Consider the following 101147-nt stretch of genomic DNA (forward strand, 5'->3'; position numbering starts at 1 on the left):
GATATTTTAATATTTTGAATAAATATTTGGCCCCCCATGATTTTTATGGTTTAAAAAAAGGTATGTGGAAAGTTTTTTACCTAACTTAGATGCCTAAGAGCCTCATATTTTCTTTCCCTTTTTAAAAAGTATATGTATTAGGAAATGCTAATTACTTGTTGCAGTGCACACATTAGCAAAATCTTATATATTACTAGAGTAATTTATATTTATACTATTATATAACGCATTCAACTCTTTTTCTATCTAAAAAATTGATTTGATATATACTATAAAAGATTTTTTTCACATTTGTTTATTATTTTAAACATCTCTACTAGATATACCTAGAATACGGCTTATGAAATTATTTTACAACATCTAAATCCCGACTTCTAAAATAATCATATTACGTTTGTTTACATCACTAATTGATGTCGCCACCACCACTCGTCCTATTTATCACCACACCATCGCATCGCGCAAACAGTATATACACAAAATGTGTGGTTTGTGACGTCATAAATGAACATGGGATGTTCCTGGCTCACAGATATTTCCAAACCGTCCAAATCCAATTTTATACAACCCTTTAATATGCGTTTGTTCGATCAAAACGTCTTCATGAGTTATATACATAATAAATGCTCGAAATATATATGTTTCGAAGTCAACATTATCCTTTTGCTATCAATTGAACTAACGAATAGTAGCATATTATCTCTTTCTAAATTAAATTTTCTAGTTTTAATCATTAACTTTCATTTTCATCACTAACCTTTTCTATAAAATTTAAAGTTTTAACCCTTTTTATTTCTACCTTTATTTAATCTTAAAGGGTAACACTCCGGTGAAAACACTTTTAAAATAAGAACGGTGAGAACACACTTAAAAACATCATTTTGATGCATTAAAAGTCCATAAAACTAACATAGTGTTTAACTAATTATCATTATTTAAGTGTTTAACAACACATTGATTCGTCAAAATCGAAAAAATCACGTTTTTTGTGCATCCAACAAAAAACGAGATTTTTTTGATTTTGACGGATCAATGTGTTGTTAAACACTTAAATAATGATAATTAATTATGCACTATGTCAGTTTTATAAACTTTTAATGCATCAAAATGTAGTTTTTAAGTGTTCTCATTTTAATTTCGTTATTGTCACCCTAATCTAAAAATCTTTCATTTTTAGTTTTAAAATTTTTCTACTCTTACATTTTTATTTTCAAACTTTAAATTTTACCCTTTTCGTGTATACCTATTGACAAATTACCAACTTATCATTAAACATAAATCCTGATACAGTAAAATTAACTATAATCCAATTAATGGAAAATCACAAAATAAATTAGAAACTTCTTTTTTTAAAACAATGCAAGTACAATTTTTCAATTAACTCAATCTAGGAGTAAAACACTACTCTAGAGGAAGCTATAATATTAATAACTTTAAAACGACAATAATGAATTTAACAAAAATCAACCATATATGATTTGCTTTGGCAATGGCAATTTAAACGACAATGATATCATTAACAAATATACCAAGTACATATGATTTACTTTCGTAACTTTGTATTCGTCTCATTGCACCATGGTCATTCAAAACTTCGCTATATGCCTATATTCAATCATGGAAGTAATAAGTTCTTAGATTCATCAAAGTTTTGCTAAGTATATGGAAATTAACTTTTATTACATATATAAAGTTTGTTAGACTAGGCTTTTCAAACTTATTTACCATCTTCAGAAATTGAGATACCATGCCCATGCCACATGATTATAGCATTGTATTGTATCGGGTACGATGCTATAATCAAGAGTCAAGACTATTATTTCATGTCTCTCTATTTAAAATAGAGTTTAGCTATAAGCTTAGCAACACAAGAACAAATCAAAAACATAAGTAATATAGAAACACAAAAGTTATACAGTAATATTTAACTAGTATAGTATTTAGCCCACAATTTATCGTGATATCCCACATCCCAGGAATCACACGCAATAGTTGAACGCCAAAGGGAGAGATAGATAGGTCGTAGCTACATAGATACTAATGAAACATGTTAAAAGGATTCATTAAAAGAAAACTAGTCAACCAAAGTTTAAACATAAGTAAAATCAGAAATCCTGATGTCCCAAAACATCAGACCAGCAACAAGAGTAAATTCCTAAAGCTCAGACCAACCATAGTTTAAGCCTGTATTTGATCAACACAAACATCAGTTTTTGCAATCAAAGGCATTGAAAGTTTGAAACACCAAAGAGAATGTCATCCACATTCTCAGCTATTAGTATTACAAGTCGTCCCAACAATAAAGTTGGAACAGAGGCATATAATTATCAGTGTCAACATGTCACTATGTAAAAAAACTATGAAAACTTGTGAGCTGTGATGTAAAAGACACGCACCTTTTTATTACCATCCTGACTTCTTCCAGCCACTTCCTTCAGCATCGTCCTTTTTATCAGCTGCACCAGATGATCCCCATCCTCCACCTTCGCCTCCTGTTTGACCACCACTACCGCCCCAACCTTCCTTTTTATCAGCTGCGCAGCAACAAACATATTAGTGCTTCAGACTTTGGCCAATAGAATTTCGAGAATATAAGTAAAAAAAGTCCTCATGTTATAAGATAAGAAAAATGTAACAAAGTCACCTGATTGATCACCACCGCTGCCCCAACTACTTCCCTTTGCATCAGCCTTCGTACCTCCATCAGATCCCCAACCACCTGCAGTTTGATTAGCACCACCACCCCATTGGCTTCCTTGTGTGTCATCCTTTTTTCCTGCTGTATCAGAAGCATTTGTATTACCCCATCCTCCCCCTGTTTGAAGACCACTGCTCCAACCACTACTCCAACCACTTGATTGACCATCATCCTTTTTACCTGCATCAGATGCCTTCTCACTTCCCCAACCCCCTGCACCCCAACTACCACCACCATTACTTCCACCTCTGCCACCACCACCATAGCTTCCACCTCTGCCACCGCCGCCACCCTGTGGACATTCTCGAGACATATGCCCACTCTCTCCACACTTAAAACAACTTCTGCCACCACCACCCCCACCACCTTGAGGGCATTCTCGAGACATATGCCCACTCTCACCGCACTTGTAGCAATTCCCCCCACCACCACCACCTCCTTGGGGGCATTCTCTAGACATGTGCCCGCTCTCACCGCACTTGTAGCAATTCCCCCCACCACCACCTCCTTGGGGGCATTCTCTAGACATGTGCCCACTCTCACCGCACTTATAGCAACTTCTGCCACCGCCACCGCCACCCTGAGGACATTCCCGAGACATATGTCCACTATCACCGCACTTGTAGCAACTTCTGCCACCACCACCGCTACCACCGCCACCCTGGGGACATTCTCGTGACATGTGGCCACTCTCACCACATTTATAGCAATTTCTACCACCGCCTCCACCATCACCACCTTGGGGACATTCACGAGACATATGACCACTCTCACCGCATTTGTAGCAATTTCTGCCACCTCCACCCCCACTACCACCACCCTGGGGGCATTCCCGAGACATATGCCCTGTCTCACCACACTTAAAACAAGCATTACCCCCACCACCACCTTGAGGGCACTCCCTGGACATATGGCCACTCTCACCACACTTGTAGCAACTTCTGCTACCACCACCGCCACCACCTTGGGGGCATTCCCTAGACATATGCCCCGTTTCACCACACTTAAAACAAGCATTCCCGCCACTGCCACTACCACCCTTGGGGCACTCTCTAGACATATGGCCGCTCTCACCACACTTAAAGCAATTTCCTTTGCCGCCACCACCCCCACCCCCCTGGGGGCATTCTCGCGACATATGGCCAGTCTCACCACACTTAAAACAAGCATTTCCACCCCACCCCCACGGCTTCCCTCTTGTTTGCTCCAAGAAGATCCACCATCTTGATTACCCCATGATGATCCCCCACCATCCGCTGGCTTACTCCAAGAGGATCCCCCACCATCCGCTGGCTTACTCCAAGAGGACCCCCCACCCTTGTTATTACTGCCCCAGCCACTTCCACCATCAGTTTCATTGTCAGCACTTCCCCACTTCCCAGAATCTCCCGCATTCACAGATGGTTTTTTGCCCCAACCACTAGCCTCGTCATCTTTAATCATTCCATCTGCAGCCTGCTTAGTTCCCCATCCATCTGACTGACCTTGGTCAGTTTGTTTACCCCATGAAGATCCTCCAGATTGACTTGCAGATGCACCCCAGCCCCCAGCAGAATCCTCATCCTTTTTCGCTGCACCCCAGCCACCAGTTTGTGTTGCTGGTGCAGCAACTGAATTCCAAGATGGCTTGCTTTCACCCTTGTTACTGCCGCCAGCATTGCCCCATGAGGGAGCATCATTAGAACTATCAACAGGGTCTTTCAACAATGCATTACCCCATCCAGCATTATCTGAAGTATCATTTTTGACACTACTTGAGCTTGCTCCCCAACCACCTGACTTCTGTTCACTTGTAGATGCGCCCCATGGTATACTATCTTGAGTAGTCTTAGTCTCCCATGCAGAAGCTCCGGCACCTTCTAGAAAGAGAAAAAGAACTTTACCAGTACTGTTTAAAAAAATAAAAAACAGATTATGTGCATCTAGAATGTCAACCGTACCTTTATTGGCATCAGAGTTGGAAGGATCTGCAGCAACCTGCAAGAAATTAATGTTCATGTGATATACGAAGCAGAAATGAAAAAATTTATGAATTATGATTTAGAAAAAGAAGCAACAAGTAACACACCGATGACCCTGGTGCAGAAAAAGGTGCCCAAGAACTCCTACATACACAAAGTACTGAAGGGATTAGATAATGCAATGTTAATCTTTCGAACTAGTGCCCAATAAGAATAACAAATGAATATGACACAACAGATAACAGACAAATCGAACACGCCAAGTTAAAAATTACATTAGTTAGCCATCTCTGCACTTATGATACAACGGTTTGTTGGCTTATTAAAACTATACCACATAACAGATTAACAGTTAACATCATCTGGCATATTTGCTCCACAGAAGGTCATGATAAAATTCGCAGCAGAAGTGAGGGCAATGATGGTCTTCTATAAGCACTTTCTAGGAACGATAAAAAAAGATAGTTCATACCAAGTTATACAGAGTCACTATGTCCAGCATGAGTTATTACTGTTAGTAACAAATAGAGGTATTATTTGAAAAGTAATGCCTGATAATGGAGGATTGATAATTCACATGTAAAGTTTACTATTAGATTTGACTAATATAAGTAGCTGACAGATTTATTCAAATGTCACATATGTAACTATAGAGTAAAAGAATGTCACATATGTAACTATAGAGTCAAAGCCACACTATTTTATAAACTATGGTTTAGGTATTAATGTATTATATATAAATAAGGGGGTTTGCCATACTTGTGTTGTTTCAGAAACAATAATTGAGGTATTGTCAACATTGTATAAATATTTAATATCAAGATTGTTAAGACAAATTTTGAAACTCAGTAAAAACTATAACAAATCAAGATCCAGATATTACGTATCAACAGATATAGCCACTAAAAAAATACAGTCAACAATTCTACCTTTCAGTAGATTGGCCTCCGGTATTCCAACCTCCGGAATCGGGAGCTCCTCCTCCATCCATCCAACCTTTAAAGGATTCATAAGTGTATTAGCCCCAGGTTATACCATATTTAGACCAGGAAAGAAAGGTAATAATAGAAACCTCAGACACAAACATAAAACAAACAACCAACACAGGCTAAACAGATTACTAATTTCCGCCCACATGTATAGATAAGAATATATAAACCATACAAAATGTGTGTAGATTTTATCAACAAGCCTAAAAACTATGCTTCTGTGAACTATTAACACCTCACAAGTAATACACTACTACTCAAAAACAAATTTTAACGGAGACCATATTGAAAAAACATCTGATATAATCTTGTAAATAACTATATACTAATCAATGAACTTTTTTTAACATTATCATATAAATAATTAAATCACAAATATTAACACCCACCTTCAGCATTACCATCTCCAAGCAGTTCAAATGGCTTTGTAGAATCCTGCCCACCCCTTTAGCAAACCAAACAAAATGTCATGATGAATTCCACAGGATAGCCAAAGAAAATTAGGAGAAGAGATTAAAACAACTATACCCAATGGAGACACCAGAACTTTTTCCTTTAAGTTCAGCAAGATGCTCAGCTTTCACTACAAACGAGAGATTATACAAAATAATTACCTCCAGAATCAAAAGAGTAAAACAAAAGAAAGAAGAGGAATATGAAACCAAATGGCTGATTGATAACTCCTGAACCTGTAAGAATCTTGTGCTGAGAATCAAGCTTCACTGTAATATCCGAGTATCGGATCGCCATGACACGGCATATATACCCCTTAAGAGGGCCCACACGTATTCTACAAGGTTGCCCAACAGAAAAACCATCTTTATCGTCCCGGTCGACTACATGCACAACACATTATTAGGGATAAGATAATTAGATGTTTTATCGGCATCAAACGAGAATGAAAAATTCTAAACTTACAGTTGCGGCTATCTTCCTTCTCTTCAAAAGGTTTCTGAGGTGATAAAGGAGACTTGGGTGATGATGGGAAGTCATCAAAACCAGAGGCATCTGATTTACCACCCTGCAAGAGAGGTAATGTTTTGAATTATATTAATACATTATATTGAGAGGTAATTGAGATGCAATGCCAGTTAAAAAAACCATGACAAACGAACCTTTCCTTTGCATAGATCTGCAGATGACTCCATCTTTTCACAAATTTGTGCTTTAGCACAAAAGTAACCACAATTTTCTGATTCATTTTCATCGTGCAAAAAGACAACCCCTTTGTAGATTTGCTTAACGATTCCTTTTTTATCCTGCAAAACGCAACCACATAATTTTACATACAAATCCAATCTAACATTGACACTTTGACAGTAAAACTCACAGGTTTTTAAAACAAAAATACAAACCTCTAGTGGACCTTCCAAGATCCTCACATAATCATTCATTGATATAATTTTCTTATGCTGATCGAAGGCTGTAAATTTCTTATCAAACTCTGCCTTCTTCAGCAAGCGTGCTTCAACAGCCACTACCATATGTCGATCTGAACCTTCTTCCAAAACCTAGAAATAGCAGGCTAATGTTAAAACAGAAATAGCAGAATAAACTAAAGCAACACAACAACCAAAAGAGAAGCAACTATAACCTTGATGCGGTCATCTTTCTCTCTGCCAATTACAACGCCAAAACCCTTGCGCCTGCAGACAATTAAAAAAACAGAACACGTTAAAAGACGTAAAAAAAATCAAGAGGTAATATACTCTGAAAGAAAGTGAGCATCAGCATACCCATGAAACACAAGATCATGAACTTCAAAACTACTCTCCAGATCAGTGCTCGACGAGCCTTCTCCTTTTCCACCCTTATTATTACTTATTGATGGTTTTTTCTTCTTACGTTCACCAAAAAGTCCAGTAAGCCACTCAACATCATTGGATTCTTCTTTATTGGCATGGGAAAACTTTATTAGCTCGGCTTCAGTAGGTCTAACATCCCAGAAACTCAACGAGTCTAAGGGCACTTTCTTGAAAAGGTAACCATCCTTTAAACACATTCCATCAAACACCTCATACAATTCACCTGTATCACGGTCACGCCTCTCCCTGACTAGTGGCCGATATGCCCTATAAAATTGTCAAATACAAAATATAAAGAGATTAAAAGTGAGGAAAAAAAAAGTAAAGATTTCATAAAGAAAAGTAAGTGTTTTACTCAAGTTCACTAGAGGTGATCAATCTAGGAGCTGGAATAGTAGATTTCTTGCCTGTAACTCCTCCACCCTGTAAACAAAACAAAAAATTACCATACACAGTATTGCATGAATAATAAACTAGTGATAAGATGATAACAATACAAAAAATTCACGGATATTACGAAAAGTAAAATTCATTACAAATTTTTCAGAAACAGCTTGTAGATCAATTCTTGGTACAAGCTTAACAGTAGCTTTCCGTTTAGTTTCATTCACACTCACAACCTGCATTCATATCATATAGATAAACAACAAGTAACTAACCCATATTTAAAATAGAATTCCCCAGAAAATACTTAAGCAGGCTAAAGTGTAGCTAAAGAGTCCTAATATCCAGAAATGTGAGTGGGATTAAACATGTACCTGTGCTAGGTCACCCTTGTATTTCCCATTTTTCACACGAGCCCAAGTGTCCACATATATCCCACTGGACTTGCTTCGAACAGCAAATAAATGTTGAACATCAGACACTGGTACTGGAGCCGCTCGAGCTGGGTATATATTACAGAGACCTTTGCATGCCTGTTATTATACGAGAAATTCAAAGTTTCAAACAATCAAGTGCGTGAAAATTATAACAAGCAAGCAATTGGAAAGGATACACATGTATGTAATTGTGCATAGATATATGATAACAAACTCATAAATGACCAGAAGGATGAACAGAAAGAACTAGCAAAATGCACCTCATTAATATCACATTGCCTTTCAGCTTCAATAAAAACAAAACCCTTCATGTGCTCAACAGCAAACGCAGAAATTATTTGCAGCTTAGTCCCGAGAGCTTTCAAGTCAACATACTTCTGCATCAGACAGAAAGCTGAATGCCTCTCACGTCCAACCTACAGTCAAAACTTAGTTCAGAATGACAGTAAACAGAGTCTGCAAAACAATATAAACTAGTCAGCTAGAAACAAAATACCATGCATTTGACTTTCCAGATTGTTGGATCATTTTCAAATGCCATAGACGTGGTCCAGTCATCCTTCTTTGCAGCTCTAGAACGGTCTTCTGCGTATTTAACAAAACCAGCACCTGGTTTGTAACGTTCTTCCATCATTTTATCCATCTCCTCTTCATCCATTTCCTCTTCTTTAGGGAAAAAGGGAATGTTAGGAGTCTTTGGTTCAGCCTTGACACCGGGATCTGGGCCAATGACATCTTCAAAGTACACTACAGCAGCAAAATAACCAAATTCAATATGACTCTAAAACAACAATTAAAAAAGATTTTCTTACAATAATATCATAAAAATATCACACAATCTAAACATGCAGCAAAAACATTATGATCAGATACAAGCTAAGCTTTTCTGGACATCAACTGCCAGTAACAGTGCTAGTGTATACACACTAGATATCTTTAAGCTACATTTTGAAGTATTACCACTAGATCTAAATACGCTTCATCAAACAAGCTTCAAAAACATAGATGAAACTTACCGCATCAAACCATAATATAATAACACGTCATCAATCTAATAGAAAGAAACTGAAAACAAATTATGACACCCTGGAATCAAGATACATTTCATCAATAAGCACCAAACAACCTAAACTACAAATTTTAAATTTTTACAAAAAAGGGTGAAAATAATAATTCACAATCAAGGTGAAAAAATTATAAACTTGAAGAATAAAAAAAAAAAATCCTAAAAGCAACATACATTTCATCAAATAAGCTTCGAACTACCTAAACTACAAAATAAATAAACTTAAAAATTATAATAATTCACATTCCCAATGAAAAATATATATATAAAAAGCCCTAAAATCAGCATACATTTCATCAAAAAAGCTTCAAAACACCTAAGTTAAAATTTATTAATAATGCACATTCCACAAAAGAAAAGAAAAATAGACATAATTTTTATCAAAACTTAACATATTAAAAGCATGCAAAGCTAAAATGTGAAATTATAAGATTTGGAAGAATAAATGTAAATAAATATACTGCTTATATCGTCGTCGATGAAATCTTCATCTTCGCTGCTATCGTTGATTTCGAAAGCGGAGTCTTCGAAAAACTGAAGAACACCTGGGCTTTTTTTATTCCGGTTACCGGATTTATCATCGCCGTTACGTTTCCGTTTCGCCGATGAAGAATCATCGGCGATTCCTTTGCCTTTATCAACCATTTTCGTTTGTTTTGAATTTATTAAATATTAAATAATTAATTTCTAGGGTTTTTTAAATTAAAGAGTGGGGGGGTGAGTGAGGAATTAGGGGGGTTTTGGCATTTGGTTGTGTTGTGGTGAAGTGACTGACGTTTAGGAAAGAGAAATTATTGTTTATATTAGGGCTGTTGACATACGTATATACATACAGTCATGGTGTATGTATATATTTGCTTGTTGTAGGTTTTGAGTTTCTTCCTTTGGCTACTAAACTTTATAGTTTTATAGTTTTGTTCCCAAATTAATCATTTAACAAATTTACCCTCTTTATCTTATTTTATACATTATGATAAATGTGACTAATTTGTTAATTATTAATCTATAAAAATATGGTTTTGATAAATAGATTCCATTCAGTTTTATGTCAATTAAATTAAATATAATTTTTCATCTTAGATTTTCTTTATAGTAAATATAATTTGTTATGTGCTACGAATACATGTATATGTATTTCATTTTCAATATATTCCATTATAGCATAATGAAAAACAATATATTTATATAGGGGCATTAATATTCTAAATATCTAATATGAATCATTTATACCCAGTTTCTCTAGGTATGCATTATATCATAATGATGTACAAGTTATGCTAAGTTTCTTAGCTCAAACTTATAATAAAGCAATGTAACCATTAATTAATATAACTTATATGGGTTATGGTATGTGTAGCCATTGAGAAATAATTTATATAACTGAAGCATACGACCAGTTATAATTAAAGTGCAACAACGTTTTTTACTAGCTACAACATGAATAAACCAAGGTACGGGGTGATGTAAATAACAGTTGTATTACCTGGTCCATCAAGAATCATAATCCCTTTGTAGTAGGAGTGGACGTTGTAGTCACCTCCATTAATGAGGTTATTTTCAATGTATAAGCTGATGGTGGTGATGATTAGGGGGTTGATGATATAAGGTTATTAGAAAAGTCAAAGGAAATGCATGTTTATGTGATAAAAACTCAATAAAAACGTTAAAGCATAAGTTGCCCTACAATAAAAAGATCTTTAGCTAGTAAAAGTCTTCAGCGATTGACCAAAAAGGTCATTGCAATAAGTAAAAAAATAATGTGACATATAAAATAAATGATAATAATACAATATCACGTAAAAGTGGTGTAAAAGATGTTGTCATAAATTGGTATCATATGTAAGGCTTGGTGATGAAAAGTTGAAAACCAAAATCAAATGATGATACAAACCCCTACACCATGTCAAAACCATAAATTGAGCAAACAACTCAAATTGCACCATACCTTTAATGTTAAAAGCTAGAAAGATGGACTTATATTTTTATATCTACGAGCATGGTACCCGCGCAACGTGGCGGCGTTAGGGGATGGCGGTTTTGTGTTGTCGGTGATGGTATTATTGATGGTGGTGGCAGTGTCAAATGGTGTAGGATTGTAGGTTGATGTAAAGATGATAATGAAAATATTTTAAAAGATAAGGATTGAAGTGTAAATTAATTCATTAAAAACTAAAATGTCCAAAAGCACTTTCGGTATTTCAAAGGCAGAATTTTCTAAAAATAAAAATAAGTTTTTACATAGTAAAGATTTATAATATATTATAAAAAATTTGTTTCATCCATCTTTTACAACGAAATATTTTTTCTTTAGTTACTATTTTAAATATCTCAACTTGAAAAATCTATGGTATATATTTGAAATACCTATAATACACTAAATGAATTAACTTACAAATCTACCGTTAAGGCGTTAACCCCTAAAAGGGAGTGTAGTTATTTTATCTCAATCACTTTTGTCTTATTTTATTATGTGAACTCCAGTAAAACAATGATATGAAGATTTAAACAACGCAGATATAAAAATCAACTACATCTCCTATATTTTACTAGCATACCCTTACATCCGATAAAAGTGTGCAACAATTGCAAACAGAGAATACCAATTTGCAGATACATGCCACTTTAAACGATACCTAAACATTAACATTGAGAGTGCTTTTCAAATTTACTACATTAAAATGAAACTCCATATGTTTTGTTGATGAATGGATATTCTGTATCAAGGACAGATACTGAATACCCATACAAACGAAGTGCTTACCAAACATTTAAACAGAACAATCTGAATCATTAACAAGTATGCGATTCTAATAGTAAGCAAGACTAAAATGCAGAAAGTGAGTTCATCCTATCAGCAGTAGACAGGTAGAAAGGTTTTCAATAGTCAAACGATGATGGGCGGCCTCCTCCCCTTCTAGGACGGTCATATGGACCAGCTCTATCCCTGTAGTTTCTTCCTTCATAACGTACTGGTCCAGCAGCACCACTGTATCTATCACTGCTCCTTGGGCCGACATCACGATCATAGTCTCTCTCCCTGCCATATGTGCTCGGTGGTGGTGGATAACGATCTGGGGCTCCATACCTATCGCCTCCAAACCGATCTCCATTTGGTGGGTACCTGCATGTGTGTATCATCAGCAACTCAAACTTCATAATTTCCTAGATTGTCAATCTTGACCAATTTACTTATAAATGGGTCATATCAAGATTAAATTCTTTATATACGAGTCCAACTAAATTAAAGAAAGGAGAAACAGGTCACACAGATTGAAACACCCCCTAAAAGTGTACCTCTTGAAAAACAAAACCTCTTGAATCTTTATATTCAAAAGATTCAACTTTTGTAAAGATAATATGACCTTTGTAATTATTATTGACACACTAAATTATCTATGGTACGGTTGAAAAGAACCAAAAACAAAAAGCATTTCAGACTGAGAAGACCCAATTGGTATCCAATAAGCATGGCATACAAGGCAATGATTAGCATAGATATAAAAAAAAAACATTAAGCTTGTATAAATTTGGAAGGATAAAACAATCATTTTAAATATGGTTTAATTTGTCAAAGACTGGTACTTAGCAAAAACCTCAAAAGTACCTGTCGTTATCATAGCGACTGTGGCTTCCATACTTGCTATCTCTGCTGTCATAACGGTCTCTATCACCAAACCGCCCTGCATCATACCTATCGTCCACATAGCGTTCACGGTCTGGATAGCGATCTCCACGACCAGGAGCACCATTAAACCTGGAGCGGGAGGAGAACTGGCTGCCACCTCGACCACCAGCACCACCAGCCGAAGGGCAGTCACGAGCCCAATGTCCTGAGCGGCCACACTTAAAGCACTCGTCTTGCCCCAGAGGTCTGTCAACTCCACCATAGCCACCTCTGCCACCTGATGGATAGCTTCCACCAAAAGCCCGATCCTGATCCTCACCACCCATTCTTGGCTGGGCCTTGTTAACTGAAATCACTCGTTCCCCAAGGTCACTGCCATGCATTTCTCTGATGGCATCTTCCATACCCCGACGGTCTGAAAATGTCAAAAATCCAAATCCACGTGGACGGCCAGTGTCTCTTTCAAGCATTATCTACATCAAGATTATCCTTAATACCATGGAAGCAAAAGAGGGTCTTAAAAATCCAGACAAAAAAAAAAACCGAAACAAATACACAAATAACATAATGGGATTCCCGAGTCCTGATAAGCAGTTTAACTTGGTATAGCAGAATCTCCAGAACAGAAACAAGAGTAATCCAACTCCCACTCTATTATTCACAGTAACATAGCAAGCTTATAGATTTTGTAAATGTCAGACCAAAGATAAAGTTAAGATCAATTAATGCATATAAACTATAAAGAAAACCATGATAATAAAGAAACATATCGTCTGCCAAACTCACTTTATTGGTCAGAAAACTATTTATATACTGTGTACTTCTTAAATTTCTAAGCATACCCTTCATTTTTAAACTAATCTTATCTATATTGTGGTATAAATACTAGGCAATATCCATATTAAACAGCCACGCTGATAACAACTGGTCATTTTGTCCTTTTAATAAATCTGACAACTTGCTACATATGTAGCTGAAAGTCCCAAGATTCCTATTATAAAGATAGTCTTAGTTAGATTCAAATAGCATTACTTAAACTTAAATAGAAAAGTATTTCCATCTCCACCAGGGTAGCCAAGAGGTAAGAGTTTGGGATTCTCCAAAAAGAGGACCCGATTTCGAACCTCAAAAGCTGTAACTTCTTGCTCAGCCTAATAATACAGAATAGAGGCGGGTGAACAAAAAGCTACTATCTTCGTATAAAAGGGAACAAACAGCATCTATTTATGTATTATATTAAATATCACGGATGAACAGCAATATTTTAAGAACTGGAGAAGAAAACACTAAGCAGTCTCACAATTAACTATAAAAAATAATCCTACAAAACCATATTACATATTACCTCTAGATCGGCCAACAAAGAACTTAACCATTCGCTTTTAGAATAAGTAAGGACTATTTGTACCAATCCCTTAATCAATTTCTTCTTTCCCACTGTTGTAATTATACGATCACAGCTTCTAACAAATCTTTAACTGAAACTTTCTAATCCTACACGACCATCCCAGAGAAACAAACAGCACTTGGGATGACTTAACCTCGTGTTCAGCTGTGACAGTTTGCTTTATTTACCTTAATATGTTGAGTTTAATACAAAGCACAATTTAAACTCATGTTCTCACAACGCTCGTTCAGGAAATTTCTCAAACTCTTCCCCACTCTGATATACAAGGCTTCTGTTAGTAATTGATTCGGAAAAACATCACACTTACAACACCTGACCAGATAACTTGCGGTTTTACAGTTCTAACACAGTAAACTTGTCTAGAATTTCTTCATCAATATGATCCTGATATTTAACATTATGGTTTCCCTTGCCAGAAGAGAAGCAATGCATGTCATATCATAAGAGAGGTAAAACTAAAGGTATTAGATAACTTTATAGATGCTGGTGAGACAACCTTCAACCCTCTAAGATTGTGTTCTAACCCCTTTAAAACATAATCAGTTAACATGTAACAGTAAACAAGTGATATATCATCCTCCTCTGTTACTACCGCAAATCAACCACATATATGGTGTCATAACTATCAGCCAGGTAGGTTGTGAGCATTTGAAACAAAAACCTCACATATCACAAGCAACACGGAAAATAGCACGCAGATGTTCTAAAACTATAAGCCATTACGTCAGCTAGTGGAAACAGATCGCCATCAACTTTGCAACTCATTTACAAACTCCAGCAAAAATAACTAACGGAGAAGATAACACACAGACAAACAACTATTGCCAACATAAACGGCACAATGATCACATAGGTCTGTCTATCCAATAATAGTGTGTGAAAATCAATTTCCCAGCTCAACATCAGGTCACCGGCACATTAACCACATGCTACATGATTCAGCTTAAGAGTCCAGCCATGACTGACCAAACCAGGGCAGTTACTTTCATGAGGATAACTTGACAACAATAACAGACCGCTGACTAAAAAAAGCGGTAGCATTTCAAATTTTCCACAAATAAAGCTACAAGACATTGCAGATCCCAGCATTAATCTAAAGTGAGCATATTATAGGCACTACTCTCAACGTGGGGTCTTCAGAGTACTTAGTCTAAAAACAAAACCATGTATATGTACAGAACTTCAGAAAGCAATATATTTATAAAGCTACAAGTAGCCATCAACCATCATATAACCCAAATGGAACGATCATAAGCAACACAAAAAAAGTTATACTCCATATCCTGACTAAAATGCACACCTCCAGCAGAACAAGACGCAAACTAAAAATCCACCACTAGCTTCACAATGTAAGCAGCTATCGAGCATTCTTCCACAATGAACTGTTATGTATACTAAACTTCACAATTCACGTATATCATGATGACCAACAATTTGACATTGATTCACATATCAAATTCGGATCTTAACTAGGAGTGCAAATAGTGCTCAAAGCAGCAACAAAACAGAATTTCGTCGCTCTCCCTGCCAACTCAGAACATAGATAGTTTAATCCTAGAGGACTGAGGTGTTCATCTGAGTGCGGAAGTATGAAACAAATCTAAAAGATACATGGCTGGTGAAGAACTGTGGGTACACCTAAATATCACATTTTCTGACTAGGCACGATCTCCTACAGACGTTTCAGAAACTACTGCTCAATTTGAATTATCAGCCCTGTTCTATTCAAATAAACACCACTTCCAGCTAACGCTCATCCTGACAATAGTTATCACCTACTTGCAGCTTTACAGATCCTTGGACCATTAAAATTGGTACTTGCACAGACCATCGAGCATGCATACACTTCCTACTAAGCTGAACAACCGGGCGTAATGTTGTGCATACTACATAGAAGCTTCACTCAAAACTATTAACCAATGAATGAACTGAAAACCCATTAGGATGTTGCAAACTTCAAGGATCCTGAGTAAAATCTCAAAACATATAGTCACCTGGAAAATTAACAGTTCACCCCTCCCCTTTCTAAATCTCCAAAATCAAAACTGTTCGTGTCATATTTGTAATATTTCATGTCTAAAAAACTGTATTTTTTCTTCATCCCAGGGAACATAGTTTGGTTGCAAATTTTATATAAAAGTAAGTATTACAAATTTAAAAGGCGAGTCCAAATACTTTAAGCATGTTATATACTATATAGATAATATAGAAAAGAATGTATATTTTTTAAAAGCTCAAAAACTACTAGCTAAACGGCTTCCTGAAGTTTGCTAAATCCTTTGACTTTCCGAAATTTCAAACACAGGTTAAGGAACATGAGCGATGTCCAAACTGCAGTTAATCTCAAACCAACACTCTGTTTCGAAACAGATCACGGAGTTACTCAAGCGGGCATCTAACACAAGCGTTTCTTTCAATAGATCTGTACAACATGTTTACATACATATAACTTATTTCATACAACCAACTGAAGAAAGCAGAGCATTAGGAATCCAACAGAACCGATAATTCCATCAGAATTAGCATTCCTCCAAAGAAAAAAAACAAACACGGAATCAATAAGACAATAATAGAAATGATAATAATATAAGAAGCCTTCCAATAATATGATTAAATATCAACTTTTATAAGAATAAGACTCACATAACTGAATTTTATAAACCTTCGTTTATACATGTGACTGTTTTAATGTAAGCATCATAGAAAACAATTCCTCCATCTACTATGACATGTACCGATGTCGACTTTGAGACATATGCCATAAAACTCAAAATGTCATGTAAGCTAATATCCCCTAATTCCCCAACTCAAAATTCATGATATTCACCGAGAATCGTATAGTTAAACTCGTTGACGTGTTATACAATAATACAAACCATCAATTGAGTGAGAAAATGCATCAAATATAATACTAGTCAGTTCTACATATTTTTGAAGTGTAATTGTATAAATTTAGTGCATTATAGTATATAAAATTATCACATCACAGCAACACACACACACACACACACATATATATATAGAGAGAGAGATAACAAGTTGTGAACCTGACAGTCGAGAATTTTGCCAAATCGGCTAAAAGCGTCTCTGAGTTGACGCTCGGTAACATCCCATGACAGTCCTCCAACAAATATACGGTAATCGGTATCTCTTTCGGCCATCGAATTCAATAATTAACAAAATTACCTGAATTTGATTTAAACAAACAACAATGAAATACATACATACACACATAGATACATACAAACCCTATATATATATATTCGACACTGAAAAACTGAATTCAATCAGTTAATAATAAAAAACAGTTACAATTGATATAATTCAATTCAAGCGTGAGAGATAAAAGATAGGTTTATTTACCTTTGATTTTGATTGGGTGTTGTTTATGAATCGTAACACTTATGTTTTAGGTCTAAAATTGGAAACCCTAGAGGAAAGGGGTGGCCGGGTGGGTGTGGATATCTACCGGTATAGGATTGAAGGATCACAACACGTGCTTAAATTTCGAGCGTCACTAGTCTTTTTAATTTTGGAAATAAAGTTAATCGCAAAATTGGTCCCTGTGGTTTACACACTTTAGCAATGGGGTCCTTTTTAAGTATCGTTGCAATGGGGTCCTTGTATTGAGAATTTTTTGCAAGATTGGTCCTTTTTAACAGAACCATTATTGAATGTCGTCAAGTCTTAACAGAAGGGACCATCATTGCTAGTAAACTCAGAAAGGACCCCTATTCTTAAATGGAAAAACCATAGAGACCGATCTTGCAATTAACAACTTGATATCTTTTTTGATTTAACTCAGAGATTACAATATACAATTGTCAGTGTGTTAGATCCCTAATTAGTAAACTTATGTATACTCAAAAATTTAATAATGGACATGTACCTTGTATAATCTTTTTATTTTGAAAAATAATTGATATATAAACTTTTATTATTATTTATAATAGAGGTAGTTTATTTGAAATTTGATATTACCAAAAAGTAAACCTGTTCAAAAAATGTAATTACCATATATGGTTTTTTAGTTCCCTGTGTAACATGTTAAACATTTATGCAGTTGGTGGATTAATAAATATTAATTAATAAATATATAGTTTATTTTAATATAGATCATAACAAACTTTTTAATATATTGTTTATATATCGAGTTATTTTAAGGGTCCTTAAGAAGAGACGGGAAATAAAGTTTGTTTTTTAGTTTTATTTTTTTAGCTTGTTTTTTAACCTTTTTTCTTTTCTTTTCTTTTCTTTTTTTTCCAGTTTTTTCATTTCTTCTTTAATAAACTAATTTCATATAAAAATTTTAAAAAAATTTTAAAATTATTTTTTTCAAAGGGCATAGCCCGTAAACTATAGGCAAAACCTTTCAGTTTATGGCGGAGCCATGATAACTAAGAGTGAAGTCCGTTAGGTAGATCACCCATCGTTGACCACCCCTTATGACCTATTACTCTCTATGATCTATCACTCCAACCAGTTACCCCTTAATAATATCCTTAAGGGTGAAGCTCGTACTGTATCCTTATATGTATAACTCACTAACTCGGATTAGATATTTTTTATTTTTATTTTTTAAATATATATTTTTTTTATTGAGTTAATTTAAAAAGAATGAAAAAAGTGGGGGAAAAAACGGACCTTCTCTCTCTTCTCTTCTTAAGAACCTTCTCTCTGGATCTTTACCCTTTGATTATCATCAACAATTAAAGCATTTAGAAATTTAGAATATATTTGTAGAAATATGTTTTTAATAGTTTAATTATCAATAATCATGAAAAGCTAAAGTATGTTATAGTTATAATCATGAATAGAGCTCGTGTACTGCCCATTTCATTATTTGAGTCCTTCATTTTATAGAATACTTCTTTTTATAAATTTTTATAAATTTTATATGGATCCATAGTGTTCATGCTAATAACTTAGAGATGAAAAATTTATATATAATGAGTCATTTGAATTAATAATTACGAGATGGGTACCCGCACAATACGGCGGTGGTGGTGGCGTCAACATGTTGTGCTAGTGGTGGTGGTGGTAATTATATGTGGTGTTTTTTTATTAATGTCAATCTTTTCTAAATGTAATATTTTTCTAAATTATTATTTGATTTTTTTATTAATGTAATGTTTTATTTTATTATTAATTTTTTTAATTAAAAATGTGTAATGTTTATTTTTATATTTAATTAATTGGAAAAAATATAATATTGAGGAAGAAGTATGGAAAAAAAATAATGTTGTTGGCAAGAGTGTGTCATGAGATGAGGAATTAAAGAATAGGTGACGTGGCACTGATGTGGCAACGAATAAAAGGTGAGGAAGATTTCACTGTTGAGAGAGGCCTAAGAGATAAGGAATATATGTCATAAGAGTATTTTTGGTATACTATGTATCTTAAGTGGAGGTTCAATAGTGAAAAGTATTTTAAGTACATCATCACTTTAATTGGACCCAAAAAAATGAGGACTGATGTTTCATGTAATTAGATTAATTTTTTTAATTTATTTTTTAGATACCATGGATGGGTATAAAAAGTCGAGCCGAATTCAAGCTCGTTTATTTACATAAAGCTCGAGCTCCGTTCTTTTCGAGTCATATGGGCAAAGTTTGGATTTGGATCATGAGTAAATTTTTAAGGCTCGAAGTCGACTTGAGTTAGGCTAGTTTATTAAGAAAATTTATTATTCAATCACTTTAATTTTGTTTATCATACATAGATTTATTATGATTTTATATATAATAACTATTTGTAGTAATATTAATTATAGTCTTACAAATATGCAAATGCATATATAATCTACAAGGTGTTCGATATTGTGATTTTAAAATGAGCTTTGCGTATTGAAAGAACAATGTCTCTGCCTGTATTTTTAGAACTCGGTGTTCATTTTAAACAAGCGTCAATAATCACTTTTCAGTCAAATACTATTTTTGATTATGTGTGTCTTCCTAATGGAATGATTAAATATTGTCTTCAAAATACAAATTCCAAAACTACCTAATTAAATTATATAAATTAAATGTTTGTTTTAGCTATTTAAAGACTGAGCTCAATTATCAATACAAATAAAAAACTATATTTGAAAAGCTGAACAAATACAAATTTTACAACAAACTAGTGCATTCTTAAGTTTTATTTTGAAGAGGTAAGAAAAGAAAGGGTAAGAAACTTTTAGTTTTTGTATTCTTGAGTTTTTGTTTTAAAAGAAAGGGAAGGGAAAGAAAGGGAAAAACAGGGTGTTTTGATCCCAAAACTTTCTTGCCACTTTTGACAATATTTGGAAGGAAAAGTGGTCAAATTATTATTATACCCCTCAAACTTATATAAAGTTTTTAACTACTACAAGGTTATAAATGTAAGTTATATTTTTTTATACTTTCTTTTCCTTCCCTTATAACTCAAGAATACATTTAACTATTAACTTTCTTTTCTTTTCTTTCAACTCAAGAATGCTTCTTTTTTGTCATTTTCTATCCTTTCTTCCCCTATCCAATCTTCTCCTTTATTTTTTTTAATAAAAACTCGAGAATACAGTGTAAGTTTAAAGATGAAAGATAGATGTAAATTTATTAAAATAACAATATGAGAATCCTCTAAAATTAAAAATATTTCAACTTTGGATTAGGTTAAATTTAAGGATACAGATTTACTGGTCATCAATTTTACTTTAAAAAATTTTATCCAAAATAAAATATGTATATAAAAAAAAATCATGTCAAAGGGAATGAAATAAAATAAAAACTAAAATTAAAAAACATAAACCTACCATTTCATTATCAGGCCTCTCCTTATAAGGACGGAGTCCTTGGGAGTCCTGACTGCCACGTCAGCAGGACTCCCCTCATGACCCTGCTCAAGACTCTCCCTACCTATAAGACAAGCTTATTCAAAACTTCTTCGCCACATCATCAATTCTTTTATAATTTTTTTTTACTTAAACATATAATTAAATAACTATATATATGTATATAAATATATATATATTTAAAAACTCAAATTGATTAATAAAATCTAAAAAGTATAAAAATAAAAATAATAATATGAATTTAGGGGCTAAAGTGATAATTTTCAAAACTAAAAAAGTATATCATAAATGTATCATAGTATAGGGGTAAAATTGAAAATTCTTTATATATAATATCTTAAATGTATATATGTTGTCTTCTAGATACCACACATACACACACCTGCAAATTTTAGAAAAACACACACACGACACACTATACATACAGAAAGAGAGACACACACACCCAGATATGTATATATATAGATATTTATCCCACAAAGAAAATTTTTTTTTTTTTTTATTCCTTCCTCCGCTCCTCCTGGCCCACACCGTGCGTTCTTCGTAGTCCTCGTGAGGACTCTCGGCTGAAGACTCCCATTTTGGACGCTTGGTAGTTATAACGTCCTGCGTCTTGGACAAGGGGGACTCCCCTATAAGCAGAGGCCTCACAAATAAAAGTTTACCAATTAAAAATCAAAACCCTAGAGAGAGTGAGTGAGTGAGAAATCAGAAAAAATGTCGGAGAACATCCCTTTGGAAATCGTGGAAAGAATCCGTGAAATTAAATGGGTGATTCAGTCCAGATCGGTTTCAAAGCTATGGAAGTCGAGGATCGATAGCAAGGAGTTCGTCGCTGCTCATCCCGTGATGATGATAATCAACGTCTACTTGTCATGAAAGAAGATTATGGTGGCACTTTCGCAATTCCAAAGCGTGAATACGAGTCCATAGTGGATGATGACAGCTTCCCACATCGAAAACGTAAGTTGCCTCTTTCCTTTCCAGTTAAGAAAAGTGGTAGTAAAGGTGGAATAATAGTAGATGGTTTCCATGGATTGATTTGCTTCGACGCATATCCCGCCGCAGTTGTCTGGTAGGAAATCCGTTACCATTAAACTACCTTATTGCCAAGGTAAAAATACTACTACTCTTGGTTTTGGGGTTTGTCGTATCACTCTTGACCCTAAGCTTGTGAATATTACCCGTGTGTTATTAGGACTAGAAGATTATGCAACTACTAGCACCTATGTGGAGGTATACACGCTAGGTTCGGTAAGAGGGACTTGGAGAAGCCCATTAAGTAGCAATTTCCCTCATAAATCCATTGAAATTGAGGGATATTCTCAGGCGGTTGTAAATGGGGTTATTTACTGGAATGCTGTTGTTGATAGGATTTTTGTGGGTACCAAGATTGTTAGCACCAATCACAGGTATCTGATCATGTCATTTGATTTCACAAGTGAAGAATTCGCCCAACTAAACCTTCCTGGTCATTTAGCACTCGACCCTGATGCTCATTTCTCGCTATATAACGTAAGGGAGTCTCTTGCTGTTATTGAGTTCGGTGGCAATGACAACGATGTACTATGGATGATGATTCGGCATGGTTGTTTTAATAAGCTATACTCCATTGCAACAGGGGATAGTGCTATATTCGGATTCCGAAAGAATGGTGCACTCATTATAGAGTATGAGGACGTCAATTCACTCGATCCAGTTGCTATGTATGAACCAGAATCAAAAAACATCACAGAATTCGCAACTCTAAAAGGTACCTCTTTTGTGCATTCCTACAAGGAGACACTCCTTTTGCTTGGTCATTGAGACTACTCTGGTCATTGTTTTGCCAACACACATTGCATAGTCTGCGTTTGACTAGAGGACTTCTAAAAGATGCAAGCAAAGTTCTAGAGAAACTCTCATGCAGAAGCAGATTTAAGGTTAAGAAATTTCTAAACACATTACATATAGATTCATGTTTTTTTTATCTGCGAGATCCATGTTTAATATTAGTTATGTTGAATCTTACTTCATTGTAAACATTTAAACAATTACTTTGTTGACATTTAAACAGTTATGTTTTGTGTTGGTCTAAGTTTCTGCTTCCAACTCTTTTCCTGTTGTCATGCTTATTATGCCAGGTTATATATGCTTTGTTATTTCGTTTTTTTTAAATAAATAATGTTATACCAGACGATGTTCTATCTCATAAATATATTAGGAGGGTACAACCTCGGTAACGCTGTTTAGTTTTTTCTGATGTTTCAAGATATCTTGGGTTTATCTTATTCCATCATTAATATGAAATCATGTACATCAATGATCCTCCACAAAACTAGTACTTTCACTTTTCTTATTTCTAGCTAAATCTTGTAAAGCCTTTCATACATGTTTGATGTGAGTATGAGCCGTCCTTTACCATTGAGGGAAATACCCTTGGTGTACTAGTACTCTCGCTTTTCCTATTTCTAGCTAAATCCTGTAAAGCCTAATTGTTGATTGCAGTTGGGCACACTTGTTGATTGGGAAAATACACCCAAATCCTTTGAAACGGGTTATTTTAATATGGCTATTTTAATGTCGATAATTAGATTTCTATGACTACCTTGTGTGCATTGGAAGGTCAAATAGGGCCAAGCTGCAATATGTAACCGTTTTTCTGAACCGAGGTTATGTAACAAACAAATTGATTCTGCAAGTTGCTTGATACATACATTTACAAGACTAATAACTACTAAGACATCTGCAATATGTAGATTGGTCATATATGTCGAGGTGGATAAGCATAAACTCATTGAATACTCTCACTTCTTTTTAGGTGTACACGCTGTTATCCCCCTGCCATTTATACTACTAATTTGTTTCAAACTTCAGAACTCAGATTAACACCTCAGGTCTTCTAGGATTAAAATACTATTGTTTCAATTGGCAGGGACAGTGACAGAGGTCTGTTTTGTTGCTTCTTTGACCATTTTTCGGTTTTCTAGCTAAGATCTAAATTTGATATGTGAATCGAATGTTAAATTGTATGTCCGCATAATATATGGGAAATTTAGTGTGCATAGCAGTTCATTGTGGAAGAATGCTCAATAGTTGCTTACATTGTGAAGCTAGAGTTGGGTTTCTATTTTGCATCTTGTTCTGCTGGATTTGTGCATTTCTGTACGAATATAGAGTGTAACTATTTTGTGTTATATGATGTAATGATGCTTGATTGTTACTTGTAGCTTAATAAACATATTGCTTTCCCAAGTTTTGTACATCTTAATATGGTTGTGTTGTTAGACTAAGCACTCTGAGGCCCCCACATTGAGAGTAGTGCCTATAAATTGGTCACTTCAGATTAATGCTGGGTGCCAACATGTCCCACAGTCTGATCTGCAATATCTTGTAGCTTTATTTGTGGGAATTTTGAAGTTCTGCTGCTTCTTTTTTAGTCAGGGGTCTGTTATGATGGTCATCTTCATGAAAGTGACTGCCCTGGTTTGGTCAGTCATGTCTAGATTCTTAAGCCGATTCATGTAGCATGTCGAAATTTGACGTTTATGTTGGTATCAGTGGTTTGTCGATGTGTTATCTTCTCTATGATTAGTTCTTTTTGCTGGAGTTTGTAAATGAGTTGTGAAGTTGAATCCGATCTGTTTCCACTAGCTGATGTAATGGCTTATAGTTTTAGAGCATCTGCGTGCTATTTTCCGGGTTGCTTGTGATATGTGAGGTTTTTGTTTCAAATGCTCACGAACCTACCTGGCTGATAGTTATGACACCATATGTATGTGGTTGATTTGTGGCCGTAACAGGCGTGGAGGATAGCATCACTTGTTTGCTGTTACATGTTAAACTGATTATGTTTTAAGGGGTTAGAACACAATCTTAGAGAGTTGAAGGTGGTCTCACCAGCATCTATAAAGTTACCTAATACCTTCAATTTTACCTCTCTTATGTCTTATGATATGACTTGCATTGTTTCTCTTCTAGCAAGGGAAAACATAATGTTAAGTATTAGGATCATATTGATGAAGAGAAGTCTTAGAGAAGTAAACTGTTGTTAGAACTGTATAGGTGCAAGTTATCTGGTCAGGTGATGTAATATGTTTCTCTGAAGGATCAATTAGTAACAGGTACTTTATACTGTATATATCAGAGTGGGGAAGAGATTTTTGATGGAGAGTTTTAGAAATCCCCTGAAAGAACTTTGTGAAATCATTGGTTTAAACTCTGCTTGGTATTAAACTCAACAAATTAAGATAAGTAAAAGCAAATTGTAACAGCTGAACACGAGGTTAAGTCATCCCAAGTGGTGTTTGTTTCTCTGGCATGGTCGTGTAGGATTAGAAAGTTTCAGTTAAGAATCTGTTGGAAATGGTGATCGTATAACTACAACAGTGGGAAAAAAGAAATTGATTAAGTGATTGGTACAAAGCGTCCTTAATTTTTCTGAAAGGTAACGCTTAAGTTATTTGTCGGCCGATCTAGAGGTGATATGTATTATGGCTTCGTAGGTATTTATTTTCTTTAATTGCAAAACTGCTTAAGTGAGTGTTTCCTTCTCCAGATCTTAAATTATTACTTTTCATTCTTAAAATTTAGTATAACACATAAATAGATACCGCATGTTCCCTTCTATACGAAGATAGTAGCTTTTTGTTCACCCGCCTCGATTCTGTATTGTTAGGCTGAGCAAGGAGCGACAGCTTTTGAGGTTCGAACTCGGGACCTCCTTACGGAGAATCCCAAACCCTTGCCTCTAGGCTTCTCTGGTAGAGATGGTAGTACTTTTTCGTTTAAGTTAACGTAATGTTTTTTTAATCTAACAAAGCCTATCTTTATTATTGGAGTTGGGACTTTCAGCTGACATGTATAGCAAGGTGTCAGATATATTATAAGGACACGTATTATGGCCAGTTATTATCAGCATGGCTATTTGATATGGATACTGCCTAATATTTATGACACAATATAGATAAGATTAGTTTGAAAATGAAAGGTATGCTTAAAAATTTTAGAAGTACCAGTATATAAATAGTTCCTGGCCTGTAAAGTATTTCTTTTGGCTGACAATATGTTTCTCTATTATGATGGTGATGAATACTCTACAGTTTGCTTTGTTGTTTATATGCATTATTTGATCATAACTTTATGTTTGGTCAGACATTTAGAAAATCTATAAGCTTGCTAGTTTTATATATGTTTCTGTAAATAATAGAGTGACAGTTGGATCACTCTTGTTTCTATTCTGGAGATATTGCTATACCAACTGAAACTGCTTATCAGGACTCGGGACTCCCATTATGTTATTTGTGTTGTAGTTTCATGGTATTTAGGATAATCTTGATGTGGATAAAATGCATGAAAGAGACACTGGCCGTCCACGTGGATTTGGATTTCTGACATTTTCAGACTGTCGGGGTATGGAAGATGCCATCAGAGAAATGTATGGCAGTGATCTTGGGGAACGGGTGATTTCAGTTAACAAGGCCCACCTAGAATGGGTGGTGAGGATCAGGATCGTGGTTATGGTGAAAGCTATCCATCAGGTGGCAGAGGTGGCTATGCTGGAGGTGACAGATCTCTGGGGCAAGACGAGTGCCTTAAGTGTGGGCGCGCAGGACATTGGGCTCGTGACTGCCCTTCGGCTGGTGGTCGAGGTGGCAGCCAATTCTCCTCCTGCTCTAGGTTTAATGGTGCTACTGGTCGCGGAGATCGCCATCCAGATCATGACGCTATGATAGGTTTTTTCCAAGTAGCAGTCTTCAACAAAATCATTAACCATATTTAATTTGATTGTTTTATTCTTCCAAGTTAATACAAGCCTAATTTATTATGTTTATCTATGCTTATTTTTGCCTCTTATGCTATGCTGACCGGATACCGATTGGGTCTGCTCAGTCTGAAATGCTGCTTGTTTTGTGTGTTTTATAAACGAATCATAGATAATTTAGTGTCTCGATTATGATTACAAAGTTAATATTATCTTTTAGGGGTGTTTCAATCCGTTTGAGATTCTAGTGACTCTAGTCATTCGGTTTTATAGTCATGACATGACATGACAGCTTTTTGAGCATTCTTTAGCATATCAACTCTTCAAATTGTGTTAAATTCTCATGGAAAAGTCAACAAAACAATTGCAAGATGGGGTAGACAATAAGAATTTGTGCGCTTTTAATATCGATAAACAGTTAATTTTCTTGTCGTTTCAAACATGGAGAAGGTTGGGATTGGGTGAAGCGGCAAATAATGGGTGTGTGATCAATGCTCATTATTGCATGCTTGTACGATGAGTGCTTTGGCCAACACACCGGAGTCCCAATGCTAGTGTGATGGGGTTTGGCACACTAAACCTTTACGTGAATGGGGCATGGTGATCGTTGGATCAGAAGACCTTATAAATAAAAAACCTTTATATAAGACATGATTATTTTAAAGAGAAATATTATTATCAATTATTATAAAGAGAGATCTGAGATATATAAAGGTATTAAAAAAGTTTAAAATATAAAGGGCAAATATCAAATATCCCCAAATTACAAGTTTTCAAAAATTTACCAAACTAACTCTGCCAATCCTTGCTCCTTTGCCCTTGCCATCGTCCCCCCAGTCATCTTCTTCACATGAAGCATTTCTTTTCTTTTTTGGTCGTCAGATTGATTGAACTTCGTTTCTGGGCAAGCTCCTTCATCAGATTTATTGAATTTGTTCATCTGTTTACGCATCGCCTCCTCCATCCTTGTCATGTAACTTTCACAACCCTCAAGCATTTTTGTTCTTACGTGGTCCTCGAGTATGCAACTTTCTGGATAATATTTTTTTTCAGGTTCAATCTTTCTGTCTACAAAATGTCCTCTGTAAAAAGATGTTACGTGCAAGGAATTTGATCCCCGTTTACCCTTGATAATATCAAGCTCCATCATTCTGAATATATGCTTGACACGCCCTCATAGCTTTCATACTCATAGGGCTCCGCTTGAGATTTCTTGTATATTATCTCGGCCTCCTTTCCGTCCAATTCCCCTATCAACTCTAGTTCTTCCTTGTACAGGTATGAAGTCCACCTATCGAGGTGGTAATCTGATATTTTTCTTTCTTTCCTAGAGCGTCGTAATTGATAGTCATATGTTTTCATTGCGAAGCACCTTGCTGTTAGGCACACAAGTTTTTCCATGTCAGATAGAGTTGAAAACTGAGCCAGTTTGGCTTTTATTTCATCCGAATCCTTGGGTCTACAACCCCATCTGGATTGTTGTTCCTTCACTTGATTAAGTTCATATAAATACTCAGCCTGTTTAGCTTTTAATTCATCAGCCTCATCCCGTATGGATTTGTCCTTTTTGTGGATAGGCAAAGATGAAATCTGAGCCGCTTTAGCTTTTAGTAAATCAGAATCCTTGGGTGAACAACCCCGTATGGATTTTTCCTTCCTGTTTTTGTGAATAGGGGAAGATGAAATCTGAGCCGCTTTAGCTTTAAGTACATCCGAATCCTTTTCCTTTTTGTAAACAGGTTGAGATAATATCTGAGCCGCTTTAGCTTTTAATACATCCGAATCCTTGGGTGAACAACCCTGTAAGGATTTTTCCATCTTTTTGGGAATACCAAGAGATGAAAACTGAGTCGCTTTAGCTTTTAGTTCATCCAAATCCTTGGGTGAACTTGCCTTCTTTTCAAACTGAGCCTCTTCAGATTCTAGTTCATCGGATAGTGGTCTTATGGTATGCAAAGCACACTTTCCAGAATTCAAATAAGTGCTTGTAAGACCTGACGATGATATCGTTCCCCAGTTTTGGAGAATAGTTAGAGACGCTGCTGATATTACATCCAGTGCAGCTCTTAGCATAAAGTAACCAGAATCCTTGGATGACTTTCCTTCCTTTTGGGGAATAGGTGAAGATGAAAACCGAGCCGCTTTAGCTTTAAGATTAACCGAGTGTGTTTTTTTGGTAACCAAAGCAACGCTTGCATATTCCATATAACCACTTAAAGCATCCGACCTTGATATAGTTCCCCAGTTTCGGTGAACAGTTAGATCCGCTGCTGATAATTTAAGCGATGCAGTTCTTAGCATATGATAAATATCGGCTGCAGAATGGGTTGAAGAACCCTTTTCAAACAGAGATGCTTTAGCTTCTACTCCATCCGATAGTGGTTTTATGGTACGTAAAGCAGCGTTTGCATGCTGCAGATAAACACTTGGCAATTCCGACATTAATACAGTTAGAGCCGCTGCTGATAATTTAACCGACTGGGTTCTTAGCGTATGGTAAACAATGGCTTCATTGTCCTCGAGTGAACAACACCGTATGGGTTCTTTTTCATTCTATTTAAATGGATCCGCTTCAGCTTCTAGTTCCTCCAATATTGGTCGCATGGTATGCGAAACATCCATCGCAAAAGTCATATAATCGCTGGAAAAACCCCAAGATGATATTCTTTCCCAGTTTTGGGGAATAATTAGAGCTGCCGCTGATATCTTAGCCGACGGAAAACCTCCTCCTGATCAGGCTCCGCTGTTATTTCACCGGCTGATGCTTTTAGTTCACCCCTATCCATGAGATCTACACCCGACAACATTTATTAATTTACAAAAAATTTAACTAATTAATTATACCTCTAATCTAACAACAATTGGGACGAGAGTATAAATAAATACGATACAGTGTGTTTGGGGTCAGCCGAAATTGTTGAAATACCAAAAAAAAAGAAAAGCAAACTAAATAAATAAATCGACAAATCGTCTAGGTTAGGTTAGGTTAGGTTAGGTTAGGTTTTAAGGTTATTGTAAATAATTATTATTGTTGTGTTATTGAAGGGATTAGCCTAACCTAATACATGGAAACTAATATTATAGAAACTTGATATATAGAAATAATGGTTTTGACGAAGAGCATCTGAAATCCTATCCTAATTAAGCTTTTCCACTATCTTATTTGGAGGATTTTGTTTAGTTTCTCCAGGGTACTACGCCAAATTTCATTTTCCATCCGCCCAAGTAAAGAAGCACCTATTATAACCTCAAGAGCTAATGGAAGTCCAGTACTGTAGCTTATAGTATGATTCGGAATTTTCTTGTAATTAACCAAAGGAAATGGTTTCATAAAAGCATGCCAGCTAAATAACCTCAATGGCTCGTTGTGGTTTAACTTTCGGACTCTGTATTTTTCATTGACTTTAGCTTGCTTAGCAAATGTTCGTTTCTAGTTGTTATGATTACTCTACTTCCTAAACCAAACCAATCTCTCTATCTGGCTAATGCCTCCAGTTGACTTAAAATGTCATCAAGAACTATGAGAACCCTTTTCGGCAAAGTCTTTTTAAAAGAAGTAATTCCTATAAGATCGTTTGCAATTTTAACTTTCTTTTCCTTTACACTGTATTCTCGAGTTTTTTTTCCAAAGGATAGGAAAAGAGAAGATTGGATAAGGAAAGAAAAGAAAGAAAATTATATGTTAAAAAGGCATTCTCGAGTTACATAGAAAACTAATGAAAAGAAAAGAAAATATAAAATTAATAGTATTCTTGAGTTAGAAAGAAAATAAAAGAAATGAAAAAAGTTATAACTTTACAATTATGTCATTTTTATCATAAAGTTTTCAATAGTTAAAAAAGGTAAATTAGTAAATATACACATAACTTAAAAACTTTTCATCCAATCCTCCCAAAAATGGGAGGAAAGTTTTCACATTTAAAAGGGCTTAGTTTTCTTTTCTTCCCCTTTCCTTTCTTTTAATAAAAAAACTCAAGAATGCAAAATAAAAAAGTTTTCCTAACCTTCTTATCTTTTCCTTTAAAAAAAAACTCGAGAATAGAGTGTTAGTGTTTGATAAAGAAGTTGCTCTTGTAAACGAACAACTCCATTTGGTTGCTCAGAAACTTCACTCACATTTGGTAGGAAACAGCTATCCTCAAATAGGTGAAGTGCTGAATTATACAAAGATTTTGCAACGGTTAATTTACCTACACGACTACACCCCCCATACCATATAGACCAACTACCCTTACATCATCTATTCATCTGAACCAAATTTGAGTAACAAAAACCATTTATTAACACGAGACTCCAATCCAACCGGTGCTTGGCAACATATATTTTTGTGTTATTTACCTTTCCAATAACGTACCTAAGAATTTTTTAAATGAATTTCGCTTCGTGGCTGCAGTGTTTGAATAAACAACTATCAGTACGATCGGCGAAAATGATGACTAATCTACATGTCACATATGGTGAAGCCAATTCCCAAATGTGTTTTGTTTCTATAGGATTTTATGAACACCAGAATAACTCCAGATGTGATTATTACATATACGACACAAACATCCCTTCACTTTTGCATATTATGTCCATGACTCAAAAAGATACTCTTTACATCTTAATGAAAGAATGTTAGTTTTGACATTTTGAGATAATAATCAAATATCAATACAATCCACTTTGCCCGGAACAGGTTCCACGTGTAATTTTCACGAGTCAGATTAACTCCTAAAAGATTCATTATCTTTGTTTTGGTACAAAGGATAAACTCATGGCATCCATGAAATCTAGATCAAACTGAACATTTTGAAATATTTATGTGCAAACCTGGTTATTTCGAAGTGCTTATTACTCTAAAATAAGCAGTTGCGTTATTTTGTGGCTTATTATCCGGTTTAGAGGCTTGCTGTGACTTAAAATTGCTTAATAAGTTTATACCTCAAATACACCAATAAGTTAACCCAAAACCCCCACTAAGCTAATAGCTCATAAGCAGCATAAGCTGTAGCAATGAAGTTGTCTGCCTTTAGAAATTCCCAGAAACCGTAAAAATAAGCTAAGCAAACACCCGTAAGATTAAAATTCCCATTTCCAGTTACCTACTAATCCAATTCTAGTTTGAGAAATGCATCTAAGATAGTAAGATCTACGTAGATAAAGAAAAAAATATTTATAACCAAAAAACCACAAAAAAACTAAGCATAGAAAGTAAGTTACCCATTGGAAGAAATCCGCAGATCCCATCCAGGTAACTTTGCAAACACCGTCATCGTTCCACTTTCGGAATCTTGTCAACATAACACTCCTCATACCTGGTAAAAGCATCACCAAAATCCCCAACTGTTCACTTACATCATTCAAATCAACATGATAAAAAACCAGAACAACCAACTGGGCCGAATTCTCCTTGGATTCCATTGTATATTAGATACAGTTTTTACATATTACTATATGGGTGGTGAGTTTGTTACATTTGGAGAGAAATAATACCACGCTAAAAATTTCCAAGTCCGACCTGCCGGATTCGAACCAGCGACCTAAGGATAGCTATGAACACACTACAGTCCTCCGCTCTACCAACTGAGCTAAGGTCGGTTTGTTTAGTCTCTTACGATAGTGTATACGAGTATATAACAACTTTTGGTCACACGACAAAAAAAAACACATGGATAAGTGATAAGTGTCAAAATTAAGAAAAGCAAAAAAATAAAGAGCGCCTAAATTAAAAAAGATAAATAAAAATAAGGAAAAACTCATTATTAGTTGGATACTTTTCACATTGTATTTAATGTAATTAATTCACTAGTTAAAAGAAACTTAAAAGTAGCTAACAAGCTAAGAATTGTCAATTTATTTTAAGGGTAAGTTGTAGACAAATAGAGATATTAATATGTTATCGTTGAGCAATGAAAAGCCAACAATTCATAGTAAACCCTTTGATGTGTTAATGTCCTCTAATCTATACTCTATTACATAAAACAAACTATCTTTCTCTATTTTCAACTTATTACTTTTAAAATACCCAACATAAAACATATCCTTAATATGTTCCCAGTTTGTAAATCTAATAGGAGTAATAGTCTAGTACCCGTACGACGGGGAGACAATAATTTACAACACGTGATATATCGTAACGAGGATAATCGAGAACATGATCAATTAGTGAAAAGTTGTATAGATCTTACATTTATACACAACATGAATCATAGAGATAACATACGCAAATTCAACATTTCAATAGAAAAATTCTATATAGAATCAATTAGAGTTGTTTTCCATACAACAACTGTGGTTGATTGGATTATTGCATCTTTCTAAAACCGAATACCGATTTTAATTCTAATCTAAGAAGCGTCACTGAGATAGCTGGTAATCTCACCATGACTCATCTATATATTCACCTTTACATTTCAATAAGATCTATGGTGTTTCATGTACTGGATAATAGGCTCCTTCACTTGCAAATAGATTTTTTTTTTCTTAATATATAAATTTAGTTATTTAAAGTATTTAGTTAATTTATATTTTTAATAGACTATTGTAGACAAGCCTTACAATAGAAATAATATATAAAAATATTAATATAAACATTAGTTTGTATGCAATAAAGAATTAAATATTATGACTTTGGATTATAGTGTAAAGTGACAATGAAAAACAAAAAAAATTGTATAATTAATTTAGACATGTTTATTTATAAAGTAAAAATAAACGGGGAGTGGTATTTTATGCTTAAAAAAGTAGTATTTTTCAAACTAGATTTAGGGCTCGTTTGTTATTTATCCATTAAGTAACTGAATGACAAAAATGACTCAATAGAAACATAATGTTGATATGGATTAAATCATTATAATTGGTTTTTACTTATTAAGCTAATAACAAACATACTTGATTGACTTAATTTATTAAGTCAATCTAGATTAAATCATAACTTTTTAATTAAGACATTATCAACCACTACCTTAGTATGTATAAAAATAATTACATGCATTTTATATTATTATTTTTTTAGAACTACATATTATTTTATGCCTAAGTTACACGAAATGGAGATGTAACTCAAGATTTTTAAAAAATTCCGTATTAATCCACCATAAAAATGTGAGAAATGATACTTGAAATAAGGTGGATCGTTTCAAAGTCGAAGATCATATTTATATTTTATTTTATGTATATATAAATTATATAACTATAAAGTTTTATAATATAAGACCACGTATAAGATGATAATAATGTTATATTATTGAAAAAGACATAACATTACAGCCATATAGATATATAGTACTAAGATATTACAATTGACTACCCTCTAGTTATGCTAAATATAACGCTTGATCTAATATTCCCCTGCAAGCTAAGGGCGAGAAACGACCTGAAGCTTGGACTTCAAAAATAGAAAACGTTGTGATGGAAGAGGTTTGGTGAAGATATCGACAATTTGATCATGTGTCGCAATAAATTGAATCTTGAGCTTTCCTTGTGCTACCTTTTCTTGCACAAAGTGAAAATCGACCTCAATGTGTTTGGTCCTTGCATGAAACACAGGATTGGCGGATAAATATGTGGCACCAAGATTATCACACCAGAGAGTGGGTGAATTTTTACTTGTAACACCAAGCTCACGAAGAAGAGCTTCCAGCCAGGTTATTTCAGAAACTGTATCAGCAAGGGCTTTATATTCTGATTCGGTTGAAGAGCGAGAAACTGTTCGTTGTTTACGGGCTGTCCAGGAAATTAAATTAGAGCCCAAGTATACCGAAAATCCTCCTGTGGAACGCCTATCATCCGGGCACCCGACCCAATCAGCATCTGAATATGCTTCCAGTGGGGTTTTGATTGTATTTTGCCAATGAACATCGGTGAATGCGTGCAAGGTAGCACCAGAATCGTGACAAATGAGGAGACCATGGTCAGAAGTGCCCTTTAAGTAGCGCATAATCCGTTTCACAGCAGCCCAATGATTCTCAGTTGGGGCATGCATATATTGACAAACTTTATTAACAGAAAATGTGATGTCAGGTCTTGAGAGAGTAACATATTGAAGAGCACCAACTAATTGTCTGTATTGTGAAGGAGAAGCAAGAAGTGGGTTGTCCTTAAGAGCTAACTGCTGGGATGTGGTCATTGGTGAGTTAACGGGTTTACATTCTGAAAGACCAAATTTCTGAAGAAGTTCCAGAATGTATTTGCGTTGGGACAACAATATATTTTGACCATGAGGAACAACTTCAACACCTAGAAAATAATCCAACTTACCGAGATCCTTGACAGCAAAAAAAGAACTGAGCTGAGATATGATCTTGTTGATGGCATTTGTCATTTCCCGTGACTATGATGTCATCGACGTAGACAAGAACATATAAGAGAACCCCACCAGACTTCAAAATGAACAGAGATGGATCTGCTTTAGATCCTTGAAAACCGAGCTGAAGAAGAGTGGTTGATAAACGCTGAAACCAGGCCCTTGGGGCTTGTTTGAGCCCGTATAATGACTTATGTAGCAAACACAAATGATTTGGCCGAGAGTGATCCACAAATCCTGGTGGTTGACGGAGATAAACTCTTTCTTGTAAATTACCGTGCAAAAAAGCATTTTGAACATCAAGTTGTTGAAGAGACCACTTGTTGGTGATGGCCAGAGATAACACAACACGAATGGTTGTGGACTTTATGACCGGGCTAAAAGTTTCATGATAGTCAACACCCGGTTTTTGTTGAAACCCTTTGGCAACAAGACGAGCTTTATAACGAATGATCTTCCCCTGGGAATCCTTCTTTAACCTATAAACCCACTTGCAATCAATAATATTAGTGTCATTAACATAAGGTACTAACGACCAGGTGTTGTTCTTAGTAAGTGCATCGAACTCCTCTGACATAGCTTGATGATGTGTCATATTTTATACCATTTCCCACGTGACTTTAGGACCAATTATTCGTTATATTTATAGTTTTGTATCCAACTTTCGATGCTTTGAAGGTGTGTTAAGTGTTTTCAGGTTGGAAATTGATTAGAAGAATGAATTGGTTGAGTTCGATGATATATGGAAGAAACGGGAGGAAGATTCGGTTGAAATCGAGCGAAAGACGAAGGAAACGAATCCTGGAGTTTGTAACTCCCGTTACTGGAGTAATGGCCATTACAAAGGAAAATCATGAAACTCCTGTAACTTGCAGTTACTCCACTAACGGTAGTTAGTTTTTCAAAAGAGTGTAACGGCAGTTAGTTTTTCAAAGGAGTGTAACGGCAGTTACTGGAGTAACGGCAGTTACAAGGGAAGTTCAAAGGTAACGGCCATTACTCCACTAACGGCCGTTACACGCGAATTTTGTATATATAGACGATTAGGGTTCTGCTTTGAGGGACGAATTCTTGGCAAATTTTTATTAGTTTTCTTATAGTTTTTAACACTTTGGAGCAAACAAGTGGTTAGGGTTTTATCTCTTTTCAGCTTTGGATTGTAATCATCATTGCTACCGGATTATCTTAAATCATTTCGGTATAATATGATTTCTTCTCTATTTGTTTGTTCTTGTGTTTTTAATATGAGTAGCTAATTCTTTTGCACCCGCTTGGGTAGTAAGCATGTCATAGGGTCGAATTAATATTGCTTGTAAGTGTTGGACAAGGTTTATATGTTTAATCGAAGATCCACATTTACTTGGATTTAAAAATTGTTTTCAACTTTTATATTAATTGATTGATAATTGTAATTAGAAGTTCGGGAGAAATCTATGTCTTTGTCAATTGATTTATGAAATGGTTAATCGGTCTATAATTAACCTAAAATCATTGGAGTTCGGGAGAAATCAACGATAAAGATTAAAAATAATTAAATTCATTTCGAGTGTGTCAAAGCTTATGATAGAGAGATCCGATTAGGCGAATAAGCAGTTCGGGAGAAAGCTTTCAAAAGATTAAATCATAAAATCAACTCAGGTATTTAATGCTTAACTGTTTAGAGTAGAAATTAAATGCGGGAGCAATAACTATGCTTTGAGCAGTTAAAGTTTCAAGTATAACGGGAGTTCATCTTGTCTACCCTTTGAGTCGTTCAACAAATGCAAGTAATATTTAGACCCGATGATTGATATGTGAGCTGACCCAAGTAGGTGTTCCTTTTAAATCTGTGTTGAGATTCAACAATCAAATATTCTTTTGCGATTAATCCTACGGGATTACTGACTTTTCTTACTAACTTTTGCAAAGTGGCAATTCGGCCACAAAACCCCCCTTTTAATCTGAATCACTTTACTGTAACAATTGCTTATTAAGTCCTTGTGTTCGACCTCGGTTTACCAAGTCAACTATACTGCATACGAACGGGTTCACTGCCCGCAAGTGTGTAGTAGTCAGTAGCTAGGTATTTCGTGTTTATAAATTTAAGACTAGAAAATACACATCACTTGACGCCACTCATGAATTTTGTTAGCAACGGTAAAGGAAACGGGTTTGATTGGTGAGGTAGGAAAGATGAAAGCATGATTAGCTGATGGATCAAAAATAGCTTTAGCTTTAGGATTAGGGCGTAAGTTGGCTGGCCGAGAGTGAATTGGTGGTGGCGGGGAAGATGGGGAAGTGATGGAGGTGGGTGGAGATGAAGAATCTGACTGGCTAGTAGGTGTAATTGATTGAGCAGGAGATGGTGTTAATTGAACAGAAGTTGGAGATGTTGGGCATGATAATGAAGGAGGGGGTGTTGACTGAATAGATATTGGAACAGGTAACGGAGTATTATAGGAAGAAATAGAGGAAGTAGCAGAATCGGTGTAACTATCTGATGTTGGAAACGAGGATGGAAAGGAGGAAATATAAGGCTCGGTTGGTGCACTTGTTTGGTTTGGAGTAGGTGTCTGGAATGGAAATAACTTTTCATTGAACCTAACATGTCGAGCAATGTAGACTCGTTCATTGGCCAAGTCCAAACAACGATAACCATGATGAAGTGGACTATAGCCAAGAAAGACACATGGAGTGGATCGAAAATCCATTTTGTGTCGATTATAAGGACGAAGATGGGGGAAACATTGGCACCCAAAGACACGAAGAAAGTGATAATCAGGACGTCTTTGAAATACATATTCAAATGGGGTTTTGTTCAAAGAGACACGAGAGGGCAAATGATTGATAAGATAAACTGCCGTTTCAAAGGCGAAATACCAAAATCGTTGCGGAAGATTGGACTGAGCAAGTAAGGCAATTCTAGTTTCAACAACATGACGATGTCGACGCTCGACAACACCATTTTGTTTACTGGTATGTGGGCATGACCGGCGATGAATTATTCCAAGAGAAGTAAAAAATGGAGTTAGGTTCCGAAACTCACCTCCCCAATCAGTTTGGACACTCTTTACTTTTGTGGAGAATTGACGTTCTACCATGGTGACAAAGTTTTTAAATGTACTGTAGACATTAGATTTTTGAGCTAAAGGATATATCCACATATATCGCGAGTAATGATCAACACATAACATAAAAAATCGATGACCGTCAAATGAACGAGTCGGTGCTGGTCCCCAAACATCACAATAAATTAAGTCCAAAATGTATTTACTGCGAAAAGTAGATTCATGTAATGAAAGTTTGGAAGATTTTCCCAATTGACATGAAGTACATAAAGAGGAAACTATTTTTGTAGTAACAGGTAAAGAAAAATTGGAAACAATGGAACTAAAAACACGATGATGCGGGTGCCCTAAGCGTTAATGCCAGATGGTGGAAGATGCTCGGGTAGCGGTAAATGCAACCTTTTGGAGAGATTTGAGTTGTGGAAGACGAATGGAATAAAGTCCATTGTCACTTGGACCTGTGAGTAGTGTGTTGCTTGTACGTTCGTCCTTCACAACAAAAAAGAAAGTGTGAAATTCAAAGAAAACATCATTGTCGAAGCAAAAACGTTGGACAGACAAAAGGTTCTTTTTGATCTCGGGTACATGAAGTATATTAGAAGATTGAAAGGCTTATTTGGTGAGATAATTTTAGAAGAGCCAATATGAAGAATAGGTAAAGGGTTACCGTCGCCAACATGAAGAGCATCGTTACCATAATAAGCTTCAGACTGATCAAGGCTTGCTAAGTCTGGAGCTACATGGCTGTTACACGTTGTATCAGCAAACCAAGTTGTACCTGTTGATGAGCCAGCTTCTGAAAGATTGGCATAATTTGCATAGTTGGCCTGATGTCTGGTTTGTGTAGGTTTCTGATTCCGACATTGTGAAGGAATATGATCTATCCCGCACCTGTTGCAATGTCCAAACACTGTATTCTGAGTTGAGGCCCAAGAGAATCGGTTAGTACGAGTGCCCTCATTGTCATAACCTCTGTCGTAACCTCTATTATTGCTGTTACGAAAATTTCCACTCCCACCTTGATTGCCACGATTGTTAGAAGATGGACAAGCAGCATAAAAAGCTTGAGGTTGAGAGCTATTAGAGGTAAGGGGGCTGAGTTGCAGTCCATGTTGAGAAGCAAGCTGCTGTAGAGTGGCTAGCGGGAGCTGTTGAAGAGAGGTAGAGCACGAAACTGAATCGCTTGTGGTTGCAACAAAAGCTTGAGAAGCCGATGAACCAATATGGGCAGAGGCAGTGTTATTGACCATGAAGTCATAATTATTAAGAAGCCCATTTAACTCATTAAACAGAACAGGTGGTTGACGAGTGAGAAGACCCGACTTTAAATTGGTGTACTCATCTCTAAGGCCTGAGATAACAAGCATAACAAGATCTTTGTCTTTGAATGGTTCCCCGATATTCGCTAAATCATTCGCGTATCCTTGGGCACGACTAAGGTAGTCAATCGGGGTTTCATCACTCTTCATCTGGATCCTTAAAAGTTGGGTCTTCAACATATATTCTCGGGATGAGTTGCTTGGTGCATAGGCCTGTGCTAAAGCAAGCCATAGATCTCGAGAGGTCGTTCCCTGCACATGCTGAAAGGATGATTCTGAGATGGTAGATATGATAATCATTCTAACGTGTGCGTCATTAGCAATCCAGATGGGATAGTTGGGGTTGTCTTTTGTGGTTGTTGTGGTTGGGGGGTCAGATCCTGATGCGGTTGATGAGATTGTTTTTGATGGACAGGGGATTGTTCCATCGACATACCCGAAAAGATGATTGGTAACAAGAAAGGGTTCTATCATAGATTTCCAAAACCCATAATTTTTAGGGTTTAGTGTGAAAGGGAATTTGTGAGAGTTATGGAAATGTTTTTCATTGGTGTTGAAAGCAGCAATTAGCGCCATGTTGATTTGAGGCTGATTAAAAAAAAAAGAAAAAAAAAGGCTGCTTGTGCTGCACTGATGAAAAGGTTAGTGGCTGTTAGGGTTACAGGCCGCCATTGGCTCTGATGCCATATAAGACCACGTATAAGATGATAATAATGATATATTATTGAAAAAGGCATAACATTACAGTCATATATATATATATAGTACTAGGATATTACAATTGACTACCCTCTAGTTATGCTAAATATAACGCTTTATCTAATATACTCCATTATTACATCACAAGGAAAAAGAAAAAGAGAGTTGGTTGGGGATGACAGAAAGAAACAAAGCAAAGGAGTGGCACACTCCAAGCAATAAGGTTCCCGCATAAAAAAGCAAACTCCCCAAAAAAGCAGTTTCTTAAGAAGAAAAGCAAAACGTCACCGTTTGATTCATTCCCCACAAGCAACAACGTTTTCATTTCATCATCATCATTATCATATTATCATAATACTAATAATATCCCTTTATTGATATGATTCACACTACCATCTATAAAAGCCATCATTCACTCTCTCAATTTTTATCTTGAAGAAAATGGCCAATTCAAATTTCTTTCTCCTTTTTATTTGTTTCGTTGCTTTTTTCGTAACGAGTCATGCTTCAACTAGTACTCCAATTCTTAGTTTGGATAGCCCAAGTTTTCCATTCACTCAAGCTAAGAACATGATCAGAGACCTTAATTTGTTTCCCCAACGATCCGTTAACATCGTGGATGACAACAATGATGCTCGTTTAAAAACATCGTTGTCGTCTGCAGCAGCCAGTGATAGTAAATTGGTTGAGAAGCGGTTTAAGTTTCCGAATATTATTGTTGATGGTACTAAAGATGTATCAGTTGATGATTTGGGACATCATGCTGGTTATTATCAAATCCAACACTCTCACGATGCTCGGTATATAATATATATATATATATACACTTTAACAAACTTAAGTTACTACTTTGTTCCTACTATTAATCTATTACTCCGTATTATATATGTTTATTTGTCTTTTTTCTTTTTAATTTACCAGATAACTAAATATAGGCAGTTAATAAAGCCAATTAAACTGATCTATTACTTTTGTGACAAAATCATAATTACTTCACATTTTATGTGAATCTTGTCACACATTTAAGTACGTAGTGATACAATATTATAAGCATTTAACCAGTTTAGTTCCTTTAAAGCTTGAATCACTCATAAACGCTACAATACAACGATAATTTAATTAGTTATTGCACAAGTAATTTTCTTTTTTGTTTTTCTGATTTGTGAAAGAGTTTGTTCTGTTATATTTGTTGAATCTAAAAAAGTTTATGTCTTAGGATGTTTTACTTTTTCTTCGAATCACGCGGTCACAAAGCAACAGATCCTGTCGTAATTTGGTTGACTGGAGGACCAGGATGTAGCAGCGAGCTTGCACTCTTTTATGAAAATGGTCCTTTTAAGATTGAGAAAAACTCTTCCCTTGTGTGGAATGACTATGGTTGGGACCAGGTAACAACGATTTTACTAACTTTGTTCTCTTTCTGATTATCAAGCGACTGAGATTTCTCAAATTGAGTTTGTATATAGATATTTTATATATCATATAGCTGTGAAGGAGAGTTATTGGATCTCCAGTTTCTTGTTTTAGGGAGTGATGTCTTAAAAGTGAAATTAAACTTTGGCTTTTTTTTTTCATTATAACTTTACGCGATCTTACATTCTACATGCCCTTATATGCGTCTAAAGTTCTGTTTTCAATGATGAAGGATAAAGAAGTTAGGAAATGTAGGCTTTCTTATTATTTGGGCTTGATTTATTGCATAATATATTAACATACATGGGTTATCACTTATCAACTATACCATATTACCATTGCATAGTGATGGTTGTTTCTATTTATATCAATTATTGGACAAGATTATTTGTTTTTGTTGATATTTAGGCATCCAACTTATTGTTTGTTGACCAACCTACTGGAACCGGCTTTAGTTACAGCTCTGACAAAAGAGATATACGTCACGATGAGCAGGGTGTCAGTGATGATCTATATGACTTCTTACAGGTTTGCTCCCTATCTTGCTAATAGTGGTGAATTGTGATAATGCATCAATACAGATTCATGAGAAGGGTGATAAATATTTGTATTAATTAGTTTTACCCGTATTGTTAACTAGTTGGGTTAGTTGATATTTACTACTTCAGATATCTTGTGAAATCTTGTTAGAATGAGTGATTGTATGATATAGGCCTTTTTCAAAGAGCATCCTCAATTTGCAAAGAACGACTTCTTCATAACCGGAGAATCATATGCTGGCCATTATATTCCTGCTTTTGCTGCTCGAGTCCACCAAGGAAACAAAGCCAAGGAAGGAATCCACATAAACCTCAAGGTATCTCATTTTGCTTACTGTTATCTTTACAAACATATATTTTGAGTTGGTGTATTTACATTATGAGTTGTTATACAGGGTTTTGCCATTGGAAATGGACTCACTGATCCGCTAATTCAATACAAGGCGTATACTGATTATGCATTGGACATGGGGATTATCAAGGAGTCTGATTATAAAAGCATCAACAAGAGAATTCCAGTATGCGAGACAGCTATAAAACTTTGTGGTAATGTCTCGTTCGTTATATCCATAAAATGTTGCTTCTATTGTTCTAATCTGCGTAATTGAATGATTTTCTGCTTGTTTATCAGGCACTGATGGGACAACATCTTGTATGGCTGCATACTTGGCATGCAACTCCATTTTTAGCTCAATCAAAAACATTGCTGGAAATATCAATGTAAAGATATCTCATAATTTATTTTAGTAATCTTTTGAAATAATGAGTACTGAGTCCCCATATTAGCATATCTAAGCTAACTAAATACAGAATGAATCTTTAATGTGTTGCAGCACTATGACATCCGCAAGCAGTGTGAGGGAAGTCTCTGCTATGACTTCTCTAACATGGAGACTTTCCTTAGCAAGCAATCGGTTAAGAAAGCTCTTGGTGTTGAAGATATAGATTTTGTTTCGTGCAGCCCTGTTGTATACCAAGCCATGATTATGGACTGGATGAAGAATTATGAAACCGGCATTCCTCACCTCCTTGAAGATGGGATTAAGTTGCTTATATATGCTGGAGAATATGACCTTATATGCAACTGGCTCGGTTAGTGATATAAATCCACATTCCATTCAAGTGTTTTCTCTTATGCCAAACGAGTAAATTGGTGGTTTTAATCTGTTTATAACTTTCTGAGTATAGGTAACTCTAGATGGGTTCATGCAATGGAATGGAGTGGCCAGAAAGAGTTTGTTGCATCTGCTGATGTTCCTTTTGAAGTTGAAGGTTCTGAAGCTGGCCTCTTAAAAACCCACGGGCCACTAAGTTTTCTCAAGGTACCTTTATTTTCTTGTAGACCAAATTCCATACTTACACAACTTATTAAAAAAACTTTGTTAGAAAGTATAAGAATTAGAGTTAAATATGAACTGGGAATGTTGCAATTAGCAGTTTAGCACACAGAACATATCGGTTACCTGATAGGCACTGCCGGCTCAATAGTTGTAGTATATTATGCAATGGCTTGAGGCCTCCATATTTTTAAGGCCCCCAAAACTTTCATTTGTTGAGCTTGGATATCATGAGTTTTAACTTATGTTTAGAGTTTGGTTTAAGAAGCATAAAATGAAAAGACTTGTTAAGATAATGATTTATTTACCGGAGTTTGCTATTGATTTTAGAGTTGCGGTCTGAATTTGAGACTTGCAGTCTGAATTCAAGGGAATCATGTTTCATTTATAAATTAAAAAAGGCCCCAAAAAATGATTTTCTATAAGGCCACCAAAAAAGTTAAGTCGGCACTGCTGATAGGCTTGTCGAATGTAAACAGGTTCATGATGCCGGTCATATGGTTCCTATGGATCAACCAAAGGCAGCTTTAAGCATGTTAAAGAGGTGGACTAGGGGATCACTTTCTGAAAGTGGTGACCCTGAATCAATAGCTTCTTCCATCTAATCAGCAACAGCTCGATGTTGGCTAACCTGATGTAAAAAAGATCTGTGGTTTTGTTCTTGGATATTTATGTGCTTAACCAAGTGGAATCATAAGATACCGGCTAGAATATTGGATGGTTTCATATTTTGTGGACCGCTCTTGTTGGCCATCAGTGCTTTTAGCTGAACAATGCTTTCTATGATGTGCTTATCAATATTAGAGATACTAAACATAAATTTCTATCAAATAGTTCAACAAATATTCAATATAAAAAAAGAAACTGTTATCCAAGAACGGAGATATTTTTTATGTAATGAAGTAAAATGTCAAATGACAAAGTAATAAACATTATTAGAAGGAAAAATTATAAACCTCAAGATAAATTTTCACATTCATCCTTCCTCATCCCTTCCACAAGCAATGAATATTTCACCATTCTCTCACCGTCTATGTGGGAATTAATCTTGACTCAGTCATATTATCTAGTTTGAGTTGGTTTTATTTAAGTTAGTAACTGAGTTGGTTTTAGTGTTGCTTCAAATAAATGGTATAAAGTCATGGGGTTGACCGAATTATATGCAATTGAGAATATGAACGTTATGGGTCATACCCATGACCAATTCCTTAGGTAGAGTTGGTAGTTTATTTGCTTATTTTTAGGATCACATGAGATGTAGTTTTGCCTATTTAAGCCTTAAAATCTGTCATTGAATGAGAAGTAAGTTTCACCTTTGTTTTCTATATTTTTGTACGTAATTATACTCTCTTTTCATATTAACATACATAATATACAAACTGAGTGAGGCTGACAGTGATAAAAAACAAAGAAAAAGATAAAATTAAAAAGGTGAGAGGGTGAGGAAGAAACCAGATTTCCACCACCATCACCACTTTGCTACCCACCCCTTTGGTACCTACAGGGCGGGTGGTGTTCCAACTGGTCACCGGTCGATCACCATCTTGCCTCCTTACGTATTACGTCCACCCTCAAAAAATTAAACATAGAGTATATAAAAACATAAATTCAATTTAAATTAAGACAACATTTTTTTATGTTTCAAGTAATCTAAAGTTTATAGTTTTGCAATATATTTATGTTGGAAAATAAAAATTAAATATAAATAAAAAAAATTTACATCCCAAAAAATAATTATTACTTTTTAATAAGAAATAAAAAGATCTTTAAAATATGGAAACTTTTATAAATTTGGAATATGTCATTAATTTATATTTTAGGTAAGAAACTATTACCATATATATCTTTTATATATATATGTTAAATGTCATCTAATTATATAATAATCTTTGTGGGATTTAGATCGAATATCTATCATGTTTTTCAAAATATAAACAAAAATCTCATTAGATCAAGTGGTTTATGTTTAAAACTTGAGACTGTGGGTTATAATCATGCTTATGACTTTTTAATATGCTATTTATTTATAATTAATAAAAGCTATGTGGTTGTTGACTGAATGATGATTTGTCAAGTATGTATAGGTGTCAGCTTACGTGTCTACGTTTAAGAGACTAACGACGTGAGATTGCCATGTAGGAAAAAGATGATGTGGCGAGCTCTGAGATATGCCACATTATCAAATTGAGATAGAGAATTATATATATACTAGGTCTTTTACCCCACGCGATGCGCGGATTACTATAATTTATTGTTCAATTAGTGCTAATTTAAATCCTTTGATGTAGACATACGCAATAATTAATATGTTGTTTAATTAGTTCAATACATTTATTTCTTAATTATTTTGTAAACACATGAATATAAACAAAACAATGATAAATTTGGATATAATAAATATATCATTATCAAAATGCTTTTAAAGATATATATGTAAGAAAGAAATAATGTATACACATGAATTTATTCAAGAATATTTGCATAAGGGAGGGGGGGGGGGGGGGGATAACACTCTAAAATACACATAAGCTAATAATAAAAGCAAACAAGTAAAGCTACATATATTTAAGAGAACTTTCTTCAAAAATAAAAATATCCACAAACATTTTTGTAACAAAAACACATTTAGATATCAACGAAAAACCTATTCGCATCAATTAATACATAACATCATTTACATTCTTTAATATTTGTACTAAAAAAAAAGAAAGAAAATAGTATGTACCTATGATCTTTGAAGTTAACTATGATGTGAGAGGTCATCTACTCATGTTACGTACAACTTATCAACTATCCCCATAAAAACCTCCAAAGTAATTCTATATAAATTTAAAATAGTGAACCATCTTTTTTTGATGGTCATGTATCAAATTTTCATGAAAAACTTTGGTAAACACGTTATTAGAGGAAAGGATGATCAACAAAGCTTCCAATCTTCAAAGACTGATCCACTTCCGTAGAACAACCACCACATGACACAACAACCTTAAGAACACCACCAAGCATCAATATGAATTTGTAAGTTATTCATCTTATAAAATACTATATTGTAAGCCTTCTACATATCATGATAAGATAAAATAAAGAATGGCTTAATGTCATATACCCATGTGGAAGGATATGAAAAATAAGGTTGTTGGTATACACATCACCTAGCAAAAAAATCTCAAATTATAAAAAGACTATTCGTTGTAATTTAAATCTTTTGTGAGATAAAACTTAAACCCAGTCTAATCTGCCGTTCCAAAACCTGAAATCTGTTCCCGAACAAAATAACAAATAATACTAATGTCCTAATCAATTAAGAAAGATAAAAATAACAACATATTATAAAAGACATGAAAACTAACAAAGTAAACCATGTACCTTGCATATTGAAAGTGAAGAGGAAAAATATTACTAAAATAGATGAAAACCTATTTAAGAATTTTTTTATTTATCAAGTTGCATAGAAGTTGCATATAAACTTTTGTCGTTGGAATTTGATTTGGTTTATAAAGAATATATAAAATAAAAATAAACACTATATTTGCCAAAAATAATGTCTCATTTTAGGAAAAAATCAAAAGGAAAAGTTTAATTTCATTAACTTTTTGTCACGTACATAGGAGTAATTTTAATTTTATTTTTTGGGTTTTTATATTGAAAAAGAATATAGAGTTGACACATAGATTAGAATCCTATGTGACAATTTTATAAAATAGCTTTGAATTTTTAGAGGTCTTATAATCGTTCGGATTCCTACTGTTTTAATAATTATATAGATATAGATTTTCATACAAATGCTAATCGACATATTATGTTTCATGTTGGGTTTGTTGCACTTGTTGGATAATCGATTACTAAAAACCCTCATTTTGATATCAAAATAATAATGCTCAAAACACTCATCTACACGTCGTCAAATTCATATACCGCGCCAAGAAGTAACTTAGTTCCAATTTCCCATTTTAGAATTTAGAGTATACTGATCAACTCCACCATCAAGCAATATCGTCATATGCATGAATTAACATCTATAAGTACTTGCATTTTTGGAAAAGATTAATAAAAGCCAGAGGCACTAACCTCTAAAAAGAATAATCAATAACTTAAAATTCAACCAATTTTATTCAAAACTTATACTACCATACCATCTATCATTGATCATTTAGGCCCAGTGAAAAGCAGGCGCAACCTATGAAGTTACACAAGGCCCAAAAGTCAATGGGGACTCCAATTTCATAACCTTTATATTTATAATATAATAATAAGATAAGTATACATATTAAAGGGTTGAAAACTTGAATCATGTAGTGTACAAGTCAACAAGTGTAGTGTGAGTGCAGACAAAAGCTAATGAGATCACGTTCTCTTCCATTTTCATTTTACTTCCTGTCCACATATTACTTTCTAGTTTCTCCCACTCTCCAATCTCCTAATCTTACTCACATACAATATAAAAACAGATCTCACCAACTTACACCAACAAATCCACGAATCTCACTTATATAAAGATCACAAACGCTAATTTGAGGTAATTCAACATACAAGATGACAATAACCCTTTCTGTTATCTGTTTTCCTTCAAATTGAAAAGGATGAAGTATTATCTTAGATGTGGTGGAGCTGTGGTGGACTGGTGGCACATACACGATGTGGTGGAGCTGTGGCGGAACTGTGGTGGACTGGACAGTGGGTGGAGGACGGTAGTGGATGGTGGTGGCTAGGGTTTAATAGTTTGACTTCCAGTTGACCAACTCAGTCTAGTTCAAACATCGGTCCGGTTCGCACGACTCGACCGGTTCATTCCGGTTCTGTCCGGTTCAAATTCAGCTATCAAATCCGGGTTGGTCCGATCGGATTGCAAAAAAATCCCAGTCAGACCCCGATCTGATCGGTCTGACCGGCCGACTTGAAAACATTGCCAAGGAAAGTATTGTCAGTTTTAAATCAAGCGAATGGTTTCATTTGTAACAAAACCACCCCTCAGATATCTACTTGTTTCGTAGGTTGAAATTATATTTCAAACAAGATTTCAGAAATATCCATAATACTTTAAAATTCAAAACACAAGCAAAAAAGAAAGATGGGATTCTTTAATTCCATTGAGTAATTTATAATTTAACGTTAATTAATTAATAGTTATAACAATTTTGTGCCAAAGCGTTATGAAATCCATGGGAAGACCTCCTATTATCATATTTATATTAATCTATACTATAATCTTAAAATGTAAATTATTATTTACACAAAAATCATAATTTTATTCTAATATTTAATCTAAGGGGGTGTTTGGCCTAGCTTATTTTAAGAGGCTTATGGTGTTTTTGCTCATTTTCCCTAACATAAGCCTATTTAAGTATTTGTTTTAGCTTATAAACTTGTTTAAAAAAGCCATAAGCTACTAATTTAACACTAACTTATAAAACATTTTTTTTTTAAGAAAAGATGATTTGAAGTACCCAAAATCCCCTTATTGTTATTCACTAATTTAAACATCTCTACCTAATATACTTATAATAGCCTTAAATTTCAACAACTCATTTTTTCTCACTTTAAAATCTCAAGCACTCATTTTTTTTCCTCTCTCATCAATTAATCATTTTATTTCTCTAATTAATTCAAAATCTTTTATCTCAAAAACCGTATATCGATCATATGAATTGTATGGGTGTTCTTAAAATTTCATGCTCTTTCATTAGAGATGCCATTCGATATACTTTCGACGAATTTTTAAATCCGAGGGCGGAGCCCGTACGGCTAAGACATTTGGCAATCATACCCTATGACTTGACCTATCACCTCCACCATCTCACCGCCGCAACGCGCGGTCACTATCTCTCGTAAAACATAAGCATAAACAATAAAATAAAAGCTAACCCAAACACCCATAAGTAGAAATGTGCTAACACAATGCATGGTTGTATGGATTTGACGCGAAGACAAAACAAAAGGTAACGACTTTTGGTTTTGTCGACTGCCGGTAATTAATGAGTTTGTAAAAGAAATTTGTAATAAATGCGACTATTGAAAAACATAATCTATTTTTTTTTGTTGGCAAATTGATTAATTACCACACTCTTTAATCTCTTAGTGAACTAATTAAATTCTTATTATTTAATTATTTTTTGACAAATGAATTTTACCTCAGATACGTATGATGTGTGCTAATCGCACAACAAAAGGGTCTCGTACAAGCGGATCTTAAATAGTCTTTCTTACCATACCACCTCCTTAATTGGAAACTACCGTCAAGGAAAACCTACCTAGGCTCAAACTCGAGACCTTGGATTAAATTCTTCTGGAGTCCCGCATAACAGGTTTAGTGAAACACCCATGAGAGTTATTATTTAAGTATTTAACACAAAAATTTTAGTAAAAAAAAAAAGTCAGATTAACTAAAATATAAATTTAATATATATTAATTAAAAATTGCCCTGTAATTTAATGTATCTCGACTTGTATACACGAGAAGTGGTTAATTTTATAATCATTTGACCCCCCTGTATTTCTCGTTTTACACGCGTTTCCTACTAAAAATTTACGAAAAGTCCCAATAACGAAGATAGATTGATTAGTCACAGCCAGGGGGAGATAGAATAGACAAACTCAACCATGGTTAAATATATCTAGTTGTCACTGCCCCTTCTTTCCCCTCCTCAATTTGCTGGACCAGCTTCCCCTCCTCCAGATCTCCGATCACCACCACCGCCACCTCTTTCCTTTCATTTTCCGGTAAATCAATCCTCATCTTCATCCTTCCCCATCCTATTTTTTCGATTTCGCAGTGTATATATAGATACAGCATATACATATATATAATCAATTGGTTACTTGCAGAAATTTGTAAATTGTGATATAATTCGATTCGTTGTGAATTGAGCTATGGGACTATTCGACGGATTACCTGTTCCTCAAGATAAAGCTGTGAGTCCTCATTATAAATATCAATATTTTTTTTATTTATTTATTGATATCATTTGTCATATTATAGGATATCAGTCTGTTAGAACTTACGGAATTCATTTAAATGATGTTATTGTAAGCATTATCAGTTAGAGTTGGATATAAGGTTGTTAGAGATCATTATAACTGTATATATATATATATATATATATTATATTTATATATTGCTATTATTATATGTTGTCACTAGAGTTGATTATAAGGTTGTTACAGTTTCTTAGCACTGTGACTATATGATGTATGTGAGGACGATTGCCAGGTTACGTTATTTTATGCGTTTTCGACTAGACTTGGTTATCACGTTGTTAGAGATCATATTCTAACCATATGTATATATTTGTGGACTTTAGAGGCAATTGTGCAACATATATCTATGTAGTGTTTCTCTTTCATAGGTGGTTAAGATAATAGTGGGGCTTCCAAATTGTATAGTATCTCGCAAAAGTTTATTATGCCTTACGGAAAAAGAAAGAAAGAAAAGCTTGCAAAAGTTTAGTTTATTGTTTTTCTATGTATTTAAACTTTTATAACTTGTAAATTGGTGACATGGTGTCGGTTTTGAAGACGTAGTATCAACTTACATGGTAGCTATGTCAGCAAAAAGTACTGTTACTATAAAAGTATTGATACATTTTATAGATATGAATTGGAATTTTGATGATAGACTGTTTGGAAGTTGGATATATCTAAGTGCACTTAGCTCCGACAAATTATACTCTACACACCCATTGTTGTACGGATATTTATCCAGAGTTGGTTGTTAGAGATCATCTGCAAATGTATGTGTATATTTGAGGACTAACTAGGAAGTGTTCATTGATGTTGAATTGTGGAAGGATTTAATTTTGTGTCTATTGTATGATATGTTTTCATTGCAGTATTTAAGAGATGATCTTGAGAATGTAGACGAAAGTTGGACTGTGGCACGATTTGATTCTTTACCTCATGTTGTCCATATTTTGACTTCAAAAGATCGAGATGCTGAAATCCAAACATTAAAAGACCAAAGTGATATTGTTGAGGAAGTTGTGGATGAAGTTGTTCAAACTTATCATGGTGGATTTAATAGAGCTATTCAGAATTATTCACAGATATTGCGATTGTTTAGTGAGTCTACTGAAAGTATAGGAAAACTTAAAGTTGATTTGGGTAGTGCGAAAACAGTTATTAGTGCGCGTAACAAACAGTTGCATCAGCTTTGGTATCGGTCAATGACATTACGGCACATTATCTCCCTGTTAGATCAAATTGAGAACATAGCTCAGGTTTGTGTTCATTTTCCAACTCTGTTAATTGTTCCATTGAACATCTTCATTTACTTCAAAGAAGATATGACCCATATATAGCGTGGCTCAAGAAAGAGGATATAGTTTTGAATTAATCTAAGTTCCATGCATAATTGTTTCGTAGTTGTTTATAAAGTTTTAATTTCTACTGTAAGTAATTAAACTGAAGATCTTGAATTGCAACTATTCATATGTTTCAGGTTCCTGCTCGTATTAACAAGCTGATTGATGAAAATCAGTATTACGCAGCAGTTCAAGTACATGTTCAATCAGCTAGAATGCTTGAAAGAGAGGGACTTCAGACAGTGAGTCAAATTAGTATTTGTTTAATAAGCTTCTAGGTCACCCTACTTTGTAGAGAGAGCCTTTATGTCATGCGTTGTAGTTCACATTAAAAACCTTGCATGCTGTAAATGTAGAAACTAGAATACATGGTGATTTTCGAATTATAGCTTTAATCTTTCTTCTTCGTAAATTTATTTAAGGGCGAACACATGGAAGTGAAAATACGTTGTCATGGTTTTGGTCTAGTTCACGTAGAGAAGACATGCAACTGAGTATTTAATACTCAGTTCTCTTTTCAGACATGTTTCTAGTTAAACTTAAAATAAGTTACAACCTAGCTGGTTTGGTCAGGTTGGCGCTCTTCAAGATGTTCGATCTGAGCTGACAAAATTGCGAGGAGTTCTCTTTTACAAAGTGTTGGAAGCTTTGCATGCCCATCTCTACAATACTGGTGAATATAGGTAATTCTGTTTTTCTGGTTTTATATCTTTTGACAGTGTTCCTTGCTTCATTCTTTGTATCTTCTGTTGAGTGTATTTTTTAATATTTAGCGTAAATTTTATCATGAAGGGAAAGTGTTGAATTAGCATGAGTATCTCATTGCCATTACTTTCTCCAATTCAACCATAGCTGTTCTTTGCCAGTATATGTTTAAATCTACCATATAATAAGTTGGTTTTTTCTATGTAGTGGCACCTTTTATGTTGCTTATATGCTTTGATGTGGTCTCAATGTTATGTGTCTATATTGCATGGTAAAACAAGCATACATGGTTGTGCCACAATTTGGAAGCATACGTTACATACTGTTAATGTAGAGTATTCTTGCTGCTACTATTGGAGCATCATACGGCTTTGAAAGCAACTATCAATTATTTTTTATATGCTGTGGCTTGCATGATAGGAACTGTTGCTGATACTTTAATACCAAACATATTACAAAAGAATACATTTAGAAGAGGGATTTTGTATAACTGATAGTTTTTTAAAGCAGTTCAGCTACTCCTAGCATGAATGAGAAAGATGATGCTATTCCAACCACAACTGTTGCTGCATATTCAAATAATTCACAATCTCTCTCCCGGAGAACCAGATTGCTGAAAGGTGACAGTCATATTGGTGGATCTGGATTTGCAAGTTCCGTTGACGGAGGGTAAGTGAAAACTCAGTTTTTAATGACAGTTATATGGAAGCCACTTTATCGTTTTGAAGGCATGGACTAGATAAATTTTTAGCAAGTTATGTTTTTAAATGTTAATGAGTTTGAAAGTAATTTATATTCCTTTGAATGTGTTGCAGTTCCTCATATGATGGCCATGATGATGAGGACATTCATGATGGTGCTGACAATACTCTGAAGAATATTCCTCGTCTTCCAACATGGCTTTTGGAATCCACTCCTGATGAATTTGTTGTATGGACTGGGCATTCTATATAACTTCACCTGCTAAATTTGAATTGACAAAGCGTAATATGGGTTTTTTAATTGATTGCAGGAAACAATGCGAAAAAGTGAATCTCCTCTTCATGTGAAGTATTTGCAGACGATGGTTGAGTGCCTTTGCATGCTTGGCAAAGTTGCAGCAGCCGGTGTTACAATCTGGTATTTCTTTCCATATATGTTGCTTTCTTTTGCTAATATACAGTGCTGGATATTCCTAATCAATATGTTGGGAAGTGAATACACTGATGATTTGTTTATTATACTCTGTTCTTGAAGAAAATTGTGTTGATTAATATTTGACTCTCTAGCCTAGAGGAACTTCTAAGGAACAACTTATGCCTTCTTTTTACAAATCTTTTTGTTATATTTTTCAATCAATTACTTGATTTTGATGTCATTCATATCTTTACATACAGCCAAAGATTGAGACCAACAATTCATGAGATGATCACATCAAAAATTAAAGCTCAGGCAGAATATGTAAATTCTACTAGGCCTGGTGCTGGCCACGCTGCTGGAACTGCTACAACAGGCCTTCAGTATGTAAAAGGACAGTTGCAGAGCTACCAGTTACCAAAAGAGAAACATAAAAATGGGACATCGTTAGCTGGATCGCTATTGGCCGTTAGCCCTGTCTCACCTGTGATGGCTCCTATGGGAGCAGCACAATCTGCAACAAAAGAACTTCTTGATTCTATTCTAGATGCCATTGTTCGAATATTTGGTTAGTACAAGTATCTTGGAGGCTTCGAGTGTGTGTTTGCATGTTTGCTTACTTACAATATTTGCTATCTAATCTCGATATGTGCGTTTTATATTTTTATTAGAGAACCATGTGGTTGTTGGAGAGCTTCTTGAATCAAAATCTTCTCAACAAGCACACATGAACACACCAAAGTCGATGGTGGCTGAAATATCCGGGAACCCTGATTCAGAAGCATCTCAAGCCACAGGAGGCTTTACTATTGGCTTTTCCATGACAGTTCTGCAGGTAATTCCACAACAGTGCTACTCTTTTTTACCAGCATATGGATATCAATGTTAGTATTCTGATGTTAAGCTGCAATGCACATATCACAGAGTGAATGCCAACAACTGATATGTGAGATTTTGAGAGCAACCCCTGAAGCTGCTTCTGCTGATGCTGCTGTTCAAACAGCTAGACTTGCAAGCAAGGCTCCATCAAAAGAAAAGAGGCATGCAACTATAGCCTAATCTCAACTATGCTCTTCTGCTTTTTTAAAGCTCATTTTCCTTATGGGTCTTTTCTTTTAGGACTCTGTCTGCTTAATAATCACAAAAACATCTCAAACTTTGAAATCCTACACGAAGTTACATAGATAGTACTAGTCAACTGCTGTGGATAAACAATCATCTTTCTGTATATTTGTGTTACGGATTGATGCAAGTTACACCCTTGCACTTATCATACAGTGAGAATAATGATACTTGTACCCGCAGGGACAAGTCAGATGACGGCCTTACATTTGCCTTCCGCTTCACTGATGCCACAGTGTCCCTCCAGGGTATGGGAGACTATTGCTTTTGCATTTATAGTAACTATATTTCTCTTAATTGCCTGTAATTTACCCTTTATCTTCAGCTTGTTTAAGTCTTGCCGCTTTTAACTCTTGGCGTGGTTCATTCAACTTACATCAGGTGCTGATTTGATTCGCCAAGGACGGAATAGAAAAGGTCAAAATGTCCAAGAAGGTTATGGTTCAGCTTCCCTTCTACCAGAGCAGGGCATGTATCTAGCAGCATCTGTATACCGACCTGTTCTACAGGTTCTAGTCTCTTCTGATCTTTTCAAACTTTTGTTTGCTTAGAAGCATACTATACTTTGAGCCTATTTGACCTTCTTGCTTATGCAGTTTACAGATAAGATTGCTTCGATGCTGCCTCAGAAATATTCTCAACTAGGGTAAGCCTAGTCCTTCCTATTAGAATCGACTAGACTTCTTGTGTATATCTAACCACCAGTGATAGATGGTGCATTATCAATTCTATATTTTTTCTATGTATTTATGCTGTGTTGCTCTTATGTTGTAGGAATGACGGATTGCTGGCTTTTCTAGAAAACTTTGTAAAAGATCACTTCCTGCCAACTATGTTCGTTGATTACAGAAAAGGTGTGCAACAAGCAATATCAAGTAAGTTATCTAAATCCTTATCTTTTTGTTAGTTTTTATAAGCTCTTCTGACTTCAGATGTAATGATTAGGCCATCCAATGTGTTAACCTATTACTCGCCGTGTTCATAGTCACTATATGCATGACATATATTTTTTGGGCTTGAGCTAAACTCAAGTTTACTTTTAGCTTTGTTGTGTTCCTTCTGTCAAAAAACTAATATCCACTTGAAATTTTTTATTTAGGTCCAGCAGCATTTCGCCCACGAGCAAATCCTGCTGCTGCTTACACCTCAGCGGTTTCCAAGGGACGGCCTGTCTTACAAGGACTTCTGACCATCGACTTTTTGGCTAAAGAGGCATGCTTCTCTTATCTTACATCTTTTCAGGAAGTAATTTTGATACGAACCAATGATTTGTATCAAATGATAAACTCAATAAGAAAGATAGGCTGGTATTGGAGAACCAGTAAACTCCTAAATTAACTAAACAAGAACCATAAACTTATGAATAATATTCCACACTCATAATTACAGCCCTAATATTCTTTTTATACTAATCCTATAGCTTGGTTAACAAGCTAACCAAATAATAATAAGAATAAACATATCATAAATATATCAATAAAATACTTTCCTAATAATAATAATAATACTAATAATAATAAAAAATATGGAGACGTATCAGATTTAATGGCTTAAGTATATACTAATTATCAATGTTATAGTACAACCATGATTTAAGCAGCTGAGTAAAGTTCTGGGTACATGTGAACTGCAGTTTTCTGAAATAATTTAAGTAAACAGAGAATGACATATGTAAAATTATGTGTGCGCCATCTTGTTATTGTTATCATTATTTACAATTTCGATTGTACTAATGTGTTTTAAGCATGATTTTAATGTAGGTGCTTGGGTGGGCTCAAGCAATGCCCAAGTTTTCTGGAGACCTTGTGAACTATGTGCAAACCTTTCTTGAACGAACATATGAAAGATGTCGGGCATCATATACAGAGGCATGACTAATTTCTTACTTTCACGTTCATTAGTTTTTTGCATTATGAAAATTGTTTATTATTTTATGAGTCTAAATAGTAAAATATTGTGGTTTAATAAACCAACATAAAACTTACATCTTATGTTCACAAGATAGAAAGGATACAATGCAAAGCAACAATATGTTTTGAATGACAAGTTTGACTAATATGGACGACTAAGTAGTAAGTAATATTACTAGCATGAGAAGACCTTCACGTATGTTATATGTTATACATACATTTAACATATAAGTTATGCAACAATTTCCGTGTTTAAACCTTGTATATATGCACATCTATACAGTAGTGCATTCCCATATTCTCAGTTATTAACAATTGCTAAAGCTAGTTATCATTTTGTTGGAAAAATGTGCATTTATGATATTCTTTATCTCATTATGTATGGTATCTATCAGGCAGTTCTTGAGAAGCAAAGTTATATGCTTATCGGAAGACATGATGTTGATAATCTGATGCGTCGTGATCCAGCAAGTGTGTTTTTACCAACTTCACATGCTCACGTCAGTGCAGATAACCATATTGTTGACGCTGAAACTGATGGGGTTGACCTGGAATTTAGTCAACTACTGATGAAACTAAGGCCAATCAAACAGGTCAGATTTTTTTCTAAGTTTTACAGATTCTGATTTTTTTGGCTGTTCTATTAAAGGCCAAAGGGTATTTGAGTCTATTTATCCCACTCGGCAGTAACTATCCGCTCTTGGATTGTTGTTAGTCGATAGCTCTAATCTTGTATAAGCAACACTTACAGTAACCTTTTTGCAGGAATCTTTGATACGTGATAACAACAAACTTATATTGTTGGCATCCCTTAGTGATTCGTTGGAGTACATTGCCGATTCTATAGAAAGGTGAGTTCATATTTAAGTGAAATTTGCCTTTGAGTTCATGTTCAAAAAATTTTAACCATTAAATAGTACATACATATAAAGACCCAAAACTAAACGTCGCAACTCTCGAATGGATATTTTGGAGGGAGGCAGGACAATTAAGTAATCTGAGGTTAAAGCGTTACTAAAAAGGAGCAATAGCATTAATATGAATCTAGTGAAATCAAATTGATACACTTATCTTAGGCACAAAGCTATAAGATTTTAGCCTTGTGGTAGTTTAATGATTTTTTTGGTTTATTAGATTTCATCAAGGTTCTTTTAGTTTTATAACTTTTAATAGATTTATAGTTATGTGACCATAGTTTGAGGCATATTTTAAAAAAGGTAAGATGTGTTGTGTTGTAGTCAAGGGTGATGCCAATTGATGGTCAATTGGTCATTTGCTCCTGTTTCAATGCTTAGAGTACTAGCAGCGGACGTATCCACATAGTATAAATCCAAATAAGAAATTATGTGTATATTACTTCAGTACTTGTGTGGGAGAGATGCATTATATATTATCTGATTGATATGAACTAACAAGGTCATTAAAAATTAGAGAATCTTGATGTAATGACGCTTGAGATCAAACGAATTTCTACCCTGACTACTAACTCAAATGGGTTGACATATCCTCCATAAATTTTTTAAAAAAAAAAAAAAGAAAGAAAGAAAGAAGACTCTATGTTAGGTCCAAAATGTCAAAAAATTTTCTTTTTCTTTAAATCCACATTCTTCCATTAGCATCATGACAAGATACATTTGAGATTACTACTCTGCTATTTACAGGTTTGGGAATGCATCAGGAAAACCATCTGATCAAACAGAGAATGATGTCAAGCCAACACATCCCCGTCATAAACGAAGTGGCAGTGTACCTCATAAGGATCTGGCTTCTTTCGCTGAGGATTACAGAAAGCTGGCAATTGATTGCCTAAAGGTTTTACGTGTAGAAATGCTACTAGAAACAGTTTTTAATATGCAGGTCTGTCACATTAAAATAAAATATTTAGACCATGAATTGGAGGCATATGTTGACCTTTGAACATTGCATGTTAACAGGTAATGGCAACGAGGGAATACTTGGAAGACCAAGATGCCGAGGAACCTGATGATTATGTCATATCTTTAATCACCCAGGTAACTGTTGTGTCCAACTTTTTTGGCTTATGGGTTAGAACAGAGTAACAGACCAATTAAAGCTTGAAAAGTGTAAAATCAAGATTAGAAAAAAAGTTACCGGTTGTTTCAGTTTTTGAGTTACTAGATGATTTAATGGGGTTGCAAATCCAAGTTTTAATGACCTAAGTGATCAAAGGAAGTCTGATTACTTATAAGGGACGATATAAAAAGAATTTATTCGAACCCATAAGCCTTTTCTTTTTTTCCCTTTTCATCATATCCAAGTTGAATTTTCTATTTTTGTGTTTTGATGTTATAGATAACTCGTAGAGACGAAGTCATTGCTCCTTTCATTGCTCCAACCAAGCGGAATTATGTATTTGGTGGAATATGTGCTGTTGCATCACATGCATCTATCAAGGTTCATACATCTTCGTTCTGAGTAGCTAAGATCATGCCACAATGTTGACCGTGATTTTTTCATTTTACGATTGTTATATATAATGATTCCCTTTTTTTTCAGGCTTTGGCAGAAATGAAACACATCAACCTTTTTGGGGTTCAGCAAATATGCAGGAATACAATTGCATTAGAGCAGGTTTGTCACTTGTTTTGTGTGTGTTTCTTATTAATTATCTATTGTCAACTCCAGAAAAAATCTTCAATTGTCTAGCTTTGTGATGGTTCTGACAATTTGAACATTGTTTGATGTTATAGGCTCTTTCTGCCATCCCCTCGATTGATAGCGCATCTGTGCAAACAAGGTTTGATCATGTCCGAACTTATTATGAACTACTAAACATGCCAGTTGAGGTAATTCATTCGGATCCATATTTACTCAACCACATCCAGCTTGTTCTGTTCAGAATTACATTTATAGGCTTATATTTTTTGCTTGCAGGCTTTGCTTGCCTTCATTACGGAGCATGACCGCTTATTCACTGCCATAGAGTATGTCCTTTCTCTGCTCATTTATTCACTCGTAATTTGTTTCATTACTACGAGTATAATTTCTCACTACCTTGTTTTAGGTACTACAATCTTCTAAAAGTCCAAGTCCCCGGTCGGGAAGTTCCAGATGATGCCAAAGCTAGAATGGCCGAAATTTTACCTATATAAATAGTCCAGAAAATAAATTACTGATATAGATTCATCTTGATCGGAATGGGGGTTCTTTGGTTCCTGGTTGTGTTAGCCATTGCCTGATCGAATTAGGTACTCTTGGTCCAAGAATTTTAGAACCTGTATATAGAACTCTTCATAGTTTCCCACATACGTCCCGTTTGCCCGAGTTTGTCTAGATTTTTTATCTTGTTAGATATTGTTTGTGTTTCGGTTGGTAATCTTCTCCGGCAGTATCAATTTTGTATTCTTTTTTGTACTTGTTACAACTTATAAGGCTCTTTTTGTCTGTTTGTCACAAAGTCTGAGTAATTAGTATGTATGTCCTTGTAAAATAATTGTCTATTCTTTTGCTTATCATCAAGAACATGTTTCCTTCCGATGAAAATGGAAATGTTACTGTTAATTTTATTTTGGTTGAAATTAGTTGGTTATTGTTTGAAATCCCTGTCTCTTTCCCGCTTCTTTTATGTGAATAAGATCTTATTCTTTTTATGAGCATATTTTTTTTTGTATATTTATAACAATTGATCTATTATATCCAGTAGACAAAATGAAAGCAAGAAATGACCATCAGAATTTCCGGTAATACACTGCCTACACAAGCAAGTTTGAAATGAAAATGAATTATTGAATTACAACTACTAGAGAAAACCATGAGTACAAACTAAGGATGACATTTAATACTTGACGTGCTTTGAGGGCATGAAATAAGACACTACTCTGGCTCAAGGATCATGTAATAGTGTAATACTATCAAAAACAGCATAATATACCGATCTACTAAACTCCGGTGTTCCAACAGACAAGGGAACTCTACTGTACCCGGCCATTTCTTCGTATGATCACAAATTGTGTTGCGCTCCATTTTTAATACAAGAATAATGGAGGAGGTTGCAAATCGTCTCTCTGCAAATGGTATTGAACTTTTGCAATCCCAAACATCTGAGAATCCTTTCTAGAAGTTTGATCTGCATATAGGATTAACATTTCCAATTCTGCAAATTACTTCTCGCCCCAACCTAAAGTCTTCAACTGAGGTGGCTTTAATTCAATGTACTTTCCAAACCTATCGGTAAACAGAAAATACGTGGCAAGATTTAGCAGCAAAATTTACTAGTTATGTAAGACCTCTATCTGGAAAGGCCACTTACAGCACAAAATTGTTGGGAGAAAAAACAATAACAATGGTCAACTTTATAAGGCTCAAAACTGAAACTGTTTCATACTTACAAAAGATCTGGTGGAAGCCTGAATGCACCAATACGTATCCGCTTCAGTGAATAGATCTGAGATATAATAGATAAAACAACAGAAGTCTCAACAATACACCAAAAATAATGGTTCTCTTCTTGATTTACCGGCTAAAGAAAATGTGATAAAGAAAGCCCTCATTAGTCATTATGATATGGGTTACAAGTGCCAAAATTGAGTTGGCAGATAGGCTTTCAAACGAATATGCTTTGACTTTTAAAACAAGATTATTTCTTGCTTTTGAGGTCTTACATTTGAGGAAATGCTTTGTTTACGAGGATAGGAACCATACCTGAAGCCCAGCACTTCTAACAAGCTCTCTAACTTCATGATTTCTTCCCTCATGAACCTAACCATAACAGCTTTTATTTAGAACAGAAAGCAATAAAAAAATAGTGCAGAGCTACTTAACAGGATATGCATATGGAATTAAACTGTTGTATTTAGCATACCACAATGCGAAGACGGGCTCTTGATTTATCAGGCTGTTGTGGCAGAAGTTCCACAGCATCTGGAGTACAATGGACACCATCGATTACTGTCCCCTCGCTAATTGCTATTAAATGTTTTTTATGCACTGTTCCGTCTATTGTTGCAATGTACCTTGAATCACAAATAAGGCAAACATCATTCAGACCTTCTATATTGTTAAGTCACATATCTGTGTCAACATCTTTTTAGACAGACGTGCACATTTATAGATTCATAGTAAGAAAGCAGAACCTCTAACGATTCCTGGAAATTTACAACTAGCAAGAAGACGGAACCTTACTCCTTGGATAAACCGGATGAAGGATGAGAAATCTTCTGTGCAAATTCCCCTGAAAAGCATAATGACCAGTTAAAAGCTGTGTATCCAAACAATACTACACATATCCGGTAACCTGCAGCGCTAACAGATGTAAATGTGTAGAGTACCATCATTTGTCACAATAATTAGCCCAGTTGTGGCAACATCAAGACGTCCCACAGTAAATAGGCGCGGTTTTGGTTGTCCAGGATTTCTTTTGTCCTGCATAAAGATTCAGAAACGTAGCATTGAAGGTGCAAAACTATATGAATGAAAAAAGTAACTTTTATTCAATCAAAAACACATGATGTTTATATAGAACTTACCCAATTTTTCATATAATCATTAAACAAAGATACGACTGATTTATTTTCGTTCTCTGCACATGAACAAATGTACCTACAAAAGCCATCCATTCAATAAACCGCCGATACACATAAAACACTAATTCTAAAACTGCGATTAAAAAACACAAAACAAACCCTTTTGGCTTGTTGAGAGCAAGGTAGACCTTTGGAGGCAGTTTCTTAGGAAGGCGGTTACCGTTTACATATATCATATCTTTCTTAGGATCAACTTTAGTCTGCACATACATTATCAAAAACCAATATCAATATAGCGATAAAACGATTCTTTACAAGCTTATGTAAAGAAAAATAAGCTATTAATCAAACCTGTGGAGTATTGCATACAGAACCATTAACAGTCACACGACCGTCAAAGATTAGCTCCTCACAACTCCTTCTAGATGCCACTAATTTCACAAAAAATATAAATCAATAAAAAAAAAAAAAACTAACTAAACTTTGAGACAAGTATTCAACAAGGTCATATTCATAGCAACAAAAATCAGGGTTGAGGGATATATATAATAATATAATGAAGGGTACCTCCAGCAGCAGCAAGGACTTTACTAAGCCTCTGAGAAGAAATTTCTCGAAAGTTTTCATTATAAAACCTTCTAGCAGCTTTGGAATACCTGGGTTCAGAAGTCAACTCTCTTGTTGTTGACCTCACTTTGTTCTTTTTGGTGGCGTCAGAGGTGACGTGGAGATGACGTGTGGTAGTATTGCTGGTTTGTATCCATGATGATGGTGATGGTGGTGGAAGAAAATGAAGATTGGATGATGATAATATAAAAGATGATGATGTGGAAGAGAGAGACAAGTGGTGTGTGAGGAATGTACGGAAATGAAGATGGTGGTTGCTGAGAATTGAGGATGATGGCTTGGAGATGGTGGATAGGGCTATTGTTACTGCCGCCATGGAAATGGCGGTGGTTGATGATGCTGCTGGGGGTTTATCGGGTGGTTTTTGTTCACCGGTTTGTTTCTTTCTTTGGACCAAGAGATAGATAAATTTATTTTTTTATTATTATTATTTTTTTAAGTTGTCATCGCAATAAACAATCTAGCTTACATTATTTTAATCGGGCTTGTATTAGAGAGCCTCTCACCCTCAATACCTAATAGGAGGAGAAACTCTCAACTAAATCGTCCGAACACTCACACTTATTTGGAATAAAATCTACCCCTTTGCAGGACTCAATTTGTGAATACATTTTATTTTATTTTTATATATCTATCAAATTGTTTTGTTTTTACAAATAAACGAAGGGAATTCTCATAGGATTATACTCGTAGTACAATAAATCAATTCGTGAGTTTGTGATAGTACATGACAATTTCTTTTACATCTCTTAAAAATCAACTTAAACAACATATTGTTGTTAGTATTATTAGACGAATGTCCGCACGATGCGATGGTCATGGTGGTAACGATGAAGGTGCGGCGACGGCAGTGGTGGCGGCTATGTGGGGCGGTAACGATGGTGGTGCCATGGTGGTGAATAAATTGATGTAAGAGGAGTTAATATGGTTTTTTAAGGGTAAGGGGATCTACATTGTAATATATGTCATTAAAGGTATTATAGGTAAATATGTGAACCTGTTTAAATTAGTGAATAAAGAAAAGAGATAAAATGATCATTTTAAAATCTTAATTACTTAAAATGGAGGAAATGATAGTTTATTTTATAAAGTAGTATATATAGTACTTTAAAAGGGAAAAAGAAAATCCTTTTTTATTGTGATGTATACACTGAAGTTTAGGGGAAGAGTTTAACGATTATGATTGATCTAAATTGAAAATGATTCGTCATTTAAAAACATTATATAGAAAATCTTTCATATCATATTAAAAGTTAGACATATATAATTGTAGATCAACAACTTGTTAAACATAAAATAGAAAATCTTCATATCGTACAAATATATTATTAACTATCAAATATGTTTAAGAGCAACTTATTGTTAAACATTTTTAAGAGTTAATAACATAGTTACTGTAACATTTATTTATGTATTGATTTGAATAGTATGTGAGGTTATAAGATAAACTATGAATGAATACTATAATCTTTGAGCATATTCAAATGCTGACTCTTAACAAATTTCTCGATTGATGCTTCTAGATGTAAGGTTTCAACTGTCTTAATCTTTAAGAACACGCGGACTTGAATTTTGAAAAACATAATTTTCATATGGATTGATGTCTATTTTTGAAATAACTCATCTACAATGACCAGATCCTCCATTATGTCTTTCAAATTCATTTCAACAGTGTACGTTTTGATTTTTGATTAAGAAGGTTCAAAGGCTTAACAAAAACACTAACCCTTGAAGCTTAAATACCCAAACATCAATTTACAATAATTGTCCCGATAGACTCTATCATTACGAAACTAGTTATATAAAGTATACTGAGTAAAAACATATATCAATAAATCTGTTAGTAACATAAGTTGCCGTTCTAGCTCAGTTGGTAGAGCGCGTGGCTTTTAACCACGTGGTCGTGGGTTCGAGTCCCACGGATGGCGTTTTTAAACTCCTTTTCACTTTTATATCCGAGAGAACATGCATAAAAAACTAATTTTGTGCCAAAGTTTCCATGATCATATTGATTCTTTAAGTTAATGATAATGTCTACAGAAAAGCAATTAAACCTTTGAACATTGTCAACTTGTCATTCTTCGTCGAGACCAACCTGTCATTGCTAGTAACTTTATATTTTTGCTAAACAACAGATTACTTGAAGTTCCTGAGTTCTAACTTCTAAATGCAATCGTATATAACACAAGCAGAAAACGTCTTAATTAATCAACAACCATACACTTCGGAAACTTAAAATGTTCTCAACAGATGGTTAGGGCGAGTACAAACCTCGCCCTTTAACATATCATAAATTATGCAGAGTACGCCTTTTCCTATATTATACCTTTTGTACATTAACAAAAATCACCTTTCTCTCACTTATCTTGACGTATAATTATGTTCATTAAATTTTACAAGCACAATGCACGGATATGTCAAGAACTGACCAGGGTTTCAACCGTATCAATTCGTTGCAGAAGTTCCAATACGCTTCCCGCCTTTCTCTTAGCTCTATCTGTTCCATTTTCAGACAACTCCTTCAACACCTCTTCTGCTCCAAGCTCCTTCATTATTTTCAACGACCGAACATCACCTGCACACAATGACCACAAAACCGCTGACCCGTTCTCCCGGTTTCTGGCTGATCCGGTCCGTATTACTTCCACCAAAACCGGCATTGGCTCAGCTTCAGCAATAGCCATCTTCCCTTCATGGTGGCTCGCAAGTATAGCTAAAATCGCCAATGCCTCATCCATCATCCCACCGCTGGCATCTCTCAACAATTTCATTAAAGGTGTCACGATCCCTCCCCGAACTGCCCGAACCTTGTTTCCTTGATAGATACAGAGGTTAAAAATGGCAGTTGCGGCATCTTTTTTTCCTCGAGGTGTCCCTTCTTGAAGCAAATCGATAAGCGGTGGTATTGCACCAGCGGCACCAATAGCAACTTTGTTTTCATCCAGCACAGACAAGCTAAAAAGGGTGGCAGCTGCGTTTTCTCGAGCTTCTGTACTCCCATTTTTCAAAACATCTACAATTTCGGGTATTGCTCCAACACTCACAATAATGCCTTTGTTAGCCTCATTTATTGACAAGTTCAAAAGGGCGGTGACCGCGTGTTCTTGAGTCCTACCGTCACGAGATGATAGTAGTTCTACCAAAAGTGGAATAGCGCCAGCCTCAGCTATACATACTCTGTTATCAGCGTTTCTTTTGGCTAATAACCTAAGCTCTCCAGCGGCTGATCTTTGTTCGTCTGAGTCCCCGATGACAAGTTTTTGAAGTAATGACCCGATCACGGTTCGATCACACTCTGAACCGCTGCGTCCTGGTTTATTGTTAGATTTGGGCAGCTCAACCCCATTACTATCGCACCATAAAGCAATAAGACTCTTTAAGACATAGTTTGGAGTCAACGCCGTGTGTAGCAATGTTTGTTGAGTTTTTGGGCATGTCTTGTGTCCAGCGTCGAGCCATTTTTGAATAGAGGACCTCTCATACGTCTGCAAAAAAGTAACAAAACCAAAAAAAAAATGAGTTGACTTAGATACGGACATATCCATATAAAGGATGTTCCAAAACGGAAATGATTTACTGACTAGGAAAGTTTAGCAACTGAACAGGTCAAAGTTAAGTAAAAGAAAGCTATTATATGTACCGTCTTGCTACATATAATATGTATTTAATTACTAATATCACAAACAGTTTAGAAAGGTTATTCAAAGTCAGAAAATTACATTGTTTATTATCATTGTCAACATAATATACATCAGAAACTAGTCTAAATAGGCCGCCAGATTTTGGGTAGGTTTTAATGAAGGTTGACATTCAAAAGAAAAAAAAAAAGAAACTAGTCTAAATATATTAATATATGAACCAGAAAAAGTCTGAAAGAAATGGTCCGTTCACAGAAAGGAAACATTCAATCATACACCCGTAAAATAATATCAATAATTGAAGCAGAAACAACATAAACAAGTTTACACTTTCAACCCATTTACTGATAAATAAGTTGATAGCGTACTTTTGGGTTATATTTATCATTAATGGGTCAAGATAACGTGGCTAAAAGGAACCCAAAGTATAAACTTTAATGCATGAAGCCTCCTAGAAACATCCAAACACGATTATTTTCATAGAACAGACTTTATAATCCTATTTACCGCACTACTTATTCGTATAAAATGGACAAAAAATGTTTACATGTCAACCCGATCTGTTTTGACCCATATCATTACCCAACATGCCTAATCGGTATGTACTGTCGACAGAGAAGTATTGCACTGGTATCTAAGTCACCGATTTTAGCCACAGTTAAAAAAATAAGTTCCCAAAAGTTGACCTAATCATATTCTAAAGGGATGGAAATCACACATTGCAACCTCCCAGGTTGACTGGATTGAAAAAAGACCCTTCAAAATGTTGCATGATAACATTATGATACTAATTATCATACCTGCCCAGTTGACACAATCACGGGATCTTTCATTAATTCAAGAGATATGGGGCAACGAAAGTCATCTGGAATAACAGGAGAACGATGCCTCATAACACTCTTTTCTCCCTCCCCAATATCAACTTCGGGATTTCCCAGCATCACACAATCTTTAATTTTCTTGAGAAGAGAAGACATTAACTCAAAGCGATCTTCAGGATGGCCACCAGTTGATATGACCATATCATGAATTGCCATTGATTCCCTCTTTAGATCATTAACCGTTGTAAGATACATCTTTTCAGATAGTCTTTTGACTGCTTCAAGATCAGGCTCATTTCCCTTATCGACAATGCCTAAATCTTTTTGAAGCTGCAAATCAGGAGAATCCATTCGTCCTTTCGCTCTTTTAAATTGCACCTGCACAAGTTCAATCTGATAAAACCGGCACTTCGGTTAGTTATACAGAGATAAAAAAGAAGAAAAAATATGTTGGATTCAAATTGAGTTATTATTCTCTTTGAAAGAAAGAAACCTGTTCACGAACTTCCTCAGTTAAATCGAGTCTCTCATAATGAATTTGACTCAACGCTTCTTCAATCTGTGTTGTTACTTCGTGAAACCTGCTTGCACTTTTCTCAATTTGAAGCGCCTATGAAACGAAACAACCAACTAGTTTATGCTATAATCATCGATCTTTACAAATTGTTCTACATACATGAAGTCTTGAAAATGAGATTTTAAGAAAAGAACAACTTCGACTTATGAGGTAGAAATGCCTAGCATTAAACTTCAAAACCAACAAAAACTTAAAATCAATATACCATTCAGAAGCACCAAAGGTAAGTCCGAACTAGTGGACCGAATCACAAATGGCTATAATGCTATGCCAGCCCAAACATCAAACAAGCTTTGAGTTTTCCTAAAACGACAACTACTAGGCTACTAACATAAAACACTATAAGCATTCTAATAATGTATAAATCAAAATATAATCGTTATATGAACTCTCCAAAAACTAACATAAAAAATCATTCTTGCACCAATATATACTACTCTCAAAACCCCCAAAATACAGCATAACAAAAGACAAATATCAAATTTTGGGAAACACCCAACAATCTAATCACACTTAATTACAAAACCCACAAACAGAATTCAATTTCACAACATATAATAAACACATAAATATAGAAATTCACAAAAATCAAGAAAAAAACCTGAAAAATCTTGCTGCCATGATTGACCGATTTAAGGAGTTCCAAAGCCAAATTCAAAGCAATCCTTAAAGCTAGTAATCCTTTAACATCACCATCTTCAAGTTTTTGTTGACTATTATCTTTAAGTTCCTCAAATAATGGACTCAAAAGCTTCACCCTTCTCATCAAATTTCCGTACATCTTTCTTGAAGCATTTCTGCATTCAGATAACTCTGATATTTCTTTGACCAAATCAACCAGTTGACTTACTAAATCTCCCTCATCTTGATTATTAGCCATTTACCAAAATCACACACAATTTGAAGCTGGATATAGAGGTTACAGTTTAGATGAAATTTGGGGTTTTTGAGAGGAGCAAATAATATGAGTTTGAAATTTGTAAATTGCCGAAGTATAATTATTGGGTGATTTTGATATTGATTTTGAGTTTTATGGTAGGTTGGTTGGTTGGTTAATAATTATAAAGAGAGAGGAGAAAGTCAAAGGGATTCTTTTCTTGTGAGTAAGAATAAAATATTTTAATTAACAGATGTTATTATTAGTGGGATGGAAAAAAAAAAATTCCGAACCCCACGGGAAAAAACAATACCCGAAACGTTTGGGGTGGGGCGGGGCACGCTTATCGGGTCACGGGTCGAGTTTCGGGGTATTTATCGGGTTTTTTTTTATTTCGGGGTAGGGACTGGGACATGCTTACCTAACACCGACCCAAACCCGATAGTGTATATATATGTATCTATATATCTATTAAAAGAGTAGAAAACCTAACCTTCTAAAGCCCTCCTCAATCTTAAACTCATCTTGAAACATTGTCACGTAGGATTTATCCTATGTGGCATCTCCATACTTTTTTGTATATATTTATTTAATTTAAATAGATAAATAGATTTGATTAAATAGGTAAATATTATATCAAATGTACAATTACAATTTATTTATTGTTTCATCCGATATATTTTAAAAAGTATATTTACGAGGGACGTAATATATGCTTATGTAGATGTTGCCATTGTGATTTTGCTCCACAAAGTTATTGGTGTTTATTTTTTTAATTTTTTTCTTTACTATTATCAAAGTGATGAATCAATTCACTTATTGTTATGTGGATTTTATAACACAAATCTATCTATTTATGTATTTTTCTTTTGTGATATTAGACGACCCACTTTCTTGAATTCGGCTAACTAATCTATATATAAGAATTGATTATGTATAATTATTTATATGAAGATGATAACGATTTTATGAAGTTAAGGTTAGATAGTTGCACAAATTGAGATTACTTCATCAACAACTCTTTTTTTTTGATATCTTTTCAATTCAGTCATATAAATTAAATATTCTTACATATACATATATTTCACATTTGATTATCATTTACCTAGCAGAATTTCATTATCTTTTTTATTCAACATTTACAGGAAGGATTTTTTTTTTTTTTTGGTTTGTTGCAAAGTACTTTATATATTTATTACTTCATCAACAACATTTTTTTTGATATCTTTTCAATTCAGTCATATAAATTATATATTCTTACATATACATATATTTCACATTTGATTATCATTTACCTAGCAGAATTTTATTATCTTTTTTATTCAACATTTACAGGAAGGATTTTTTTTTTTTTTGGTTTGTTGCCGAGTACTTTATATATTTGCTAGAGTCGTTTTGTCCAGATTATGCCACGATATATCTAGAGCTAAGTCATTAACTAATTATTGTGTTGATATTGTTACCAAGCTACAAGAACTCTTAAATCCTGTTTCTGTTTTAGTATATCGGTGCATTATTAACTTTGATAACATTCCTTAACTTACATGGTTTTCAATTTACTTTCAAACATTCTTTTTATTAATATTCAAATTCAAATAAATAATATTGATCAAAACTTTGTTGAACCGTCATTTTAAAAAACCGCACATCGTGTGGGTAAAATATCTAGTAGTATTATAAATATGTGAAACACACTTCGCTATAAAAACTCTCTTCAAATCCCTTTTTCTATAAAATAAACAAATCTATCCAAAACTCATGGTTTCTTCATTTTTGTCTTTCGTTGCCTCTTTAGCTTTAGTTTTTCTATTGGTTTTTTTCTTTGCATAATACAGTAGCTCAGATTCTTTGGACTCTGCTTTTTGTAAGAGGTGATTGTATGATGGTTTACACTTTATATAATTGCTTTTCTAAAATACGAAATATTGATGGATTATCGTTTATCAATATTACAGGAACTTTGAAGAATAGTAGGTTTGTTTTTGTTACTAATTTTGAAGAAGACAACTAAGTTACTATCGGGTCGGGTTTCGTATTAACGGGGATCAGGAATCGGGTCAGTTTTGGGGAATATTTTATCCCCGATAAGATACCCGATAGGTTTCGGGCCGGGTTAGGGTTGAATTTTTTATCGGGTTCAGGTATGGTACTATCCGCCCCGAACCCGACTCATTGCCATTCCTAGACAAATATGATATATTTTCCTTTTTTTTTAACATTCAGTTACGGCATTAGAAAAAACTCACCGTATAATGGTGAAGTCTTGCACCTACCCTAAACAACAAGATGTTGACTATAAGTCGTTAGTTCGTTACAAGTATTTGAAGGAAGAAACCCAAGGCTTACTATCCCTAGGGATCGAACTCAAGACGTTGGATCTTGGATAAAACCTGGAAAAGCCAATGAATAAGATTAAAAAAGAATGAGTGAAATTTTGCATGTTATGTTTATAAGATTTTAAGAGGAATTTTAAGTTAATATTTAAAAGAGTTAATCACTTTATCTAGTGAAGGTTGTAGTTCAATTTCTTTCTGGCTATTAGAATTCGTACCTATATTTCTCATGCTTGGTAATTGGTACGTATACAGTTGTAAACAAACTGAAGTCCATGAATAGTTCATGAGTCGTTAGGTAGAAAGTATTTTGTGTTGGTTTGTTTAGTTAAATGAATAAACATAACACAAAAAACTGTTCGTTTATTTAAATGAACGAAATAAACACAACTTTATGTCCGTTTATCCACTCGTCAACTATTTGTTAAGTTGAACGAACGGACATGAACAAAGTCTCATTCGTATTTGTTAAGTTACAGATGAGAGGGAAGGTCGATTTTACCCGAATCCTGGACCTGAATCAAAATATGGCTACTTTCTATACTGTATTTGACAATTGACATTTGTTTAAAGTATTGCAGGAAGTATGGTTAGGTTCACTTTTTGGTATAGTCGGGACTCGGGAATTAAATATGAAAATGTACCTGATGGGTTCATGATTTACAACGGACTGGACTTGCGCTTTCATTTTGGTGGGCTCTGCTGGTATGAGATTTTTAGGATGTTTTGGGCTTTTAAGGAACGGACCAGCTATGGACCTTAGAATATACCGGCTCTTTTCTACAACAACTCTACAAGCCTTGTAGAGTTGTAGGATTGAAGTATGTTACTACTTTGCTACTATAAAAAGAAGAATACAATTCACAACTAAATCACAAGTCACAATGTAACCATTAGTAGCTCTATATATACAGTTATACACACACTGAAATAAGTAGTATTGTAATATACTAATATGTTACGCTCCGTAAAAATAAGCAATAATACTTAATGGGCTTAACAAACATGCTGAAAACAGCACATATGCTGGATGCAAAATTAAAAACCTATACTTTCAAATTTCAATCCTCTATTTGTCATACGTGTAATACAAGGAAATGTGATAAAAATGATGGTTATGAATTATGAAATGAAAGTCCACAGTTAGGTTCGTTTATAATGAACTGGCCTAAAAGTCCGACCGACTAAATTAGTCTTGAAATATCCCCTCAAAGTTTGTTTATAAAGTGAATTGTTCTCTATAAGCATATAAAGTGAATTCTATCAAGATAAAATATTTTGTTTCATAAACGCAAGATCAAGTTTTAAAGTTTAAGTCGCTCTGTAAACAAGAACGGTTCACCAACCACCATACTTTATCCGTCCATTTTAATTGTTCAAATTGAATTTATTAAATTTTTCCTTAAACTTTGACTGTAAATATTTTTATTTGTATTTTATAACTCTTGATATAAAATACATGGATGATTTGAGTTTTAAATATATTTTTAATTGATATAAATTTCATTAACTAGTATATAACACAAATAAGAATATTTTTCATTGATATAAATTCCATTAACTAATATTACTCAATATTTGTTTATCTTTTAACCTAAATATTACCTAAACATGAACTTGTCTCATATATATACTTAATTTTAATTACCAGGTCATTATAAATCTCTTGGGCAAGTGAAGACAAAACATAAATAATAAATAAATGATTATACTTAAGGTTGTTCACATGAGATTAGTCATGATTTATGATTAAATAATGCTTAACCCGCCCATGGTTTTAATTAGGCTCCTTTCCAGAACCAAATATAGACAAACCTAGAGCAACGTACAAACAACAAAGCGCTAGAATACATGTAAATATAAAATTTGACGCCACTCTACAAAAAGGTTACTCTGAAGAAGTACTTCTCTAATCTTAAAGCAACTCAAATTTTAAAATTGAAAACCACTCCAAAATAAGATTGGCATTATAAACTGATAATATTTTTTAACAAAAATTACATGTCATACCAATTTTAATTTGTTCTTACTTTTAAATTACTTGTAATATTTAAAAATATATTGATAGATTGAATATTGGATTTTATCCCATTGATATGAGCTTTATTACCAAAAATGAACTAAGACCGATGATATTTGGGCCGTTTCACCCTAGACTTCTGGCAATTTTCGTGTCTTTAATGTCAAGACCAAATTCGTACCTCCCGTTCTCACCAAGTCATGTGGAGTTCTAGGAATCTTTCTAACCTTCTTCTCTCCATATAGATATCGGGAATGTGATATTTGTAGCTAGGGATAAAGTCTCCCAATTGTAAAAACACGAATGTCATTCTCATATCCTCACCAAATTTTGAGATTTTATTATATTTAATTTTGTGTTTAAATAAATGAAAATAATGTTGTTGTATGTGAGAATTTGTGAAGAATGTTAATATCATATTGTTGATAAGTGTAGATTCTAAAAGAGAAACATAATGTAATATTGAAAATGATGTGGTGTTATGTACTCGTAAAAGGGAGTTGAAAATTTGTGAACTGAAGAACGGTAATATAATATTGTTGGCAAGGCTGTGATAATACAACTTTAAAAAGAGGAAAAATGTGAGGTTATTAGGTATTTAAGTTAAGTGAAAATCATATTTTAAAACATAAAAATCATAGAAATATTAAAAAATTAGTATGTGAGGGGTTTTCACTTAAGTTAGATGCATAACAGCCTCATACTCATTTTTTCATTTTAAAAATTTGAATGTCTTGTTTGTCTTAGGCGTAACTGTAACACCCGTCGTTTAAAAAATATGGATTTCCAAAACTTTTTGCCTAACGGCGTCAAAGAAAGCGGAATTAAACTTTAAAAGTCCAAACCAGCAAAATCTGTTTGATTCATTCATTAAATGGTGTTACTAGTCATATCATCAAAACAAGTCTAAATAGAAATCCATCGGTTGCCCAACATTAAACAACCGACATTAAAGTAAATACAAATCATAAATATCTAAACATAAATCAACGTCTAATGCAAGCAACCACTATGGTAAACTACAGCCAATTTCAAGATCATCTACCCCTGCCTCACATCTTCTCACATCTACCTGCTCACTATTGTTGGATCTGAAGGCACAACACATTTTAAAAGAGAAAGTGTTAGCTAACGAATTAGCTAAGTAAGATAACACATAGTTTATAAAACGTTTGTCCATTTAAAACATTATATAAAAGTCATAATTAAATCGTCAAGGCACAAATCACATCAATGCATCACATCATCCATAATATATCATCGCATCAAACATCATCAACATAGGTTGAATCACCTAGTTGTGCCTAGTCATCTTTTACTTTAGATATAACATATAATCATCATCGTATAGTGTGACATAAGTCACTTACATTAGGCGTGACATAAGTCACTCATCACATATAAGGTGTAAGTTAATTTGTGTGTAGGCGGTCATAAAACCTAACAGGGAACCTCACACACGACTAGATGGAGAGGCCTTACAGCGGTCCATCAATGTCGTTAAGGAAAGGCAAGTCAATCCAGGAGTAGTCCGTATGTTCAAAGACATTGGTGGGTAATCACGCCACCCGGAGGTACTCAAACCACGTAATTATGTTGCAAGGAGCCACCCAAGCAACCACATATACGCACCCGCCGGGCAAGGGCAAGTACGGGTTAAGCTTAACACTTCTCACATCATTTACGAGCTCGATTTTCATCACATATAGTTTAGGTGTCCACATTACCTAAATATCATCACATAATCATCTTTTATGTTTAGGTCCTTAAACGTGTACGTGCCATGGCAACTTAATAAGTCTAGTAAACTAGATGAACAAGTCATGTAATCATGCACATTTCACATGTCATCAACATATCATCACATTTCAATTCATCTCAAGACATTACATAGCATTTCATGGCATATCATCTAAAAACGTATCGTATCATAACGTATCATAACAATTCATATCATCTCATAGCATATCATAACAATATATATATATATATATCATCTCATGTCATTGGGGTAGCATTTCAGGCTTCAATATTCATCTACATAGCCCATATCACCTCTCGTATAATCCCGAATACCCATAAGCAAACAAGATACCATTTGGGAAGTTATTATATGAAAACTATGTTTTTGTTGAACCCTCATCGTGTCAAGTAGTGTATCTTACCTCGTAGAAGCGCACACTAACGATAACTAAAGCTACCGTGCAAAGTAAGTATTCCTGACTACCTATAATAAACATAGGACCAATTTAACGAGCATGAATGAAGCTAAACCGACCTATAGTCTACATATGTGTCGTATTATAGTCTTTGTTGACTACTTTCATCTATTGTAGACTACTATACTCTTCTGTAGACTACTTGACTCTTTTTGTAGAGAACTTTTATATCTTGTAGACTACTTTCATATCTTGACTACTTTTAGTTTTGTAGACTACTTTTGGCATCTAAGACGACCAATTGGGAGGAAACTCAGTTCTTAACAAATGTAGAAGACTCAAATAACTTTTCCAAAATGTAAGGTTCATCTCTCAACTATTTCATATAAGAATTGAAGATATGAAATTTTCAACATGACAACAGTTTCAGGCCTGGAAATCCAATTCGTTTTGAAAGCAACTTCGACCATCAAACATTCATGGTTGATAACCACGACCTCTACAGTTCATATATACCAAAATATGAATCGTTTGACATTATAAAATCGACAGTTGATTTATGGATTCATTAGACACATTATACAATCGAATTAACACCCGAAATGGCCTAAATCGTCTCTCAAACGCAATCGAATCCAAATCAAACCTCAAGACCAGGTGTGAACCCTATAATGGTCAGAATTGAACATTAAAATGATATTAACAATGATTTCATACATGTAGGAAATCTTTACTTACTAAATGATTGCAATAACAATCACCGATTGACCCGAAATCGTCAAATCTATAAATGATTGCAATCACCCATTACTCAATAGGTCCAGGTATGAACGAATTACAAGGAAGAAAATAAGTGATAATAAGCAAGGATTACCATTTATACCTTAGAGGAAGATTAACGGATCGAATACATGCATCGATTGATTATAAATCCACCCGAAATCGCAAGAAACGCACTAGGATTACTCAAGAGACAAATGGGGCGGCTAGGGCTTGAGAAAGAGGAAGGAGAAACTGATTATGAGTGTAATTAGGGTTTTGTTAACCCTTAATCCCGTTTTTTAGATTCCCCCATGTCAAAACTAGTCCATAGACTTCCTTATGGCTCATATTAGGCTAAAATCACCTATTGGGAGTACTTATAACTTGTTAAACACTTCAAGCACCTCTAAAGGCATATAAATACACCTTAAACCCATTAGTACATCAATCATGAAGGCATTTAAGCCTCACATATTGCACATTAATCACATATAAGCATTAAATCTCCTAGAGACTTAACGGGCACAAGGTGTCAACTTAACGACTCAAGTCAACCGTTAAATAAAAGTTTGGGATGTTACAGTAACCCCTCACATCATCCAGTGTGATATTAACCGATTAAACAATTTTATATGTATTGTTGAAACAACTTTAACCATTGGATTAAATCAAATGATAAAAATTAAAACATCAAATTTTAATTTTAATCAATAGATTTAATTCAATTGCTAAAATTGATCAAACTTTACCTATAAAATTAGATCTATTTTAAAGGATCGATCCCAATCTTCTTAATATATACTTAAAGTCTTAGACTATTTTATCTATTAGTGTTGTACTTTGATTCTTCGAATAAAGCCACGTCTGTGAAAAAGCCTTGCATATTTCTCTTTTAATAAATAGCTCATGAGCTCATATATATATGTGTAACATAACACTTTTAAATATTCAGGCGATAATTCAGTGTTACCAAATGACTTTGAATAATTACATATGGGGACAAAATGAATTTCATATAGCTAGGACGGTAAGCACATGAACATGTTGCTTCATGTTTACGAGATAGTGGTGTGTACAAACATACGAATCATGCATGAACTTAATTTGGTGGCCGAATGGGGATTAATTAACATGCATGCATTTGTATAAAATACATAATTAATTAATCCGTATATATTCCATGATCATGGCGCATCTTATTGTCATTAAGAGGTTTTATATTGATTATATTCTTCTTAATCTTGATTATCTAATATAAAACGACGACTTATTTGTGTGAGACCTCCCTTGCATGAAACGATCCAATTATTATTTTTTTCTTGTTTTGTATATCTTCCCATCTTTAAAGCTAGAACAGACTTATAAATAATATGTATATTTATGACAAATTGATTGATCGAATACATAAAAAATAATACAAGTATTCAGTATAATTAGTGACAGATCCAAAAATTTTATTACATAATAATAAAAAATTTCGACTATAACTTTTTTTGTTTTTAGGTCTTTGTTGAGGGAGCTTAGTGTTTTTTAGATTAATACATAATATAAAAAATATTTTAAAAAAAAACTTCAATTTCGACTTGTCGAGAGTGGCCTTTCCCCACCCTAAAAGCAATATAGATCCGCCAATGACTTTAATATATAATTGATGTTAGTATATAAGATCAAAAGGTTCTTAACTATTTATTTTTTTCGTATATTTAATTAATTAATGCATCATAGTTCATACATAAAACTAATTAATGGAAAAGAAAAATTCCATGAGTTAAATGAAATGATTATTTTATTTATTTTAGTATTAATTAAAACCAGCTAGTTTACTCGTAATACAATAAAGCTCACCTTGTCAAGTAAATTATTTAATCGAAATACAAATACAAATATATTAATTTCATGAAGTGGATGGTGGAATTTTAGCACCGGCCTCCACTTATCCCACCTGAAATTGTTTTGCCACTTTCATAGTTTCATGTCAGATCGTACGGACCAAGTGGCTTTTAAGAAATGGAAACTAATTCTAAAGTCTAATAGAATTTAGACTTTTAATGAAGGATTGTTATTAATATGCATAAAAAACTAATGATTAAAAGTTCGTCTCGTGAATTTATTGGTAAAAAAATAATTAATTTATACATATTAACAATAGTCTTAAGGGTTGTTATTAGCCAAATTCATAGAATTAAACATTAAATTTTTTCTAAAGATATAAATAATTCGATAATACTTTATTAAAATAAATTGAAATGTTTCATTTAAAAGGAAAATCTAAACTCGCCGAATACACTTAATCTTTATGATTATTTTTATTTATATACGACATATAAACTGTTATTATCAAATCATAGACTTGTTAAAATATGTTTGTCCCAGTTTTTCTTAAATGTAAAGTTAAAACAAACCCATAATTCTACATTTTAAATATTGTTATATTTCACGAGGCAATGCTCATGGTATAAAACTAATTTGACAGAGTGGAAAATCTCCAATTAATGATATGTTTGTCATTTCATGTCAATAAGTTGTAACTAGTATTTTGTTGTTCTTCTTATATATATATATATATATATATATATAAATGAGATTAGTTTTCTGCAATGTAACTATCTTTGACCGAATGTCTATAGTAGGAAAAAACTAAAGTTATGTGTATTGTATGTATGCAACTTGAAAAAATGTTTATTGTATGTAAGAAAACATACGTGGCAACGTACCATATACATGTGCCACTTGTCAGATTTTAATTAGTTGAAATGAAATTCTTACATACAATAAACATTATTTCAAAGTTGTTTACATACAATAAACACAATTTTAGTTATTTCCTACTATAGACATTCGTTCAAAGTTTCTTACATTCGAGGAAACTAATCCCAAAAAAAATTATATAAAATATACGTATAAGTTTATAAGCATAAAGTACAATAAATTTTTTCTTTCGCTAATTTTCTTTTTCACGCTTCAAAATTTTTATCATTTAACTCTTGTTCTCTATTATCTTCCAACTTTATATATATATATATGATAAAGTTATTTTGAGAACCTTTTTTTTTGCGAAAACCTTTGAGAACTTTTTAAATCAAACCCAACCGATGATTATTCTTTACATGAAAATTGTTTTTTGACTGTTTTCTGTTGGATATTTTTGTGTAATTGAGGTTAACTTGTTTGATCAGTAACGTCATAATAATACATCATATAGGATTGGGGGTGCGGAGTGCACACCTATTTGAATTTATTATGACCTTAGGGGCGAAGCCCCTAAGGTACGGGGGTACGGGGGCAGGACCCCTGGGAGCGGGGTCCAAGGGGCAGATCGAGCCCCCCGCTAAAAGGCAGTTATTGAGCCTAATTAACATCCCATAACACTATGATCTGATCATTCTTTTTCTTTCTCTTTTCTTTCTCTGGTTCTTTTTCTCTCAAACACATCCATACAGAAAATTCTTAATCTTTGATTGTATCCGATTGAATAATTTGGGTGAACCGCCAAATTAATTCAATCTGAAAGCGATCACGTGCCTTCAAAGATTGAATATATCCGGTTATTTTGTTTGTTATCTCGAATTTCCCCAACATTTTCTGAATAACTTATGTGTAACTTTGAAGTTTATAATTGTGTGCAGGCATTGATTATCATCCGTTATACAATTATGTGGAGATTTGGATTGTTGATCACATATGCATGAATATTGTTATGATCACATGTATGCAAGTCGATCATATGTAATCATAACAATATTTGTGCACATGTGATCAAGAATCCAACTCTCCACATAATTGTATAACGGATGATAATCCATGTCTCCACACAATTATAAACTTCAAAATTACACATAAGTTATTCAGAAAACAATCAAAAAACAATTTTTATGTAAAAAATAATCATCGGTTGGGCTTGATTTGAAAAGTTCTCAAAGGTTCTCACAAAAAAAAGGGTTCTCAAAATAACTTTTCTATATATATATGTGTGTGTGTGTGTGGTACAACACTTTTTAATCTTTGCCATTTTTTATTCTTATTTCATAAAATTTCTATCTTTTAACTTTTTCCTTCAGTAAAGTTTTCGTTTTCGGTTTTCTGAGAGCAAAGTTCTTATGTTCCCACTAAACAAGTTTCACACATTTACGGTTACCTTTAAACATTTGATTTTAATTATTTTAATCCACTTTATTATACATAACGTTGTTCTAATATATAATAATTTTCATTATCATTACGGCTTACGTTCATATAACATATAAACAATACACTATAATATATTACCGTTGTCAGAGTTTTAATTAATATAGTTTCTATGTTTTTCATACATTTTAAATCTTTATTGTTCTTGTATGTTATTTATTATTGCTACATGTTTTATTATGTTTTTAAGATACGCGTCTGAATATGTCACATAAACGTACTTGTATTGCACTAACAATAATACATAGTATATTAGTTTATTATGTGGATCAAAAACTTTATTGTATAAAAAATAATGACTTGTATATTGACAAAAATTGATCATCTAGTACGTTATGAACTCTTGCTATAAGTTATCAGTTCCAACCCACAATTAATTTTATAAAACATCTATCAATAAATTAAAACAGGATTATTGACATATTTTTAAAACAACACGTGGCGTAATCATTGATCGACGCGTGTCTTTTTAGTTGATTTATTTTATTAAAATAGTTTTTTTAATTGTATTTAGATTCAATTTTCTTATTAGACTTATAATTAAACTCTAACTCTTGACTAGCTTATAGATACAAAACACATTATAACTATTTGATTAATCGTCTTTACATTAATAAAATCATCTCTTTTTTCTTTCTTAATTATTCAACTCATATTACTATAACTTCGATCATCGTTTACTTTAACCACAATTTTTTTATACCTACGAAACATGCATAAAGCATATTCGAATTTATTTATGATATAATTAATTATATAGCTACCGTAGTAGTATAATATAAACGTGGGACAAAGTCAATAGAAAGGAAGCCAAAAAAAAATTAAATAACGTACAAAAGTCACTTTATCCATTAAAATCGACCTTTTGTTCACTTTCTTTTTTTAAAAAAAAAAACATTTCTTAATAATTCATTGTTTGAAAGGGTTATTGAAAGCAACTGAATTAATCAATTGATTAAATAAAGATGGAATCTTAATTATAACGAAGCTGAAATTCAGTCGCATAAAGATGATTTCTGCTTCACATGGGTCCCACGGTGATACACTTTTCCACTATATAACTTCATCCCCAGCCCTAACCCTTTTTTCATTCCATCCCCTCTAATTAACACACACACTAGTCTCAAATCTAGGGTTTTTCTTCAGCTGGCCGGTTTTTTTAATTTACTAACAGTATCAAGTATAATTGTCATTGCTTACCGGCGCGGCATCTTCAAGATTCACATGCCAAATTAAACTCTGCATATACGTATGTATCTATATATACTTCGTATATATGAGTTAATTATATGGGCGATGAGAATCTTGATGATGCTGCATCGGTACTCACTTGACACCATCATCAAGTTAGATTCAATATTCGCCGTCAAGATTATATCCATGATGAATCTTATGGCAAGAAGGTAATATATCTTGATTAAATCTTGATATATATTTTTTATTTGATCGAGTTTGCTATGTTTGTTCTTATAATTGTGGATTTATATATATATATGTATATTTTCTACTCACATCAGAAATTTTAGCTAGATACGGAGTGTTATATAGTTCTATATCTCTTCATATGTATACATATATGTATATCTTTCTTTTTTTCAGTTGATCGATACGTATGAAAATGATCGGATCTAATTAAGATGAGAAACACAATCCGTCAATAGATCCCTTTTTTTTCTTAATTTATCCAAGAGGACAGACAGCGAATATGGGATTAGATCTGCCAGAATATATCGTATCTGAGTTTGTGATGTCGTTTGCTTTTTTGTTTGTTGTATTGACCCCCATCCATTAATTTGTTAATTTTTAAGTATGGGTCAATATGGGATTATTAATTAACAAGTTCCAATCCTCTTTTCACACCTAAGTTTTACATCTTATTCTTAAGTCACTCATTAGTTATAGTAATATCTTGAGCTGGGCTAGGCACCCGGGCCTGTCCACTAATCTCTTAATTGGCCAGGCTAGTTTGATGCGGTCATCCGTACCACCCATCGATTGGATAGTTAATTAACCCCATTGATTATAATCCGTATATTTTGTAACAACACCCTTCCGATCTCTATAGTATCTTGTTAGAGAATTATTGATAACAGATTGTTGTATTAAAAACAACTAATTAATAAAAAGAAAACACATCCGAACGGATAAGCATTACATTAATTAATCGTAATTACTTTCGAATATTCTTTTGGTTTCAACTAAAGTTAAATCAGTTCATGATTGAATCTTGACATCTAGCTTTATCTTATTTTTCTTAATTATATCTAGGTTCAGATATTTATCTGTTTTGTTTAACATACTTCCGTACATATATGTGTATGTGATATATCTACAGAAATATGTTGTCATAGTGATAAATTATACCAAATAAATCCTAATCACTGTTTCTGTTGCGAATCTTAAACTTGGATTAATCATCATTCTACCATGATTAATAAACAACAATATATATAGTAATAGATATATAGATGGTGGTGGACATGAGAGGCGGCACATATCACATAAAGGAAAGAGTAATGTATTAGAGTAAAAAATATAGGTTAGAAGAGTTAGGGTTAAGACCCCCTAATATATATATATATATATATATATATATATATATATAAATTTTACATGTATATGTACGTTATTCATTAGCTAGGTAGACTGTTAAATTAAGTCAGTTTGAAATGCATCAAATCATGATGTATCAATCGATGTGATGCTCAGGGCCCTTTTCTCTCGACCCATATATATATATATATATATATATATTCTTAAATAAAATCAAGAAATCACACAAAATTAAACCAAAACAACACATTGACGCTCTCCACTACGTACATGATATTGAATATCCGCGGACTATTATACATCATAGAGAAAGACTTTTAGTACGACTCTGATCATGTTGACCTTGATACATATATATATATATATACTAGCTAGATCGATCTCCTCCTACAACTAGTAAGTACGTACGTACGGTGTTCATCATACATACCTACTGTAATAATAAATACTCGTATAATGTATTTATGTATATCATGTGGGGTGAGTTTATGGTTAATTAATTTGGTGCAGCAGTACGGCATGGGTAAATTATTAATTTCATACCGATCGATAGATCGATCATGAAAACCATATGTAATATTTTCTACTGCAACTAGTGAGTTAACTTATATAATCAGTGAAAAGAATGATAGAGAAATTTCATGTGAACAACGTTGCAGGAAAATCGATCAATAGATCATTTTAATTTATTGGAAAGAAGAACATGTGGTTGTGGTGCTCTCTTTTGCTTCTCATTATTGATTCCAATGGTACTAACTGATGGTGATAGCTGTTGTTTCAATCGATCTATATTCGATCTGTAACCAGCTAATTCGTCAATTTATTTTTCGATTTTCGTTTTTTAATTTTCCTTTTTCAATTCACACTCGATCTTATACATATATATATATATATATGTAGCTATATATATATTTTGTAAAAGTAAATAAAAAATAAGTGTGTAATGGCGCCATGCTTGCTTAATTCCTTAATTATGTACCAATTAATCGATCACCCTACTTACATATGGTATACATGTACGTAGTTAACAAAATTACATCAGTCGATCACTAGCTTCACCCTTTTCGATCTCTTAATAAGTGATAATGCATGTAATTCAATCCGACTTTTCTTATAGCTAGATTCAAACATAGATACATAGGCATATATATAGCTGGTTCATATAACTTAATTTCTATATGTACATATATACATCATATGATCGAGCGAGGTTAATTTGAGGGTAAATCTATCGATCACTGGAATCTATGCATGGCCTTCAACTTTGTTTAACTAATTAATTAAGTGATTCAACTATGAGATGTTAACTTTTTTTTTTTAGGTGTGGATCATTTTTTCGCAACAGGATATCCGGTTTGTGTTGTCTAGCTTAACCAGATCCGTGCTCGAAAGCCTCTTTACCCTCAATACCTAATAGGAAAAGAAACCCCAACTAAACAGCCTAAGGTCACGACATTTAACTATATATGAGATGTTAACCAATTTCATCTTTTTCTGTAGTTTAATATATACTCGATGTTCAATTCACCGACCATCTATCCATGAATAGTGTATAATAATAAGTTTGCCAACATATTGACTAATCATCTTTTTATGTAGTTTAATACCGGCCAGTTCGTTGTTTTTAATTACTAGGTTTTACATACATTCACGAATTAATAATTAGTCTGAATAAAGAAAGGTAATTAACCAGGATAATTATTTCGATTAGTTTTGCAGATGATTTCTTCTACTGTATTTATCATCAATTTTGATGAATATATACTTAGTCAGTTAGTCATGATATATACTCGATATATATAACTTAATTTGCAGTTATTTGCTAGCTTTGAGCTTTATTTACTTTTGAAGACTACTGACAACTTTAATTTTAATAAAACATGTGCATAAACAATTTCATAATCTTTCTTTGCTAGCTTGCAACTTGCTAAATGCTTACTGAATAAGAATTTTTATCCGTGCAGTGCTTGCTAAATTAAATTAATTTCATCGTTAGTTCTGACAAAACTTAATTTAAAAAAAATACGAGTAGGAAAAAAAAGGAAACAAAACGTGAAAAGTATCATTTTTTTATATTTTTTTTCAGCAAATTGCTGGCAGCAGCCTCACATCAGATGACAATCTTTTGCCTAAAATGACCAAGCCACTATATGACTACGTACGGTCGTGTATATATATATATATGGGGATTTATACTGTCACTCAAAAAATGAAATCTTGTTGCTTCTTATTTTTTATGTGGATTTTAACTAGTCTTGACATAAATTTATTATCTTGTCTCTGACTTATATAAGTATTTTTTTTATCTTTTTTGAAAGTAATATACATAAAGAAATGTGACCCAGCCTACTGAAGATTTTGCATGATCTTTGCAGAAAGAAACCAATTCTGAATAGCTTTTTTGCCATGTACTCGATTTTTAGGGCCACAACAATAATGCTCTGTGCTGATCATTTCTCAATACGTACGTACATATATGCACTATTGGCTAGCTAGGTGGGTGTGTGTGTAATTGTATATACCCATTTACCGTTGTTGATAAAGTAAAATGCGAAAGTATATATCTAAGAGTAAGTACATTAATCTTTAGGGGCTGGCAACGTATGGATCGTTGGTGCGGCGTGGATGGTCACCACGAGTACTGGAACACCACCGCTGATGGTGTCCACGTGTGGGTGGTATTTCGCCGCGGGTGGTGCTCGAGTGGTTGTGACCGTTGGCTAGCCAACGGCTAGTTTCTTGGTTTTTTTTTTTTAATCTCCCTTTTTCTATTTAAACACTCCCACATTGACCCATTCATTCATCCATAATTCCATACTTTTTACTTTCAAACATGGCAAACAATAGTTGAATGACCCTATGGGATGCTAAAATGGCGATGCAAAATCACATACTCAACGATACTCGACACAGAACATAAGTAAACAACATGATCCAGAGCGTACCGGCAACAAGGCGGCTTTCATAGCCGAAATTGAACAAATTGAAGTTGCAGACCGGATTTGTAGCACCGCCGAAAATGAGTATGTTGTATATCTTCCACTGAAGATCAATACTGGCGAGATCAAACTATTTTCCAACTTAGCACTGTCTCTACCACGTTAACAGTCACGCTAGACCACGGGGTATTCTGGAAAGTCAGTGTTGGTGGTAGTCGGTATGTAAATTATCATACTGACCCGAGGGAGAAATATGTATCTCCTCAACACCCAACAACGTTGTCGATTCTCCTGAGCCGTATTGGTACATTAATCGCAACGACGGTGACAGTACTGTGGACTCGGACTATTCCACGTGTTAGTTTTAAATAATGTTTTTATTATGCTTTATTTAGTTTTATGTAAGTTTTTTTTTTGTTTTTGTTAGTATTATGTAAGTTTTTTTTATGTTTTTTGGTATTATGTAATGTTTTTTTATGGTTTTAGTAATTTATGTTATTTTTTTATGTTTAATGAAATTTAGTTTTAAAAATAAAAGATAAAATTGTAGTAACTGATGGCAATACCATTAAAATTTTGGGTGAGTGATGGATTTAAGGTGACATAATGTGATTAGTTGGAATTGAATATTGAGTGGATGGTTGGTGGAGGTGATGCTAGTACTCTTATAAGATATATCGTGTTGATACTATATAGTGTATAATATATCCAAGATTAGTAAAGGGTGTACTTAAGCCCATTTTAGCTATTTAGCTTAGGCCTATTAATATTAGCTAGATTTATTAGGGGTTTTATTTATTTATATTTATATTTATATATATATGCTACGTAGATCCAAAAATTGTCAAACAAAGTTATTAACCAACAAAAACAAGAAAAAACTAGTGCTAAGCGAGATTTGACAAATTAAGTGCAAATTTAGTGCTAGTAAAAAAGTAAATATGCATGTGTTTTGTAATTTACTATATATATTTTTTACATAGTCCATACGAGTGTGATCCACATCAACATGAAGTAATTCAATGTGGTTTTAGATCGTTATTGGACTGGTTATAACAGATAGTTCGGTCATATGGAAAAATAGGAAGTTTATTAGACAATTTTTTTTAAACAACGTGTTAGTTGGTTAATGGTTCGAATATTCCTAACAGTAACATCTAAGTGGGCTAAGGTTCATATGAAGAATTAACTTTGAGTGTGTTTCGCGCGTCATGAAGAATTATTTGAATTAGCAAACCTTTGTTTCTCAACAATAGTTATTAACCAAAAGGGTTTGAAATTGTTAGGAAAGGGTTACAAATATCATAACCAATGAGCTTTTTGCAAAAATGGGTCAAATATTGAAAGCCTTTGCAACAATAGGTTACTTTATTTATTTTGCAAAAATGGGTTATATCTGTTAGAATATGAAATTAAGGCCCACAACAACCTGTAGATGATTCACCACACTCAATTCTTTTCATTACAACGTATTCCGAATTTCTTTTTGGAAAATGTTAAATGATGGCCTTAGGGCTTCATTTAACGTGCATAAAAAGATTGTACGTTTCCATATTAAAAGTTCACCCCTTGATTTTTATGATAAGTGTACAACTATTTAATGTACATTGAAGAAAGCATTTAGAGCTTCATTTAGCAAAAGGGAAATGATCCTTACACAACACATTTTAGCCATACACAACAATGTATGTATTATATAGTTGTACAGTACAATTATATGATGCATATATTTGTTGTGTATGGCTAAAATGTTTTGTGTAGGGATCTCATAATTGTTCACAAGCTCAAAAATCTAAACCTTCTAAAGCTAAGACAGTTCTGAAGTTCCTACTACTGAGCCTAGTGTTCCCGTTGTTACTACTGGTCCTGCCAAAACCTTTTTTTTTAATATCTATAAATCTACTTATCTTTCAATTTAACTATATATACGATAAAATTTTATGTATCAGTTTTAAAATTCAAAAAGAAATTTAACTATTTTTAAATTTTTAAATACTTCAATAGATAGACTGGATGTTAAAAAGAATTCCATAAAAGGAAAAGATTGAGATGCTAATCTGTAAGTTTAGTGGGCCCTAGTTTTATATTTTGTCATGTAACCCACTTTTAAAAAATAGATTGAAACTACCCTATTGTTGCAAAGGGTTTAAACAATTGACCCATTTTTGAAAATAACTCCATAACCAATACAAATAACATGTATTTACTTCTATTTAGACGTTGAAACAAAATTTGATGGTAGGCCAGCTACGATATATGGACTGGGCAGCAATGAATATTAATACTATACTAAAAAATTTATAGGAATGTACAAGTAAATTATGCGTGAAATGTACAAGTTCGTATAGATCATAGTAAACTTTTACCATATTTCATTTTTAACCTCCTAAACTTTCTATCTTTTAACTTTTGCCCCACATTAAAGTTTTCGTTTTTATTTTCTTGACACTAAATTATTGGGTTCTCATGTTTTCATCAAATAACTTTCGCCTGGTCAAAGTTTTTGCTTTTAAACATTTTGTTTGACTATTTTTATTCGTATTTTATATACATAATGTTTTTAAATTTACCCACATCAAAGTTTTCGTTTTTATTTTCTTGACACTGAATTTCTGGGTTCTAACGTTTTCATTAAATAACTTTTACATGATGACGATTTTACTTTTTAAATAAAGAGTTTTGTTAATGAAAGTCCTTAGGGATGTCGGTATTAATTAATTTGATGCATTAAAGTTTGTACTTTGTCTTATGAAAATTCAGAAGGCGGTTATTGATATATAAAGTACTACTTTTTATGCATGTAATAAGCCCTTAATCACAACCCTTTAGGCTGTCATTATCATTTTCCTTAAATATATAACGTTTTTAAATTTGCCCCACATCAAAGTTTTCATTTTTATTTTCTTGACTAATTTTTGGGTTCTCATGTTTTCATTCAAATAACTTTCACATGGTTACAATTTTACTGTTTAAAAATTTATATTATATTTAAAATATTACTCAATATAGTTATTGTTTATGTTTTTATACATCTTATAACACTTTTAAATTTTTTTTTATTGTTATTGTTACATGTTTAATTGTTTTTTTAAATTTTTTTAATTCGAATATTTGACATAAATTTGAGTCTAAAATTTTGTCGTGTAGAAAGCGTACCCCGCGGCAACGCACGGGTACGATAACTAGTTTGTTTCTGTATTCAATTAATTCATAACTGAATTGGGCTTTCATCTTAGAGAGGGCATTGAACAGACCAGTTACAAACGGGCTTCGTGGTTGGGTTTTAATCTTAGTAGCACTCCAAAGTCCTAACCAGGCCACTTGGGCCTGAGGAGGCTTTGTTATAAGACTCAAGTCTCAAGACAGAACGTGTTAGGATTATTAGAATATCTATGTAAGTTAGTAACTTGGTATATACTTTACACAATTTCTCTTTATCTCTTGGGTCCTTCCCTGTTTTAAATTTCTACAAATGGGTAAATTGGATGAAGTTATCATCGTTAAGGCTAAAGCTGATCGAGATGATGAGTCTTTTTAATAAAAATGTATGTAGCCTAATCAAAGGTATTATGAGCCGTTTCTGAGTGTTTTTCTCATTACCTCACCTACGTTAGATTAATGCTCAAACCTCATACGCCACTTCAATCAAATTCTGTCATTATAATTTATAAAACTCCATTGGAAATTTAACTTTTAACACTTGCTCAACATCCAGGCGGGGCCCATTTATAATTTTAAAATCATTATCATAAATTGGTGATCTATGAATTTACATGATCTCATTTAATTAGTCTCTGTTTACTGCCTTTAATGTTGATTTATTTATATTTCATTACTTTTGGAACACTGATTTACATCATTTCACTTTATAATGATATGAACTTGGATGCATACATGGCTTGCAATAGCATTTTGAAATAAAATAAGCTAGGGAAACAAAAGAGAGAGACAGGAAGAGAAAGAAAAACACTTGTTGATTGGCTTCGTGTGGTTTGTTGTGTTAATCTGATTCGTCTTAGAACTATTTTAAATAACATAATTTTGTAAATAGTTTAACGTAGTATTTTGATATTCTTCCCACAAGTATTTTTACATAGTGAACTATTCATAAATGTTGCACATGTATATACGGAATATCTATACCTATATCTATATATAGAGAGGCTGAGGTAAGCTAATTTGCCATTTGAAACACATGATATTTTGTTTATTTTTTGAAATCCAAAATTAATAAACAACCTTAACTCCTGTAATGTCATATGAAAGTTTGGATCCACATGTAAATAATTTTACTCTTATTTTATGAAATAATAACTCACAATGAATATAATCCGTAGGTTTCTTATTTATTTAATATTTGTTAGCTTTTATTAAAAATGATAGTTGAGAATCTTTTTTCGTTAAAACAAATAAAAAATAAAATTGATAGTTTAATTATGATTTGCGTATCATAACTACTATAAAACTGTTCACACTTAATAACTACTATAAAACAATAAGATTGTTAGTTTTAAAACTTTTTAAGTCTTGATTGCTCGACACACTATTTATCATTTTAGTTTTACTATTTCAAAACTCATTTGTATCTGATGAATTTATTCATAATTTTCTATTTACAATATTGTGCATATAATTAGATATATACATACTTCGTTAATCATTGAATAGTTAATTTTAATATTAATTCATCATATTCTAAGCTTACAAGCGTTAATAGTAACACTAATTTTTTTTTGTTAGTATCTAATATTATTTTGTCAAAAGGAGGGGTATTACCTACATTCAACTTATTTCATCAGGTAGAAAAATACCTTTTCGTATTCAAAGAAACCAACTCCCAGATCTGTTTGTTTTGCAATGACTATCTGACAAAAGTCAAGGATAAAGTTTGCCCAAATTCGTTTTTACTTGAGGAAATCTCATCTTTAGTTATAGTCAGTTTTATATCGTCGTTTCAATAGTAAAAAAAATGCAATAACTGAATGTTTTGATTTTTGACAATAATGACAAACCTACAAATTTCCCCGAAAATATGTTATTTTCATGAATTTTTTTATCTATAATTTATTTTATATTTAATATTTTTTTAATTTAAATTAACTAAGCAACACTTTATTTGTAATAAATATTAAGTACCTTCCCTATATTGGTTACTCGTCATGAGATCCAAATTTTATGCTTTAAGTTCTTTTAGTTGTACATTTTATGAGTTTCGAATTGTAGGCATATTTATAAATTCTACAAATTAATTTTATAAAATCAATTTAATGGCCTTTTTTGAAAGAAAGCTACAAATGTTTTGATTTTTGACAATAATGACAAACTTACAAATTTCCCCGAAAATATGTTATTTTCATGAATTTTTTTATCTATAATTTATTTTATATTTAATATTTTTTTAATTTAAATTAACTAAGCAACACTTTATTTGTAATAAATATTAAGTACCTTCCCTATATTGGTTACTCGTCATGAGATCCAAATTTTATGCTTTAAGTTCTTTTAGTTGTACATTTTATGAGTTTCGAATTGTAGGCATATTTATAAATTCTACAAATTAATTTTATAAAATCAATTTAATGGCCTTTTTTGAAAGAAAGCCATATGAGATGAGACATACTTAAACCTGTTTTGTTTACTCACTGGCAAACCCCTCGTTCCATTTATATGGATTTTTGGTTTTGGTTTAACCTTTCTATGAGAATTGTGACTAAATAGTAATAAGAACAGGGAGTTATGAGCAATCAAGTGTTTGAAGGAGGTCAACCAGTTGATTGCTTTAAGCATCCTAACACAGTTTAGTGATCATATAATGTGGTGGTATTTTTATAATGGTGATTCACTATGTCTATTTGGAGTAGGTTTTATTTAGTGTACGTGTGTATGTGTCCAATATGTTCATGCTTGTAGGCATATAAGTACGGGCTGAAAAAGATTAGGCATATTACGAGGTTATGTTCATAAAATCATAAAAGATAGATTAATTATTTGTTTAAACTATAATTTGCTTTCAACAAGGCCCTATATGTGTTTAAACAAAGTAGTATTTTGTGAAAGGGGACAATTATCTTAACATATACGTTTAATTGTAATGTAATTTCATATGTTTCCATAAGTCAAAAAAACTTAATATTTCAATATCATGTAGCAAGGTGACTTTAATTCATATTTTATGCAATTTATCTTTGCAATGAGCCAACGAATTAGTTATTGTCTTCATTTATCGTGTTACTTATGGATTATTGATATGTTAGTTATTGGAACCATATATCCTAATGATGTATACACATAGGAACTGAAATGCAGATTTGTATTTTATTGATACACAACTACTTTGACAAGAGACTTTTAGCAAAACCTAAAGACATCATTTTCTCAATTTATTGGAACCATATATCCTAATGATGTATACACACAGGAACTGAAATGCAATTTTTTTTTTATCGATACACAACTACTTTGACAAGAGACTTTTAGCAAAACCTAAAGACATCATTTTGCCAATTTATTCTAAAACTAATAATAAGTGGAAAAAGTTAGTCTAAGACGAACTGAACCTCATTAGATTTACTTCATTACTTGATATGGACCTGAATTAGCGGATAAATATATAGCCTTGGAGCAAGTGTTGGTTAGTGTACGGGTGCTAAGTATTTATACGTGTCCAATATGTAGATGCATGTAGGCATATAAATATGGGCTGAAAAATGTTAGGCAAATGACGAGTTGTGTTAATAAAATAATAATAAAAAAAGATTTTTTTTTGTTGTAACTAAAATTTGCTTTCAGCAAGGGCCTATAGGTGTTAAACGATATAGTGTTTTGTAAAAAAGGACAAACATTTTATCATATATAATGTAGTTTTGATTGTAATTTAGTTTGTTATGTTTCTATATGTCAAAAATATTAATATTTAAATATCTTGTAGCTTGTCACTCTAATTTATATGTTTATACACTTTTTGTTTCTCTTTTTATTTAACTAAAGTTGGAGGAAAAAAAAAGATAAACTAGAATCAATATTTATATGGAGTTAATTTTCATATGTTTCTTCTTTAGCTTTCGTATTGATTTAGTTGTGATATTGGTTATACACTTTTTGTTTCTCTTTTTAATTAACTTAAATTGAAGAAAAAAAAAAGGTAAACTAAAATCAATATTTATATATTGTTAATTCTTATATATTTCTTCTTTAGTTTTCGTATTCATTAAATTGTGATAATGGTTATACACTTTTTTTCCACAATTATTATAAGATTTTTATATCTTGAGACTACCCGTCCGGACAGGTGTGGACACTAGTTATATATTATATATATATATATAATCTTGAAAATTGCGAACAACGACAACAAGATGTTACAATGCTGCGTACCATCATTATCATCAATGTTATTATTATTATCATTAAAATAATGATACATTTGATATTAAAGAAATCTTTTATGAAGTTGGAAGGAAGCTTAGATATAAGTTGTGTTCCTATTATTATTATTATTATTAAAAAAAAATTAATATACTTATACACAAAATTTCATATATTCAATCATCCCAAAGTGGTCGAGTGTTAAAGTCATATTTCCTTTAAAAAAAAAAAAAAATTTCGAATTAACGTGCTAGACAAATATTTTGGAGATACCGGGAAAATGATTGAAATCAACCACGGGGAAAAAAAAAAAGTTAAATTGTCATTTTCTTGTTAAAAATGACTTGTCATCCTCAACAACAAATGTCTTTCTCATTTACTTGTTACAAGCATGGTATCCGCGCAATGCGACGGTAATAGTAAGGAAGACGGTCTGTTTTATTAGGGATTTTAGGTAGTTACGTAAAGATAAAAAAAAATAATTAAGTTCAACGACAAATAAAATATTTCAAAGATATAAATATTTAATAGAGGGTTACTTTATTAAGGAGTAGAGATTCATTTCATATATTTGTTTCAAAGGAGAAAAAAACTTATAGATCTTTAAATGGTAAATTATCATGGTAATTTCGAAGCTAAAGCCTTTAAGCTGCTATGTATATATTAGGGCTGTAAACGGTTAGGTTCGATTCGGTTAGCTAGAAATTTTAAACCGTTTTTCGGGTTTCGATTAGTTATAAATTTTGAACCGATAATTTCGGTTACCCGCAAATCGGTTGCCCGAAAAAATCGGTTAATTTCGGTTTTATTTTCAGTTAACCATTTAAGTTATGCTAGTATAAATTTTAAGTTTTCAATTATAATAGTCAATTTACATTGTATTAATTAATTTTTCTAGTTATTTAACTATATTAATATTAATATTTTGCTTTATAAATAAATATACCTTACATCTAATTTTGAATTTTTGTTTTCTTACGTTATATTTATGTAATTCAAGTTTTTATTTAAAAATATCATGATTTACTGCTTAAAATGTTTTATACATGATATTACTAATATTTTTGTAAATACTTTAAACAAAGTTAACAACTTTTCTTAAAAATAGTATATATATATATATATAAGAAAATTACTTAAAATATCCAAAGTTAATCATAGATTGTGAAAGAAGGTTAACAAACACAAAAAATTAGCTAAATAGATATGTAAATGATGTATTCATGTAATAAATATATATGTGTAAATATACATATATATGATTATATGTAGGTATATATCAAAATTCGGTTCGGTTAACCGCGGGTAATGAATATTAAAAACCGTAACCAAACCGTTACATATCGGTTTTTTTGTTTTCGGTTTTTTCCGGTTTTAGTTTTTTCGGGTTTGGATCACACGGTTCGAACCGATTTTTCGGTTTTCCGGTCATTTCTTACCCCCTGGTATATATGATTTCTCACATGTTATGTCTTTATGTGTGTGTATAAGTAGTGTTAAACTTTGGTTAATATTTTAGATTGTTTTGCTGTATTTCCATGTGACGTCCCAACATGAAGTGATTGTTCTTGTGGTCACAATTGACTCGACTTTTTATTTTCTTTCGATTACATTATTACGTTTTTAATATAGATATAAACATATAAACATAAATATGATTGCCCATGATTTGCACATGCATATAATTGAATGCATTTATATAGAAGCTTTTATACCCGTTTATATAGAGAATCTAAATATACCTCAATATACTCTTTTTTTTGACCATTCAATACGATTTTATTAGAATGAAAAACTAGCGAGATGCTAGGGAAGAGTTTACAGTTACATAATGAAGTTCAAAAAATACATGTTACCAAAGAGTTATAGACGAAAAGTACTCCAATTAAGTACCTCATTAAATATCTCTTTATTCATCATAATCGTTAACTTTCAATTATAACGTTTATTATCTTTTTCTCTTTCTTAATCATTACATAACTTATATATATTCTTTTAATTTTATTTTATCTCAAAAAAAATATATTTAATCTTAATTAATTTTTTAAATAATTTATATATAGTTGTGTTATTGATATTGTTAATAATAAAAACTTATGTTTTTTTATAAAAAGTCCAAAAATAAAAGAGAAATATTTCAAAAACAATTGCAAATATAATGACATTAAAATATATAATCATTTATATCGACAAAAATTCTTTCATGTTGACAAAGTTGATCATATAAATCTAAATGTTGTTTATACACATTTTTTTGAGAGACAAGTTATGTTTGTCGCTCCTTTAACTTTGTATTTACTATCAAGATCACATCTAAGGGCAACTTTATACATAAAACAACTTGCACTTGCTTTAGATCTTTAGTAACAATGACATAACCAAAAGACTGAGCCGTTGTTTGTACCCAATTTATCAAATCTATAAGTGACGTGAATATCTACGACAATTATTTTAAAAGTAAAACAAGAAATTCAAATAATAATAATAATAATAATAATAATAATAATAATAATTTTTATTTTTTTAATAATAAATTAAACTTAGTATTTAAATAAAAAATTTACCTTATCTGATGCATTAAATGTAATATTTGAACATCATTAATTTGATATGTTTAATGTTAATATTTGATATAAAATTTATTTAAGTATCTAATTGAAAATATGAATAAATTATAAAGTTGATTGAGAATTAATGTTATAAGATGTACCTAGTAAATGAGAGTTTTTATAGCATGTCCCATTATGTATTTTCCTTTTCTTTATGCATGTATACTTATAATATACCCGATAAGTTAAAATAACATGATATTATTTTAAAATTTTGTGTAGTTTAGGAATAAACTAGAAAAGAAAAGAAAAAAATGGAAATACGTTACATTTATGCTTGTTTTAACCTTAAATTTGATATGATTCGGGGTTTGGAGATAAGATCATAAGAGTAAGAACGCATATTCCTGGGGCCCAAATTTGTGTTGTGTGATGGTCAATTAACACACACGTAAGATTGTCCAATATCCGGCCCCCTTCAAATCACTTTCACTGGTGTCACCATCAATGTGCGATGGTGACTGAGATGAGGTGTGCTTAATATATATATATATATTATTTTTTTTTAAATTTCACTCTTGTAATTTACAATTTTTTTTATTTCACTCTTGTAATTTACAATTTAGTGATATCTTTGGCGTGGGTATCACAATACAAAATTGTCTTTCATTTTACAATGCTTAATTAGCCCTTATATATCCAATTAAACAAAAACTTTGTTATATAGCATCGAATGTATCAAATTTGGTTGACTTTTCGTCTCGTTTTTTTTTTTTCTTAATCAGTTTTTGCTTTGTTGCACGGTATATTGTTTATAGAGAAATTGTTACAAATCGTCCATGTGGTTTGCTCGATTAGCATTTTCGTCCCTTTTTTTTATATTTATTATTAGGTATCCCTGAGCTATTCATTTTTTTATCATTAGGTATCCCTGAGCTATTCATTTTCATTGCAAATCGTCTCTGTCACTAACAACCGTCATTTTTTCTCCGTTAAACCCCTCATGTGCTATACACATGAGGGTATAATCGTCCATTTAATAATCACAGGGACTATATGTAATAAAAATCATACTTATATAAAAAAACCTTTTTCTCTTCCACCTCCTCCTTCAGCCACCACCATTGCCATTCACCAAACATAATAAACATGTTTTTTTTTCCAATTTTTCCAGATTTATAGGAATTCAAATGAAATATCTTCCTCAATAATCAATTTCACTAAAACAAAGTGATGCATACCCTTTGATATATACATCAAACATTATCATCAAAAACATCATCATCAAATTCTTTATTCCATATATGAAAAAAAAAACACACACACAAATTCTTAATAACTAAATCGATCTCCAAGTTTCTATTCAAAAACTTGATTTTGAACTTCAACTTCATCTTTCATAGTTTCAATTTATGTAGAACTCTCTTCTTTTTTTTTTTGTTCGACAGCAACAACAAAAAGAGGAGATTATACATAGACACTCTACTCTCCTTTGGGATGTATAAACTACTCATCATATCAATTATCAACATTTTACAAACAATAACACAAATGGGTATTTCGCAAATCGATACATATCATTAAAAGTACAATTTATCTAAGCTATATAAAAATAATAAAAAAAAAAAAGAAAAAGAAACTGTACCTTGTATCCAGAAATCTTTGGGATTAAGCTTAAGCAACCAAGAACATTCTTGATTAAGAAATTCAACAACTTTTTGAGATTCAACATGATCCAAACAGCCTTCTTCGAAACCAAACCCGGGCGCAACGACTTCATCATGCGGCATCACAAAATTCCCATTGTTACTATTACAGAGTATTAGTAACTTTTTCACCACCCAATGATGATATATGTTGCTGACGGAGTGAATTGAAAAGTGGCAAAATCGAATTATTATTATTGTTGTTTTTTTTTTTTTTTTAAACATCGAATTGGATATTTGTTGTTGACGGAGTGATATGTGTGCGTGTTTGAGGGAGTATTTAAGATTTTAAATTGTGATGATGATTAAAAGTGGGAGAGGGTGAATGCAAATCTTGATTTGGATGGATCTATCCTATGGTGGTGGCTGAAGAAAGAAGGAGGGGAGGAGGTGGAAGAAGGGGTTTTTTTTATATAAGCATGATTTTTATTACATATAGTCCCTCATGTGTATAGCACACGAAGGGTTTAACGGAGAAAAAATGACGGTTGTTAGTGGTAGGGACGATTTGCAATGAAAATGAATAGCTCAGGGATACCTAATGATAAAAAAAAACACAGGGATGAAAATGCTAATCGAACAAACCACATGGACATTTGTAACAATTTCTCTTGTTTATATTTACACATATAAATCAAGTTTAAGGTGACAATAATAACTCAATATGATGCGGGGTCGATCATTGAGTAGTGCCATATGCATGTTGGGGTATTGGGTCCATATACCCGATAAGCATGTTGGTAATTCAACCAGACTATTTGCAGCGACTATCGCTGTAAATAGTTGTGTTTTGTCCATATCCAACTATTTGCAGCGATTACTGATAGAGGGCCCACTATTATTTTGCCAGATTTTACCATTACAGACAGGGGGTCCGCATTATTTGCAGCGACTATCGCTGCAAATAGTAGTTGTGGTCGAGATACCAAAAATGTGTGGTTGGGATACGGTCGGCGTATTAATGTACCAAAAATTAAACAACGATGAACCTGGACATAAAACAATGTAGTATGTGACTTCAATTTTTAAAATGACATATCTTTTTTGAAAAATAAATTGTTAAAATGACGTTTATGTAAACAATACATTGTACGTACTTTTCTGATATTTTCTTTTATCTTTTATAATAAAAAAAACAATATTTCTTTTGGTAACCGTTGAATGGACTTAACCCTCCATTTCACTCATCGCATAACTAAGTTACCGAAGTCTACGAGGCCACTGAAAAGGCTTCTACCACTTATTTACAAACCGGAGGGTTTGTTGGTTTCACTAGTGACAGCTGTTGGATTTAAAGTAATCCGTAGCACACTAGCACATATATCAAAGTTTTATTGTTAGGATGTTGTTTTAAATGTTTATAGTTAGTTACATTAAAGAATACCATACTTTGGCCTGTAATGACGTTTACAACAAATTTTTTAAAAGAATTACAACACATTGATGTAGCGAATCCTAATTACAATGTAGTTCCGTTATGGGTTTCAACCGAGTTAGTCGTTGCCTTAGGTCTTATTTATATACTGTTTAATTCAATTTTGCAATCGTAATCATAAATAAAAATAAAATAAAACCATAAGCATATAAAAAAAGTTATTGGGGTAGTTGCGACAACCTTAAATAAAGTGGATAATCCAATATAATGTAATGATGGTTTTAAGTGACGAAAGACACCACTTTTCTAAAGTCGTGCTTTAAAATAAAATAGTAAATTAATGTAGTTAAGTGAATTATTAGTCGATAATAATGAACCTCATGATGTTACGATTCACTCATTGCATTTGTCTTGTATATCAATAATTGGCGGAATTTTGATGTATCGGGAAGGATCCCGTCCCCTCTAAATTTTCGATTATGTATAGTATATTAGTATATGAATATGAATATGAATGAATACGAATATTTATATAAATAGATAAATAAAAAGTTGTGTTCTATATAATTGATTAAATTTGGCCTATCAAAATAATTGATCTTCACTTCCCAAACAAATTGGTCACGTTCCATCGATGACAACATAAAAACGTAACAAACACATACAAAATTCTTCCAGTCGTTCTAGTAAGATAAGCAAATACTGAATGTCTGAATTTCCCCCTCCCTTTTGCAAGTGGTAAAATATATTGAGTAAAAACTAAAATGTTTTGATTTAAGATAATCTATAAATATATATGTGATATGTGTCACGAATTGGAAGAACAGGATGCAACATGACATGTTGCCCATGTGATATTGAGATGTGGAGAATCCACAGTGTTTCGCAAATCATGATTGAAGTATATTATTTATAGCATTTTTTCAATAATTAACATTTAACGTATTCTCGATGTTTCCATCTCAAATAGTTATTATTAGTTTACTATTAACACAATTAAATTGAAAAATACTGGGAAAAAAAAAGGTAATGCTTTTTTGGTAGAAAATTTAAATGATTAACTTGTAAATATGTATATTATAAATTAAACAATAATTTAAGAATCTTTTATTATACTAAAGCACAGTTGGTCTAATAATTTATCGATCAATTACAACTCTCGATTTCTTAATGTTAACTTTTTTTTAATTTCGACTTTAATTTACACTTTTGTTTTCCATCACAAATTTATACTTTTTACCCAATAGTTTTAGTATAATAAATAAATAATAATAGCTTATATATATCCAATAAAATAATAGCTAATATTTATCCAATAAAATAATAGCTAATATATATATCTAATAATATGTTATATCATATATATATAATTAATTATATAAAAATAAATTAAATTTATTGTAAATATATTAAGATTTTAGTAGTAATTGTACAATTTTAATTTTAATCTTTATATATACTATAAGACAGCTGAACTAATGACTTATTAACCAGTCAAATCACTCAATTGTATCAAATTAACTCTCGCTTATGTCATCATTTAGATTAACTATAAGTTAGAAATCCTAATAATCATTATCCAAATATATTATTATATTGGTATTTATATTAATTTGTAAAAAAAATCTCATTAATTTACACTTTTTTTGTTTTCCATCAATAATTTACACTTTTTAACTCTAAATACTTAAATAATATTTATTTTTAGCCATCAATTTGAGAAGTTTTTCTTAAATTTTTTTTAAACGTTACAAAAAGTATTTTTATTTAGTTTTTTAAAGTTACAATTGCCACTCAAATCAAAAGTCCTAATTGTTATCAAATAACATGAAAACGATCATAATTGTTATCTAATTATCATTGGACAGTGGTTGAAAATAAACATATTCATGTTATGGGTCGTATCATGATCAAACACGTATACTTGAATGTCAAATACGGGATCACAAGTATGTTTATATTTTAAATCATAATAATCTTTTCATAATAATATCACATTATGAGTACAATTGGTTTCAAAAAATTATATAATAGAGAAATTATTGTAGCATGTGCCTTGTGGAATGGCTATTACAAACATCTCATCAATGTGTATCAGCTAATAATGACTGTGACGAACATGTGGTTATTGTACTACAACTTGCAAAGTATGTCACTTAGAACCGTATATCTTCCAGATTATAAGTTTTTATGAATTAAATGTATGAAGATCTAATATTGATAATATCGTAAACCCCGTGTCCAGTGTCGGGCACGAGTCTAAAATATAGTACATAAAATATAAAAATTAATGAATTAATAAGAGTAAGATAAATGGAGTGATATTTTAAATAGCAACATTCCGTGTATTCACTACAAATAATATTATAATTATTCACACTTTTAGTTAACGTAAACGAATTAAAAAATTTATCACACCTTTATGTGTGTAAGACATAAAAGTGTAGAAATTTATCCACA

The 101147-nt window shown here is 33.2% G+C and overlaps 7 protein-coding genes and 2 non-coding genes across 13 annotated transcripts; 4 read left to right on the forward strand and 5 right to left on the reverse strand.

Moving 5' to 3' along the window:
• Positions 1-1876: 1876 nt before the first annotated feature.
• On the reverse strand, positions 1877-10110 carry LOC122602912 (protein RNA-directed DNA methylation 3). 2 transcript variants are annotated; one of them, XM_043775525.1, is made up of 20 exons: positions 9802-10110; positions 8771-9021; positions 8535-8690; positions 8212-8370; positions 7990-8073; positions 7809-7876; positions 7385-7720; positions 7243-7294; positions 7004-7159; positions 6764-6907; positions 6567-6669; positions 6338-6484; positions 6177-6231; positions 6038-6093; positions 5589-5655; positions 4767-4803; positions 4639-4675; positions 2645-4554; positions 2397-2534; positions 1877-2184 (listed from the first exon to the last, which is right to left on the reverse strand). In XM_043775525.1, the coding sequence occupies exons 1-20, from the start codon at positions 9983-9985 to the stop codon at positions 2179-2181; spliced, it is 4146 nt and encodes a 1381-aa protein (XP_043631460.1). In that variant the 5' UTR covers positions 9986-10110; the 3' UTR covers positions 1877-2178. The 2 variants fall into 2 exon arrangements, with proteins under 2 accessions (XP_043631460.1, XP_043631459.1); XM_043775524.1 differs by having other exon boundaries at positions 2645-4557.
• Positions 10111-11993: 1883 nt separating this feature from the next.
• LOC122602913 (glycine-rich RNA-binding protein RZ1C) lies at positions 11994-17856 on the reverse strand. Of its 2 annotated transcripts, XM_043775526.1 has the most exons (4): positions 17737-17856; positions 17421-17559; positions 12945-13438; positions 11994-12461 (listed from the first exon to the last, which is right to left on the reverse strand). In XM_043775526.1, the coding sequence occupies exons 2-4, from the start codon at positions 17532-17534 to the stop codon at positions 12218-12220; spliced, it is 852 nt and encodes a 283-aa protein (XP_043631461.1). In that variant the 5' UTR covers positions 17535-17559; positions 17737-17856; the 3' UTR covers positions 11994-12217. The 2 variants fall into 2 exon arrangements, with proteins under 2 accessions (XP_043631461.1, XP_043631462.1); XM_043775527.1 differs by lacking the exons at positions 17421-17559; positions 17737-17856 and adding an exon at positions 14311-16589.
• A 3807-nt stretch (positions 17857-21663) lies between these two features.
• On the forward strand, positions 21664-23261 carry LOC122605595. Its single transcript, XM_043778555.1, has 2 exons — positions 21664-22147; positions 22383-23261. The coding sequence occupies exons 1-2, from the start codon at positions 22060-22062 to the stop codon at positions 22988-22990; spliced, it is 696 nt and encodes a 231-aa protein (XP_043634490.1). The 5' UTR covers positions 21664-22059; the 3' UTR covers positions 22991-23261.
• Positions 23262-32421: 9160 nt separating this feature from the next.
• On the reverse strand, positions 32422-32507 carry TRNAY-GUA. The gene is given in 2 exon segments: positions 32422-32457; positions 32471-32507. It is a non-coding gene; the product is annotated as a tRNA-Tyr (tRNA).
• An 8196-nt stretch (positions 32508-40703) lies between these two features.
• Positions 40704-44399, forward strand: LOC122605104 (serine carboxypeptidase-like). Its single transcript, XM_043777983.1, has 9 exons — positions 40704-41079; positions 41496-41667; positions 42101-42220; positions 42405-42548; positions 42627-42777; positions 42863-42951; positions 43065-43323; positions 43420-43553; positions 44048-44399. Exons 1-9 carry the CDS (start codon positions 40721-40723, stop codon positions 44171-44173), a joined length of 1554 nt encoding a protein of 517 aa, XP_043633918.1. The 5' UTR covers positions 40704-40720; the 3' UTR covers positions 44174-44399.
• Positions 44400-50163: 5764 nt separating this feature from the next.
• Positions 50164-60278, forward strand: LOC122603165 (exocyst complex component SEC8). 3 transcript variants are annotated; one of them, XM_043775796.1, is made up of 26 exons: positions 50164-50285; positions 50391-50477; positions 51395-51781; positions 52003-52107; positions 52439-52548; positions 53078-53239; positions 53386-53500; positions 53583-53689; positions 53947-54254; positions 54358-54521; positions 54611-54726; positions 54992-55056; positions 55190-55317; positions 55405-55454; positions 55583-55683; positions 55908-56020; positions 56569-56676; positions 57114-57311; positions 57484-57569; positions 58380-58575; positions 58653-58730; positions 59032-59133; positions 59236-59310; positions 59430-59525; positions 59614-59663; positions 59744-60278. In XM_043775796.1, the coding sequence occupies exons 2-26, from the start codon at positions 50436-50438 to the stop codon at positions 59829-59831; spliced, it is 3150 nt and encodes a 1049-aa protein (XP_043631731.1). In that variant the 5' UTR covers positions 50164-50285; positions 50391-50435; the 3' UTR covers positions 59832-60278. The 3 variants fall into 3 exon arrangements, with proteins under 3 accessions (XP_043631731.1, XP_043631732.1, XP_043631733.1); XM_043775797.1 differs by having other exon boundaries at positions 50165-50285; positions 53081-53239; XM_043775798.1 differs by lacking the exons at positions 50164-50285; positions 50391-50477; positions 51395-51781 and having other exon boundaries at positions 52022-52107; positions 53086-53239.
• Positions 60279-60388: 110 nt separating this feature from the next.
• On the reverse strand, positions 60389-63213 carry LOC122603600 (putative ribosomal large subunit pseudouridine synthase SVR1, chloroplastic). The gene is made up of 10 exons (XM_043776349.1): positions 62769-63213; positions 62553-62632; positions 62361-62461; positions 62205-62277; positions 62007-62100; positions 61861-61909; positions 61541-61691; positions 61381-61437; positions 61068-61123; positions 60389-60903 (listed from the first exon to the last, which is right to left on the reverse strand). The coding sequence occupies exons 1-10, from the start codon at positions 63142-63144 to the stop codon at positions 60840-60842; spliced, it is 1101 nt and encodes a 366-aa protein (XP_043632284.1). The 5' UTR covers positions 63145-63213; the 3' UTR covers positions 60389-60839.
• A 1470-nt stretch (positions 63214-64683) lies between these two features.
• Positions 64684-64756, forward strand: TRNAK-UUU. The gene has a single exon. It is a non-coding gene; the product is annotated as a tRNA-Lys (tRNA).
• Positions 64757-65008: 252 nt separating this feature from the next.
• On the reverse strand, positions 65009-68886 carry LOC122605240 (U-box domain-containing protein 14-like). Its single transcript, XM_043778151.1, has 4 exons — positions 68466-68886; positions 67781-67897; positions 67267-67680; positions 65009-66313 (listed from the first exon to the last, which is right to left on the reverse strand). Exons 1-4 carry the CDS (start codon positions 68742-68744, stop codon positions 65246-65248), a joined length of 1878 nt encoding a protein of 625 aa, XP_043634086.1. The 5' UTR covers positions 68745-68886; the 3' UTR covers positions 65009-65245.
• Between the last annotated feature and the right edge of the window lie 32261 nt (positions 68887-101147).

Source organism: Erigeron canadensis, chromosome 6 (genome assembly GCF_010389155.1).
Source record: "Erigeron canadensis isolate Cc75 chromosome 6, C_canadensis_v1, whole genome shotgun sequence".
Taxonomy (NCBI): Eukaryota; Viridiplantae; Streptophyta; class Magnoliopsida; order Asterales; family Asteraceae; genus Erigeron; species Erigeron canadensis.

Excerpts from the sequence above, each read along its gene's own strand:
- LOC122602912 (XM_043775524.1), bottom strand. The coding sequence starts at position 9,985 with ATGGTTGATAAAGGCAAAGGAATCGCCGATGATTCTTCATCGGCGAAA. Across the intron at positions 7,295-7,384 it reads CATGATCTTGTGTTTCATGG|GCGCAAGGGTTTTGGCGTTG; the intron begins GTATGCTGATGC and ends AATTGTCTGCAG. Across the intron at positions 5,656-6,037 it reads TGGAGATGGTAATGCTGAAG|GTTGGATGGATGGAGGAGGA; the intron begins GTGGGTGTTAAT and ends AATCCTTTAAAG.
- LOC122602913 (XM_043775526.1), bottom strand. The coding sequence starts at position 17,534 with ATGGCCGAAAGAGATACCGATTACCGTATATTTGTTGGAGGACTGTCA. Across the intron at positions 13,439-17,420 it reads GCAAAATTCTCGACTGTCAG|ATAATGCTTGAAAGAGACAC; the intron begins GTTCACAACTTG and ends ATCTTGATGTAG. Across the intron at positions 12,462-12,944 it reads AGTCGCTATGATAACGACAG|GTACCCACCAAATGGAGATC; the intron begins GTACTTTTGAGG and ends ACACACATGCAG.
- LOC122605595 (XM_043778555.1), top strand. The coding sequence starts at position 22,060 with ATGAAAGAAGATTATGGTGGCACTTTCGCAATTCCAAAGCGTGAATAC. Across the intron at positions 22,148-22,382 it reads CAGCTTCCCACATCGAAAAC|GACTAGAAGATTATGCAACT; the intron begins GTAAGTTGCCTC and ends GTGTGTTATTAG.
- LOC122603600 (XM_043776349.1), bottom strand. The coding sequence starts at position 63,144 with ATGGCGGCAGTAACAATAGCCCTATCCACCATCTCCAAGCCATCATCC. Across the intron at positions 62,278-62,360 it reads GCTCTCAACAAGCCAAAAGG|GTACATTTGTTCATGTGCAG; the intron begins GTTTGTTTTGTG and ends TGGCTTTTGTAG. Across the intron at positions 61,692-61,860 it reads TCATCCGGTTTATCCAAGGA|GTACATTGCAACAATAGACG; the intron begins GTAAGGTTCCGT and ends TTGTGATTCAAG.
- LOC122605240 (XM_043778151.1), bottom strand. The coding sequence starts at position 68,744 with ATGGCTAATAATCAAGATGAGGGAGATTTAGTAAGTCAACTGGTTGAT. Across the intron at positions 67,681-67,780 it reads CTGAGGAAGTTCGTGAACAG|ATTGAACTTGTGCAGGTGCA; the intron begins GTTTCTTTCTTT and ends CGGTTTTATCAG. Across the intron at positions 66,314-67,266 it reads TGATTGTGTCAACTGGGCAG|ACGTATGAGAGGTCCTCTAT; the intron begins GTATGATAATTA and ends ACTTTTTTGCAG.
- LOC122605104 (XM_043777983.1), top strand. The coding sequence starts at position 40,721 with ATGGCCAATTCAAATTTCTTTCTCCTTTTTATTTGTTTCGTTGCTTTT. Across the intron at positions 42,549-42,626 it reads GAATCCACATAAACCTCAAG|GGTTTTGCCATTGGAAATGG; the intron begins GTATCTCATTTT and ends GTTGTTATACAG. Across the intron at positions 42,778-42,862 it reads GACAGCTATAAAACTTTGTG|GCACTGATGGGACAACATCT; the intron begins GTAATGTCTCGT and ends CTTGTTTATCAG.
- LOC122603165 (XM_043775796.1), top strand. The coding sequence starts at position 50,436 with ATGGGACTATTCGACGGATTACCTGTTCCTCAAGATAAAGCT. Across the intron at positions 53,501-53,582 it reads CCACTCCTGATGAATTTGTT|GAAACAATGCGAAAAAGTGA; the intron begins GTATGGACTGGG and ends AATTGATTGCAG. Across the intron at positions 55,318-55,404 it reads TATACCGACCTGTTCTACAG|TTTACAGATAAGATTGCTTC; the intron begins GTTCTAGTCTCT and ends TTGCTTATGCAG.